At 40.5% G+C, this 143,456-nt stretch overlaps 9 protein-coding genes across 12 annotated transcripts; 4 read left to right on the top strand and 5 right to left on the bottom strand.

Moving 5' to 3' along the window:
- Positions 1-23,919: 23,919 nt before the first annotated feature.
- traf4a (tnf receptor-associated factor 4a) lies at positions 23,920-60,571 on the bottom strand. The gene is made up of 7 exons (XM_070905656.1): positions 60,225-60,571; positions 35,286-35,337; positions 31,305-31,409; positions 30,936-31,097; positions 29,840-30,001; positions 28,462-28,617; positions 23,920-27,351 (listed from the first exon to the last, which is right to left on the bottom strand). The coding sequence occupies exons 1-7, from the start codon at positions 60,365-60,367 to the stop codon at positions 26,719-26,721; spliced, it is 1,413 nt and encodes a 470-aa protein (XP_070761757.1). The 5' UTR covers positions 60,368-60,571; the 3' UTR covers positions 23,920-26,718.
- A 2,964-nt stretch (positions 60,572-63,535) lies between these two features.
- Positions 63,536-75,055, bottom strand: nek8 (NIMA-related kinase 8). Its single transcript, XM_070906431.1, has 15 exons — positions 75,009-75,055; positions 73,438-73,643; positions 72,154-72,386; positions 71,920-72,051; positions 71,232-71,440; positions 71,028-71,107; positions 70,741-70,925; positions 69,955-70,102; positions 69,353-69,429; positions 68,313-68,430; positions 68,023-68,173; positions 67,408-67,571; positions 66,889-67,041; positions 65,532-65,690; positions 63,536-63,564 (listed from the first exon to the last, which is right to left on the bottom strand). Exons 1-15 carry the CDS (start codon positions 75,053-75,055, stop codon positions 63,536-63,538), a joined length of 2,091 nt encoding a protein of 696 aa, XP_070762532.1.
- Positions 75,056-81,213: 6,158 nt separating this feature from the next.
- Positions 81,214-89,158, top strand: tlcd1 (TLC domain containing 1). Its single transcript, XM_070905757.1, has 4 exons — positions 81,214-81,727; positions 82,738-82,820; positions 84,568-84,650; positions 86,611-89,158. The coding sequence occupies exons 1-4, from the start codon at positions 81,522-81,524 to the stop codon at positions 87,013-87,015; spliced, it is 777 nt and encodes a 258-aa protein (XP_070761858.1). The 5' UTR covers positions 81,214-81,521; the 3' UTR covers positions 87,016-89,158.
- A 2,682-nt stretch (positions 89,159-91,840) lies between these two features.
- Positions 91,841-96,156, top strand: rab34a (RAB34, member RAS oncogene family a). 3 transcript variants are annotated; one of them, XM_070905685.1, is made up of 10 exons: positions 91,841-91,915; positions 91,996-92,087; positions 92,188-92,253; positions 92,681-92,782; positions 92,872-92,936; positions 93,122-93,173; positions 93,259-93,340; positions 94,452-94,542; positions 95,108-95,215; positions 95,300-96,156. In XM_070905685.1, exons 1-10 carry the CDS (start codon positions 91,841-91,843, stop codon positions 95,365-95,367), a joined length of 801 nt encoding a protein of 266 aa, XP_070761786.1. In that variant the 3' UTR covers positions 95,368-96,156. The 3 variants fall into 3 exon arrangements, with proteins under 3 accessions (XP_070761786.1, XP_070761787.1, XP_070761788.1); XM_070905686.1 differs by having other exon boundaries at positions 91,862-91,915; positions 93,259-93,316; XM_070905687.1 differs by lacking the exon at positions 92,188-92,253 and having other exon boundaries at positions 91,862-91,915.
- A 227-nt stretch (positions 96,157-96,383) lies between these two features.
- On the bottom strand, positions 96,384-98,664 carry LOC139285901 (adenine phosphoribosyltransferase). Its single transcript, XM_070906574.1, has 5 exons — positions 98,542-98,664; positions 98,268-98,361; positions 97,814-97,960; positions 96,616-96,711; positions 96,384-96,526 (listed from the first exon to the last, which is right to left on the bottom strand). The coding sequence occupies exons 1-5, from the start codon at positions 98,662-98,664 to the stop codon at positions 96,384-96,386; spliced, it is 603 nt and encodes a 200-aa protein (XP_070762675.1).
- A 13,338-nt stretch (positions 98,665-112,002) lies between these two features.
- On the bottom strand, positions 112,003-116,979 carry LOC139285231 (dehydrogenase/reductase SDR family member 11-like). Its single transcript, XM_070905744.1, has 8 exons — positions 116,755-116,979; positions 115,411-115,620; positions 114,423-114,517; positions 113,747-113,876; positions 113,422-113,514; positions 113,260-113,325; positions 113,085-113,117; positions 112,003-112,227 (listed from the first exon to the last, which is right to left on the bottom strand). The coding sequence occupies exons 1-8, from the start codon at positions 116,884-116,886 to the stop codon at positions 112,171-112,173; spliced, it is 816 nt and encodes a 271-aa protein (XP_070761845.1). The 5' UTR covers positions 116,887-116,979; the 3' UTR covers positions 112,003-112,170.
- A 1,435-nt stretch (positions 116,980-118,414) lies between these two features.
- ca4b (carbonic anhydrase IV b) lies at positions 118,415-122,188 on the top strand. The gene is made up of 8 exons (XM_070906322.1): positions 118,415-118,505; positions 118,713-118,757; positions 118,844-119,008; positions 119,372-119,517; positions 119,638-119,730; positions 120,452-120,518; positions 120,798-120,961; positions 122,003-122,188. The coding sequence occupies exons 1-8, from the start codon at positions 118,445-118,447 to the stop codon at positions 122,186-122,188; spliced, it is 927 nt and encodes a 308-aa protein (XP_070762423.1). The 5' UTR covers positions 118,415-118,444.
- A 6,215-nt stretch (positions 122,189-128,403) lies between these two features.
- Positions 128,404-129,957, bottom strand: LOC139285423 (RIMS-binding protein 2). Its single transcript, XM_070905987.1, has 5 exons — positions 129,739-129,957; positions 129,181-129,350; positions 128,717-128,813; positions 128,550-128,621; positions 128,404-128,469 (listed from the first exon to the last, which is right to left on the bottom strand). Exons 1-5 carry the CDS (start codon positions 129,955-129,957, stop codon positions 128,404-128,406), a joined length of 624 nt encoding a protein of 207 aa, XP_070762088.1.
- Positions 129,958-133,753: 3,796 nt separating this feature from the next.
- Positions 133,754-140,077, top strand: ywhag2 (3-monooxygenase/tryptophan 5-monooxygenase activation protein, gamma polypeptide 2). 2 transcript variants are annotated; one of them, XM_070905270.1, is made up of 3 exons: positions 133,754-133,840; positions 137,320-137,965; positions 140,058-140,077. In XM_070905270.1, exons 1-3 carry the CDS (start codon positions 133,754-133,756, stop codon positions 140,075-140,077), a joined length of 753 nt encoding a protein of 250 aa, XP_070761371.1. The 2 variants fall into 2 exon arrangements, with proteins under 2 accessions (XP_070761371.1, XP_070761372.1); XM_070905271.1 differs by lacking the exon at positions 140,058-140,077 and having other exon boundaries at positions 137,320-137,976.
- Positions 140,078-143,456: the final 3,379 nt, after the last annotated feature.

Here is a 143,456-nt window from a genome sequence, read left to right as displayed (position 1 = left end):
AGAAAAGGTATTAGCGTGGTATAATGTGTTGGATAGTGATTGTGAAGTACTAGCAAAACAGTGGCTGACTGTTTTCACTAGCAGACGTGTCCACAGTGGTGTTGCTGGTGCGGAGGCTTTACCCTGAAGTCTCCTGGCAGAAAGCCAGCCGCAGCCTCACACTGGGCCACTGTGCCTTATCTCCTACAACCAGGATGCTGATTATGGGGAGCCTGTACAGGCATGCACATACATCCTGCTCTGTGTCAGAGACAGCATGGCTGTGCATCTCCCTCCACAGCACAAGCAGATATGCTCAAAGTCATGATTATGCCACTCACTGTAATAGGATAGTGGGCAGACTCTTGCTGCAGAATTGTTCATTGTATACAGTTTCCTTGGACACTGATGGCAACAGATCATGTGAACAAAATAATGTCTGAACACTGAAAAGCTGCCATAGATACTGACTTTTTTAGCCCGTAGTTTGTATAATCAGCAGAATCACTGTTGCTTTAAATCTTGAAGTCAGCAGATAGCACTATCTGGAGAAGCATATCTAGTAGTGAGCAGGAATGAGTGCATTTCAGGAACAGTTTGTGTTAAGACATCAGGATTAGAAAGGTTCAAAGTATCAGTAGGTCAGTGATTTTCACTTTGGCGTCAATGTGTCAGTTGTGAATGGGACTGCTATTTCTGAAGCGCTGCAGCTGTGGCAGAAAAGTGTCTAGAAAGTAAGTCCATCTATTGTGTCAGCTATATCTATTTCAGGGGAATGTGACACCAGAGACAGACAAGTAAAAAAGAGGTATGAATCTGACCTGTGAACTCTCACAGAGAGTAAAGAGGCGTGCACTGCTCAAAGAGTTCATCAGCTACATGGACAAAAAGCTCCCACACAGGTGTCTGCCTGTAGGCTTGAGAAAATGTCAGACTGTGCGGTATTTCTCTCTCTCTTCCAGACAGATTAAGAGTGCAAATGTATAAATACAATAAATGTCAAGGGATAAAGAAATGTGTACAAATACAATGCATGCATTTAACATTAAACAGGATGAAAGCTCTGCTGTTATCAAGCGCCTCCAGCCACCTCCAGGCTTTCTGTTTGTCTCATCAGCGGGTTTGGCTCAGTTGTTGATCCTCGTAAACAGAGCTCATGAAGCTGCATTTTTATACCCTGACAGTAAAAAGACAGCATCAGCCTTCTATTCAGATCCCTGCTCTCTTTTCAGGCTCGCAGAAACCACATTTAATTGGATCCTGAATTAATCACGAACAATCAACTCCTTGAAATTGAGTGGAAGCTGTTTGGCACACGAATTACATCATTTGGTGCTCAATCTAATGATGGTTTTGTTTGTTTAGCAGGAAAAAAGCAGGGGTGGATGAGGAAGAGGAGGGGAGCTAATTTCAACATGGCCAATGTTACCGATTAAACAAGCACAAGTTTAACTTCATTTGTGACAACTTAGATTAGTTTCATTCCAGATGATTACAAAAGGTACTGACTTATGTTTTGTATTCTTTAGTTTTCACTTTATTTAGTTTGGATTCAGTACAACTAAGATATTGAGGGAGATGTTTAAAAGATATCTGAAAACGAATGAAAACGCTATGATCAGAGGTTGCTTGTTTCTTTACAAAATGCTTCCTTTAGTGATGTCGTGGTGGGCGCGTGGTTAAGATTATAATGTCCCTGGTTTAATTCCCGACAACGGACCTTTGTTGCATGTCACGTCCCCTTTCTCTCCCTTCGTTTCCTCTCAACTGTCAACCTTGGAGTAAAGGAAAAATGCCTAAAAGATGCTTTCTTTGTCAGGAAGCCCTTTCTTCAAATTTGCTATTGAATAAGGTGTAAACATTGTGGTTTTATTGTTCTTTTCCCCCCCAAGATTTTGTCATAAATTGTCGACAATACCTACAACGGACATAGTTTGACTAACATCAGAGGTGAGAATGTGTACAGAGAATGAAGCAGTTGCTTAAATTTGAGGACAACTGCAGCAGATGCAGCAGGATGAGAAAAATGTTGCAGCACCTGTCTCTGCTGCAGTACAGGGGGCCACGACCCCTATAGACCACCAAGAACTGCACACACTAGTAGAAGTACAGGACTATTTCCTACAAGTGCATTCTTTTTCATGTTTTATTGTGAAAATCATAGTATCTTAATTACCTTGTTCCAACCAAAAGAAAGGCAGAAAAGTGTGGTGTTTTTTTGCCAATATAGCACTTGGCGAAGGTTTTTTAAATTAATTTAGTTATTCAAATAATGATTGAAAAACACACTAAAAGTGCAAAGTTAAAACAACTGCATGATATGACCATGTGATCCCGTGAATCAACCACAGAAACCCCATTTCCTGCATTGCAGCAACTTAACAGCTTTCTAACAACTTGACCATGTGCTGGAGCGATTGAGGAACTCTCGAGCGTTTCCTCTCTCGGCTGCAACCAAACCTGAAATCCATCACTCACTTCCTGTTTGTACTCCGGCTCAGTTTGCATGCTTCCTGTATAACCCATAGGACTTCCCTCGCCACCCTCTGGAAGCACAGAATCTCTCAACAGGCTGCTTATCTGCTCAGCACACAGCGACACAAATATGGGCTTCAGATTCATTGGTGCACGCACACAAACACATGCACATTCCAACAGTAACGCTTCTTGTGAATCATTAACAAAACAAAACAATAAAGCAGTAACTTAAAGCAATCGTATTCACCAATACTGGACTTGAAAAGACTCATGAGATTGGGTTTGTACTATCACATGTGTGATTTCCAGTGGGGGGAGGGGTAGGACACTTTTCAAAGTACTATTGTTGTCCTCACTTTTACAGTTTAATTTTGATTCATTCAATAAAAGGCCACAAAACCGCTCACAGCATTTAAGCTTTACAAGCAGAAGTGACTGGTGTTTTTTGCCCTGGATTTAACCTCTCAGACATCACACACTACACTTCCCCATCTGCTTGGTGAAGGTTGTTGGGGCTGTATGCAACTTGTGAGGACTCAAATCGGGGCTGAAAAAACTCTACGTTTGTTGGGTAAAAAATAATAATTCATCTGTTCTTATTTACAGATAATTCTCCTGAAGACCCACTGGAACTGACCATCAATCAAAGACAATGCAGTAAAAGAGCAACAGAGCTCTTTGTAGGAAAGATAATTAATCATAATGTTATTTGCTTGATTATTTGAATTTATATAAATAAAGAAAATAATATTACTTGTTGAAGAACCTCTGACTTCCAAAACCATATATATGTATCACCACTGTGTTGACAGAGCTCTCCCGGTTTGTGCTGCTGGGTCGTCTCTTGTTTACTTCTCCTCTTCAGCCTCTCAGCGATCATTTGCTATCATCGGGACCCTGTGGTTTTGGGCCACCAGGAAAGGCTGCAGGCCTACCACCTCCACCACAGCAAACTCGGCCTGGCAAACTCGCTGCAAGAACAAAGAGACAAAGAAAGTGTGCCAAAAGTTAGTGTGTGGTATAGAAGTGCTGATCTTGTGTGTTAATCAGGGGGAAGAAGTGCTGAGGCTGCTCATAAAGCCTAATGTTTCAAATCAGCCTTAGGATGCACTATAGTGGGTTATAAATACTAAAGTCAGTGAGATGATGCAACTAAAGTGCTATGTCTGACTTTAAACTTTTGAGACTCTTGTACAGACAGACCCAGCTGGTCCTCCTCTGCTGCGGGTAGCAAGGTAACACTCCCTCTGGGCTTTGATGGCACAATGTTTAATTCATGAAGAGGCCACGACTCCCACCGATGCTTTAACGCTCAAGTTAAATGTATCAGAGGATGAAAAAGCAACTCCCTTACTGCATGACTACATGCCAAAATGTGTCCATCTCAATTATTTAACACTGGAGGTCGGTGACATAAGTGCAGAGCAAAAAGGCATTTGGAGCAAAAAACAAGGCAGGTTGACAGCTGCAAACATGAAGGTGGTGTTTTTTTTGTGTGAGAGCTTGTCTTAAATACTTGTCCGCACTTTCTGCTGTCGTCCACGGCGGGTGATGTTATTCAGCGAGAGCCGCTGCACTTTGCCTGAGTGCATGTGAAGTGGTGCTTCACACAGAGAGGTAATCGTGCAGCTTCAGGTCCTCATAAACCTCACGGAGAAGATTACCAAAACACACATTCAGGTGGGGACATGGTCAGTCCGGGAATCACTGGATTAGTTATCAGCTAACTTTCATGACATTTGGGAAATTTTAATTCTGAAAGCAGCTACAATCAATATTTTCATAATAACAGTGTATCAAATGACAATATATTGTTGTAACAATGTTTTAATGCTGCCCTGGTTAAATAAAAGTTGACAATTCAAACTTTCAATAAGAAAAGCTTTTCATGTTGCATGATGTGACTTTCTGTATTGAGAGAAATACTGTTGCACTGTTTAAACGTATTGCAGATAGCAGTGTTTTGATGTGCTTACATAATCCTGCGACTGGATTACCCAGAATCAAGTGGATTTCAAAATTGCAGGTGGGGATTACGACATTATCTCGTCTATCCCAACCCTGTTGTTCAATATTTCACCTGCAGATTACAGGGACACACAGGCCATGTGACTCTTTTTGTCAGCAGAGGTCCGCAGCCACTGGACCGCTGTTACGTAAATCTTATTCACATCTGAGGCATGACGTAAATCTCTTGAGAGAGAATCAATACTGTCCTGACTGAAGCAGATGAAGACGTGAAGTGTTCCCCGTCATGGGCGGGGGTTTAGAGGACATATGGCTGTTTCCCCTGATGAAAGACATTTTCCTCATGTTGTCAAAACAGCAGCACACCAGGAGCAAGGAGAAACCCCCCCTACAAGAATAGGCGTCCAGCTGGGGTCAAAGGTCAGTGCCCTCCCTGCCAGTCAGAGGAGAGGAGTGTTAACAGAGGACTGTGTCCATCTGCAAGCTTAAATCAAACCAGCAGCTTTTCACTCCACTCACTTCCACTCTTCATCCTTCCTCCCTGGTTTCCGCTTCTTGCAGAGGTTTCCATGCATTAACTATGTTCTTCTCCGTCTGTTTTGATGACTGTGAGAAGATGGATTGAATCACGGGCAGAGGAGTGAGTCACCTCTTCTACCTATCATCTATCTTTATTTAATCTGTCACCACAAAGCTCATAAAGACAGTTCATGACCTTCCAACCTCAGCTCCTTCATCCTCAGCTGTCTCGAAAGGCTCAGCGGACTGAGATTTATACCCACTCAAGGCCATTACAATGTTATCGCCCTAATTTCTCACCACCTTTCGACAAACTACTTACTTGTTTGATCGGTGAGTCTCTGAGCGTGTGAAGGCGGCCGTCGCTCACCCATCTTCCACCGCATCCTAGTTTAGAGAGACTTACAATACATTTCTTGTTTGACTTGTAGAGGACGTCCTTTTCCCTTCTTTAAGACTTTAAGACGCATAATATATGTGTAAGAGGAGGGTTTTTTCTCTCTCTCTCCCAGAGGACTGTGAATGTATTGTGAAACATTTCAGTCTGTGGTTGTTGCAAGAGATTGAAACTCAAATTATGTCTGTATAAAAGACGGCTACAGTTTATATGGAGTCTGAACTTAGGCTAAAAACTATTCTTTGCTTACCATTTAATTAAGGTAATCGTTGTGGGAGGGGCAATACACTCAGTGGCCACTTTATCAGGTACACCTGTACAATCTAATGCAGTCCAATACAACTGCCATGAAATCCACTTTTGTGGATATGTTTTAGCATTGAGGTCATAGTCAGTGTTGGTCATAGTCACCACTAATTATGACCTCAATAATAAACATATAATTGAATTTTCACATTTCAGACAACGTCACTGAACTGAACATTATTAACCTCGTAAAGGTAGAATTTATGGAAGAGCTGTTGTATTGGATTGCAATAGACTGCACATTTGTACCTAATAAAGAGGCGACTGCTAATGGCTGAAACGAACGGTTGTTCTTCTTGGGAGGACAGTCTCCAATTTCCTTCTCCAAAGGTTGATTTGTTACTAAAATGTTAGGATAATGTAATAATAATTTTACAGTATTCACTGTTCATGTACTGCTCAAAGAGTTGATTCAGTTTCATACAGCATTTATCCATGTAAGGGCAATTATATGATGAGAACAGAGAAACACATAATAAAGGAGAAGAAAGAAAAAACACTGTTAATTGCAAAACTAAAAGCTACTAATCAAAATGTAAAACTGTCTAAAAAATGTTCCTGAGGCTTTGAGATATCTGTCCCTGAGTGAGATATCGGCCTCCACCCAGTTTGTGGTGCTCATAGTATTAAAAAAATGCATTTAAAAATTCACAAGCAGCATCTCTTTTCTGTTTCTAGAAAGACGAGATGAATTCTAATGTTATCGGCTCATTTCAGCGCCCCAAGCTCCACGAATGCGTGTTCACTTCCATGGTGGAGGCAGAAATCTCAGACACATATCTCAAAAACCTGTGTGTATAAATCCAAAACTATCTGCATAACTAGACACATTTGGTTGAACTAACACTTCTTTAAAGCCTCATGCGACACAAGATTCACTGCTGCAGAGGAAAGAATCTGAGATGTGAATGACCTCATCTTCATGTTTACTTTCCAGACTAAAGATAACAATCTCTGAGTCACTCATATAAGCATGTTTCAAAGATGCCACGCCAGCCAGCATTAGCTGTGCCCTCCTTTAAGCCTACATCCGTCAGTGTGATGCTGTTACAGACGTATATGACTTGATAAGACAGCTCTAATATTACCAGAGCAGAGCGTAGCTGCATCTAAAGAAACATGATGAAAACTTGAGACATTCTCGCTCACGTTGTCGTCAGGGGACTAGCAGCGTTACATACTGTACAGCCTCAGTGACTGAGATAACACATCATTATCTATTTTCAGATGGCTTTACTGAGTCTAGCCTGTTATTATGTATGCAGTGTGGAGACGTGGAGGAGAGGGGTTATAGACAGGAAAGTGACAGACACAGTTTTCATCCTTCGGGTGCTGCAGAAAGCTCCTCTAGAGTGTTGATCACCTCATTTCCATCTTTATAACTGATTATTGAATATATATACAGTATATATATATCCTGGATTGTAACCAGGCTACAAAGTGCTCTTCTACTTTAAAACATTTTTTGGCACATTGGTTTTCCTGTTCTTTGTTTTGTCATGTGGATTCAGTCCAGTACTTTTCTCTTTACTGCAAATGAAATCAGCCCAGACTTCATTAAATTATCAGGTGAAACTTTGCTTAGGTGGTTTTGACACACACAATGCTAGAGCTGAGACTGCATGAGTAGTGAAAGTCAGAAATGAAGTACAATTTTGATGGAATTCAAATGTAATATTTTGTCATTTGCGAAATTCACTTTGTTTTCTTGCTGACATTTAGATGTAAAGACTGATACCACTATCAATACTCTCGTGTCTGTACGGAAAATATGAAGATACAATAGCCGATTAGCATAGCTTAGCACAAAGACTGGAAACAGGGGAAACAGTTAGCCTGGCTCTATCCAAAAGTAAAAGAATATGCGTAGACCAGCACCTTTACAGCTCACTAATTAACACATTACAGCTCCTTTGTTGGGCGTAGTAAATTTCTGGAGTCTTCTCGTCACTGTGACTCCAGGAAGTCACCGCTCTCAGCCAAGAAATAATCCAACATATAACACCCTGTAAAACTGCAATGTGTAATTTTTATATTTCAGTTTTTGTACGGATTAAAAAAACGGGATATAATGTGTTAATTAGTGAGCTTTAGAGGTGCTGGAAAGCAGATTTTGTTACCGTTGGACAGAGCCAGGCTAGTTGTTTCCCCCTTCTTCCCAGTGTTTGTGCTAAGCTAAGCTAATAGGTTGCTGGTTTTAGCATCATATTTACCTTACAAACACAAGAGTGGTATCAATGTTCTTATCTAACTCTCTGCAAGAAAGCAAAGAAGCGCATTTTGCAAAATGTCAAACAATTTCTTTATATTTCTATTTTTTCTGAGATTTCTGATACCACCCGAATACAATGGAAGTGAATGTAACTTTAAAAAGATTTAACAGCAATATATCACACCAAAAACAATGCCCCTGTTTTTCTGGTGGCAGAAATCTCAGAAAATTTCAAGACCTTGTAATTGGGTGAACTGACCCTTAAAAATGTTTGGAAAGCAGTTTGTGCTGCTTTAACTTTGTACAACAGCTCACTGATTTTAACCCAAGCAGGCAAAGAGTTCAGTGTGTTAAATGGCAATCTGAGTGCAGCTTGAAATTGGACACCAGGCGTTGCACTGTTGTCTCCTGACACACACAGTTCCATCACCTCCCCTTTCTTCACAGGAGTTTCACAGAACCATTGTTTTATCTAAACTGACTTAAAAAATTAGCGCTAAAGAGTGGAGAGCACCTTGCGGTTTCAGCTTCATTGTGTCCAGACTCTGGGACTGCGGCCAAGCATTCTTTGAAAGGGAGAAGTTCACTGACGTGCTAATAAATGGTTCCAGTGGTTTATCATTGGTGGTACATGATTCAGGCTGAAAGTCCCTGAGTTGTTCAACAGTTGAACACGGTTAAATGTTTTACTTCCCCTGGCTGTAAAAGTCTGCGTCTATATAAATGGAATGTGTGAATCATGCCGAGCAGCTTTGACAATGACACAAAGGACGCTGGAGTCACTGCAGTATATCAAAAGAAAGCAGTAACATTGGGTGCAGTGTAAACTGGATGAAGTCACTGTGCAATGTACACACAACCTCGATGAAGTCTCACAGGATTTCTGAAGTGTCCTTGAGCAAAACACACACAGTCCTGGGCCGCTGCGCTGTAGCTGACCCTGCACTTTAATCCCTCTGATGTATTTCCCTTTAGATGGATCAGTTGTGTTTCACACCACACATATGTGCTAGGACTTTTTTGGAAACTTTACTATTTAGAGAGAATATTGGACTTACATTTGTTGGTCGGCCAGAAACACAACTCCAAACAAATGCTAATGTTGCTACATGTTTGCTAGATGAGTAAATAGGCAACTGTTTGCTGTCATATTTACCATATCAACTTTATATGGTGATAATATGTCAATGTTGTATTTACAGTGCACTTGGATTAGCTGTATCAAAAAGAAAACTAAACTACATTAATTTGAGAGAAGAAAAGGTAAAACCTCAACATATAAACCGTAGTTTACTCCAAACAAAACCACTCTTGTGTACTACAATAGGTGCCAAATTCCAGCAACATTCCTCAGACTGCTTTACAACTGTAGCCTTGGCTGCAGTAAATGGGCACCATCCTGCAACAACAAGTCTTAAATGTACATTGTGTTTATAGAGAAAACAAAACGAGACCACCTAGCAAACCAGTCACTGCTTAGTCAGAGCGGTGTGGTGGACGTCGCCCTGGTAAAGTGCCACATATAGTTAATCCACTCCATGTGCTTGAAACCCGACACACTGACCGAGAGTGGAGGTACAACAGGATGGACGGCCTTGTCTGTGATGGAGGGTTCCCCGGTGACCTATCAATATAGAACAGCACCGCCTAATGATCACATCCTTCATCTTCCATCACCCGCCCCCTAAGACCTGCAGCCTTGTCTGCACCAGCCAGGGGCCATAAAGCAAGAGAGCACAAGGGCCACAGTTCAGGCATCAGTAGACTGGCAGAACACATGATTTTCAGCCAAAGTTAAAACAGTTATTCAACATGAGAGATTTCTCTACTTTTTGTTTTGTACTTGCTTATCTCACTGATTTAAAGTGGGCGGGGCTCAGTTAGAAAAGCATGATGTCACATATCTTTTTCGTTTCGCAACACAAAAACTGATGAACCAACCACATCAACACAGTCCTGATGAAGCAGATTACCTCAGTTTGAGATCATTAAACTCCTAATAACTGAAGATTTTAACAATTAAATATATTTTCCAAACTTTGCTAACTTCATTAATGAGCAAGTGACTCTCATCGAGCCATAAATATTTAATGTTAAGTTTGGATACACTTAACTTAAAGTTCATGGCAATCCATCCAATAGTTGTTGACATTTCAACATTTCGACACATGTCAACCAGCTGGTGGCGCTAGAGGAAAAGTCAGGAGATCACCAAAGTCAGTAGGATTCAACCTGTGAGGACCATGAATGTCTCTGCCAAATGTCATGGCTACCCATCCAAAAGTTGTTGAGATATTTCAGTCTGGACCAAAGTGGTGGATCAACTGAACAATATTGCTACTCTAGCATGTATTAAAGCTGGGGTAGGCAGTTTTATTTAGGCATCATTGGGCAAAATATACATAATAAGCTTTGAGTATATTGCAATTCAAGTGGTCTGAAATGAAACTAGGCTTCTGCACCTCCTCATGGCTCTGTTTTCATTTATTTTTATTCTCACAGTGACAAAAATTTGGACAGACATTGTCCCTGAACAATGGATTCCCATGAAAGTGCTACAGTTTTAAGGTTTTAGGGTGGTGTAGGATCAAAATGTTCTCCCAAAAGAAGGAGCAATGAACCAGTCCTGATCTGAACTCTCTGCTGCCTGCCGTTTCCACAAACGTAATTACCCAGCTGTATTTGGCATGTATTATTTTCATTCAGCTGGGAAAATGATCAATAATCACAACTCTGAGCATGACAGTGAAGTTTCAGCCGGCCAATCAAGACAATGTTTTTGGATCCCGCAAACCCATAAAAATGTACCGCAGATCCCTCTCTCAGCATCTCTCGTCCCACGTGGCCGAGTCTTAATCAGAAACAGGCAGACTGGATCAGGTCCCACATGTGGAGGACTGGATTATAAAAGCTGTGAACAATTAACATGCATGAGGGTCTGCCCTGCCTCGATGAGAAAGGAATGGTATCTGCTTATGTTAATTTCTCAGGATTAATTTAAGAAGCTTTTAAGGGCACTTCAGTGGGAGGGATTTTTAAAGTAGAGTCACTCTTTTCCTGCTTTGTCGAGCCAAGTGGGAACTGTTCCTTGCATTACTGAAACAACTGTACGTCTGGTACTTCAGAACTCCTGCATGCATAAATAATGAGTTAAGTGTGAACAACAGCAACATTTTGGGACACACGGGGACGAGTGTGTGTTTGTGTGTGTGTGTTTCTGTGGTGTTGGCTCAGAGCTGGGCTGGCGCCATGTTTGGCCCCATGGCTGTGGCTCCAGATGTGATCTGTCTCTCTCTGTAAAGGGCTGCTCTCAACACAGCCCAGAGGAGGAGGATGAGGAAAACTCTGCAGCAGGATTGAGGGGGAGGAGGGACCGCTGCAGGGAAATTGAAACGTGACCTCCACCGCCTCCTCCCCCTCCGCCCCGTCGCCCTCAACGCTCCCTGCACCACCCTGCATGACACATAACTCACTCGGAGAAGTCTGAGCTTTCAAGGGACTGTATGAAAATTGTTTAGGTTTGGAGGGGGGCTAAACTATATGTTACACTTTCTAAAAAAACAAAGCCCTGCCCAGAGTTATTAATATTTTCTTCACTGAAAGAATGTTCCCCCCAAAAAGGGTTAAACTGCTTCAACTCATTTAAGTAAAAGAGGCAAAGAATAAAGAAACGAAGCTTAGCGAAAGTTCTTAATGCTTACTCTATTTATGTAGACGGTTTTTCCCTTTCCAGCTCAACCAGCTGACAGACGGCTTTCACGCTTTTCAGTTCAACCAGCTAGATATGACACGACCTCTGTGAGCCAATCAACTCATAGCTTTCAAACTTTTAAACGTTTCCTTTCTTTGCTGTTGTCACTTTTCATCTGAGTGTCCGATCAATGTGACCCACCACCACCTGATTCACCTCCAGTTTCATCAGAACCAGCTGTCCAATAAGTCTTTTTAAGTGAGCTCAAAGGAATCCTGCTGCTTATTTAGCGACTCCCTTTGTAAAATGATCACGTCAAGATGGGGTCTAATTGCTGAAAACTCCTCACATATCTCTTCAACTTTTCCTGTTGTGCGCACTAATAAAATATATTAATTTAGTTACTGAACCCGTCTTTCAATTAGTCTCTATCTAAGAGGCACAATAATATGATTCTATAATAATTTTGTCAAAGATCTTTTTTTCATGATGTAAAGAAGACTAATACTAAATAAAAGTAGCCTTTGAAAACGAGAACTATGACGAAAGGTATTTTCCACCAAAGAATAAAAACTAAACGGTAATATGAAAGACGGACGAGCTGTGTGGACAAATGACCTAATTACTGTTTTAATGCGTGCATCTGCTGGATTACACATTATATGTATTAGTTAATATGTATTAACAATATCCTCCGCTATCAGACTACTCACCCTTTAACCAAAAGAAAAATGACAATACCCTCACCTTTTTCGGACCTTCCTTCACTCCCTTATAATTTTCATACAATCCCCAAAACAGAGCCAATGAAATCATCTCCTCTGATTGTTACAGTGACGTGTGCATGTGTGAACAGATCCCTGAAGTCCGTGTCAGCCTCCACCAGTGGACGCCTGCCAGTCCTGCTGTAAATCAACCGCAGTGGACGAATTCTGTTATCACATTAACTCTCCCCTCTTGTTAGGGGCCAAATATTACTGATTTACATATGCAATTAGCAGTGCTGAAGGGGCAAATTTCAGCCCGACAATAGTTGTCATGGTCCAAAAGAGTAATGCAATTAGAGCCAATTGTTTAAGCACGCCCGCCCAATTCAATTACTCGTGTGCAGCTGACAATTACTGTCTGGCTGTTTGAGATGCACGACTAATGAATGACATCAGGACATGCTTCCACCTTGCATTTCTGCACGCCTGAGTTTCCACAGACAGTCGTCAAAATAATTCCTTTAAAGAAACACAGGGAGAAGTCAGCAAAACATTTTCAGTGATTAAAGATGGGTTAAAAGAGAAGATTCGCATATTCTTTGATGTTTTTAAGATGATTTTTCCCTCTTAAATGTGTAACATAATCTTGTAAATGAGAACAGAAGCAGATTTAATTTAATGTTACATCCAGAGGGCTTTTATTATCAGCTTCTTTTTTCTTTTCACAGTTATACATTGCAAGTAGGAAATAAAAGTCTTTGCGAAACAAGTTTTCTTGCTCACACCCAAGTTATAAAGGAGGTAATAAAAAGTAAGAATACGTAAATAAAGAGACAGAAGTCTCCACGGAGCACACTGAGCTCATTGTTTTTCATCTTTTGTACAAAGTTCAGAAAGTTCATGTCCCACAGCTTCAAACAGCCTGAAATCACAGTGGGATGAGATTTTATTAAAAGCAGGGAGGATCTGTTGGTATGAACTGCTCAGATTTAATAAAGTATATAAATAATTCCTGTGTCTTACATATTACAAGCCTGATGTGTACAGTATGTGGCTTTGTTTGACGTATTCAGCTGAATTTGAAGGTAATCTGTCATTGTTATAAAGAATAGACGAGATCAGCATCTTACTAAACCTGCAACAGTGCACACTTTGTACAATATTTATACTTAATACACGCATTAGCTGCTCATCTCAACGGTTTTGATGCTACACAGGCTCTGTATGCCACATGAACTCCGTGCAGAAGTTTGATTTTTTATTTGGCTGCCGGCCCTCAGTAATCAATACCCAGGGGAACCCCACCCATTTTACACATCAAAGTCTGTTTACGGGTCTTGGGGTCTTTGCATCTTTGCATCTTTGGGGAGTACTGCTGCATATGTGAAAAAAGTTGAAGTAGTGAAGTAGTATGAAGTATGAAGTTTTATGTGGCTCCAGAGGGAGCTGCACAAAGTCTGATAAATTGCCTTAAGTGATGTCACGTGAGTCAGCGTCAGTTGGAGCAAGTTTGAAAACGAAAGAAATCTGGAGGTGTAGAGTTAGAAAGAAGTGAGCTTACCAGAGCTCTGTAGCCCGCTCCTCATCTCTGCTTGAGGCTAACTGCTCGAGGCTACATTAGCCAATACTTGCATGACACACCCTAATCTCCGAACAATTGTGGGTAATGTAGGCACCAGGTTTTGACAAGGAAGAAGAAAGCGTGGAATAAAAATCAGGATATCTCTGATTCTGCTGCATCGAGTTTGATACTTAATAAATAAAATAAAATGTTACATAAATTGGTAGTGATACCATTAATATATACTCATATTTGTAAATGTTTGTATGTGCCGCACCAGAGACTAGAGATGTACATAACAGGTTATCTGCACATGATAAACAGTGGCCTGCTGCAGTTATGACTGCCAACGCCACTGATCGTAGTTGTTGTCGTTGACTTGAATGTCATCCACACGCCATTTCTGTTCAACTGCCACCTATTTGTGTTTGCGCGATGCAAATCCTCTCTATCGGCTAAAGACGTGGAATCAAAACTGTGTTTGAATTTAAGGGGTACGTGTTTCATTTAAATGAAACCGTTTACATTATTTATTTGTGTTCGTAACACCATGCGTTGTAATAACCTGGCGCAGAACATGGCAGTTTGCATGCTTCTCTTCACATGGGGGCAGTAAGAGTTCACATTTATTGGAATTTATATGAACCTTTTATTTACATTGTTATCTACAGTAAATTTGTGAAAAATCATTTAAAAACATTTGATGTAAACTATGAAAGAGAAAACTTCAGCTTTTGTCAGAGGGCCAAAGTGGATTTGGCTCCCAGGCTGCTATTCGGCCACCAAGTAGCTTATTAAAATGCTGTTTAAACATCAAGGAAACAGTAATACAAAATAATAATATATCATACATAATAATAAAAAAGGGGCATTCTACATAATGTGCATATTTAGCATACCAAATTAACTTTAATTTGGGTAAAGTTCTGCATGCAGGACTTTTACCTGTGATAGAGTATTTTTACATTGTTGTATTGATACTTTTACTTAAGTAAAAGATCCGAATACTTCTACCACCACTGATGTTGGGAAGAAAAATCTGTCTATTCAAACAGCAGCATAAATTACTGTATTTGTGAGCACTTTTTTTAAGTGTCACCTTTTCAAACCTGAGGAGCAATCTTGTTGCCAATAAATGTCAGCTTTGTGTCAGGACAACTTGGCCCGGCAACAAAACATCAATTGTTTCCAATTGGCAGAATTTCCTTCCCTCAGCCGTGGCTCCGGCCAATCAGAGGCCAGCTTGGTGGAACAGAGCAAGTTCACCGTGGCAACCGCTCCACTCTACCTCTGCTCACTGACACTCCTCACACCGTCCTCTCTGTCTTCGTCAGACGGCCAAAATAACACCCACCGGTGAACTGAAACTGGCCGTTCCTGCAGCTCAGGATGAGGTAAATCCTGACCTGGCAGAGGAGGGGGACTGTGAGTGTTTTACATACTATATCCTGCTTATTTGAAGACCTTTTCCCCAATAAGCCAGGGCTTAAGAGTCAATATTTCACATTAGGAGGTGAGGTTATCTCAGGGGTTGAGGGTGGTGACTACAAATGAGTAAGACATGAGACAATCTGAGCGCAGAGGCTTGTGCGAGGCGGCGTCCTCTGCCTATAGCAGATGCTTGTGGAGGAAGCAGTGATATTTGAGCCACAGCACAGATGTGGGAATACAGCTCAAGACAAGTGTGGGTGGTGCTGTGTGTTTCAATGCAGCTGGGTCAAAAGACAAACCTCACTTATTTGAGTAACCCTTCCCTGACCGTGCGTCAGCAAACACACATCTGCACACAGGAACAAACACACACACAGATACTAAACATCCAGACCCCCAGTGGAGAGACCTGCTTGACACTCAGCTGAATGTGTTTACTTCTTTGAAACGACAGCGTTGCCGTTGGGGGCTCAGAGAGACTGGGAAGCCATGTTTAGAGGATAATCTTGGCTGGACCATCTGGTCAAGATTTTCTCTTTTGACTCTCTTTTCTCTCTTTTCTCTGGATTTCCTCTTTCTCCCATGAAAGGATGAAAAAGAAAAGTATTTTTATCGTCTTGAAATTCAACTGAAAAGTCACATGGATTTGATTTACTTCTTCAAATGGATAATTCGACGGCATTTGTAGCAGAAAGGGCAGCTTGTGCGGCATCCCAAGCCAGTGGTGAACTGTATAATCTATACATACACTATTACTGATCACTTCCAGTTGCTTTTGCCCATCTGGATGCTTCAGCAATCCCATTGCCCTCCCAGTATAATCGCTGTTGACACAGGAAATTTAATCTAGATATCTTGGTGATGATGAAAGTGGTTGTAATAGGATTAAACTGGGCTTGACAGGAGTGTGACATCGCTACTGCAGGGAATTACTCCATGAGTACAACACTGAATTATACTGTTGGTAGGACGCAACCTGCTGCGTATATGCCAAGAAGCCCAGGACTGAAGAAAATAACCTATTCCAGTAAAAAAATAGGAATGACATAGATATTTCCAAAAATTAATCTCAAAAAAGCAGCTGTTATAAAATAAGTACCACTATTGACCATTTTTAAGCACAGGCCGTATAGCTTATAGATTTTTTACAGTATATTTCCCACTGTTCCAGGCAATCATTGCTTTCTAGTCACCTCTGCACTGTTTAAAAATCAACTAGTACTCTTGATATTTGCTTTGCTGCTGGATAATAGAAGAGGTTTGCAACACATTACTACAATAACAATATATTTTGTATTTAATAATTGATCCTTGTCTCTTCTCTTGATTTGTGACTATTTCTGTGTCAGTAAGCTTTATATTACTATTTGTGTTTGTACATAGTCTTCAGTACCTTTACAACTACGAATCTGTTCTTGTACTTGTGACGCTGTAACACTTCAATTCCCCTGCTTTGGATCAGTAAAGTTGATCTTATCTGATCTTATTTAACTTTGACCTAAAAAACAATGCAGATGTGACGTGTACTATAATGGATAACTCAACTCAAGCAAGTCTGCGAGCAGAATTTCATGCTGCACAGAAATGAATGGGAACCAATTGGATGCCTTGAACAGCAGGCAAAAAAACTGATTTGTAGTAAAATGGCGTAAACATGCAAAAACACTGGTATGATTCTTTAAATGTGTCATTTTAACAAATAAACATATGTGGGTATATTTTTGAGGATTTTGGCCCTTTTTTCTGTCACACTTGAAGAGCTAGTCTGTATGTGCCAATCTAATGTTTCAATTGTATGGATTAAAATAAAAATACAAATCTTTTGAATCCAAATGTGAAACTCATTTGCTGCTCTGCTGTTATAGCAGCATATAATCAAAATATTAAGTGACTCAAGTTCTAAAAAATCAAGTTCTTAAAATTCTCCATCTGTAAACAAAACCATATCGTATGACGCAATACATACAATGTCTTGCTCTCTCAGCAAATGTCACTGTTGTTAATCAGTTATTATTGAAAATCACTGCACAGAACAGATACACATGTAAACACGTGTTTAAAATCAACCACATGCACACATCTGAGCAGAACACAGACAGCTCTGAGTTATTTTCATTACTATGCATGAGTTTAATTGCCTAATCAGGCTAAAGCCTCATTGGTGGGGTAAGAGGTTTAGGATGAATGGATGTGTAAGACAACAGCTTCATCGTGTTCAAAAATAACTTTATATGCCACTTTTAGCTAGCCGATACCCGCTAGTTATCTTACAAAAATGTATAGTTGAACTCCAGAAAATGGGAAATAAAAATAGGCCAAAAGACCATAAAATGTCTATTTTAGTCTGGACTCAAGGATCTTAAAGTCTTGTGCTCTGCTCATGTATCTGCCATGTGGCCTTTTACCATACAGCCAGATTATGGGTTGCATGGTTGAAGCCACAGAAAGCCATTACTTAGGGGCTAAAGGCAGGAGTTAAGATTATCTGCAGGACTTCAGGCCAAAGAGATTTGTATCCACAAGCACAACACCACACTGTGTTTAGCAGTGAGAGGATTCTGGGGTGGCAACGGTTAAATCCAAGATTAAGCTAATTTAGTTCTGGTTGTTGAGCATTTTAGTTGAATTTCTGGGGAAACTGTACTATTTCTTCCATCAATCCTGTTTGTGTGAATGTGATGCTACACTACAATGGGACTCAATGAAAACTGATATCTGTCAAAGTAAGCAAGGCCTTGTGTCAGTCAATATCAGTTGTTGGAAGAACAGAAAAACCAGAGAAATGTGTGACAGAGTTGGAAAATAAAGACATTACCACGGAAATGACTAATAAAGTCTCTGAAAAAGGGAAATAGAGACCCAACCTTGCCTGCTGCAGCTGAAAACAATGCTGTGTGTGGTGAGAGCGAACAAAAACAACAGCTAAACAAAGAGCTGAAACTCACTATAAAGCTCCGTAAAGCCGAAGGTTGCTGCAGGTTTGGGTGATCTTTTTCTGCAGGTTCATCACTACGAGGGACACATTTCACATTGTCACATTGTTTCCACATTGTCATTTAATACATTTTTATTATAAAAAAATATGATTGTAGCTTCTTTAAGTGCTGTGTTTGACAAGTGTGGCTACCTCCACTTTCAACAACTTCATCTGTTGAAGGGTTGGTGGGAAAATAGCCACATGCCTAAGTGAAGTCTGACAGCTATCACTGAGTTTAGCTATAATTATAATTCAGATCCAATAGCCAAATAATATTGGGCCCAATAATGTGAAATTAGGTCTCTACAGTAGGTCCCTCCTGAACATTGAGATCCATTAAAGAAAAGCCTTTCAGTCACTCTTTCCCACTCCAAATCTGATCACTGTCACTGTGAGAATGATAATTTGAAATGACAAAATGAGTATTGATATTGGCCTAGCTCCTTTTCACATTGGATATGAGCGAAATTGAAGATCCGCCTGAGCAGCAGGGGAATTTGGAAAATAATGTAGAGGATACCAAACCACAGGGATGCACAGTACAGTCAGAGTGACATTCTTCAACAGAGGTTTTGATGTGGATGACCAGAAAGCCTCCAGAGGTTCACACGCTGCTGGGATGATTTGTCATCATGAATGTCGACTCATGTAAGCAACGGTCACTGAAGAGCCCTTTCAGGTTCACCGACATCGACCGCAAACCTCCTGTGTACGCGCTTGCACACATGACCATGAAAGTTAAACATGTGCTGTTTTATCTGAGAGGGTGCTTATTAAAATGCCAAACCCTGAGAGTGAGTTCACACACTGCATGGAGGTAATCTAATGCAATGGGTGACACTGATTTTTTGGCAATGCAAGGAGTAAATGTTTGACCTCTGTCCTGCTGTTTTCCCACAAGCAGTTTTTGCACAATGCATGATTGTGCCAACTTGTTTTGCTTGCAGTAATAGAAATTACACAATGCAGTCGGGGAGAAATATCATGGATGACCATCAGGACTTAAAACATCAGGTTTATTAAGAGATGCAAAACGTTTTTCTTTTTTCTATATGCACATCTATGAAATCATGTAACACATCACAACCACTTTCTGCAAAATTTAGGACACATACACTACACTTTCGGTTAAGTCTGAAATGTGTTTGCAGGCCCTTTTGTCCACGTGCAAAACATCTTTCTTTAGTGGCTTCTCATTAAACAAGTGAGAAGAAAGGAACTTTAGCCTGGGTCAGTGTTTCCAGTCGAGGTAAGAACAACGATAAGCCCAAATATGATACACATTTTATGAGGTCAAGCAGAAAAATATGAATGTTATGCTTATAACATGTGAACATATAGCTGTGCACGCTTAAACATGCAATAACTATGTGAACACAACACTGACATATCGTCACCTTTTAAGGCAAACTTCTTATTTACGCATCCAGCAGTTACGGAGCAACATCATCATTCATTTGGAGCCATCCACCTGATGAATGTGAGTCCAATATTGACTCTCTTTTAACTCTGTTTTTGGTCTCCTCCTGAGAAAATGTGTGGCTGTGTAGCTGCTAAATGCTCTGCTACTCTGTACTAGCTAATCTCTAACTTTATCTGTCTGTGGCTGGGTGTTAAGCAGGTAGTGTACAATGGGGTTTTAGAGCTTTTTCACTGAAAACAGCTGCCAGCAAATCAATATCAGCAAATGACACAGCGCATGTCATTTTCCTGTAGAGTGTAATCTTGTTAATCAGAGAGAGTGGACGATATTGAGACCAGGGACATGTTGGAAATTTTGGGAAAAATTACAAAACAGCAACTGGAGCCGTCTGTTTGCTCGCAACAAGGGGTTTCAGCAAGTGTGTCTAACAAAATCGTATTGCACATTTTATCTGTTGTGTTTGTGGTTTTGGCTTTTGATGCTGGATTTGCTCTGCCCCAGTAATCCTGTTTGGTAGAATCAACCGTGCAGCATTTGTAGCACATTTATTATGATCAGTCAGAGATTTCATTGATGTGTATGTGTGAGCGTATGGCTTGTGAATGCCTCCAGGTTCCTTCCCCCCAGGGCCAGTGTGTTATTCCAGTAATCCAGGATAGTAATTGATCCAGGCCCGGCAGCATCGTGCTGCTGGCAGGTAGCCATGGTGGGTCTGACTGACCTTTGGCCCTGGGTCACTGCTTCTGGTCTTACTCGACTGGCTTTAAAAAGAGATGAAAACTATCAATCACTCGCTGGATGGATGCACATCAGAGGGAATGCATAAATCAATACGCAGAGAGTCTTTTTCTGTGCAAATAATACATCATCCAGCTGTATTCTGCTGGCGTTTTGGATTCTGTGCAGTCCAGCTGTTGTGTCCGAGAAGCCAGCCGGGTCAGTGAGGTGAGTGTGGTCAGTCAACCTTATCATAAAGAGTTGTGGTCTACAACTCTGTGTCATCCACTCCGTGATACAAGAGAAAGGTGCGAGGGAACACTTTGACGGGAGTTTATGGAGAATTAAGATAAATCAAGCCTCAGCTATCGGCAACAGCTGCTGTCTACAAGCTTTTAATCAAACTAAACATGAAGTCTCACATGGAGAATAACATCTACTGCAGCAGCAGATCAAACAGGCCTCTCATTGAATTAGATGACTCATATGTGGTTAGGGTCTCAGTTTCAGATATTTTTTTAATGATTTACTTATGAGATACGTGTTAGTTACATACTCACGTCACAATATCCACAAATCCACAGCGGTCGCAGTTTGTTGCAGATAAGTGGAATTATATCAATGACTCACAGTTAATGCCTTTTGGTTTGGAGGGGTGAAGCTGCCTGTGAGTAATAGAAGATTAGATTTTGGATAATCCAAGACAGAACGTGCAAGAAGGTCGGATTACTTGACGAGGTGATTCTGATTCTCAACACCTTTCAGGTAGAATTTGTTGAACTTTTCGGCCTACATTCACAGTGTAACTAGAACACATGTGATATCATCTGGCTTTCCCTCCTTTCCCCATCACCTGACTGCCCCACCTATCCCCACACCTGTTCCCACTTCCCTCATCTGCTCTGCAGTTGCCTGGGTAAACAAGGTACCAGTTTTGATATTATATTGTATCGAAATTAATTATTGTCTCATATTCAAAACATCCATCCTGTGTAAGTATTTCATATACACTGGGTAATTTATAAAGACATTTATTTCTAGGTCCCTCTTAAAAAGTGTTAGTCTCTAATTCTGTACTTCTCCCCTTCTACCTACAGTATGGGTAGGTACTTCATTAAAGTAGTATTTCATTAGTACCCTAAATGTACACAGCATTTACACTGTAATTTGAAGGCTTTTTTTCACCCAGAATTCACTCTAATGAAACACCAATGAGCTTGACAAAAGAGTCTTAACTCAAGGTTCCCTTACTAGCTTTTTCCAGAGCTTTCTAACAGATCTCACAGTCTGCCTGAGTTTTTGTCAAACTAATGTTTGCAAGGTCATGAATGAGCTGTCATGCTCAACCAGAGAGCTTCTTGTCAGATTATTTGTCCAACTTGTGAGTGACCTCCTGGGAGGTTTTTTCTCTCTAGGACACCGACTCACCAACTCACTCACTCTGTGAAGCCGAATTGTTGAACTTCAGTACGAGGGACGACAGCATGGCACCGCTTCATAAACCACAGCTCCTCTTTGATGTGTTGTTTTTTTATGGGCGAGGAAAGCCTCATGGGTTGGGCCTCTCTCCGCCTTCACCACCACCCCCTCCTCCCCCTCCCCCTCCTCCTTTAACCCAGCTGGCATCTGACTTTCAGCATACGTTGACCAAAGGTTGGGTGAGCTCACCAAGCAGGAACGACACTGATGTGTGCACAGTGAGTGTGAGAACGTGACTGTACCTGCAAATCATTTACAGAGTGAGCGGAGGGTCATTTGAAACACAGCCAAGCCAAAGGACATCGCTGTATACCGAGCTGCACGTGACTCCGCGCTCTGCATGGGAAACATGGAGCTTGCTAACATGTAATTAGCTGTTACTATTTTCACTCTGCATCGCCCTGAAGCAGCACAGGGCTGTTGGTTGTACGCCCAGCGCCAGGAAAGTTTGAGGCTGTCAGTATGGCTTTTGAGTCTCTTCAACTTCAGCTATTAATGTCCTGTACTGGTCTGAGGAGAGCCAGAGGGGACTGTCCTGACCAGAGGACCCCTCCCTGAAATTAATGAATGATCCCTCTCACTGTGGGGAAACTTAAACAGCTATCTCGAATAAAAAATTAAGGCATTTTCATTTAAAGGATATTGGCAATATCCTCCAAAAAGGAAGACATTGTACAGAAGCAAAGAAAAGTCATGCTGTATTCCTAAAACAGATGTTGTTTTCATTTTAAAAGGGGGGAAAAAGTAGTGTGAGATTACATTTTAGGAAGACTTTGGCCAGCTATTGTACAGTAAGTGGAAAACAGGACTGTCCTCCTGAGGGATCTCTCAGTGACTTTGACGTTAAAAGCTAATTTTCCTCTTCCCTAAATCCTGCTGCACTGAACATCATCCAAACTACAAGCTAATGCAAACTCCTGGCATCACTTCAAAGCAGGGCTGGTGTCTGCCTCACTTCCTCTGCCCCCCTTTCCTCTGCTGCTTCGAGCAGCATCGGAGCAAAGACTAAAAGTCAGGACAGAAACTGCTTTCACCTCTAACCTAGATCACTGAGTAGGTGAGGAAATGGAAATAAAACAAATTGGCTCCTGTGAATTGTCCAGAATAGAAGGCTGGAGTACACTCATGGCTTGCACTAATATAAGTTTTTTACTTTTAATAATCACTAACGGCACAAACTTTGCACATCTGGCAGGAGAGCGGAGTGGATTATTAAGGTGGACAGTGAAGCTAATAAACAAAATCCTAGTTTTGAATATTAAGTAGTGGAGGAGGCAGGACAGGAGGCAAGTTTTTCTCAGTGGAGACAAGTAACAACTTGGCTTGACAGTATCATTAAGAATTAATATTGACAATATATTTCATCAATAATTCAATGGTGTTTGAAGTTCACGCTCATGCTTGAAATGCATTAAGTACTTAGTGGTCAGTGGAGCTAATTCAGGAAAACGGTATGAAGCTTCTTCAGACCAAATATATTAAACAACAACTTATACGGAAGAAGTAAATATCTATATTGGTAAATTATTCAGCAAATATTTCTTTCCACCTATTTTCCATTAGGTCTTTGTAACAGAGGCTTGACATGGGGGCCAAAACCAAATTATGTTCAGTCTAATCGTGTCAGGAAGGGTCCTGTTTGTATTGCTTGAAGTCTTGGGTTTATGTGTCAATATTTCTAATAACCAAGTGGATCTGCTATCAGCTCTGATGTGTTTTTTAGGTGAAACAGCGTGATCCAGGAGCATGAAATTTGTAGCGCAAGAAAATGTTCAATTGCTGTTAATAGTTGCTTTTTAAAGGGAATGTGCAGTGTTTTTAAACCTGGGCCCTATTTTTTTTTACAAATTTTGGTGTCAAAGTTTTTGCCAGTGACAGTCTGACTGAATACTTTAACTCGTATGGATGCTGGCGGTTGCTGCTGGCGTCCTGGTTGGTGTTTTTTTTCCAAGTCAGATTTACAAATATTTGACAATATGAATTTTACCTAGATTTAAAAAAGTGATCAACAGTGTGATGAGTTTTTAGTTTTTTCAGAGTCTACACTGTACAAAATACCAATAGGTAAAACAACTATAATATATGGTATTTTATTTCAATTAAGAAATTGACAAGCACTCATCAATCAACATATTAAAACATTTTTGCCATCTGTGCAAACTCACATGACGGCTCCTTTAAAATAAATACTTTTAAGAGGAAATAATACAGACAGAATATGTGAGGCTCAAACCACAAGTACAAACAAATTATCCAAATGTCCAAGAGACAAAAGGGTCTGAAAATTCCCAAAGTCAACCCCGACTCTCCAACGAAAAAGTGTTTGTATAAAACAGCTAAGTATTTTTAAAAATACAGAATCTTACAAAAAAGTTTTCATCTTTTCACTTCTTTAAATCACTGTAAAATATCAGCTGGTATTATGACAAGAAATCATGATTTTTTCCACGTATAATAATAAAAAGACAGAATGTGCTTCTGCATTTTTACATTAGTATTCACATACATCATGAGTGTACTGTATCATTAAAGTCCTCCACTCCTCAGATGGTGCTGCGATGGAGATGGGTGTATATCGCACAGGGCTGCGTCCCTCCAAACGCTCCTTGTCGCCACTTTGTGTGCCAAGCTGAAGATAGACACCAGTGACCATGGTAACAACAAAGGTGTAGTCAGTCCCGAGACACCCACATATTTGCAGAGACCAAGTCATTAACCATCTTTTTTTCAGACGGTACACCATCCATGCCCAGGCTATGTAAAACAATACACTTCACAGCCAAGTGTTCATTGTCTTTATAGGTTATATTACCAACAGCGTTCACATTTTCTGTATATAAAACAAAACAAAAACGTAAAAAAAGTGTTTCTTTTTGACAATGTGTCAACTTTCAAACGGTCCAAAAAAAGAGACAAATTAGCCATCAACGGGAGAGGATTTCAAGAATACAGGTTACAGTACAAAAATGTGGTCCAGGTGGTAGCACATGAAGCATGCATGTGTTTATGTTGCCCTGCTCACCCTTAAAACCCTCATGCGAAGACATACTGTATAAAAAGGCCACATGGCTTTTCCTTCACTATTAAATGCGCGTGTACTCCGACAACTGGCCTCTTTGTCTGCTCTGCTCATCCGAAGACCGACGAAAGGTGCTTTTTCCCCTTATTGATGGACTCCACAATAGACACGAAGCCTCATAGGGTCACTATGAAGTGTGTGTTTGGTTCATCTGCATGCTCCTGAAGCTTTTTACGACTGGGTTCAACTACTGACAAATGCAAGTCACAGACAGATCTGTAACTTCAATGATGTCTGGTAAAAAACTTGCCAACTTTAAAATAAAACAGCCTTGGCCTGGTTGAGCTTGACAGTTGCATTTCTTTTCTTGTATAGTGCGGTTTTAAAAGCCCAAAAGTTGTAGGATTTTCTCAGCATCAAGAGTGGCATGTTTAATTTTAGTTAACGGAATAGTCTGACATTTTGGGAAATACGCTTATTTGCTTTTTTGCAGAGCATTAGATGAGAAGACTGATACTGCTCTCATTTATCTTTCCATTCAATATAAGGCTACAGCCAGTAGCCAGTCTGCCTTAGCATAAAAAGCCTCTGTCGAACGAAGGTGCTGGTAGGTGGAGAGTAGCTGTTTTCAGTCTTTATGCTAAGCTAATTTAATCACCTACTGGCTGTAGCTTCATGTTTACTATACTGACATGAGAGTGGTATCAATCTTCTCATCTAACTGTTGGTAAGAAAGCAAATAAGTGTGTTTCCCAAAATATTGAACAATTATTTTAAATATGGAGCCAGTTAGCTTAGCTTAGCATAAAGACAAAATGCAGACACAGCGAGGCTGGCAAAGGTAACAAAATGACCTCCTGGCACCTCTAAAGCTCCCTAATTTAGTTTTAAAGTTATAACTTGTTTAATCCCTAGAAAAAAAGAAGGGTAAAATGACGGAGGTTTATGGAGGACTGTTTCTTGGGAGTGGTTGCCAGGCAACCAGTGAGACTCCAGGAAGTTACTGCTCCCAGCCAAGAAATAATTTAATAAACAATTTTTACACATCAGTTTTTGTATGGATTAAAACAAATGTCTTTTCTAGTCTTTGTGCTAAGCTAAGCTAACCAGCTGCTGGCTGTAGCCTTATATTTGAACGGACAGACATGAGAGTGACATTGATCTTCTCTTTCAACTCATTGAAAATCACCAACACTGAAGCTGCAAGTTTCTCACTTGAAAACATCGATTTGGTGTTTGTGTGTACACAAACCTCATGAGTAGTCTCTTACCAAGGGCTCTGTGTTTGTTAAGGGATCAGAGGGAGTATACTGTATGAGTGTGTAAACAAAAGGCAGTTGGGCTTGAGCTTGAGTCTGCTGAGCTTCCTCTTCTTTAGATCACCCCAACGGGACGTCTATAACCAGCTTCTTACTTTCTCTCTACTCTAAGTGCAGAGGCTTAGTGAAGCCCTTCACCCCTATTTTGTATATCTTTTCCATAATCTTTAACATCTGTACTGCGGAAATAACAACAAAAATATAACTTAAGATAAACTCTCTAGGCACTGTTTGATTTCCAAGGCTTTTTGTTGTAGACTGTGATAAAAGGTCAGCAAACAGATAAAAAAATGAATACAAAGAAACACCAGAGAGTGATGGTTCTGCAGACCAAACACTTTCTCCTCTGTGATATATCAAGGTCCTCCGAGTCAGCTCACACAGCCAAACAGACTCGCTTCAAGCTCCGTGGTAGAGAGGCTGTAAGGGCAGAAAGTATCTAAAGGGTAAGTGTGTAGAAGTTTTCAAGGTTAAGTGTCAGTTCCAGTCTTTAACCTATCTTTCTCCTTCATAAAAAGAAAACAAAGGTCGGATCTTAAGCCATTATCTTCTGGGGAATCTCTATAGAAGCCTTGATGAAGATGCAGTTGTCTCGGATGTAGTTCCTCTTCTTGATCTCCTCGTGAGAGATGAACTTAGGGTAGCCGAAGCCCAGGGTGCTCTCGTCCAGCGAGTTGCGGCTGCTGCTGGGCTTCTGGAAGTTCTTCCAGTTGGGGTCGGGGTTGAAGGTCTCGGTGATGTGCTGGGGTTTGGAAAGCGACGGGTCGCTCTGGTCCATAATGGAGAAAGTCACCTTGTAGGAGAAGGGCCACTCCAGCAGGCTGTCGTACTCCCCGGGCAACACGCGTATGTAGACGGAGAGGTGGGAGCCCTCGCCGCTGCCGTTGCCATTAAGGAAGGCCGACACCTGCAGCTTGTAGCCGTAGCGGTGAGTGTAGAAGGGCGGGCTGAAGAACTCGTGGTTGCTTCGGAGTTTGGCCTCCTGGAGTTTGCGGGTGTAGTCGTTGAGCTTCCAGATGAGAACGCCGTCGTGGCTGACGGACAGCTCCTCCATCTCCCTCCGCAGCTCCAGGATCTCCTGCCGCTGACGCCCCACCAGGTTACACATCATAGTCAGGTGAGACTTGGTGGTGTCTTCCAGGTGACGGCCGATAGCCAGTTTGGGGCACTGCCGGAGAGACAGCAAAGAGATTAAATAAATAGAAGCTGCTGCACAGTGAGCAAGTGAGGAGATGAGTAGTACATACAGATTTTACACAGCTATATAAAGCAACACAAAGCTACTATATTGATGGCCCTTGTGGAAACAGAACATGTTTTAATAATGAGAAAATACAATTAAGGGGCCATATTGCATGATTTGTCTTTATATATAATAGAAGGAGGTCCAGATGAATGTAAAGTTGGCTTGAAGTGCCAAAAAGATATTGACAAAAATCTGAAAATCCCTCTTGGCCATTTTGCGTGCACTTTTGAGAGATCTGAATATCGACCTTTAAAGCATCTACACCTCAGTGTTTTTAGCCCATAGGTGATATGTTTACATTTGGGCACAATAGAAAGTCATGCTGCTTTATGTGCAGCAGTGTGTGTGTATAATGTGTGTTTTGATTTGACTGAATTGTGACTTTGAGAAGAAGTGGTATGACGATTATGCAAAAATGTCTGTTCATATCTGAATAATGTTGTATTTGTTTACATCTCTAACATACAGTTGACATCTGGATAGTACATCCATCATGGATCTACTTCTGTTTATGAGTCTGCCACATACGGGATGTGATAAAGATGTGGACACTTGGATTATTATATTTAATGATCACTCTGCTGTTATGGAGACATGTTTTTGCTTTCCATCAGGCCATCTGTAAATGTTACACATCAAGCTTCCCAGATGCTCTGTAATTCTTAACACAGCCAGAAGCTGACAACACAGTTTGATGCTCATCTGCCGCTCTTCCTCGAGCGTGTCCACATTTCCTCAAATTGACGTCAGTTTCAAAAATAGACAGAAATGCGCTGTCAGTATATAGACGCGCTGCTCTCATTAAAATAGACCCTACAGGCGGCGTACTGTATGTTCGAAAGGAGAAAGATCATCACTTTGGACACAGTGAGGAGCAAAGATATGAAGGAAATATAATGAAAACAAGCACGTAAACAGCAAAGACAAACAAGCATGGCAGTTGATGAGCATATATCAACAGCAGTGTTAACAGAAAGGTTCCTCCAGAGGCAGAAGTAATCTTTCAGGTTAAACGATGCAGGTCAGTCTTACCCGGTGTTTGCAGCCGGCATCTTTGAAGGGGCAAAGAACGAGCGCGCTGCCGCAGTTGTCCTTCACATGGTTAGCCAGATCCTCTCGGGCGATGTTGGGTGTGCCACACTGGTTTGGGCACTGGACAGGAAACCGAGGGCAGTGGTACTGGTGGTTCTGTAGAGGAGTCAGCGTTTAATATGTGCACTGCTGATCGACAGCGTGAGTGATAAGAACACACGCTGCACAGTGGGGGTCTCAAATTAATGATCGCAGAGGAGAAAATGTCCTTGAAGGTTCAATTAATACATGCGGTATTAAAAATGAGGCTGCAAAAATAGAAGACAACTGATCATTCAGCCTGAAGCCACAGAAAATATTGGGACCACGCTGCCAATAACACACACAAAGCAATTAATAATAAAACACTCACTAACTGATTGGTAGAAAAAACACTAGAACAATTCATTGATATATATGAAATAATATGATAATTGATTATTAGTAATTTTTTTTATTTTTCCTGCTTTTCTTGTTGCTTTTTCTTTTTTTCTTCTTTACTGTAAAGAAGTTTACTTCTTTACAGTAAACTGCATTTTAGACTGTTGGTCGGACAAAAGTGGCAATTTGAAAATGTCAATCAATTAATAATTTATTCTATAAAATCGAAAATCGAAAAAATATCCAAGGTCTGAGTCCAAGGTGATGTCTTCAAATGTCTCGTTTTGTTCGACCAACAGTCCAAAACCCAAGGATATTCACTTTACAATAACAATAAACAGAGAAAAGCAAAATCTTCATATTTGATAAAAGCTCAATTTTAGCTTGAAGAATGGCAGATCTGAAGATCGACTAATGGATTGTCATTAGTCCGCAGGGCTGCAGCCCGACAACGGACTAGATGGTGACAAAAGTGACAAGAATGGAACCTGCTTCAATAAAACAAATTAAAATGGTACATAGTGTTAATATACCACTATAAAGTCAGAAATACTATCAGGTGGAATATCGCCCTCTTAATGACTGGAAAAAAACCTCCCATCAGGAATGCATTATACAACACGGTGTCCAAGATATGGTTATTACATCTTGGTGGGGGAGGGGAGAGTGACACTGACTGCTCAGCCTCTGGCCAGATGTGTACAGAGGCAGGAGCTTACAAAGAAAAACAGCAGCTCACACTAACATCCAGCTGCCGCAGGACAGAGACACCATGGAAGAGAGCATCCTACAGCTACAGCTGCTCTACTGAGGCTGGAAACCTGACAGGTACAATGAGGCCGGCAGGAGTCACATCTTGAGAGAAAATATGTCTTTGTACTTGACCGTCTCCATCATCAAGTTATTTCAGTAATAAGAAAGAATTATTAGAAATGAGAGGTTCTGATGGTAAACTGACCTGAATTGTGTCAAAGACAAACTCCTTGCCGCAGTACTTGCAGGGCTGTGTGCGTTTGGGACACTCGGCCATGCCGTGTTGGGACAGCAGGCGACGCATCATCCTCGCCCCACACTTGTTCTCACAGTAGACGCTCTCCTGAGGACACACACCCTGGTGGTTCTGGGATAGAAAGAGTTATAATTTAGAGCCGTCAACACATGCTACAAATACCGTAGATACAGTTACTGTTAACACAAATGCAAAAAAACAAAACAAAACAAAACAAAAGTATTGAAAAACTACTACCAACTACTGAACTTTGGCCCTGAATGTTTGAACAGCTTTATAATCCATATGATAATAATAATATGTCATCATTTATTACTGGATTTATTTTTTGTAACTTAAGTCATCACATAAATGTAAAAACTACAATACTTCCCTCTGAAATGTGGTGGAGTAGAAGTATAAAGTAGCATAAAAGGGAAATACTCATGTAAAGCACAAAAATTTGTACTTAAGGACAGTACTTGAGTAAATGTACTTAGTTACATTCCACCCCTGAACTCAAGTTCAGAGCTGAAACAATTGGTTTGCTTTATTTTACTTACATTACTTTATATTTATAGAGCCTTACTCAGGTGTAATTTGGCGAAAGGTTTTGAATGATGTATGATTGTAAACATGACTGTGTAATTCCAGCGTGAGAGCCAAAAGGTGGATAAACTGTAACTGTGTGCAGAGGGGGACGACGAGGGCCAGAGTAAACGGGGGGGGGGGGGGGGGGGGGGGTCAGAAATGACTGCGGTGTCAGTGAGGAGATTCTGAGGTACTTCAGTCCGCTCACTGAGGAAAACACATTCAGTATGAAAGACCCAGTCAAAGCTACTTTCCGTCTGCCAACACACGTGTCATTTCAAAACAGACCAACACCCTCTGAAGGTGGCGACACACGTGCTGTAATCTCTCCTGCTGCTTTTCACAAAGACGTCTTTCAAATACACTTAGAAATTATGTGGCGTCACTCAGGGGTTGTTTACGTAAAGCTCCCGCTGTGTTGTAACAGGAAAAAAAAAAGAATAGAAATAAAAACAGGTTCGGAGCTGGTGTTTACCTCGTAGGCTTCACCGGTGAACTCGCTGCCACAGAACTCGCACTTGACCTTGCGCTTGGGGCAGTCGTGCTGCAGGTGGTCGGGCAAGTCGCGGCGCGTCAGCTTGACGGAGCAGCGGTTGGGGCAGGGTATCACATTGAAGGCGCAGGTGGAGAAGTGGCCCTGAGGGAGACAGAGAGGAAATGTGTCATCAGACTCTCTCTCACACACACACACACCCACATGTTGGGCGTTCAGCCAGGCCACTGCCACAAAACAACAAGAGGTGAGGGGAGGGAGGGCGGCAACAGGTATCAGGAGGATACACAAGGCAGAGTGTTTGATAAAAAAGATGTAGGGAGAGTGAGAGAGGACATCGAAGCTTCTAACCTGCAGCTGCTTCATCTGGCCGGTCCAGCGGCAGCCCTCCTCGCTGTGGATGCAGCGGATGGGCAGCGCCAGGATCTGCTGCTCCAGCTCCGGGTCTGGGTAGATCTGAAGAGGTCACAAGGCGTTAGAGCTGGAGCTGACCAGGTCATGCTGGAGGACTATCATATACCATCTTCATACAGCAGCAGTGTGTCTATCATGGGTCTGAATGTTGCTGTCCGATGAAAACCATGTATCTCCAACTTCTCCTACTCTGTAAACTAATGAACCATGTAAAAACCCATTGGATTAACTGAAATTTTTTTTTTTCTAAATTGACATTTTGGAGATACATTGGTGATTGGTAATTTATGGTCCATAGACTACTTTTATACACAAGTAGTTTCATATACTTCACTGCTAAACCACAGAACAACATATAGTAAGTCAAAATTACATAAGTACATAACAAAGTTTAAAGGATAAGTTTTCCAATATTCTCCATTTTTCTTATTTTCAACAAATTCCATGAAAAGACAAAAAACAACAACTGATTTTGCTTACAAGTATTGTCTGTGAGACCAAAGCCTCCATTGTTGTCCAAAAACTATTAAAAACTATGTCAGTGCCGTTGCACTGGGCGACATCTTCTTTCATTATGACGAACATGGCCATTGTAGTTTATTTTGAGTTAATCCCACATTTTGTCTTTTCGTGGGATTTGTTGACAATAACAAAAACAGAGATTATTAACAGTCATATATATCTCTCTTCTGCCCTCCCTCAAGCGTCACGTTTTTTGGGAAATGCTTTATTATTTTTGCTTAATGAAAGGAAATTAGTGTTTTCAAAGTTTAATAAAGTCATTTTTATTCTCTCTCTCTCTTCGGAGAGTTGATTAAAAGATGTTTGAATGTCAATATCGATATATTAAGTTTTCATCCCTAAAGGAGACGCCTGTTTATCAAAGGCAGGCAGTTTCCAATCCTCATTCAACCCTGGCCGGGAGGAGGGTCATGGACCTACGTCACCTGACAGGCATTATTTTACCACTGTGTCGATCTGAATCCAGAAATCAACGTATTTGCACACAGTTAATTACTTGTGTCATGTATAAGAAATACTGCCTTGTGTAGATTTATCTGTAGTTGGAAATGTGTTATGAAATACTTCCAAGCTCCCTCTAAAGCCAGAAGTTGTCAGTTTTAAACAGTTTAAAGAAGTCAGCTTTAGAGACACTGGTAGGTTAGCTGTTCCCCCCTGCTTCCAGTCTTTATGCTAAGCTACGATAAACACATCCTCCTTCACTGCAGCTCTATACTGAATGCACAGAGTTGAGATAAGTATTGATTTGTGTCTCTCGGAAAGAAAGCACAATGGTGAGCTATCCCTTTCAAGAACTTTTACAATGACTGTCACGTGTTGATTTCTACATCATATTATACGACACTGAATGGACAGACAAACTGTTGAGATTGTGTTATAAAACTGCAGCAGTGAGTCGAGCCAGCAGTGATAATGAGTGCGTTTATGGGTTTATGGGACCTTTGAGAGAGATGGAGAGCAGAGGAAAAGATTTATTTTTCCTCTGTCACTGAGCGATGGGGATGAGTCAGTTTTCTGCCCAAACACCCCCAAATCCTCCCCTACAGTTCGCTGTCCTGAGGATTTACAGCTCTGCTCTGCATCTCCATCCCCCCATGCTGTCACACGAGCAGAGCACTGGTCAAACAAGAAAAGCCACTTCCTCAAAATGTCACAACAGCCCTCTAAACAAATAACAGCTCAGTTACAGCCCGACAACGCTCACGTGCCTCTGCACCAAAAACATGGCTGTCAATCTCCTTCAAATTAAAAGTTAATTTGGAAAATAATCCACAACAAAACCCTTCAATTTATCTCACTCACTGTTTCTAGCTGCTGTGTTTGGAGACGCCCCTGCTGGACTAAATAAGCATTTTCAAGTATAATCTGAACCTAAAATATGCTAAATATGCTCTACAGAAACACAAATGTATCTAACATTAAAACACATGCTTGACTTTCTGCACTCCACTTATACAGTAGAAGCAGACGGGGTTTTGTTTTGCTGCCATAATCAAATTCTTTCAGGAGAGACAAAGAGGGAAAAATCCTCTAAAGCAAACTGAAACAATCTCTTATTGTTCCAGTCTTGGAATCTGCAGGGAGACGGCAATAATGACCTTTTAATAACTTAGTCCCAGGCAGATCGGGGGGGTTAAGCTCTTTGGAGCTCCAACGTGGGGGTTTATTCTGTCTGCTTCAGCCATTGTTAGTCCCACACTACTACTACAACAGCAGCAGCACAATCCTTTAATGACTGCTACACTCTTTGGAGAGAGGTTGTGTTTGTGCATGTTTGCGAAGGACAGTGTGCAGCGAGCAGTACAATAACCCTGACAGTAGACCACCAGGACGGGGTAATTTGCAGGCGACCGGGAGCCTGCGAGGGTAAATAACAACGTCTGACAGGTGTGCCATGAGCACATCCTTCCCGTGGGGAGTCCCTGCTATTACAGGCGCCTTCATCGCTCTCAGCACAGCATGCAGACCTGCACTGCTGCCCCGCTGATCCTGCTGCAGCTCTGGGTTAATGGCTCGACGGCTAATTCAGGCTAATGCCAACTAACTGCATGGAAGAATTACATGCCGCAGTCTACTTTCAATCGATGCCAAAAGCTGCTCAGAAACAGGGATGATCATTTACTGATTGTTGGTTAGTCCCTCATGCATAGTTCAGTATTACGTCCTTATCCTTGTGCTGCACTCTCTCACTTTACAACAGGGACATCACGTGGGGGAGAGACATCCTCCAACTCTGAATACAATTAGTCACTATCTGTTTCCCCCTCGGGCACAATCTGATTAACCGCCTTTAAAAAACAAAGAGAAAAAGAGTTCAGTTGAAATGTACAGTTTTCTTTGTCTGGACCGCAATGAAATTAAATGCAACATCTGACTCTGGGTTAAGGATTATTGCTTATATGTTGTCAGAGATTCACTTGACCAAATGTTATGTTTTTTATTGTAACATTTTAAAGTCACCATCCTAAAATAGTTTCCCTCTTTAAGTCAGTTTATTTGCATCTCATATCCGAACAATATCTAGATCTAATGTTACAGGATTACATTATGTCACTATCTGAGCTGCTTGTCTCTTCTCTGATTTGCATTTCTTCCTGGTTGGCCCAGAGCTCACAAGTTTATTTATTATCATTATTCTGTCATTTCTGCCAAATCTGTATCATCTTTTCAGTCCCTTTTATCACAAAGATTTTTTTTACATTTTCACAATGTTAATTAATTATTTGTTTTGGTTTTATTTTTTGTCCTCGCTTTATTTTGTGTTCTACTTTTAAATTGGTTTGGTATTCTAATTATTTTAGCATTTTTAGCCATGCTAGCAGCACAGAATCAGTGTGACAGTCGCTCCATCACTCCAGACTGAAATATCTATACAACTACTGGATGGATTGCCAAAGACATTCATTGTCCCCAGAGAATGAATCCTACTGACTTTGGTGATTTTTTGACTTTTCCTCTAGTGCCTCCATGAGGCTAACATTGGTCCCCCTCAATATAAATTGTAATGATCTTGGTGATTCTCTGACTTAAGCGCACATTTCAATCTCTACTATACTTTGGTTTATAATCAAATACCTGCAAAACTAATGCCATTCCCATCAGCCTCAGCTGTACTGTGTGTTTAGTGCTAATTAGCAAATGTTAGCATGCTAACGTGCCAAACTAAAATGGTGAACTTGGTAAACATTATACCTGCCAAACATCAGTATGCTAGCATTGTCCTTGTTAGCATGTCAACATTAGCATTCAGCTCAAAGCACCACTGTGCCCGAGTACAGGCTCATCAAGCTGTGAGCATAGCTGTCCAGTCTTAGTGTTGTTATTGTTTACTCTGTACTCAACCGGGTCAGGATGAGGAGCGAATGGACGTGTGCTGTGTGAGAGTGTTATTCGTACCTTGGCATAGTCCAACGGCAGCTGATCCTCAGGACACTTGAAGACGCCCTCACTGCAGCAAAACAGCAGAAGAGTTTTGTTATTATTGAAATCACAATGTAAGATGACTGCAGACAAAAGTTGTTTACAAGAATCTCAACAAGCCATTTTTAAATCACATTCAGCGTTCAGTGAGATTACTGTGACCGAGAACAACCAGAGCTAAAAGGCTCTTCTTTGTCAGTCTGTAAGAGCGGCGCTGCAGTGCCCTTAGTTTTATTCTGTCTCTTCAAACACTGTTAATATGAGAAGTTCTCTTACTCATCACACTGTATGACGTACAAACACACACTCTGCACAATAAAGTCAGATCTTTGAGACACTGGCTTTAATGACTTTGGCTCTTTCATCTTCTCCCCCTCAGATGATTCGTCTGCTCAGATTTTTATTACAACAGAGGACGAAACTACAAGTTGGAGCCTGATCGGTTTATTTATAATACATAAAGGGATGATTGATGATCCACTTCCCAGCTACTTTTATCGTTTCTCTCACAGCTTAGAGTGTTTAATTTTTGCCCTTGTTTCGCAGTCTAGATAACAATGTGATAGTTTCAACAGGCTTCTGTTTTTCTGAGAATAAAGCAGTGTAAACCTCTCCTTCCTGCTCGAGGCTCTTCCTCAGGAAAAAACTGCAATTTTCTGGTTTGCTTGTGCGAGAGTGAAGAGTTTTTGTTCTTTTCCTCCTCCAGCAGTTTAACCCAAAATAAGACTCAAACTCTCAGTTTTACTGCAGGCCCCCGCACAGTTTTTGTGGCGCCACAGAGGAGCCCTAACTGGTCTGTTTCAGGGCCAGATGAGCGAGTGCCATGGCTCATTAAGGCATCTCTACCCTGATGTCATCATGAAATATTCACACTTGTAAATAATGGAGGCAGCAGCCACTACGGGTGAGCTGCTAAACAGAATCTACGTTTGCAGCTGCACAGCAAACCCATCCAGACACATAAAGGTTACTTAAAAAAAACAGAAAAGGCAATCAGTGGCTGATCTCTTAAGATGTCAGTGGTGTCACGATTGTCTCGAGCCCCCCTGCTGTTTCTGGATCAGAGATGCTCTCGTAGACCGTCTTCATTTCCAGGTTTTCTATTCTAATAATCGTTCAAGTCGTTTTTTCTAGCAAAAACGGCATCAAACATTCATTTGTTCCAGCTCCTCTGATGTGGGGATTTGCTGCTTTTCTCTGTTTTATGACAGTAAACTAACAGCTTAGTTTGTTGGACAAAACAAGACATCTAAAGAAGTCGACTTGGGATTGTCGAAACCTCTAACAGGCCTTTTGACATTTTATAGACCAAACGATTTATCACTTAATCAAGAAAATAAGCCCTAACTTATTTTTTTTATTTTTCACATGAACTCTAAAGAAACTACAGAGATGCACAGAAATGTGTTTTTGTTCAAAAGTCACATGCCCTGAAGCATGGTCTGACCTCCCATGCAAAGGGGCCTCTCATAACCCCGACCATGCCTAAATTACGTTTAAACTAATTAAGGGACAATAGTGGGCAAACAGTAAGTATTTGCCCCTTGGTGCTTTAATTTGGTTGGCTGCAGTGTCACCTGACCGCGGCTCCAAAAGGCACAGGGACATGTGACAGGACGGGAGTGCATGTGTACTTCGCCTCGTCTACCCAGCTGCTATGAAACCAGGGAGTGTGCTGCGGGGGGGGGGGGGGGGGGTGGGGGAGCAGAGGTTAGGCCTGAGAGGGAGGGAGGGTTGATGAAAAGGGGGGTGGAGGAGGGAGGTTAATGCATGACGAGACAGCAGTAATTCTCCTCCATTAGGGTCACTGTGTCAGCAGGGAGCTGGAGACCAATTAACAAGCCACAACGGGCTGTAAAAGAGGGTCAATCGATTAGAGGCTAAGAGAGCCCAGTCAGCATCTCATGTGCAGTGTGAAGTCATTTACAGTGCTGATCGCCATCACAGAGGAATCATCTCACACTGTGGAGGGAGATGTATAGAGAGCACTGCCTGTCCCACAACCACACAGCGAGAGGAGATGGGAAGCGACAGGCTCTCAGCTCCGGACAGGGGACAGCCAGAGGCCCCGTCCAGCTCGGGCCCCATATCTGACGCACAGAGAGGCAGACAGGCGAAAAGAGCCTAGTCACAGACTGTCAGGATAATTCTTCCCCTGGTCGCAGAGAAGCTCCTGCAGCCACACATTCATGTGTTCGGCCCCACTGCTGATAATACCGCTCGACTCTCTTGGTCGCTCGTGAGTCGAACTCGCTGCCGCTTTGTGACAGCGCATTAGCAGTGAAAGGTGGGGCCGATGTGTAGCACAGCGCCAGTTTATTTCCATCCAGCTTCAGTGACTAACAATTGCCCTGACTATTGAGAGCATTTTGTCCACAAAATGTCAGAGAATAGCGAACAGATTCCCAGACCCCAAAGAAGTCTTGTTTTTTCTGTCGAAAATCCAAAGATATTCAGAAAAGCTGCAAGGCACCAGTGAATGTTTTGCATTTTTAGCTATACTTGCGGTGTGGCTACAAATTAGCAACTACTATTGAATACTTAAAATAGTATTGATTAACCATTTTAGTCAAGGCAAAAAATACCAAATGGTTTCTGGTTCCAGCTTCTCAAATGTGAGGATTTGCTCTTTTATAAGACTAAACAGGCAATCGGAAGATGTCACCTTGGGCCCTAGAATAATTGTAAAAATAATAGAGGTTAATCATTAGTTGCAGGCCTAATGCAGTCATTAAATGATAAACTTTTACACAAAGCCCAAAGGGAAAACTCCTTTGTGTACATCCTTGCAAGTGGGAACTTGCACCTCCCAAACAGCCTCTTTTAAAACAAGTTTCACACAAATGTTTTTCTACCACCGATCTCTGACCACAGTTCACGCCCTCGTCAATGAACATGAGGCTGATAAACAAGTGTTTCAGTGTTGTGCTGGGATATCACAGGGGAGCAGCTTAAGACTGGACAGCATACAGTATAATACAATCACCTCATTAAATTTTCATTGCCTCCTTCTGTCCGCTCACACTGTGAGAGCAGTAGAGGCTCTACAGCTGCTCTGCTGCGGAGGCGATCATGTTTAAATCACCTCAAATTCACTGTCAGACAGGCGTACACACATTACCATATTGTGTTCACTTGTAGAAAACACATTCACCCCTCTGCAGGTGAAATGCACACACGAGTCAAACCCATCATCGCCTTGGAACCCTAAATCCCTCTCCTCTCTTATTGCCCCCTCTCTCTCTCCCGACCTCAAATCTTCTTTTCAGGCTCAGATTAAACAGCCAGCCATTCATGCAGCTGATAGCACGAGGACAGCCGTCACAACATGCTTCGTCACTGTGCGCACGGCTCCTGACAGGCAGACGGTGAGAAGTACAAATCCCTCAGGTTTAATCTCACCGGTGCAGAGCAGAGGGGTGTTTTTCCAAGCGACAGCGACCAGCCTGCAGGCCACACAGAGAGGGCATGTTGGTGACAGGCCGCCGCCTCACAAACCACAGAGTAACCTTGAAACCTGCTCTATGTTAACTAACAGAGAGACTCCTAAACAAACCATCCCTGTGTTTGCCAATGTAGCGGGCAGGGCTGTCGAGACACACTAAACAAACTAAATCAAAAGCATGAGGCCTTTGGAGAGTACAAGTCTGTGGCACATTAACACTTTAAACAGACCTCTGTCACACGAGGTATTTTCTCAGATAGCATCGGGAGCCTTGACTGAACTTCCCGCTTATCTCCTGCCGGAGCTCACTGCCAGCTTTCATGTTCATCCTTGTGCTAAACCCCTTTTTGTCTTTTCAAGTTATAACCGGGATTAACTTTTATATACACAAACAAAACCTTAAATTCCACCAGCGCCCTCTGTGCAGGCATTTGGTCTCACAGCTGAAACCAAACTCCCTGCGTCTCCTCTCAGGAAGTTGGGAGAAAACAGGAATTTTGTTTTATCTCAGATAGAGTTCCTATAATCTCCCAAATCCATCTGGGTTTGAGTTTGTGTGTATAAGATTGTGTGCAGTCACGACTTCTTTCATCTGAGCCTCCTATTGGGAACAATAACGAGTGCAGGTATCATAGAGATATTATGAGTGTGTGACTGATATTCTTCCATGTATTATCAGTCTGTGATGTCCAACATATTCCAGGAGTTTTGTTTCAGAAAGCTGATTTTTTTTCTCTACGGTAACACTGTTGCTGGAAATGTCACATTTGACAAGAGCTGCAACAATAGATGTTTGACAGAAAATTAATCTGTAACAATTTGGTGATTTTTCAAGCACAAATGCCAAATCTTTTTAAGTTTCAGCTTCTCAAATGGGAGAAGCTCAGCTTACATCATAGTAAATAGGTTTTGGACTGTTGCTCGGATAAAACGACATTTGAAAAAAGACATTTGCATTTCACCAGCATTCACACTAATTCTTCACTGTTTTCTGATGTTTTATAGACCAAACAATTCATCAATTAAGCTATGCTAACTGGCTGCTCGCTGTAGCTTCATATGTAGCGTAGAGAGATGAGAGTGGTATCAATCTCCTCATCTAACTCTCAGCCAGAAAGCAAATAAGAGTAATTCCAAAAAAGATGAACCATTTCTTTCAGGATGATCTTTTGTTGGTGCCTTAAATTACACAGAACTAAACTATCACAGTGCTGCGAAGCAGAGGTTAAGTACTGTAGCTCCAAATGCAACTTGTAGTACAAAAAAACAGATCTTTGAGACAATTGTAACCAATTCCACATTATACTAATACTACATAAAGTACTATATGAATAGTACAGCTATTGCACTTGAATTATGGAAACTTCACAAAGAGAAAGCAAAATGTTTTCCCAAAGATTTAATAGTTTATTTTTATGTTTTCCCAGCTGTCCCTGGAGCTGTCTCACCACAACCCACAATTTGTTTCTTCCAAATGAAAATTGAGGAACTGCCTGTGAGTAACTCTGTCATTTCTGATGCTCACGCAATTTGGAACAATAGTGTACAATCCACTCCAGAACAAAACTAATATAGTATGTGTACTGTCATCGTTCTGTAGTTAATTCTGTCAGTCGCATAGTATGAACACACCGAATATTCAAAAGCTTGAATTAGTCTTTTGTATGGAATTAGGGCACATCTTAAAGGGGTAACAACCCCTTCTAGCAGAAGGTGTTTGTCCTGCAGAAGCTCTTCCTATCATCCTCACGACTAGCTGTATTAACTCCCTAATGTGAGCGGTCGGTGCTGACTAAAGTGGCCCCTAAATGAGGAGTGACGGGGGCTGAGGCTGAGTGGTGTTTCCACCCGAGGAACCTGATACACCGTGAGCGCAGAGCCTCCTTTGCCCATGGCTGATTTGGCTTCGAGCCGAGCTCTCCGCAGGGCTCTCGTTTGTTTGAAAAGGGAGGAGCAGCTCCTTCTTTCACAGAGCGTGATGACACACCGGCCCACAGGTGGATCGACTGCTCCTTCACGGGACATCCACACAGAACGATGCCGCTGACAGCTTCTTGTGTGGGATTTAATACCTACAAGATAAGCTGTCCATACCTGTGGTTTGCTAGAGATTATATTGTGCATAAGCCCGCTGACGATTGTGGTGACGTTCTTCCTCCTCTGCCACTTCTAATTGTAAGCAATGCTAATGTCTACGCACAAGTCATCCTCTAACACACTAACTGACCTGATTAAATTAGTTCAGAGGAGTTTGTTTGACACTGAGCTAAGCCTGTTGGTCATCTCTTCCAATATCTTACACTAAAATCACCCAAATCTCTGTTTCCAGTAGGTAACTCATACATGCTAATGCTGTAGAATACAGTATGTGAGGTAATCATTGACAATTGATGATCGACAAATCGCTTAAGCCGTTTTTTAAGTACAAAATCCAAACATTTGCTTGTTTAAGCTTCTCAAATGTGATAAATGTCTGTTTTCCCTGACTTACATTACAGTAAATTGAATATTTTTGGGTTTGTGGCGGGCATTTTCAACTGTTTCTTGATGTGACGCAGGCCAAACGATTAATCCATTGATGTAGAAGATAATAAGCAGGTTAATCGTTTATTAAAATAATCCTTAGATGCAGCCCTAAATTTAATATCTCACAGTTTTTCACTGTTAGCCAGACAAAAAAAGCAATTGGAAAGCGTCACCTTTGGAATCATAATAGGCATATTTCACAAAAAAAAAACACCAATTGATTTATTGATAATGAAAATAATCATTAGTTGCAGACTTGGTGAAGAAGTTGGAACTTGTTGCCATTGCTATCATGTCTGTAAACAAAGTGAGTTCGATGCAAAGTCTTGCAGGATAACAGACTTGTTTTTGGTTAGCTTATTATTGTCCTTCCAGCACCTTGCAAAGCCTTTCAGCCAGTTAAGCGGTGGATATTTTAATCCTCAGGAAGAGAGACTGAAAAGAGCATCCTCTCTTCTATTTTATGGGACTGGTACAACCTGCCGTCCTCCTGTAATTTTATAGTTTATTAAAGGTCGTCTGTGTGCTTAATCTTGTTCCAATCTGCTCTGTCCTTACTTTGTAAAGTATAAATGTTGTCATTAATTACTGACCATATTTCACCAAACACGGTCATCTGATGAATATTAGTCCATTGTGATTTAGTATTTCAGTAATTTGGTGGCTTTTTTTCCCCACAAGCAGCTAATAGAGCTATCCATTTGGCAAAGGAACTATTGGGAAGTGAACACACACTTTTTGCAAACAGGACATTACTCCCTTAAGAATATTTTTACACTAAGGTTTTTGAAGGATTTCAGGAACCTGTTTGTTGAGTTTAGCAGACGCCTGTCCAGAATATGACACCTGTAAAATCCCATCTGACTTCCTCTGCTCGCCACTAACAGCCACTGGCAGCTGTTTCATATGAAGTAACAATGGCTGACAGTCTGCAGGTCATGGTCATCAACAAGACAGAAATAAATTACAGCTGACTCAGTGTCAGACAACCCTAAAAAGACAGGCGGAAAATTAAAAGCGCTTCCAATGCTGATTACACGTAGGCCTATTCATATAAATCAGGCAGAGCTAAACTTTCAAGCGTAGTTTAAAATCTCTATTTTATGCTTCCTTATCCAGACGAATACTATTTTTTATTGTGCTGCTTTGCCGAAGCAGGAAAAAAAAATGATGCAAGTGGAAGAAAGGCAATACTACGAGAGCGTATGTGTGTGTGTGGGTGGATGTCTGGCCTCTTTCCCTGGCTTCATCTCCAGCACCCCATGTAACACACTCACCAAATGTGGACCTGGATAGAAAAACCATTAAAGGATACGAGCTACACTGACACTACCTACAAAACGTGAAAGGAGAGAAAGTGGGTTTTTGATGCTACTGGGATTTTGTTTCCTCTCTTTTTGTAATATTCCTACGCAGAGACCACAAGAACAAAAGCAGTGGATCCTGACTGTCAGGACACCTGAGGCCATCGTCATCATCGCTTATGTAATGATATTCATTTCTCCTTGCAGTTCACCTCACCGTGCTGACATTTGTGAGCACAAGCCATCTGTGAGCGAGTTACAGCTATAAAGCGTCCAAAGGTTAACAAATTCTCAGTTTGTTTTTCTTAAATGTCAGCTTTGCGGTAGCACCGGCAGCAGATTAAGAGTAATATTACTGTGTGTTGTTTAGGGACTTATTTATATTTCAACCTGACAACAACCCAAAATCTTTGGGCTTATCCATATTTTTTTCATAATGGAAAGAGATTGTTGAAGAGATAAAGACAATATTTGGAACAGAAGTTGATTGCTCATTTGGTACATTATACCTGGACAAAATCCCAGATAATCTTTAGACACAGGATGAATATCTCTTTAAAATACTTCTGGCTGCAGGCAAACCCTTACAACAAAGAACCACTGGACTGCACTTGTCAATGAAATATACTGAATACTGTATTAAGACTACAATGTGAACATTATGCAAAAACTTGAAAAAAAATTACCATATAAATGTATATGTGCCTATAAAATGTAACCCATGTCACTGAAAGACCCTGTTCCTGTACAAATGCTATGTTGTCCATGTCAAACCACCGCAGTGAACGGTGTAATAATCCTGTTAACATAATAAATTGATGATTGATGATAAGGTTACGTTCATACATAAGGGCTTACTAGAACACTTTTATGTTATTGGTTTATTATATTCTTTCTTGAAAGCAGACCTATATTTCCTGGACGGAAATATTTGCTTGTGTGATCATAAAAAGCAGCTCTGAGAAGCTGCAGAGGCAAAATCAGACAGTCGGTTTGAATTTGTGTGCAATTAGACGATGACTCATCAGATTGCCAGGGGTGCAGCTTCGACACACTGCCATGATAGCAAACCGTAAAGGAAAGAGCCACCTGCCAGAGGACATGCTGGATACAAAAACAGAGTAAGAGGAGGAGATTGGGGGGGGGGGGGTGAATAGATGGAGGGAGGGTCAGCGGGAGGAGGAGCAGCCATCTGCAGGCTGAGGGCAAGCCTGTGAGATGCCATAATCCATCCTTAAGTGTGTGAGGAGGGGAGACAGCGTTTGCAAGTATTCATAATCCCCACACACTGTCTCCTTCCATCAGTGTGATCAGGCTTTGACATGGAGTCTTTATCAGAGAGCGGAGCGTTATAACATGAAATGCTAAACCAGCTCTTCTTAGTTTGTTTCTGTTGACTTTATGAATTTAAAGCCCTAATAAATTCAAGTTGTTTGTGACTCCCTCCTAACTGACACCTGTGATACTGTGAATTTAGAGGAAGAGTTTGACATTTGGAGAAATACGGTTATCTGCAGGGAGTTCAATGAGAAGAGTGATACCATTCTTGTGTGTTTGTTAAATATGAAGCTAGCACCAGTAGCTAGTTAACTTAACATAGCATAAACAGCTAGATTGGCTCTATCTGAAGGATTTTGTACAGATTAAACTAACAAGATGTAACATTATGAGCTCTAGAGGTGCTGCTAGGTGTATTTTTGTTACCTTTAAATAGAGACAGGCTATCAGTTTTCCCCTGATTCAGGTCTTTGTGCTAAGCTAAGCTAACCTGCTGCTGGCTGTAACTTCATATTTGGTAGACAGACATTAAAACATCTCATCTCTTGACAAGAAAGCGTTATTCACAAAACATACGCGTGATGTTATGAGTTTAGCTGAATAGTTCCACATCTATGGAAATACACTTTTTTGCAGAGATTTAGATGGATACCACTCGCACAACTGATAAATATGAAGCCTCACTTAAGGTAACCATAGCTTAGCATAAAGGCTAGAAACCAGGAAATAGCTAGCTTGACTCTGCTCAAAGGTAACAACACTTGCCTACCAGGAAAGAGCTTTAGGGGTGCTGTTAGGGAGGATTTTGTTACCTTTGAACAGAGCCAGACTAACTGTTTCCCCGTTTCCAGTCTTTGTGCAAAGCTAAGCTAACCGGCTGCTGGTTGTTGGCTTTACCACACAGACATGAAAGTGGCATCAATCTTCTCATCTTACTTTTGACAAGAAAGAACATATTATGTTAAAAGAAATGCTTCAAATGATATGCATTTCAGCCTCAGTTATGCATATTCATACCTATACAGATTGTTTTCTACTGCGCTTGGCAAGCAATCAAGTAAATAAAACTGCAAATGTAATAGGATGCTGTAGGATCTTTTGTTTTCCTGGTCGATTTCATCCCCCAGATTATGCGCTGTATGCAGGAGGTACAGGAAAATCAATCCACTTTCATTAACTGCTGCTGATCTGGATGCAGGGTGGGGGGCTGAGAGAGAGAGGTCTGTCCCATCAGTTGTACCGGGAGCTGAGCTCATGCATGCATGAGTGCAGTAACCCTCACCCACACAATACACAGCAAAAAAAAAAAAAAAAGACCGCCATAACGGAGGCGTATCCACGGGCACGAGGGCCTGCACTGCGTACATGAAAGGGAAGGAGGGCTTGAAAGGAGATGCTTTACGTTTGATCTGGTTGAAGGACGGTTTGTGGAGGGGCGGGGTGGGTGGAGGACTGCGCCCGGAGATCAATGAAAGTCCTGAGCTTTAACATGTCGCACATGTGAGAAGGACCTACTGGTCTGTGAAAGAGTGCTAAAAGCCGCTGTCAAGGTTGCAGTAAGTGTGAAATACCCCACTCTCCATTTTACTACCCACTGTCACACACTTGCGAAGATTCAAATGCTGCAAAAGAACAAGTGAGTGATCAACTGTTTGCCAACTTAGCCCAAATGGAAGCACTTATAAATTTCCGCAGACATGTGTGACTTTTAGCTGTTTTAATCACAGATGGCTGGTCTAATTTTAGCTCAGCCTCAGAGGGCACATTTCTGCTCAAAAGGGCGATCTGCAGCAACGGCGGCTGGTTTCGAGGAGCTGCGGTGCTGCCACACTAATCCTGTGAAATGCCTGCACTGGACGGAGGGGCTCTGAGACTGCCAAGGCATTGCCTGGCCTATTAAAAGGAGAGCTGCCTGCCAACTGTATGCATATGGCATTGGAAAAGCAGTACTAGACACAGTCGCCTCATTCTTCCTTCAAACAGCATTAATGAATCAGCTATTGGGAGTCACAATCATCAAGAAGCACGGCATGAAATCGCAGCACGACTAATACCGATTAAGTGTGGAAGCAGCAGCGCGCTTAGGGCTATTGTACAAGCTGCCTATCAAAATAAGAGAAAATGGATGTTATGCATTTTCAATCAGTATGTGAATTCTGCAATAATAAGGTGTGCCATCCAGAAGACTAGAAACTTGCTAATGTGCACGTGTTTAGTTTGAGGTAATGTCTGTTGTCCTCAGCTCCAAACTCTTTGCCACTGATTTTCATAACCATATCTGCACATGATGTTTATTAAGTGGGAAATACCACTCCCATGTATGTCTGCTAAATATGAAGCTATAGCCAGCTAGCTTAATTAGCTTAGCACAAAGACTTGAAACAAGGGGGAACAGCTAACCTGGCTTTATCCAAAGGTAACAAAATCCACCTACTAGCACCACTAAAGCTCATAGCTTAGCTTTAACTTTAGTTAGCTTCATATTTAGCGGACAGCTATGGAAGTGGTATTGAACTCTCCGCAAGAAAGTGCCAAATGACAAACTATTCCTTTAAGTTTTAGGAGGTATTCTATATCTTTTTGTGAACTTCTGACTGAGCTAACGTATTGTTGATGGCCACAATATCTGACAGATGGTTGATAGGAAGGTTAGGAGGTTAATGCCCTGTAAACCCAGAGATAAGCATATTCTGTATTTTACTTTAGACACACTTTCTCTGATTAGTTGGGATTGCAGATGAATCCTAAAACAGGAGATTCACACAAGACTTAAATGCCAGGAAAGTTTCCGTTCAAGCATCCAGAGGGAAGGCGCAATCCTGAAATATGAAACCTCCATCAGTCAAAGACAGGGTCGAGCTTTAATGGAGTCTTTCTACTATCCTCACAGTAATAAAGATTAAAAAAAAAAATCAATCCTGTCACAAAATCCCACAAGGCGTTTGTGTTAAAAAGCCATTAAAATTTAAAAAAGGATTTTACATCCAGAGGTTTCATGCTCCTTTAACCAATTAAGATGCCGTGTATGAGGCCATCCCATAGTAGGATAATTCACAAGACGTTGCCTAAATTAAGCCGTGTGGATTTCAGCGTGAATTAAGCGTCAAAATGCCTTTTTTTTGTCAAGACGGTCTTAACTTCTGTGGAAGAATGAAGAGGAATATGCCAATGGCTTGTTAGCCGGTCCTAACGGCTCATTATTCCTGCGTAACAACCTCCTTTTGCTCACCGTGGGGTTTTATTTTATGAGTTTCAAAACCGCCAAGATCTGTTTCACCCAAGCCCAGAGGCCAAGAGGGACAGTTTCTCTCTGAAGAGAATTTACTCCGCTCTCAGCCACCAGAGGCAGGACATCAATCAGAAGCCACTTAGAGGTTAAGTTTCACGATTTAGCAGCACCTTTAGACACATGAGCTCATGGCACCAGAAGAGGAGGAAGGACGCGCTGCTGCTTTGCATGCTCTCATAATGAATCACATTTTATAGCAATTCGTAAGCAGAGTACTTGAGTTCATTTGTTTATGGAGTCTTCTGTCAATGCCAAAGCCAACAGCAGACAAAGACGACAGTTGTTTTTAATGCACACAGATCTACAGAGTACCCCGGGGAGAGAGCCTCGGAGAAACACAGCTCTCATCACCCTTCAATTAAAGCTCATCTTTTATTGCACACTGACTGTCACTCCTTTGAAAATATGTGGAGCAAAAGTGAGTTGTAAACAAGCTGAGAGGAAAAACAACACAATATCTGCAACCCGACTGAAACTCAACAAAAACAGACCACAATAACTTCTTATTTCATGGCCGATAGGCAGATTATCTCACCTCATTTCTGCTTCGCGACCAGCAGCAGCAGGTGGGCCTTACAGATAACACCCCCCCCCCCCAACCAGTAACATCTTATGGACAACAGATCTTTTAATTAACTTGCACCTGTTCACCCCGTGCACCGGAACAGGAAATGGAACACAAAAAACAGCAATCAACTTTTTTTTTTAATCCGTATAAAAAGCTTTCAAAAGAATAACTGCTCATTAGATGCAGAAAAATTAGATTCAATGAAGTAACCGTTACATCTTTTAATTGTGTTACATCATGTGCTGAAATCCAAGTGTGTACAAGCGCATGAGTGGAAACGCGGGATATTAAGAAAAAGTATTAAAAAAAATATTGCAAAAGGTGGAAAAGTTGGTTTATCGATAAAAACAAAATCCAACAAAGTCCAATGGAATGAATCATGATAAACATGAAGCGACTTAAACATCCCAGGCTGAGGCAAAAAATGTCAGCAGACGGAAACAACAGATCTGTGTGGAGCAATGAGGAGATTGTAACGTTCCTCAGATTAATACATATAAACGAACAGAAGTCATATTTCCATCATGTTTGGAGAAAAAGGATCATTTTTCTTGTCAGTAGGTCACTGCCAATGTGAAGCCCTGGTTTGGTGCTTTCAACACAAACTCTATCAAACTGCCGGTAACACCAGAAAGAAAAAGCTCTGCAGTCATTAACCAGCTGTCTTTTCTTTCCTGTCCTTCATAGATAAGTACTCTATTCCTCACACACACACACTCCTCGAGCAGACCTGCTATGTGTGTGTGTGAGATAGCAGGTGTGGGTAAAGCATTATCAGCTTTGCTGTGTGAGGGAGTTATTTTAGTCCGATCCCACAAGAACACCTTTGAAAAAATGTGCAATGCCCTCGGTGACACATCCATTCATGAGCTGGCGGAGTCCACTACTACAGAATCATTAAGAGTACAAACGGACAATGTTTTGTGTGTGTCGACTCAATGACTGAACCTCATTGATTGTTTGTTTTAAATGTGTGTGAAGCTGATACGCACATTTGTTTCTGCATCACTTGAACTCTGCCAGACAGCGTCTGAGGTCACGGTGAACTGAAGGCGGTGCAGAATGGAGATAGGATAATGATTTGGATCTTCCCTTGTCAAAGTCTGTGACCTGCCTCGCTGTGATTCACCGTTATCACGGCCAAGTGCGGGAAGCACAGCCACGAGTCTGATGTGTCATGAGTCACTCGTGTTCCTCTCAGGCAGAAAAACTGCTAACTTTTTTTTTCCTCTCAGCCTCGTCTTAACTTTCTGCCTAGATGCCGCTCACCTTCAAAAAGTAGTCAAATTGGTGCCTCACTTTCCTTTCAGATATCCAAAAAGAAAACAGCGTTATATAACGAGAATTTATGCTTCTGGCTCATTTGCATTTCCATTGAACTGCGAGAGGAAAAGCTCCTTTTCCTGATTTGACAGTCTGTGAGGTGTGCATCACTGGCAGTGACAATTTTAGGTCCTGTGCTTTTGTGTCCATGGTAACTGGGAGGGAAGGTGAGGGCTTTTGAGGAGTGTGTGTGTGTGTGTGTGTGTGTGTTTGAGGGAGCAGTTGGCAGACAGTGAGCACACACAGACACATGCACTAATTCACAAAAAATAAAACAACCAGCGTTTGCTGCTCCTATTATCAGCTTCCATAATCTCCTCTCAGACATGCTCTGGCTGCTGTTTTCTCTTATCAGTGTGAATCTGTGGAGAGTACATGTAGAAAAAGCCAAAAACAATACAGAAAAGCCCCCCCCCCCCGCCGGCCTGCACATGCCCTCCTGTGACTGACGGTGAGCCAGCTCCGAGCTGCGCCTCCTGCAGTTGTCCACTTCTCTGTTTTGTGGATGCAATTTCTTTGTTCAGCGAAGCGAGGTGCTGACGTCAAATCGCCTTCTTTGTTTAAAAAAAAAAAAACCCCCCGCCTCAGCTGCATTGTTCGCCTAGCATGAATTCTTCAACCTGGCCCGGTTGCTGGGAGCAACATTGAATATTTTCTGGGTGTCTTTGTCATCTCTGATAGTAATCTCAGTTTCTTTTGGTTTTGGACTGTTGGTCCAACGAAACAAGACATTTTATAGATCAAACGTCTTCTAAAGATAATCGATAATGAAAATAATCATTAGTTGGTGTCACATTTGTTAATCTACCACCACAATCAGCCATCCAAACATATCCATGGTTGGTGAGACGAGAAAGTCTAGAAAACAAACACTCCTTCATCCTGAATGAGTTGACTGTCAATGATCCATCTGGACGAGCACCTGACGGAGCGACTTCCTGCACGGCCCCTTTCATGAGATCAATAGTTGGCTTGTGCAGACGGAGGAAGAAGGGGGTTCAGAGAGTTAACGCTGTGTTGACGTATGTGAAAATGAGCTGCCAGCGAGAGCCTGAGACGCAACACAAGGGAGTTAGTGTACTTGACGGAGCCATTGAGCTGTTTGGTTAAAGGACCGCCACAGTAAACAGACCAGCTGATGAGAGGAAGATGGAAGAGTCCTGGCAGGAAGGAAGCCCTCATCGCTGGGAGAAAGAAAGGCGGAAAGGCTGAGGGGCAACTGGGCAATGACCTTAACATTGATGGGGACCCCGTGGATAAATGACTATAATTTAGAGCGTGTTCGCTTCAAGTGAAGGGCTTAACTGCTCTGCCGACACCTGTTCAGGCCTACAGAGGAGCCTTTCACTGAGGACAGGTGCCTCGGCAGCAAGCAGCCCACTTCCCTTCGCTCTCTGCTCCGCTCCCAGCTGCTCTCCTTTCAGACCTCCGACACAGATTCCTCACATGCCTGCCTGTCAGCTCAGAAACCACTGCAGTGGTCACTCAGCTGCCTGCTACTATGAAGACGACTTGCCAGTGCAAACGAGGCCTCTGCCAGAGCATCACATCACATTAAGTGGACATGTGTGGAAACACTGCAGGATCAGTGTGTTTGTTCAAAATAGTCGCAAATTCATTTTCTGTTAACCGACTAATCAACTAATCGGTCCTAATTGTGAGCTTGATGGCGTCTGACTCTTTCATTCAGAGTTCATTTAACACCCTGTTTGGGAAATTCAGTTATGCACAAACGTGCAAATCAGATAAAAACAAAAAGCATCCTGCTGGAATAGTTTCTGTGGGAGTTTGAACATGTGTGTGTTGCTGTCGGTTGGCTTCCTGGCTGGTTCAGTGACCTGTGCACAAGACAAACATATTTGGAGGTGGGGGGGGGGGAACTGAGCCAGACTGAGCACTGAAATGTTTTTAAAATATCTGCTGTTTAAACACCCCAACTACAAGCCTTCATTACAAACTTCTGGCTCACGTGGTTTTGTGGTGCAGCAGTGGGAACAGGAAGACAGCATGTATGATAAACATACCTTTATCTAAGCTGCTTCACATAGCATGCATACCCAGGCACGTGTGAGCGCTAGCCATGCTTTTCAGATCTGGGCCAACTGGCTACGGTCCAGCAGCAGCAGGGCTGGGTTTGGCGGCTTGGTCCCAGCATGCTCGCTGTGTGAGTGGCAAGGTGCTTCGCTGCATAGCTGGAATATTTTCCATCTTTGTTTGCCCCAAAAGGCTGGGAGACTCATTTTAAAGGATTTCTTATAGAGGAGGGCAAGTTGAGGCATGTCTATAACTGGCTCTTATAGGCGGCTGCATATACACACACACTGCTGCTGCTCAGTCAGTGTCAACTCATTTAGAGATATTAATATAAATCAAATTAACACCCAGCAAGAGGACAGTTTCCCCCACACCACATCCAACACATAAAACTCTTAAAAAATCTTTGAAAAGGGATTTCAGTTTATTACAACTTTGGCCATCAGTCCAACTGGTAATAACAACATTGTACTCCTCAATCAAAGCTGCGATCTGGGAACACAGTGGCATAGCTAAAAAGAAGTTTTAATGGGGCTAAGTAACATTAAGTTAAACTTATTTGGAAGAGAAAACAAAGAGTGGTTAAATTATAAACCAAACTGTCTGCTGTAAAAATGTCAGTTTTGTCAGACCAACAGTCCAAAATCTTAGAGGACTTAAGAAAACAAGCACATTTGAGAAGTCAGAGTCGGTGAAGTTTTGGCACTTTTGCTTTAAAGATGACTTAAATCGAGATGTAGCCTTGTCCCCAGGTCTTGGTGATTTCTGGAGAAATAGCCAATAGCTAAAAAACATAAAGTCTAAGTTGTAATAAACCATACATTATAAAACACCTTTTAAATGTATAAATTAAGTCTCAAATACTCACCCTGAACACAAAATACATACTAAACGCATATAGCTGTTCTATTTCACAATCTTTGTCTCACTTTGACATAAAACAAAAAAGGCCAAAGATACACTTCATTCACAAACTACAACAACAACCAAACCACCTGCGACAATGAGTTCAGCTCTTCATGTAACATGAAGTCAAACAGTAATTGCAGTAATTTGAAGTTGTTCTCTGTGAGTGAACTCACAGGTGTGTGGACGTTGAGTCACAGCTTTCTATAAACCACAAATTGCCTTCATCTAAAGTCCACCTCATAGCAGTGAAAAGACCCTGTGTGTGGTCACTGATTTGGACAAACAGTCGTGATTCATGTAGAAGTCGACTTCAGTTCTTTCGAAGTTCAGAAATGAACAAGTCGGAGCGTTTAGGATGTATTCTTGTCTAACGTGGCAGCTGGCTGAACTCTCAAGGCTGTTTTGCTTGTGAATAAAGAAATAAAAGTCTTTCAAAAGCGATGAATTTCTCTTGAAGTGTCACTAATAAAGCCCCTCGCAGCAGGCAGATGATGTGGAGAGCTGCCCTGCCACAACGAGAGGCTAAAACATCTCAATGAGAAAATCCACCTAAGTGCCCATCTCCGTCTTCTGAGAGTTTCCTCCCGACACGAGTGCCCGCTCTCGTTTCTTTACGTTGACGCACACAGCTGTCACAATACCGAGCCTCATAATATCATCGTCTCTGTGTTGGGGGACCTCTGCAGCTGTGTGAAATGTTCAGGGCACTTTCTCTCAGCAATGTCATCATCACAGCTGCATCTCTAAAGCCTCTCAGCTTCCTCCCAGGAGGTTCGCCACAATTACCTTATCCCGAAACAGGCCGGCTAACATCTATCTATCTGTCCGTCTGGGAAGAACAAACGCTTCAGAGCTAATTCACAAATGACAAGAGTGTTAAGTTGAGCAAGTTTCCTCTGCAAATGTCTTTTTGTCCATTAAAGCTACAACTAGTTCTTTGATTAAAAAAAAGAAGCTAAATGCTGCACTTTGTTTTCTTTACTTCAAATCATACAAGGAACTTCATGCTAGCCTTTCTAAACATGGGTAATTACTGGCTATTGAATGTCAACATCCATTTCCTTACACCCATAAAAACACTGTGATTTAGGGTCGTTTCCTGTTTGCTTGGATTACATTCTCAGGCTTTCATTTTCAGCTTGGTGCAGCTACTTTAATGTGCATCCAAGTTCAAGTGTCACTGTTCATATTAGAGCTGACATGTAGAAACTTTTTAGACAACTGATTAATCATTTCAGTCATTATTTTAACAAAAAATATGAAACATTCACACACGTTGCTGCTTTTCTGCTTTTCGGTTTTATCTGATTGTAAACTGAACATCTTTGGGCTTTTAGACTGTTTTTGTGACATCTTATAGACAAAATGATTCATTAAGGAAATACAGTTGTTGGCAGATAAAACAATAATGAAAATTGACCTTTAGCTGCAGCCGTGGGTCATAATGCCTAAATTGAACCAAACTCCATGAGCCAAAGTCCGTATTTTGAATAAAATGCTTCAGACAGGCTCAATGTGAGCGTGCCTTTGCTGCAGGAACTCTTTTTCTAATTCAGAGAGTAATATGTCCGAAGCAGCTGGAAGTAAACATCCATGTTAAACTTTAAAGATCAGTGACTTCTCACGCAGTCATTCGTGTCAAAGTCCATGAGTGTGATGACGTGTAAAGTTGAGGAGTATTTAGTAACTAGTCACTGCTGCTAGAATTAGAGAGAAGAGTGGGCGGCTTCACAGTAGCTGGTGTTTGTCTCTCTTTACAGGTACATCATGGGACTGTAAGTACATTTAGAGTATAGAGCACTGACTGTTCTTTTCCCAGAAAAGAAGAGAAATGCTGCTGTATCTCACAGCATTTCTCTTTCTCTGCACGTGTCTCTCATCTCCGAGCGAGCGGCTCCTTCCATGCATTGATGTGTTAAAATTTACTGGGCTGTTTCCAGCTCCGTCACCCCAAATACATCAGCTGACAGCAGCCTCAGTGCACAGCTCTAAGAGGCCTTCACAGACCCCAAAGTGCAGAGCGGAGGCCTGAGGGCTTTCACTCAGCCAAACACAACATCCCTCTGTGTGCAGCTCACTGACCACCGTTGTCGTCAGAGAAGGATGGGACAGCAGAGTCCCCCCGAACTCTCCGGATCTGGACCCAGGATGCCCGTGAAGCCTTTTCGGACACCTGCGGGGGACTGTGAATGTCTCTGTGATGGGACTGAGGGACGGGGATGGTAATGAACACACAGTCATTCATCAGCCATCCATGGCATTGCTCCCATTCAGATACAGATACCCACTGAGACACAAAGCCCCAGCTGCCTCAAGTGGCAGACTTACACACAACATTGAGCACCAATGCAACACAGCTCCATTTAGGCCTTTAAGAAACGCCCCTGTCACAGCGGCCAAAGTGCCCCTCTATACATCCCTCTGCACGGCTGCACGCACAATGGACAGAAGTGGATTCATCATGTGTTTAAAGGATCGAAATAACTTAGATTACCACATGTGGACAGAGCCAAGCGCGCTTCAGATCTACTGTTTGATTTTAAATCACTTTCTACAGCTTTATAGTCAGTTATCAGACATGAATCAAAACCACTTTAGGGTTGCCAAGTTGTAAAACATTCCTCTGGCAGGTGTTTATCCTCCAGCAGGACACAGATCTCTTTTCATATCAAAACTAAACATCTCAAGAATTTATTTTGGGCTTTTTGTGAGAGTGTAAGGTGATTGTGATGGGCATTTATAACTTCTTTCTGATATCTTATAACAGTTTAATGAATTGAAAAATTATTATTTATTGACAATGAAAATATTTGTTAGTTGAAGCATTGACTGATTTATGAACCATTAACAAAGCCACCTTATAAACCCTTCATAAGAGGTGACTTATCAGATATATCTCTGCCCACACATTCAAATAAGACAGACGGCTGCTGGTGGTGGAAGGAGTAGTAAAGGAGGGAAGAGGCGTTGGGCTGTGGTGCTTATAATGCTGGTGACTGCATCAGGGCATTCAGACTATGTAAGCGTGGGAGAGCGCGGTAGAAAAAGTGAGTATCACCTACATCAATGAGGAGAAGCTGCACTACACACAGAGGATGTGTCAAAGTAAAAATGAATCACGGCCCATTCCCAAAAAAAAAAAAAAAAAACACTCCCCTGGCTTTTGGACAGAGAATAATCGAGCAGTGAAAAATTCTCATATTAGCCCACTTTGGAGTTCCTCGTGACTCTGGGTAAGTCAGCAGCAGCAGCGCTACACGACTGCGTGGAGGCCTGTAGGAAGAAGCTCCCGAGCCGAACAAACCAATTACACCCCTGTCAAGGCCGTGGCACAGCACTGCATCATCCCCACAGAGACACCACTGTCACATTGCATGGCATTACTCTGGCTCGGTAGACCCGGGACTGATGAGCCATGAGACCCGGCATGTGTGGCACGGCCATAAGCCCTACCATTAAGTGTTGATTCTCCTTTATTAGGGAGGCAGTGTTGCTAAAACAAAGGCCTGCCCCGGTCAGCACGCACTCAATTGTTGAGGCATGTGACTCATGTTTGATTGCAGCGAGTGTTAAGGCCGCAGGGCCGGGCTGCTTTTACCCCATGACTCTCCCTCGGAGCTGGGGCAGCCTCCAGGACTGCTGTAGAGTATTTACACATTCCTCCCGGGGCGGAAACACAGCCCATTAGCATCACATGCTAACATGCCTGTGGACACAGAGGAGGCACACACCAGCTCTTTTCAGCGCTGAGACACGGTGAAGTAAGAACAATTCATGTGTTGTCCCTCAAGTGCCTCTCAGGGACGCTTATTTTGACACCCTTTGAAGTGACTGAGAAGTAGCATTTATAAGCAGCATACAAGCATGTAATAAATGGTTTACACTAGAATGTAGTTGTACACAAATATAAGCATTTATTAAGGTTTTTCTCAACAACTATAAGTATAAAAAAGAATAAAGTATAACACAGTTATAGAACATATGTCTTAACTGCAGACTCTTTAGCACATTAATAAACACTTGTACCTGCTTAAAACTACATTATAGTGTGTTATAAACCAGTTATTAGTTGTTTATTTGATGCTTATAAATGCTAAATAGGCGGGAGTTTAAGTAAAGTGTTACCGGTAAGGTAATATTTTGATTTCATCAGGACTGTTTTTTGAAAAAGGATGATGAACATTGAAGCAATGCCATGCAGCAGCATTCTTGTTTGGCCTGTTGCAGCAGAGCAGCGATGCTCTGGAAACAGCGGCAGAGCCGTCAGTGTAAAAGTGGGCAGACTCAGCTGGCAAGCCCGGACTGGATGTTACGCAGCCTTCAATAATTACAGGACAGGGATCAAGCGAGTTGCACAATGGGCGAAGCATTAGCTAACTACTGTCTGTCAGCCTCAATAAACTTGAACTCTCCTCACAAAAGATGCATGCGCTCGATGAAACTGGCCTCAACCGGCACACGTTGTTAATTACAGAGGTGAATATGCAGGCTTTGTGTCTGTGTGTCAGAGTTAGTGAGAGGACGAGCTGCCGAAACATCATCAGCCGTTGATGTGAAAGTTTATTTACGCTTCATTCTGCCTCAGAAGTGAACCAGGAACTCTCAATCAACTGGGAGGCAATGTGATCTTTTACACCGAGACGCAAAAACATTTTGATTATCTGGATTATTTTCTGATTTAAACAATTTTAGATTATCTGATGTAAGATTTTTAATAAGGCACAAGTTGTAACTAATGGCCTGATTAATGGTTAATAAAACACTTACTCATGCTTTCTAGAAGAACAATGTTTGGGTTGCCAGGTTGTGAGAAATAGATGTTTTTCCTTTCCACTTGGTAATAATGCAGTTATTAATGTTATAATCTATTATTGAGTGCTCATATCTGCAATTATAAGTGCTAATAAGTCTGAGTTTTAATCATCAGGTCTGCAGTTACAAATGGTAATAAGTCATTTATGAAGTGTTTTCATCATATACACAGTTGCAAATATTGATAAGTTGTAAATAAATAGATTTTGGTCCTGATTTTTCTAGAAATACGCAGCCAAACGATCTCACCAGTCAAAGTCACAGCCTGGCAACTCAAACGTTGTTCTGATTGATGATTTGTAACTAATCTAAAGCATAAAGCGTTAGTCAATGACTTATTAACCAATAATAATACACACTGTAACTCCTTTATGAAGGGTGTCTTATTAGAAAGAGGCATTTTTGAACTCAGGTGTGCTGATTTCACAGACACTGCTGAACATACGGGTCAGACAGGGAGGACTCATACTCATATCTCACATCCCGACCAAACATAAACGGTTACTCAACAAAAACTTTCAGAAGTTGGGAAACTTTTGTTGAATTGTCATTCTGTGGGAGTTTTAAAAAAAAGAGCGTAAACTGGAGGACGGAGGTGGAGGCGGGCAGGATGAGGCAGACAAAGCGTCGGGCCAAACTCATTGATCAGCAGCGAACACTGTTCCTCCCTCGCTCTCTTTGTTCATCTGAGTCTCTGCCTTTCAACCAGATGCAATTTGCTGCTGTTTCGTGAGCCAGAGGAGGTTTCCTGATGACTCAAGGTGCAAACTAGGAACTCACGACAGAGTTGTTAATGCATTCAGAGCATGCATTCACATCTCCACCTCTCTCCTGTCAACTAGAAGACTGTCTGACATCAGAAGGTTGAGAAAAGTCGAATTAAAGGAGATATTTCACGACTCGATTAGAGATTCGTCTTTCCTGATAGCGTGTTGTTTTCATAGAGGTTTTATTTGCTTGTGAGTTTCCCTCAGGGTGTCTTCAAGTTTCATCAAGTAAAACTGAAGACATTTTAAGATCCTTTTCAGTGCTGGTTGCAGTTAAATAACAGTAAGACCAATTTTGTAACTGAAATAAAACTGCAGAGCAGTCAGATTGAGTTGATTTCTCACTAGAAATACAGCACGCTAAGAAACCACTGCATTTTTATGGGCTGTAAAACTGACTGTAACAGTTAAAAAGCTATATTTAACTATATCTGAGAGCTTTAAGGCTCCACAGAGAGTGACTCAAACTAAAATGAGCAAACAGCAAGTTTCTGTTTTGTCTTTCTCTCTTTATCTCTCATCTCACGCTCTGATTTGATTCACACAACATGTCGACATCCGTGTTCATCTGTAACGCGAGCTGCTCTTCTGTATCAGCTACATATGACTCAGCTAGAAATGCATGGTTACTCTGTGTGTGAATAAAGAACATCCACTTTCATTCGCAACATATGCATTCATCATGTTTTATCATTGTGTCCTGCAGACATGTCAGCCAGCCTGCAAGAAACCATGACCTCATACAAGCCACGAGTGCTGCATGTACATTTTCCAATCAATCCTACAAAAAGGTCCACAGGATGAATTAAAGAGGCTTTTTGAGACAAAGAAAGGAAATTTCAATTTATTTTCATTATTGGTTAATCTGCCGATTATTTTCTTGATTATTCGATTAATCGTTTAGTCACAGTTTCATCTTCAAATGTCAACAGTCCAAAACGCAAAGATATAAAACAGAAAAGGGCAGGAAATCATCATATTTTCGAGGTTGAAAACAGCAGTTGTTTGGACATTTTAGCTTAAATTACTTAAACAATTAGTCGATTGCAGATTATTTTTCTGTTGCTTGATTTTTTGATTTGTCAGCCAATCATTGGAGCTCTAAAAACAACCATTTTAATGTTGACGATCTGTACACCAGAATATTTCACAGTTTTGTTGAGCAATTTCATGAAAAATGAACTCCCTTAAATCATCATAGTTTGTACTAACAGCTGAAACAAGGAAATGAATCAGCAACTATTTTGATTGACAAGTAATTGTTTGCGTAATGTGCTGACGTTCTCTGGTTCTCCAATGTGAGTGTTTGCTGTCTTATGTGATTGTAAACTCAACATCTTGCTGGTCTGACAAAACTCGTGTCACCTTTATCGACAAAATAACCCAAACCTAACTTAGGGAGATAATCAACAGGATAATCAATAATGAAAATAATCATTAGCTGCTGCCCTAGTTTGTACTGTGCAAAAGAAAACACTTTCATCTGTTTTCCTCCTGAACATGTTTGAATCTACCAGGAGAAGAACAACACTTACCAACTGTGCAACTAAAGATATTTTGATTCTAGATAAACAAGAAGCAACACGTGACTCATTTATCTTCAAATTTCGATAAAAGCACATATTATTCACGTCCAAGTACAGAATATCAACATAGAGCTCTTCTGCACATGGAGAACAGTGTGATTGACTCCACAGAGAGATAAAACAACAGCCACTCTGGCTCCATCTAATACAAGTTCACTTAATGACAAGGTGACACGCACAGTGTATCAGGCCGGCAGAGAAGTTCATGATTTACAGGTAAGTTGTCTTCGGTATTAAAACTGAGATTCTGTGAGTTTCCTTTCAGTGATCTGTGATCATTAGTGACTGTTTTGGGACAGTACAGTTCACCTAAAGATGCAACAAAGACTTTCTTTCTACAAGTCTTAACACAGACTTCAATGTTCACAGGATTAGGAGGTGAGGGGGGCAAACTGCCCGACACACACACACACACACACACACACACACACACACACACACCCTTAACCTCATCATCCTCGACCCATGCAGACCCAGCCATCCCTGGGGCAAAAACACAGACAGGATGGAGAGGCAGGAGCCCTCTGCAGGACACAGACACCCCCAAAACATGACAGATATTTACACTAAATCACTTCACCCTAAAGATTGAATTAATAAAAAATAGACTTAATCTGCAAAAGCACAAAATAACTAACTAAAAATGTTTTTGGACTCATGGATGATGTAAACCATCGCCTTTGTCAGAACGATGCAAACATCCTCTACCTGAGAAGCAGCACCCCCAGTCTGTGTTTTTGTGTTGACACAGTGGCTCGTGAATGCATTACATCCTGGCATATGTGGAGAGGAGAAACACACCTGCAACTACAAGGAGGGCAGTTCGGTCCAGGCGCTGTTTACCAGGCCTCGTGCACTGTCTTAGTCATTGTGCAGAGGAATAATATATTTAAAAAAAACAAATAAAACCCTGCTGAGGAAAGGTGAGGAGGACACACCTACACATCCTTTATTTACTGTTGCTCGACCGAAACTAGACAAGGCTGTACTGTCGTATCCAGTATCGCCTGCAGAGAGGTGGATCTCCTCCTGAACACACACACACACACACACACACATACACACACACCGTACCTGAGGAATTCTTGCAGACAGGTGTCACAGAACCGATGTCCACAGGTAGACACTTGGACCGGTTCCCGCATCGCCTTGCTGCAGAGCGGACACTGGAACCGTCTCTTTGGCTTTTCTAGAAACTTGTAATCAAACCCGGGCATCGCTACAGGTTCCGTCGATATTTCTCGGCCTTCGGCTGCAGGTTAAAAGGTATAAATGTCCTCTTGTGATCCTCCTTACACCCCCCTGAAAACGGGGCTATTTAAGCTGCACTGCCGTTTAAGCGGATGAGGGGTTCATATCACGTCCCTTCCGTCCGCCACCGACCGATCGGGCTTCAAGGAGGCGAGTCCTCCCCAGCTTTGTCCTCCTGCAGCCCGGCGACTGATGGCAACAAAAGAGCGAGACTACCGCGTCCGGGAAGAGGCTGCAGACACGATCAGATCCGTGCTCCGTGTGCGGGTTTACAGCTCGGGGTTAACGTGGCCGTGTGTGGCCCTGTGTCCGCTCTGTCTCTCCTCACTGGATGCAGCACTGACACACTGAGCACAATGCATAACCCCTCCGTCTGTTTAGGTGCACCGAGCCCCGCCTCCTCCTCCACGCAGGAGGAGTCAAGAAGCCGAAACACTGTTCGCACCATTTTATCCCTCTGATCTCTCTTTATGGAGCTTTAATTGGGCTTTTTGTGTGGCTGCAGCGGCCTCTAATGAAATACACTGTCTTCCTTGTTCATATTCAATATTTATCATGTATTTGGCTTCTACAAACCCATATACCTTGGTGAGTACATGCAAACTGGTCATGATTTTGAAAATATTAAACAAGTATAGTCATAATTAGTAAGGAACAGAGGTGAGGAAGGTTTTGTTGATAAGGTTTAAGTCAAATTCATATAAAAAATGGCCTAATACAGAAGCCTACAGTGGAGTCAGAGGTGGCAGGTGCCCTCTGGTGGTGGAGCAGGCAGACAGAAAACAGAAATTTAGTCATTTATGTATTCATGTTAAAATGTTTCCTTTATACATGATAAAAACAAATAAAACCTGACTTACATTGTTGTACTCATTTAAAAAAACAACAACCCCAAAACAAACAGGACATCGTTTCATGACAGTAAAGATAACGGAGCACATCCACATATTCAGATCATTTTCCACCTGCTGTGTTGCCACCGGATTACATCATCATTACATCATCATACAAGACAACAATGGTAAACGATCCACGTCCTCAGAAAAGGTATGAACACATCTTAAATAAGGAATAATTACCGCTAAAATGTAATTATATTTTGAAATATAGGTGATTTCTTATTAGTCTTGATGAATACATTGGGAGAAAAAAAAAAAGGCATATTAATCTACACAATAACAACAAATATAATAATAATTATAATACTGATAACAGCTCTGTGAGAACTACACAGATTAATGCAATCAGGTGATAAAACAACTTGTTTTATTTTAAAGACAACCTTCCCGGTCATGATGTTTAACAGATGTTTAATGTTTTGATTCCAGACACTACAAACATCATGTTCTCTGAAAAAGCAGAGAGATGTGAGATGTAACAGATTCTCTGTCTGAAGACTTCAGCATCTCTTCCTCAAGCACTTTTCACTGTGAAACCATCTTCTCACATGAGGTTCATCACAGGAGTGGTTTTATGCTGTGCGCCTGTGAAGATCATTCTTTTAGTGTTTTTGTTTATCAACACAATAAAAGCTTAAACACTAGAAAATGTCAACATATATAATAATAATGACAACACTCAAAAAATACATTATGTACTACAAAGATTTTCCTCCGTGGCACCAGTGGTGGAGGGAACATTTAATCAATACTGTACCCAAATACGGTATTTCCATGATATGGTACTTTTTACTTCACTACATTTATTTGGAAGCTTAAGTTACTAGTTACTTTGCAGATCCAGATTATCAATACAAAATATAATGAACAAATACATCATGTATTATTATAGATTAAGCTTCCCGGCTGTATATAAAGTAGTTAGCTCCACCTTCAATAATTATAATTCAATAATATACATTATTCTGAAATGGGCCATTCTGCATAATGAGTACATTTACTTTTGTTACTTTATGTACATTTTGATGCTAATACTGATAATGAAATATATATATACATACATACTAAATACTAATTTTGAATGCAGGACTTTTACTTGTAACAGAGTATTTCTACACAGTGGTATTACTACTTTTAGTTAAGTAAAAGATCAGAGTACTTCGAACAGTTTTCAAGCTGTTTTCTTGTCTCAACAGTCTTCCCAAGAATACAGTTTGCACAATACATAACAATCGATTAATAATAATAGCCTAATAATTATACAACATATATCATCTGATTTTAAATATTATACACATTTCAGTGAGTTACAACACAGAATCTTCCAAAATACAAAGGCTGTGTCTGAAATCACTCCCTATTTTTACCACATGGAGCACTTAGTTTATAAAACAAAAACATGGTATGTACACTCCTCTCTGCTAATACAATGCCATTTGTCACTATTGATACACGATAAAGCAAAATGTAGATGATTCTACGTGTCTGTTATCTCAACTTACTGCTCGTTGTAGAAAAAACTGGTGTTCATTATATAGAAATTAGTGAGTGAACGAGGGAGCGAATTCGGACACAGTCATTAAGTCTTAAAGACGTTGTTCAGTTGAACCCTGAACAACACATCGTTATCCGGCTTGAGGACTAATCCAATAAAGCACAATGTGACCACTGACGACGTGATCGAGATGAGTGTGTTTGGTTCATTTGTCTGATGAGTAACTAAACACACAAGTGGCTTTCATTCTTTTCGTTTCTTTGAATCGTATCATCTCATTCACCAGTGGCTTAAGAGAGCTCAAACCAGTTTGACTTTTACTGGCCTTTATCATGCTAACCGTGCATGTGAGAGAGGACAATGGCTCACCGCATGAAAGCTGCCTAATGACTTCCTGTAATCCGGCTTCAGAAACACTTTTGCAACATTCCTGTAACTCACCTGTTGTGAGATACACCTGCAGAAACACACAGGTTCTGACCTTTTCTGTGCTCTGATGATTGATATTAAACCACAGAATGAATCAAACATTCATTCCTGGAGAAAAAAGAAAGAAAACAACTAGATGGAGAGGAAGACCAAGTGAAAGTCTGAGGCCGCAGCTGCAGTATGAAAGGGAATCTTTGAGCCGCAGCACAGATGGGCCTCTGGGAGGAGTTATTCAGAGGAAGCTGTCCTTCACCTCATGACACCACCAGGCTTCATGACGAACACTGAGTGGGTTCGTTTTCAGGACAAAATCATCTCGGGACAGGTTCCTCAAGCAAAGCTGAAACAAGAGGGAGAAAGGGACAATAGTAACAAGTCAGGGCAGCTGAAAGCACAAGCCACAGATTAGTTGATTGACAGAAAATGCCAAACATTTACTGGTTCCATCCTCTCAATATGATTGTTAACTGAATATGTTTGGGATTTGGACTGATGGTCGGATAAAACGAGGAATTTGAAGAAGCCATCTTGGGCTCTGGAAAATGATGACAGGAGACTGTCACTATTTCCTGATGTTTGTTAGACACAACAATTATTCAGTTCATTGGGAAAAAAGAATCAGCAGGTGAATCAATAATGAAACTAATCAGCCATAAACGTCAGCACATGACTTCTCTTGTAGTAGTAATGAGGCCGATAGTGGCTGATGGTTAACTAAAGATCAATACAAGCTTGTCATCTTCTACTACCAGTATGAAAGAGGATGCTCTCTGCCGGCAGAGGACACGCCACACTGTTAAAAGCTCCCTTTAAAATTTATGTAGATCTAATGTGTGTTCTGTTTTTAAATTTGGGATCAAAACATTGTACTTTCTTTTTCTAAAGTAATAAAATTTAAAGTGTTCAACAGAGTCCTTGACAGACAGAAATCACAGTTACATTACAGTTTTTTGGACTCAGCACCGGGACAAGAGAGAAGTGCATGTGTTTTGTACAGATTGTACAGTTACACCTGCAAAACCTGTACATTTCTTGTATTTGTTTGCAAACTCACTTACGTAGTACATGAATTGTTAATTCTCTGGCTTTGAATAAATGTGGTGAAGAGTTTCAGTGTCCAATGACTATCTTAACTACGTTTTAGATGCTCATCGCCAAGAATACAAATGTGGACACATACTTAAAACTATCTACCTATAAAAGTAGTCAGATTTCAAGATGTTCAATATCTCTTTTAAATAAAAATATCAATGTTGGTTTCATGTGAACAGTGACACCTGAATCTCACTAGAGACAAAAGTCTGCTGTCCTCACAAAACATCTGACTGTGCAGGAAAAAGACCTCACAGACACACTGGAGTCAAAGAGCCTCACAACATAACTATGATTGTGTTGGTTAGTTATTAAACTTTAAATAAGCCCTGCATACAGAGGGAGACTCAGTAACTAAAACAGTAGAAGCTCCACAGTTTCTATTGTGTTCAAATACATGACTTTTCCTGCCTGTCCATTTATGATACAGTATGCATTTAATTCTTTAATAAAATCATCATACACTGCTTTCTGATGCTGTAATCTTCATAAAAAACGTATATATTGTACATGCAAACATATATCAACACTGTTCTAATAAGGTGTAGTATAACAGAGCCGTGTCACATGGTGCAGGTCAAAGGAACATTTAAACAGCATCCCTGTGGCCTATAGCGAGGCTTACCAACATCTCTGTTACTTATTAAACTGTGATGCAGTTTAATCTTCTCTAAATCAGCAGCTATTTTCAATTTGGAGTGTAGAGGGATGATTTAATCCCACTTTCAGTGTTTTTCAGTTTTCATTAGAATCTGTGGCTTTGTTGGGAGAAAGACGTACAAACTGCTGTAGTCTGATCTCAGTAGGAGGTCTATGGCCGTGCTTTTCAGTTGAGTCTAAAATCAATAGCCACAATGTATAATTGGACTGAATTATTACTTTTGGCATGCAGATGGAAACGTTCAGATCGAGTTTGCAGGGCTGAAACGAGCTAGTTTGTTGCTGAAAACATAGCGTCTGAGACTGGAAAATCTTTAAAGATGTATGAAACAAAGCTGTGGTCGAATCTTTACCCAGTGAGCTTCCAAACTTACAAATGATTCCTTTCACAAGTCTGCATGGAAAAACGTGTGTCTGTGTCAACGTTATCAAGAGAAGCTTGTCTCAAGTTCAGCCTGTCTTTCGTCTGGGGATTAGCACTCTTTCAGTCAGATTTCACCACGTCCCAACGCCTCACAGTGTTTGTTAACAAAGGGGTAATAAGCGAAATATTACGTTTCACTGCCAGCAGAGTGTTGCCATGACAACAAGCCACTGATGTCACCGCGAATGGGTGACTCTCGTCGAGCTGCACCGCCTTCGGTATCCCAGAATCCTCCTCTTTTCTTCCGAGGCGGCCGCGGGCCCCCTTTCCCCAGGTGTACACCTCCCCTTCTGTAGAAGTGGGAGAAGAAGGAGCCGGTCACCGCAAACCTCAGGATGCATTAATCCACACAAATCTTTAACTGACAGCTCTGACTCTGCTGCAGCAGCAGCATAATGGCTCTATCTGAAGGAAGTCAAAGCTGAACAAAGACTTCCCTCAACAAAGAAAAGCTGCAGGCATGGCTGGCACTGCTGGCTGTCTCCCCAGGGAGCCAATCGCTGGCACAATGTGACATTTTACCATTTTACCCTCAGCTGTTAGAGCAAAACACACACTTACAGACACACAAGCACAAACACATACACACACATCTGTTACCGATCTGTGAACCCACATGTTTAAAGAACCATACCAATGGTTTTGTATGTTTAGCCCATTAGCTAAAAACCCTGTATAGTTTACATTACACAACTTTCAATTCATTTCAGTTTGACATTAAAATAAACTTGCAGAGACTTGAAACTTGTTAGAGTAACTAAATCCATCACAGTGAGCATTTAATCCACTTTGTTTTCGAGTTAAAGTTACGCTGCTGTTGTGTGGTCACATAGTTGCTCGCAGGGACCGTTTGAAACTCTCATTAAAATGCAGTATGCCAGAATCCTCTTTTCAACCAAAGCAGCTAAACCACAGATATCTGAACAATGTTGTTTCAACTCAGAGCTGAGATGAACCCTGTTGTTCTCAAACATATCTCTAAGCAAGTTTTTTTAAGTGAGATATTTTTGAAAATGCTTCCTTTGTACACAAGTGCTTGTTGGAAACTCTGTAATCTCAAATCAGCTGCAGAATAGCAACCATGGAAAACCATAAAATTCACGTCATGTTTATTATTTGTCTACCAGGTATAATTACCAGACAACATGGCTCGTGTAACAGTTTTCAACGGTTTGAGAGAGGTGGTGGGATTGGCCTCTCATTCAGGAATTGCTGTTAGTTTATATTCTTATTTTATAACTGCATGGTGAAATAATCCAAGCAACAGAGAAGAAGAGATGCTGCTTGGCTGCAGTGAGTGTGAGGTTAATGGCAATTAAATGCCAATAAATGGTTGTATTAATTAACTAATTAGTTCACGTATGTGCCAGCCCATCTTCAACCTAAGTAGAGTCTCATTAGTTAAAATAACTTAAGACATGTGTGGAGGTGAGCAGGCACTTTAAAAACAGAGGTCAAGATCTAATATATATAATCACTTCTACTCACCAGATCCAATAGCTAAGGTGAAAGCGTCTCCACAGGCAGCCACGGTGATGCCCTGCAGCCCGGGCACCGGGTATGGCACACGGCTGCTACGACGGGAACTGCAGCCCATCTGGCCATGCTGGTTGCTGCCGAAGGTAAAACACTGACCTCTTTCTGGACAAGGGAAATGTGAAAAGATGTCATTTTTAAAAATATCACTGTTAAGACTGACACAATAAATGGGGACATGTTTGACTATTTGCAACCTCATTTATGCCAGATGTGTTGTAAAAACAAGACTGCACTTCTATTTGTCACATGTTTGTTTAGCTTAAGTGAAGAAGTTGAACAGGTTGGAAGTCATCTTTCCGAGCAGCCTTTCACTTTATCTGGTGCTGCAAACTAGTTTGGCTAGCGCTAAATGAGACAATGACCTTCCCTTACTTCACTATGGAGGCAGTCACACAGAAATGGATACAAGTAAAACAAGTCTGCCACAAAAATGTGATTTCATTGATTAATAATGGGAAAATATTTTACCTGTAACAGCAACAGAATGGGCTGTCCCAATGTCAATGTAGACAATCTTCTCACTGTTGAGAGGGGCTGATTGGACAGCAGTGTAAGAAGTGACTTCTTCCACCTGATTCAAGGGATTCGGTTCCTCTCCAGCTGTTATTTTATCCAGCCCGAGCTTGTTGAACCTGACCACAACAAAACAACAAAATCAACGTAGGACAACAGAGGAATCCTTCAATATACAATGTATGTTTATCACAAAAGTCTTCAATATTTTTTATTCCTGCTTCCTTGTCTGGTGCAGGTAGCTGCTGACCTGAAATGAATTAACAATTGACAAAACAAGTGTTTGTCATTTTCTGAGAATGCTGTCTCACAGGTTCCACACCAGGCAAGTATCCCTGTGCACCATAGCATCTCCTTTCATCTTTCACCACCCCACATGACCGAGCATAAGTCAATTTTTTTGGTGTTAAAAATAAAAGATAACTTTCACAAAATGCATCAAAACGTATCCTTTATGGAAAACTGTGGCTATGTCTTCTCATTAAATGTGAAAGGAGATGCTCAGGTCAGTCAGTGACATGTTTACTGAGACTAATGGCCATAGTTTAGGTGGAAAAATATAGTAACTACCTGTTGCTTCCACATGCCACAATGCTGTACTGGGTGCTGATAATCATGGAGCAGTCAACTCCACACACCACCCTCTGGGCCTCAAATTCCACAGGTAAACACACCTGCTGTGGAGAGTTGTGGGTGTCTTGGGTGCCTAGCCCGAGGCGACCTTCCAGACAGATAAACAGAAACAAGGACCCAACAATCAGTGCTGAGATGCTGCTGTCATAAATCAGCCACATACAAACAAACACCAAAAGATGAACACCAAGATTGAGTTTGAAAAACAGCTGGTTAATTTATTATACCATTGTCTCCTCTTCCCCAGGCAAATACTTCTCTTTCGTTGGTCACAGCGAGTACGTGGGAAGCACCACACGACACCTGAACCAGCTCGTAGCCGAGGAGCGCCTCAACTATCTTGGGCTGAGTGCAAAAATGGAGAGAGAGAGAGAGAGAAAAGAAATGTCAACATTGTAATGTTTATAGTAGGGACGTGGCGTCCTGGAAACCCAGTCTTCAATTCGAAATATAATATATACACAGGTAGACAATATAACTGCAACATCCCTGGTTCAATTCAAGTCAGGGACCTTTGTTGCATGTCATACCACTCTCTCCCCGTTTCTTGTCCGCCTCTCTACCATCAGCTGTCCAATAAAGGATAAATGCCAAAACTAATTTATAGGGACCAGAAAAGTCTTTTTAATGAATGTTTTGTTCTACAATGTTTGTCAACGTTTTGCTTTTTTCGAATCTTAAGGCATGTTTGTGACCATTTCCTCACAGGAACTGTGTGAGATTCACAGTATCGGCTTCATAAACACATGTAGAATCAAGTAAAAATCCCCAGTAAGTAAATCCAAACTTTGGACGACACTTAAATGTATTAATGCACATTGTATTGGATTAACAAAGATGTTGATGTTTTCAATTGAACGAGATCCAGATGGTGGTGTGACTTAGAATCACACACTGTAAATCACAAATCACTGTAAGTAGGGACTAATATTGCGGACCTGTAATAAATCCTGTGTTCATGAAGGTTATAATGTTCAGTTTTTGTTGACTCTTTTTTAGAGAGGTGTTGATTCAACTTTATGTGGAGGATACAGTTGGTGGTGCTGTTTAACTCTATTGCATTACACTGTGAGGTGTTTCTAATAGTTTGCCTCATTGATACAAATAAGGTGAACAAATCATTAGAAACACCAGTAGAACGTATTGCAGGACTGTTGTATTAGACCGCATTAGTTTTAGTTCGGTGTATCTCATAAACTGGAAAGTGAGAGTGCATTTAATATGAGAGCGACATTCAGATATTTTCCTTTGAATGGTGGACACGTACCTGTGTTACATCATTGAAGTTACCGTGTCCTAGACAGCCGTTGCTCCCACTTCCAAACGTCATGATAATGCCCCTGTCTGCAAATTGAAAATAAAAGGAAGGGATTAAAGACTCTATTAGTTGATGATTGTAGGTGTATTCTTATGTAGACCAAAAGAATGCTTCTAATCTATACCTAGGAAACACTAATCTGCATCACTACAGTGAAAAGTGATGAAAGAGAGGCCACTGAGCTGAGAGGAATCCTGTGTTATCTACTTTGCAATACTGGACAGACTGACAACAGCCTCTTAAAGCACACTGACTAACAGAGCACCACAGTGTGAGCTCAAGAGAAACTACATCCAAACTGCGAGGGAAGCATGGAGAGGTTTGTTTTATCCACATTATCTGATCAAGTCTGGGAAAAGAGCTGACTGTATCCACACTTTCATATGTACGTTCAAACGCTGTCTCAGTGTTTCACAGCCATGTGGTGCAGTGTGTGAGGGCAGAACACAGAGAATCAACATTGATTTCCCTTAGCAGAGCCTCCTGCTAGGCTGACTGGGCATGGATGTGATGTCTCTGATTGGTTATACAAAGCGGAAAAGCTCACCGACCTGTCATGCAGGTGGTAAAAAGATCCCCGCAGGACACAGACTTGATGGTGACTCCAGACTGACCCTCAAGGAAACGTGAAATGAACTGAGGCTGCATCTGCTCCACCACACCGGGCAGACTGGCCTCACCAGACCCCACTGATGGCGCCTGTGTCAATAAAAGATTATTAGTCTGTAATGAGCAGAGAGATGATTAAATGGTCTTAATGAGGGCAAAAGAGTGAGAATGTAATTATTTCCTGGAAAACATAAGTAACTAAAAATGTTAAAGAGAAAATCCACCCTCTGATAAACCATTAGGAACCATCAATCTGTGATGTTCAATGCTTCCAGAAGTTATTTTATTATTAATTACCCATAATCCCCAGCCAGCCTCATTTAACTCTAGAGTTTCCTAGAATCCAGAAAATCCATCCAAACATGTTGTTTTCATCAAATTGGTGTTCACTGAGGCAACTGCTGGTGTAGTATTTGCTATCTCTGCCTCTTCAACACTGGATTTTCCCCCTAAAGTGGTCTACAAAAAGCTCTCTGAAGGGCCTACACCAAAAGCCGATTTTTATTATTGATATTTTTTGTTACCGCTGAACTGTACTTGGCTAGTTATCTGTGTGAACAAGAAAACATACATCCTTGTACGTCAAAAAGTTGACACAGGAGTGCAGAGTAGATCACAGCTGTTCCTTCCTATAGGGAGGATTTTTTCTTTTTAATGCATTACTTCAGGAAATTATAAAAGCAGCTTTGTAAACAAAACATTTAAACAATGTAAGGGTTTACACAGACCTCCCATGTAATCAGACGGCCTGACTTGGTCACCCCCATCTTCTGAGTGCGGCCCAGAGACACTTGAAGCACCTCAGTGTTGAGCATCGGCAGGCGGAGAGGCGCGGAGATTCCACTTCCCCACGTATACACCGAGGACAGCGGGAGGGAATGCAGCTTCCCTGATCCTAAACCGACTGATCCATCTGTTTAAGCCCAAGAAATTACACTCAAATTTATAATGAAAGTACTTTGATCAACCAGGTACAGCTAGTTCTGTTGTCACATAACGGTATTATGTGCCTGACCTCTGGACCTGTTGGTAGGAACTCTCCCTCCTGGTCTACCTTGAGGACCAGTCTGCACAGTAGACAGTGGTTTCTCAATCCTGGAAAAAGTCACAAGAATTGTTTTTTTCATAGAATAATAGAAGAAGAAAGAACACATTATACAAAATATAGGAAATCTTCATCTTCGTCTGTCTAGTCATTAGTGATGCATTAAGGCACTACCTGCGCATTTTGACATTGCCTATATCAGTGTAGAGATTAAGCAGCGGCCTAATGCATACGGGAAGAGCCATAATTTCATTGAGTTGAGGCCGTTTGGACGGATCCAGATTGAGCATGTTGAGGATGAGCTGTCGGAGTTCGGGGCTGTACCGGTCTGAAATTGGAGCAAATGTTCCGCTCATGATCTTCAGAACGAGGGCGGGTAGATTCTGAAAGCCAAATGAAACAAGCTAAATTAAAGCCTTATAGAGTAAAATTACAAAATGAATTATAAATATGTGAAAAATCCCTAATCCCCTTCCCAAAAATCCCTGCCAAAGGAATACGATTTTCACATTCACATTTCACTCGGAATTTGTAGTGAAGAAAGATTCAAGTGCCAGATTTTGTGAATTATTGATCTGTGTTAAAATCAAAAGCCCCAGCAATCTGCTTGAGAGTTAAACGCAGGACAACCTGGGGTCTTCATATTAAACATTCTGAGAAACTGTAAGAATCCATCTCCCATGGTGTACACATTGTAGCTCTGATGGTTGTTAGGATGGTTTCATTCCCTTTTTACACTGAAATATATTATGCATTATACTTTCAATTGGAGGAATAATATTTCAAAAGTTAACAGTATTGCATTATTTGAATTACTACATCCAAGTAAGCGAGGGATTTTTGTAAAGAAAGTTTCATGTACAGCAGCCTCGAAGGCTCTCTTAAGGCTCGCTAGCTCATAGAGCACACAGCCCAAAGCCCAGATGTCACTCTTCTGGTTATATGGCTTTCCCTCACACAGCTCTGGGGAGATGTAGCACGGGGTCCCGACCACCTGCAGAGTGAAAAAGGAGGCATTGATTTGTGCTACATGTTAGGATTTACCATATCAGGATATGTATGTTGCTGAAGTGATACCAAAGGCAAATCAACACACCGTGTAAGCTTTGCTCTTGCTGACAAGGATTTTGGAGATGCCAAAATCACCAATTTTGACGATCATCTGGTGCTTGTCAAGAAGAATATTCTGTGTCTTGAGGTCTCTGTGCAAGATAAGTTTGTTGTGGACGTGGTACAGGGCAAGTAAGATCTGCACAAAGAAGTGAAGGATGGTGTCCTCGTCCAGCAGAGAGTTACACCGCTTCTGTATGTAATCAGCCAAGGTTCCACCTGCATAAAGAAAACATTGAGAAGAGAATAAATAGTACATGATTTCTGTTCACGTACTATTCACTGTACTGTTCAACAGTGAGATGATGATTTCAAAGCCAATGAGCGATGGATTTAACAACACAGAAGGTGCTCTTGTTGCACAAGTCAAATGTTAATATAAAAAAGGGAATGGGGTCTGGTGTAAATAAATATGTATCTTTTTATCTGCTGCAATGAAGCAGTGTGCCTCAGAATATTTGGATCCAAACCTAATAAGCGATTCCTTCTTCAAGGTCAGAACTTAAACTAAAACTAAACTTTACACACTCCATCAGTGATTTGCCTTGATGTCAGGGAACAGGAAAACGTCAGAAAACCTTTTTAGAAACGTCCGACATGTAACACGTAAACTTTCATTTAGTTTTGTTTGGTTGAGATTCTGAGGTATGTAAATGTAAAGGATGACACAATAAAGTACAAGACTTACCTAAACCAAACTTAACTAGTTCAACAACAGTAGGATGATGATAACAACATGGCATGATAATGACAAAATGATTAAGACAAAGCAATGAGAGAAAAAATATCTTAAAAAGCTGTTATGGGATATATGGGATACCTTTGTATTTCATGGCTGCACCACCTGCAAATCAAGCGAACCAACAGGCCGCAAGGATAAGAAAAAATGTAATTCAGAAAGAGTCCAGACCTTTAGCAGCCTTGACAGCAAAGGTTTAGTCTTGGTTTATTGTTTTTGGTGAACACAGGAATGGCTAAAGGTTCAGGCTGAATACTGGCTCTGCTGCCGAATTTTGGACTAATTGATGGCAATCTATTTTTTTTACATTATACCTTTTAATATTACAGAAAAGTTACATGATCACATTGTCCCTGAAAGCACCACCACACAGACTGATTTTAGATGTTCTCATTTGGCATTCACAGGCCTGACATGGGAACTAGAAAAGGTATGGAGCCCTACAGCGCTTAAACCATGGGAAAAGTGAACCGTTAGACAATGAACAAAAGAGGGTCATGTAATAAGATATTAGTAAGATAGTAAGCTTACCTGGTGCATACTCCATAGCTATCATGAGGGCCTTGTCTTCCAGAAAGTTCTCATAGTACTCTATGATATTTGGATGGTTGAGCAGTTTCAAGACCTGACACTCGTTCTGAGCTGCCAGGCGTTCGTCTCGTGACATCTGCTCCACTGGGATCTCCTTCAGGATGACAAAGGCCCCATCGCTGCGCCTGCGGCACAGGTGAACGATCCTGACAGGGGAGGAAAATGAAGAAAAATGAAATGCATATTTTGTTCCATAAACAATATAGTAAGGTTTTGACACTGATCTGGTGTGCCAGCAGCTGAGCATTGGCACTAGTTTTGTTGTTGACAAACAAGCATTTTGTATGATTTGATGACACAAATGATAAGTGGATGAGTATGACTGTGAATCACTGGTGTAAAAGCTCTTGTGTCATTTACTTAGGTAAACGTATTTGCACTGAAATGCAAATACTGAGTGTCTCCTATCACAGTGCTTTATTATTGTTGCGTGACTTTTAAGACCTACAGTACTGTATTTCAGTGTCGTATCTAATTCCATTCGTAACAATTCCACACACAGCTGGTTTTGTGATTTGGTGTAAGGAAAGGTAGTGTGTGTTTCCCTCTGGAAGTCCAAGACCAGCCAGACAATGATTTTCAAAAACAATCACTACACATCATTTGGCAGAGATAAAGTTCAGAGAGAGATGAGTTAAGAGAGATAAAGATGTAATGTATGAAAATATAGATTTACACATAGGCTCATTCAAAATCATAAGCTATGTTATGAGTGCACCTGATGAATGTTTAGTATAACATTTTAAAAGTAACTGGTATAACTTCAAATACATTTTGTTGTATAGAAAGTACAAAAGTACCCTCTGAAATGTTGTAGTATATAAATATATGGCACATTAAAGATGTACAGTTAACAGTACAGTACTGAATGAATATACCTTACTGTATGACTTTGCACCTCTACTAAATATTTAGTAGATAATACATTGCTTAAGGATAAATCCAATTCCAGTATATTGTTTAATGTAATCTCATGTCTCACTTTGCAGACATTTTAAAGCAACTCACTATCCTTAAATAACAACTTTCAAATGGGTATAGCCACTAGTAATTCAAAGTGATGTGAATGCAATAGCTCAGATGAGTGCAATAACTAGCTAACGTTACCTATAAGTTATAACTAACGTTAGCCTAGCTAAAATGTCCAAAACAACTTTTGAAAAGAAAAGCCACACAAACTGTAACTGACAAAACCTACAAAGTTTGTTTATAAATCAGGAAGCCAGAGTGGATTTGGTATTAAGATTTAGCACACAACTAGCCTCAATATGCTTTTTAAGTAACCTTTTTATACAAACTTCAACGCCCCGTTGCTTTTCTAGACAAGTCTTCTTTTGAGGACAACGCACATTAGACGCATCCCGTTACATTTTTGGGTGAAAAACTGACTTCTAGCTTTCTTAACTCACGCCATTTTAACGCCGCATTTTCAAAAATACAACAGGATGACAGATGTGTGTGACACAAATCAGCTACGAAGTTGAGGTAAACCTTAAGTTAGTTTAGTTTACCCGAAAGCTCCTCTTCCAACAACTTTGATTTTCTCATACTTCTCCATCGCTGCTCCCAAACGTTTCCGCCGTCTCCAGGCAACCCGTCCCCAGCACTACAGGAAGCTACGAGGAACAAAAAGGCAAAGACACGCCAAACTAAACGGACGCACAAGTAAAGTTACAATAAGGAGTACTATTGGTGACACACATTTAATACATGTTTTCAGTCACACGGGAAGGGATTTAGCCAGTGTGACAGTGAGCCTGAAAACTGAAGCAGCTAAATGGTATTCAGCCATCAATTCTTACAGTGCTTTTGTTACAGTAGATTCAGCACATCATATGTCAAAAATCTCTTGTCTAACAGGAAACGAATTAAGTGAAATGAAAACTGAAATGGAGACAGTGGGGCAGTGAGAAATACTCTCGTCTTGAGCATGGACTTCAGCTACTGTCTTACATCCAGACGCCTGGTGATTATACAGCGCCCTCCCCTTGTCTGAGACAAGCAGGAAGGAGGCTGCATGAGTACTGTTTCCCCTCTCTGCCACGATGGGGATAATAAATGCTTTGTGCTGTGACAAAGCCTGTGTTGTGCTGAAGTACATACCCCCACTATTATCATCAATCTGAAATAATGATATATCACCACAATCACTGATCTTCGTGTAATTTAACCTTCTCTCTACAATTTGCAGTTTTTTAAATGAAGTTAGGAGAAGGGAAGATAGGTGAGTAGGTGGTTTAACAAACAATAGTTTGCTCTTTCTCAGGGATATAATATCTCAACAAAGGAGCACCTAAAGGAGTCTTGCAGTATATACGCCACTCCTCAGACCAGCTTGGTGACATATTTGGCCTGTCTTCTGTCAGCAGGAGATCTGTCTTCAGATGCAGCAGTCAGTGACCAGGAATGCGTTGTGTAGGATAGTGAAACTGATGTTAAACCCCAGGTATGAACCTGTGCCCGAGGAGCCATTAATCTTTGGAGATTTCTCAAGACATGACAGGAAGTTGTGGGTGAGGTTGTTTCATCACAGCGATGACTTTCTCTCACCTTTAACAGATAGGCCTTTGACATTATGACATTTCACTGTAGAAAAGGCACAAGTAGGCATAAGTGTAAATAATACATTTCATAAAGGCTGAATCGTTAGATTTAGTAACACCTGTGCTTTTCATACTATCACAAGTCAAAATGCCGTATGTGCTGATTTATGATCAACCAACTGTCAAAAGTATTATTATCTCAAAGATTTTAAATTGCTTCTGAAAACCCACTTTTAACATTTTTGTTTCTTATCATTTTATTTTACGTCACTAAGATGTGTGCATTTATTTATATGTGTATATAGTGTATATGTGTGAACATATTTATGTGCATATTTGTGTATATATTGGTATTTTATTGGTTCTTTTTTCTTGCTATTTAAGTTTTTCACTGTTCACTTGATGTGCCTCTTTTATGTTTGTATTTTGTAAAGCACCTTGTAATTGTTTACGAAACATGACGAATTGGGGATTACGAACACAGTATGGACATAATCAATCAATTTAATCAATGTCAATAAAGTATTAAAATAAAAGACATTTTATGAAGTACTACTAACCCACACTTCTCTAGACCCTACAATGGAAAAGTGCCATTTTACTGCCCAAGAATGAAAGTGAATCTTCCTCTGATCAAGACAGACCTATTTTTGTTTTGCTATTTACGATGCACTCGCTGGAAATCAATTGACCCCTAGATTTCCTCTCTATTGGCTGCTTGCCGAGTCTCCGCAGTGTAGCTGTTTCTCAACAGTCCTCAGGGGAAAGAAAAATCACCTGGAGATCAATATGGAACCAGGCACAAAGATTTGCAACTCAATCACATCACATGATATGATATTGGGGGACCTTCTCAACAGCTCAACAGACAGTTTGCTGTGGCCTGGGTGCAACAACAACAACGGCAGCAGCTACCACAGTGTGGAACCTTTTTGCATCTGCTGTCAGAAATCCTGAGCTGTTTTCATGGAAACCTGAAGCTGTGAGGAATTACGGGTTTCTGTCATAAAACTATGAGAGCAAAACACTCTCACACTACAATAGAATAACCACTGTGACACAACCAGGAAACACAAGTACTGGTATTAAATTACATTTCTCTCTGTAACCGCAGGGTGTTTTATTACAGAAAGCCCTGTACTCAATGGATATAAGAAGATTAATTATAGGGTTTATGTTTCATGCTTGAAGTTTCTGATTCTGATTCTGAAGTTTCATGAAAAGTAAAAGACCACTCCAACACTGATAACACATATTCAGTCCTCTCTCTCTCTCTCTCTCTCTCTCTCTCTCTCTCTCTCTCTCTCTCTCAGACACATAACTACACGTATAATTAAACACATTTAAATGATAACTGGAGTGCTGTGTAACGTGACTGTTTGGTAATCGCTTTATGAAAGGAATTGCGGTCTTATTGATCACAGGGAATTTTCAAGCACATCTCAACAATCACACCCCCAGAGAGGTGGGTCTTCCTGGAGGTTTTTGGAGAGAGATGCCCCCAAGTGGTTTGATGAAGAAATGGGGGCCACTGAGCTGAAAACCAGAAAGTGTTTTGTATGAGATGCTTGTTCTTCACATGAGGTTTTGCTGCCATCTAGTAGAGCCTTTTCAAACTGTAGCCTATGCTCTGATGTTGTCTCTCTGAATATACTGTAGGGGGCAGACTCTGTTTTTTCTTCACACAGGCAACACAGCAGAAGTAAACATGGACTAAACTGTGGATCACTTTTCAGTTCTGTTTACTGTTTACTCACTCAAACTCAACCACCACCAAATCTCTGTGTATTTACACTCCATTTTGCATATTTTTACATACTATTGTTACATTTACTTTAAAAAAACATAATTAGAATGAAATTTGCTACATTCTGCCACATCTACACCTAAAGAGAAAATGTATAAACCTCTAGTTGGGACAAACAAAAGTAAGTGCATTTGTTTATTCCTTGATGTCCTCTATGAAAGGGGGCAAGTGAGGCAGAATCCAGGACATTTTGTTTTGTATCCTCAGAGTGGTTTACAGCCCATCCCAGGATGGTGTCACTTCTCCTTCCACTTTACTCTCCATTGCTCAACCCCACAGAGGAATTCTTGTCCTCATGGAGGTGGAAAGTTTATGACCACCAGCCACATGATCAGATGCCCCCGTTGAACACAATGAATGCTGGTTGTCTGGACATATCTGTGATGGATCAGACATGCAAAAAGATTCTTTCCCAGGTGTGTTGCAATAGAGGACATACTGTAAGAGTGTGATGTGGATGACTGCAGAAGGTAGGGTTGACTAGCACTTTTGTATTTCTATATCTGTAGCTATCCTACACAAGTTTGTAAATTATATGTATAGTTTTGTATTGCATTACTGGAATACTTTAGTCTCATTCTGTGCACTTATATGCACAAATGGCAACCAAATAAAGCCTATTGAAGCATACTGCAGATTTTCTGATTAATTTCTGTGACATATACTGTGAGGTAGCACAATCCATGCAATAAAGAAGTGACCTTATTTTGTTGTAATGGAATCATGGTTTGTGATAAATAAATAAATAAATAAATAAAATATACAATAGAGATACATGTTCTAATGCTACCTGAGGGTTTAGAGGGTTTTTTAAGGTCATTGTGTAATGAGAAAAAGTGTTACAGATAAATGTTGTCAGTGTTCAGGTGAAACAGTTGATTCTGAGACTGCACTGGTGTATTTTAGTTGTGAGATTAGTTGTGTAACGGCTGTGCTGAGCTGCATGCCGGTGAAGAGAACTGTGTGAAAAGTGTTTAAAAAGTGAACTCAGTATAATGAAATGTGTGTTACCAGTTTTTTATTAAGTATTATTTGGACACATTGGCCTTTATTTTATAGTAGAAGTTGAGAAGGAACAGGAAGCAAGGGGAGAAAGGGGAGGAAGGGGAGGGGGTTGGGCAACAGGCAACAAAGGTTCCTGGCCAGAGCACACTACTAACTACTTCTAAACCACAGAGAGAAAAGTATTTATGATATATAAATATTAAATGTATTTATGTGATTAATTTCACAATTTGTGTGAAAAATCTGCTAAAACCTAAGATGCAGCTGTCATAAAATAAATGAACTAAGTGACACAATGGTGGAAATGCAGTGGGTGTAACGCAACAAAGATGTTAGCAGCGTTACTAAAGAGCTGAAACTCATTCAGAGTTAATTTGACTCAATGTTTCAGTTGTACAACTCCATAACAGACACTGTCCTTTTTGATTTAGGGAAACTATTTTCCTTTATCTGTATTTTGTTCTAGCACATGGAAACGATTAGGAAACGAGGAACAGATGTGAGAAAGCAACATATGAGCTAGAGACATTTCGTTTCAAAGGAAAGAAGACAAATATGCATCAATTATGAATAAGAAAGAACAGGAAAATAAACAAGGAATGAAAATGTGCAGATAGAAATGTATGAGTTGTGAATGAAGTGACATTTTTTCAGCAAAAGTAAAATCCCGTGTGTGGGTTTATATGTCAGGCGGTAATGTGTGTAAGTGTGAAGGGTCTTTGCTGTTCCTCACTTCCTTTTTCCCCCACCGGGCTGCAGAGAGGCCAGCTGTGGGGAATGAGAGCCATGCTGTGTTTATGGAAAGAGTTATGGCCGAGGACGGAGGGCGTTACTGTTGGGCCGCCTGTTTAACATACCAGATTTACATTGTTAGGCTCCAAACATAACAAACATGTGTATGGTTACATCATCAATCATACCTATATTTACAGTACACTATCCAAGCCACTATCTTTATACTAGTACTCACTATGAACTCACTATGGCAAAAAAAGATGACAATCATTTTGTGGTGTGAAAAACAAAACAAGTACAGTAAAGTATGTACAATAAACAAATCATATTAAACGTGATAATTACCAGTTTGATACTGTATTTAGTTAAAATCTAAGCAGCAGCATTTTGTATGAGCTGAGGGCAAGAAAGTGACTTACAGTGATGGTTAACAGTAGTCCATGTCAGAGGAGATAAAAGCATCAACTACTTTCTCAACATCTCAAACTGTTCAAATGATTTAATTTAGCTATTGTCCTGTGCTGAAGGGAGCATGATTGTACTACCCTGGACATCTGCTTTTCAAACTAAAGGTTCAGCTCGAATGTCTGACCGCATTAACAGAATAATCTGGTTTAAGGGTAAAATACATTTGTGCATGATCAGCATGCAAGATGGGGAGTTATGCCATGTTTGTGAAATATATGTTTTCCAGTTGCAAAAATTAAAGAGGATCTAATACTGGCCTTTGGGGTACACCATGGGGACTCACCTCCCAACTTCAACAGCGAAGAAGACCAAGAAGAAAGGAGCAAAACAAGTCAAGAGCCTTATTCTTGATGCAAACACCACTTTTAGATTCAAGTAATGTATGGCCAAGAGCCCCAAAAGGGCAGTTATTTCTGTCAGTACTTAGTTTCTCTCCTACACTGTGTTTTAACTCTACTACATTTATTTTACAGCTATAGTTACTTTGAGGACTAAGATTCTTTGAATAAGCTCAAGTTATAAGTTATGCGTTCATAACATTACAATAATATAGATTTAATAGAATAATAATATAACACTCTCAAAGGAGCAATTCTACAAACTTAGCACTTTTATTTTGATACTTTAGGAAGTTTTGCTTGTAACACATCTGTACTTCTACTTAAGTAAAAGTTGGAATACTTGTTATGAGTACTTCATCCAACACTGACACAAACACATTTTCCTTCTCCAAAAAGTATCCAAACGCAAAAATGTGGCCAATGGTTTATAAAGTTTAGTTTCTCTACAACCCTTTAGGCTGATAAACAAAAGAAACACACCCTGCGTTGGAGACCATTATTAGCGCTGGTGTTGTTGTGAATGCATGAGGCAGAGAGAGAAGGCGCCTTTACGCACAGGGCGTATAGTGCGCACAGAAGCCATAAAAGTTACTACAATGCAGCTATTTGATACATGTGTATTGGCCCTTTTTCAACATGCTTACCCACATACTTCCAGCAGCTCTGCTCTGTGATTTTGTTCTTTGCGTAGCACGATCGCAGCCTCTGCCCCTCCTTGTTTCTATGGTTAAAGGGTGCAGCAGCAGCAGCACCACCCACCCTGCTCCCTCTCCGTCACTCCCCCCTACATTCTGCACAGACAGGCGGGCTGAGAGAGCGGCAGCACATAACATTACAGGGCGCTGTGTGAAGACAAACACCGTCGCACTGGAATGAGCTGTTACGAGAATCCCCTACAAGCCTTCCTCTTCAGGCTCGGGAAGCCGAAAACGTGAGAAGTAAACAGGCTGCAGCATCACTCTGCGCACAGAAAACTTGGACGGATAAAAACAGAGGATCACCTCTCCACAGAGCCCTTGTCCCGGAGAACACTCCCATCGCATACCGTGCACAGACGGTGACAGGAGCGTGAGAGAGCCACCAGGAGGAAAGCACGAGGGGGAGAGCCGGGTTGGGGAGGAGAGGATGGACGCCCTGGTTCCTGTGCTGAAGAGCCACCCAGGCCCGTCAGTGCTGGTGTGCTCTCTGCTGTTCAGGGTGGCCCACCGGTTGCTGCAAAGGCTGCCTGTGCCCAAAGTGGTGAAGGACAGTGAGCTCCACTCCTGGAAGTGGAGGAACCTCTCTGTCTCAATGGTGCACTCCCTGCTGACTGGGGCATGGGCCCTGACCTGGTAAGTTTCCATCCAAACATCTGTCTGTCCACCCGTCCGCACACTGGGACACCATTGTCTATTCACAGTCCGCATGATGTGTTATGTGTGGGACTGTGTGTGCAGCAGTGACAGTCTGTGGCAGCCAGGAGTAGAAGGGCATGTTCAGACAGGGTGAGGGACGGGGGAGACAATGGCATTTTTAAGTGGGGAGGGAAATGTACAGTATGAATCCACAAAGCTCTTAATGCTCTTCACTTGTGCTGGTGAATTTGTGTCAGACTCAGAGGTTTTGAAAGAAAATACATTTATTCAAGCTCTCAGTCAGGGCTACTCAAGCGGCAGCCTGATGTCAACCTGAAAAACCTGCTGGCCAAACCATTCTTGTGAAGCATCATGGGAAACTATTTTTTGGGGCGGGGTCCGTGCCTGTGACTCATCTGTCAGCATTAAGAAGTGGGACCAAGGTCACAGTTTTCTGCACCATCACTTAACTATTGCTCCATTTAACATGTGACAGTGTGAATTAGCAATGATTGAGAGCTTCTGTGGAGGGTTTCACATTCAACAAGTATAAAGTAGTACTAAGGAAACCTGTGAAGGGTTCACTGCTTTACATGTCACATAGGGACTATAGGTCATTTGTTAATAATTCTGTTATGATGTGTTTATACAGGGAGGGGACACAAAGAAACCTTTGCTGTTTGAGGTGTGCCCCTTTTGCCAAACAGCAGCAAGAAGTGACAAAGAAAAATGTAAAAATCTCAAAGTAGAATTGTATAAGTAAAAGTATTTTTAGGTACATAGACACAGATAGGAACTAGATAATGAATAATATTAAAATGAAATAAATAAAACATTGATAGTAGGTACTAAAGGGGGGATTTTTATTGGTCAGGTGGTTAAAAAAGCTGTAACACCTGATATTAATGTTTCTGCCTAGTCAGGCTTTTCTCTCCAGGAGTGAGCCCTTGTATGTCTGAGTGAGGCGAATACAGACCCATCTATCCATAACATGTGTCCCTCTCCAGTGTGGTGGTTGGGCCAGAGACGTTGAGCAACCTCCACTCTTACCACACCCCTCTGTCCTACGTGCTTGTCTGCGTCTCAACAGGTCAGTGAAACTACAAGCGGAACAACTGCAAAGGTTTTGGTGTCTAAATGACGATGCACATTTTGCTTTGTTTTGATACACAGAGATTTTCTTCAAATATCCATTCACAATTCTTGGTCTCATGGGTTTTAGGTGATCAGCCTGCAGTACAAAGAGAGAAATGTCCTTGGTCGTAGTGTTTAATACAGGGCTGCAAGATAATCATATTGTCTATAAAAGTGCCTAAAAAATGACTAAAATGATTTTTTGATTATCAAAATGGTTGCAGACAAATTTTCTAGCTTAATGCACCAGAGGGAAATGTGAGAGACGTGATGATTGATGGCATTTTCTCTTCCACCCTGTTATGGGGGCGTAAAAACTTTCACCTTTCCAGTTGCTGCTTTTCAGAGAAACAACAAAAAGAGCCGCCCGTCTCACCTGACTCTCAGAACAGACAAACGGGCGTGCTCCTCTAAAATCACCATGGACTCCAAAGATAATCCACTAAGGACTCTGTGGTCTGTTTGAGTTGTGCTGTATGTGGTTAGGTCTTATGTGCATCTTTATGTTACCATGACGGACACAAATCTGTGGAGATCTGCCTTATCAACTGCAAACAGCTATTAGCTCCACTGAGACCAACCACGGCAGACACTGGAGGTCATGTTCTTTAACACAGGGGCTGGTTGTGTGTCACTACCCACAGTGAGCCAGCCAGACCCACCTCCAGCTAAATGAGGCCTACACTGTTCAATAACTGTGGCAATGTCGTGAATTGTTTTGTTGTCAGAACAAACGTTGACTCTTAATGTCTCGTGACGACCCTCTAATTACCAACAAGTGACACAAGGGAAGTTTAGCATTGTAATGCAGATCATCTTCAACATTACCTTGTAAAAAGTTGATCTTTAGGTACATGCTACACATAGTTGGAAAGATAAACAACACAACTGATGACACTTTGAATACTAAACTGATGCAAATATTAGGTAACAAAAAGTAAATGTTTGCACGTCTGTTTCACAAACAAGACACACATGAAAAACCCAACTGTTCAAGTTCAAAGCTGCTGTTATTTTGGACAAGACATGTTCTCATGTTGAAAATCCTAATATTTTATAAATAATTACATGTTATTTTATCCATTTTTATGGTGGAGTGAGGTGAGGCCTTAAAACAACACACTCACTGTGGTCGTAAACCACAGATTTGTCTGGTTTATCGAGTCACACCTGTCTGGTTAAGAATGCCAGCGGCAAATAACCACATCACCTCAGCATGTCACATTTACATCGTCACGTCAATGAGTTGAACCAGCTTTACTGTACAAACACAACAACAGCTTCTCTGTCTCCTTTCCTGTTCAAGCTGTAGTTTGAATGGACATAAGGTTATACCATAGCTATAATAGTCATCACTTGTCTAAATCATTAATTCATACATTATGTTATGATTGTAGTAATAGTATAACAATAAGGTGATTTTACAGTATATCGTTGTCTAATAGTAATATGTGTATTAATGAAAAATCATAGTGTAAAATATAAAGGATCTATTAAGAATAATGGATACTAAGACCAGTATTTGAAAGTTTTTATTAGATATTTGATGCTTTTATTCTAATCTAAAGGGAAGACAGGAAATAAGGAGAGAGATGAAACAAAGGACACTGATATAAGTTAATAACTATATACATTCACTATCAGCACTGGACTATCCAATTACATATTGACCAAATTGTTATTTATTTTCTCTTCCCTCTTAGGATACTTTGTGCAAGACGCAGGTGATATTATCCTGACAGGACATGGAAGAGGATCATGGGAATTCTTACTCCATCATGCGCTGGTAAGATGGCGGGCCTGTGGCCATGTTTTCTTTTGTAACTCTATTATAATCTATCTGTAAGGCTGCGCTTCTGGTTCAACTCAACAAAAATTAGTTAGTGATATTGAGGTGATAACCTGTTTCACATGTGTGAGAAATGTGATTTTGTATTTGATTTTAGCTGCTAAATTGTGTAGTTTCTAAATGTCAACAAATATGGGAGAAAATGAAAACTTATATAAAACATAAAATGCTGCATATTTGGTCATGTTTTAAATGCTCTGTTTTGTACATTAAGGCTTAAAGATTTGTTGTATATGACAGACTGAGTTGATCTGGATGAGCAGAATGTTTAAACTAAGTGAAATATTTAAACTCGAGACTCGTGAAGACTTGGCACATATTTGGTGTTTTTGAAAGCTTTGGCATCTTCACTAGAATTTAAAATATAAATTTTTTTGATGCATGTCATGAGTTTTTAGTGACAGTGTGGTTTAAGAGGTTATACAGTATGAGGAGCATTGATGAGAATCATAAAAATATTTATATTTATACTAGTGAAAAAGTAAACCTACCTAATGCTTTTACAGTCACACAATACTGCAGATTTTCAGCTCTTTTAATGCCCCTTTCCTGCCTACAAGACTTGCGTCGTCATAGTGTACAAGTTTTTATTTTTGGTCAAAGTTGTGTTATTGTTTTATGCTGCACCAGGTCAGGCCAAACCTGACATTTATTAATGTGTAATGAGCTTTAAATTCTCACAGAACAACCAGCAAAACCGTCAGCTTTCAGTTTCATTTTCAGCTGCTTAAAAGAGTTGGTTCATCCAAATGAATCAATAAATCTCACAGTGCTCACAGAAACAACTACACTGAAAAAAATCTGCAGCAACCTGTATTCCCAGTCAGTCTGGATAATCCACAGACCTCGCTGTGCACTGCGTTCCTTGGAGGTAGTTTTTACTGGAGAAATAGACTTTCAAGTTTTTAATGCTGTGAGCGCCACAAGTTAAATTCTTTTCAACCCACATAGTCAAGACCTGGACCCTGACCTTCATACATGGAGATCATACTTTCAAAGTTAACTTAAAAAGCGATCTACAGCTGTTGTCAGAGCAACAAGTCTTTAAGCACAAAAATGGGCAGGCTTATTCACAGTTAGCCAGATCGTGACCAAGATGGGTGCACTCCCATGTATGAACTAATGTTCAGATACAAATGACTCCATTTGTTAGAGGTATGATGTAAGGTAAGAGGTAAGAGATGAGAACATGCAGGTTATTGCGTGTAGTAATACATAAATATCTATAGATGATAAAATACACAACAAAATAAAAAAGAGTACACTCAAAGAACCAACCCAAATGTAGTTTGGGATACTAGCAAAGATATTAAACAAAATGTTTCTGTCACTTAAAAGCCAGTGGAGCCTGAAAACATGGCATTTCATTTGATATAATTTTAGAAATTTGTTATTTAATACACTAAAATGTATTAAATAGATTTGCACTAGCAGAGTGGATTGAAGCAATCAATTAATTGTGAAGTTTGTAAACTGTAGATAAGTTTTTCGCTTGGCTGAAAATTGGCCACAGAATGATATCAGCTTCATGAGAAAGGTTGGCAGGGTCGCAGTTTGAATATGTTTAAAGCAAGACAATGTGAATTTTATTAGTATCCATACGATTGTAATCAATAATGCAGAAACAAATATCTTTATACAACCATCAGGGAGAATCTCACCAATCGGACACACATTACTCACAGTTTAACAGCATTCGCTCATAATAATTCATTTTTAAATAGAAGTGATTTGTAATTTCACACTTTTCTTAAAGTTAGAAAGTGCCTTTCAGGGAAAAGGAAAAACCAAACAATAAAAGCAAGAATAATGCAAATTAAAACAAACAATGATACCATCAAACACAGGAGATTAGCTGTTAGCTGTAAAAACACCTCTGTGTCTGTGTCCTCCTCAGGTGATCTGGTGCTTCCTGTACGCCCTCCACACTCAGCTGTATGTAGCCGGCGCTGTCGTAGCTCTCTTCGTAGAGGTCAACAGCGTCACCCTGCACCTGAGGCTGATGCTGAAGCTGGCGGGCGCTCAGTCCTCCTCCATGTACCACATCAACAAATTTGCCAACCTGGTCACCTACGTCACGTTTCGTCTGAGCACCCAGTTCTACCTCACCTGGTATATCGTCCACAATTACTCCTGGCTGGACCACGGTGGATGCTTTCTCGTCTCCATGATGGTGATGAATATTATGATTGTGATTTATTTCTACCGCCTGCTCCGTGCCGACTTCTTCTCCTGGAATAAGAGCTCTGTGGGACAGAACGGGACACACAACAACAACTCCAAAAAGTTTCTCACTGATTGAACGGGAAAGGTTTACGGCACTATAGCCTGCTATGTTTGCATTTAGGGTGGGAGTTTACACATTTTGTCTTATTCAAACCGTAACTAACCATTCCTTGTGACGCAGGTTATCTTGTTGTGTCTCACTGCCAAAGACTAAACCGGCCAAAAGTTGGTTCAGGTGCAGCGTTCCAGAGATGTTGGAAATGTGGTTCTTTTTTTGGGAAGAATACAATCCAACACTGATTTAATTGAAGCCAAATTCCAGGTTAAACTCTTGTAACATTTCTCAAACCCTTGAGATATGCTTAGTGACTTTTTTGATTGATACCACTCTTGTGTCTGCATGGTATACATGAAGCTACCGTTAGCAGCCGGTTAGCTTAGCTTAGCATAAAGACTGAAAACAGAGGGAAGCAGCTAGCCTGGCTCTGTCCAACAATGAAAAAAATCCTACTAGCATTTATGCTAGGATAACCTAACCGACTGCTGGCTGTAGCCTTATATTTAGCGTACAAACGTATACAGATTGATATCAATCCTTTCATCTAACTCTCAGCACCAAAGCCAATAAGTATATTTCCCAAAATATCAAACTATTACTTGAAATGTGAAATGATGACATTTCGGCATCATGTAACCTTTAAGGAATAACCACTCACGTCTGTACACTAAGTATGAAGCTACAGTCAGCAGAGAGTTAGCTTAGCATAAACACTGGAAACAAGGGGCAAAAAGCTAGCCTGGCTCTGTCCGAAGGTAAAAGAAGATCTGCCTTCAGTTTTTGTACAGCTAGCTGCTCCCTCTCGTTTCCTGTCTTTTTGCTGAGCTAGCCGGCTGCCGGATGTAGCTTTAGTGTACAGCTACAAGAGAAGTATTAATCTTCTCTTCTAAGTGTATTTCCCAAAAATGTCTAACAATTTCTTTAGTCCATCAAAAAACCTGGGTGATGAATAATTCAACACATACATTTGAAATGTGAAATTGCATTTAGCAGTTGCTAACGCTCTATCTGTCTCACAACCTAGCTGTATGTTGCCATATTTTTAACATTTGCATGGGGAGCAGTGTTTTTACATAGGCCCTTCCCTGGGTGTATGAACAATCTGTGAGCTGGGACTTTCTAACACTGGACTTTGAATTTTATCATCAAAATACTCAAAGTTTTGTAATGTATACAGAATGTCCTCTCTCTGTCTCTATGATGCCATTTGTGGCTGAAGAGATACTGAGCTGTGACTGAACTGGTACGTAAGACACAATGTTGTCAATTTAACTGGTCACACACAAGAATGCAGGACAATTCGTGGTCCTCTTGTGGTTCTCATATAAAATCTGTTGGTATTTGACACAAGTGGGGCTGAAGCTGGGTCTTCCTGCCGTCAAACAGTCTAATGATTGAGCTCATCAGGAAGTGGGCGCCGTGAGAAACTCTTCATAATGAGCAGGCAGCAGCACAATCGATACTGACATTGCATCAACAGTAGTAGTTAGGCTTGATGTGGTAATATAGTATAATAATGTAATATAGAGTATAGCCACCGTGTGTACCTTATTTGCTTGTTTGCAAAATTATAATACTTTTACAGAATAGATCCCTTTTTCAGGATGAGTTGAATGACGACCTTTAGGTGAAGATGTGCTTCCTCTTCCTCCTCTCTCCTCAGAAGTGGACATATAGGTAGCATTTTGTAAATAATGTCCTCAAATATGGATTCCTTTTTGATATATCTGAGATGGTAATACAAGTAAACACCATTAGTGGACTTTAAATGCTTATTACCTAATTATGCCATGAATCGTAAGTGCTGACAGTGTCATTTACAAACCTAATAATCAGTACATTTCATTTTCTGTCTCAGCCAACGTCAAGAAAGTCCAAACAGATGTGGACAGATGTGTCTGGCCTGTGCTACAGTGCCTTTACCACAGTGCCTTTTCAACAAAGCACAGATAAAGATAATGTACGGATAAGAAAGTATAGATATAGTGCAGAATAAGGTCTGTATGTTTTTGTAAAAGCTGGGCTCAGTAGAGACAAACTTATACAGTAAATCAGTTTGACCATGACCGAAATAATGTATCTTGCATTAAAGTGACCACTGTTTTATCAGGAGTGCTGTGTTTTTGGATGATTGAGTGAATTAAAAGAGTTTTTAAAATCACAGGAGTGTTGATGTATGTATTTGTAGCATGTACTCTACTGATGAGGGTTTTGATATATTTTTCACCTTCATGTAGTCACATTCACACCTGAGAGACGTCTGCTACCGTTGCTAGAACATCAATGTACAAATACTCCATTACAAGTAAAAGTGCATTTAAAATCTAATGTTGAGTTGAAATTTTAAAAGTAACTTGTAAGTAAAGCTGTCAGATAAATGCAGTGGAGTAAAAATATTTACTTCTGAAATGTGGTATAAAGTACAGTAGCATAGTATTGTACTTGAGTACAGTATACGTCAGTAAATGTACTTAGCTCAAGGGTAACCTGGCAGTAAAACCTGTTGCATTTTGTACAAAATTAACTATTTATCACCTCAAATATTAAATGATTATATTATAAAAAACTATTTAGTTAAGTAGCTTATTAGAAAGTAAAATAATAACTAAAGATATCGATGTTATTATGTTAGGTATTTTTTATTTAATGCTGCATATCTTTAACATATTTGATAATGTCTTTACATTGAATATTCATATTTAATTGTTTTACTACATGTCTGTCAGTCAGAAGAGGCTTAGGGCGCCCTCTACAGTCCACATGTTTAATTGACGAACAGGAAACAAAAAAGGGTGCAGTATTTTCTCTTTTTTACCCCCTTTATTGCAAAAACAAGGGCAAGTATGAAAATATTACTATTATTAGAAAACAGTAACATTATCAAATTACGTAGAAGAAAGCTTATACAGTGTCTTTACAGGTGATTTCACTGATATTTCCTTGAGCATGACCTCATTTTCTAAGCATTACTCCTAACAACAACAAAAAAATTGTCATAAAGAAGTAGAAATAGGTATACATAAATAAATAAGAAGGATAAAAGGAAACAATAAGTAAGATACATGTTCAATTATAATTTTCAAATAGATAGATAGAATAGATAGATAGATAGATAGACGGATAGATAGATAGAATAGATAGATAGATAGATAGATAGACGGATAGATAGATAGAATAGATAGATAGATAGATAGAATAGATAGATAGATAGATAGATTAGATAGATAGATAGATAGATAGATAGATAGATAGATTTTTTCCCGGCCTGATTTCCTGTTCCTCGTATCCTCCAGCAGGGGACCGAGCACAGAAAATGTGGGAGGAAAGAAAAAAAAAACCCTTCCAGGGAACTGAGTCAGCAGCAGCAGCGGCTCCAGCCTCCTGCTCCTCCTCAACTTCCGTGGATCGACTTGAGCTCCGTTCACCGCAAACTCAACACTTTAACACTTCACAATGAGCCTGAATGGGTTTAAACTACAATAAGAAGCATCTGCGGACGGAAACAAAACGAGCCGCAGCACACAAGAGAGGAGAGGAAACGCGTGTCGTTGAGGTAACATCTTCACAGAGTTTTTGCAGCTCAGACACGCTGTTTTTTGAAGTTTTTTTTTTGAAGTTTAACTTAGTGTGTGTAACTCGCAGTGGTCTTTCTTAACGTGTCACTTTACAGAGAAAACACTTTACATGGTGTTTGGATGTAAGGTCGAGTTTTAAAGTTTTATGGTGGACCAAACCAAATCTAGCAAATGGAGCTTTGATGAACAATAGGATTAAATCCGATCCACACAGTAAGTGGATCAACGCTGATTACAGTTGTCTGGTCTGGCTCATGTGTGCTCATGTAGCTACACAACGGATAACAAATGTTTCCTCTCATTACAGCAGTGTTTGACTTGTGTCTCTGCCCGGCTCTCTCTTTATTTCTTGGCAGCTGCAGCCTACACTGTGACTGACAGGAGGTAGATGTGTGTATTTTAAAGGTACCGTCTATGTTCTGGTTGCTAATTTATCCCAACTATAATTGAAATAAATATTGTGTGTCTCTGTTTGTTCCACAGTGTTGATTGGAGCTAACATTTTAAGTGCAATCTCTCTTTTAATGCAACTCCTTCTATTCTAATTGATTTTACACAAACAGATGTTTATACATGTCACAAATGTCCAGAAGCTATTTACATTCAGTTTAGTTTGGCGACAGAAAGTTATCAGTTATCAAAATAGTTGCAGATTAATTTCCTGTTTGTCAATTAATCAAAAAGGTTTCAGCTTTAGAACTAACATTATAAATATAATATACACACTGTATAGCTACATATACACGTTACAGAACTGTATATAAACATGCTTATACAGACATGTAGATATATAAACATGCCAGAAGGGTCAAGAGGATATTCAGTAGAACTCCAACTAATTATTATTTTCAGAATCAATTAATCGGTCAACTATTTATTCGATTAATCGATTGAGTGCTGATAACGTTTCCCAGAGCTCAGAGTGACGTCTTTTGAATGTCGAAGCTATTAGAAGACTAATCAGTGAGTCGATTGACAGACACTTTTGATAATCAATTCATTGTTTAAGTTATATATTCCTTGTAAATTTAATACCGTTGGGTTTTCGAGTGTTAAATATGTAACCAGAAAAACATGCAGAATTAGATTTTTTTAGTTAATTTCTGTCTCTTCATGTTGGTTGAAGTTTTATTACAACAGGAAAAAAAAATGAGCACCGGGCCTAAAACTCCTTCACTGCAGTCTAGATATTATAAGAAACCGTTTTAATTAGTTAAACTGTCAGATTGTTGATGCTGCCCTCTTTCTCTCACCACGTCTTCAGCTTCATGTCTGTCCGAGTTTCAGCCATGAGCGTTCTTCCTCCTGTTCGAAGGGACCGCATCATCGCTCAGCTCCCTCAGGTAAAATAATTTACTGTTTTAGCCTCATTGTTAACCGTCACTGTGAAACAGCCTCACACACTCGTCCTCCGCTCTTGTAGTATTTCAGGAAGGAGGCAGCTCTGCACACGAAGGAGAATTTCAACAATAAGGTGAAGACCGCCTGCCAGGAGCAGCGCACCGGCACCGTGGGGTGAGCACAGGACCCAGACGCCAGATGATACTGGAGGAGGTGTTTTTTTTTCTGGCACTTATTTACTTGTTGCTTCTTCTTTTCTTATTCTTCTCAGCAGATTTAAAATCTCGAAGGTCATTGTTGTGGGTGACCTGGCTGTGGGGAAAACCTGCCTGATTAATAGGTAAGCTCAAACACAGTCGCTTCACGTGTGAGGTGCAGCTCTGGGAAATGAATAACTTGGACAAGAAAGAACTCAGAGGACATGTACCTCCTAAGGAAGTTGTTATTTTATTATTTAAAAGTGTAGACTTGTTGAATGTGCATCTGATCCAGAGTTGCATTAAAATACACACAGTAATAGACAAACATGGGATACATGTGTCTTTTTCATTCACATAGATGCAGCAGTTTCATGAGAAAATATTTTTTCAAAAAAGGCCTTTGTAATAATGTAATGTTTATTTTTCTGTAATTTGGGTGAAGCAGCCCTTTGAAAAAATAGCTGTTGATGTTTTAAGTTTCTTGAGATATCTTGATTACTAACAATCCTTAACAACAATCCTGGACCTGTCTATTTCCTGAAGACAATTTCTATTTTACGTTTTCAGATTTTGCAAAGATGCTTTTGATAAAAACTACAAGGCAACGATCGGCGTTGACTTTGAGATGGAGCGGTTTGAGGTGCTGGGCGTTCCTTTCAGCCTGCAGCTGTAAGTCGTCATGATTACACATAAAACAAAGTCGGTAAACTGAATGTGTCTGATGTGACGTTGCTCACCAGTCTGTCTCTGTGTTATAGCTGGGACACTGCAGGCCAAGAGAGGTTCAAGTGCATTGCTTCTACGTACTACAGAGGAGCCCAAAGTGAGAGATTTGTGTGTTTTAGGGCAGCAAGCTAATAAGAAATGTACTAAAGGCTTTCGTCTTTCCATGTACACATTGTTTAACAAAGAACAAAATGTCAGGGGGGGGGGAGAAGCTGTGTTTACATTACTGCAGTTTGTGTCACAGCTGCACTCTTGAAACTGTAATATCTTCTTTTCTTCCAGTCGTGATTATCGTGTTTGATGTGACTGACATTGCCTCTCTGGGCCATGTGAGGTAAGCTCATTTATCATGGGCAGGTTGTTTGCACTCTCTCTTTGTCGCAGATGAAGGATTTAAAGTTGTCGTCTTCTGTCTGCAGGCAGTGGCTGGAAGACGCCCTGAAGGAGAACGACCCCACCGCTGTTCAGCTGTTCCTCGTTGGCACAAAGAAAGACCTGAGCGTACGTCTGTTCTGCTGCTTAAAGTGGACATGCCTGTGTCAGTTGTTTGGATTGGTGCCAACAACACAAACCTCCTTCACTAGACTCTGACATATTTCTGAGAGAGGTTGAATTCAAACGTAACCCAAACATATTTACTTATTTACTTTACAATGATATAAATCAGAGAAAAGCAGCAAATCCTCACATTGGAGAAGTTGGAACTAAAAGTCTTTCTGCCTCTGAAAAACAATAAAACGTTATGTTGTGTAAACTAGAGCTGAACAATAGTCGATCGACAGAAAATCAATTCTCAACTCTTTTCTGAATTGATTTATCGTTTATGTCATTTTTCAAGCAAAAAATGGTAAGGATTTGCTGCTTTGTTTTATGTGACCCAAAATATATAAACGCACAATTTGAAGGCCTCGCGTTTGGCTGTAGGACATTGTAATGGGCATTTTTTATTCAGTCTGCCGATAGAGTGTTGCAGAGATGACGTATTTTTGTAGGTCAACCGGGAAGTTAGCATCGCCGTGGTTCCCTCGACAAAAAGCCGATGGGATTTTTCCATGGGATTTTGGATTATTGCAGAAAATAAGCTCTGTGGCAAACAAAGGTTTATGATACTTTGATTAGTTCAGCAAGATAATCTTCACAAATGAACACCGCTTTTATGATTTTCTGAAGCCTGAAGTAAAAAGCTAACGTTAGGCTATAAACGAACTACACCACGGTCGCATTACTTCAACGTCACCACCACTAAGCGTAACTTTCAAGAGAATATAGACAGATATAGATACATAGACAGTATGTAGACAGTATGTCGTAGAACAAAACGTTAAAATCTCTTAAGCTTGTGTTAACCACAGACCTTATTTCAGGCATCTAACTAAAGACCCATTCAAAAAACCCATCGACTTCAAGACGAGGGAACCAGAAGTGTAAAAATGCTAACTCATTTCTGGGTTTTAGGACTCATTCCTGCAGCACTCTATAAATTGATATATCAGCGAGAAAATAATTGTCAGATTAATCGGTTATGAAAATAATAGTTAGTTGTAGACCTAGTATAAATATTCCTTTTGTGTTTAACCTGATTATACCATATTTAACTTGGTTTCTCCGACAGTCTCCTGCTCAGTATTCTCAGATCGAGCAAGATGCCCTCAAACTTGCACAAGAGATCAGAGCAGAGTATTGGGCTGTATCGTCACTGACAGGTGAGTGTATGGACTAAAATACAGTACCAGTGCTGATAACCTCACCATTGACTTAGGGACTTTTTGAAAATGATTGGTGGGGGGTGGGGTCAGAAAAGGGGGAGGGCAGTGGAGGGTCTTTAATTCTGCTTCAGATTTATGTTTTATTGAATCATTTTCTTGTGAGATTTACTGTCAAAAACACACCTTTTGTATGCACCATTGATCATTAAGCTGCATTTTTTTTTCCATTTGCAGAGGACAACAATCACATCTCTGTAACTGTTTGTAGCTGCTAGGACCAATATGTCAGTTATGAGAAACAATAGATGTGTATTTATGGTTAGCAGGGATTGAGGATTATTAACTACGACCTCCAAGGTTGTTAATGCAAGAATCATAAAATGATTCTTGCATTAACATATTAATCTTTAAACCAGGGATGAGTTGAGACATTGGGGGGGGGTTGCATTTTCTTTCTATGTAAAAGGGAGGATCAAAAGTCAAACATACGTTTCAGCCCCCCTCCCCACCCTAATCATTTTCACACAGTCCCGTACTGATCCACATCTCTTCCATGCTGTAGGGGAAAACGTGAAAGAGTTTTTCTTTCGAGTTGCATCGTTGGCTTTTGAGACCAACGTCCTCGCAGAGTTGGAGAAAAGTGGATCGAGGCAAATCGGGGACGTTGTCAGTGAGTATCCAAACAAACTCTCTGTAACCATGAAAGCAGCACATTTGTCACGTGGTTTAACACCCAGCTGATCATTTGTTTCAGGAATCAACAGCACTTCAAACAATCTGTACGCTGCATCAAAGAAGAAGCAGCCGAACTGCTGTCAGTAAGGATGGAAGCAGGAGTCAAAGGTGCAGCCTGGAAATGAGGATTTTGCTCTCAGTGGAAAAAGACTGTGGCTGCTCTCCAGCTCATGGGAGGGATTTCTGCGGTGGAAGTTGGAGGAGGGACGCTGGAGTTTCACTTCCTGACGTGTTCGAGTTCAGTTTTTCCTGGCCTAGAATGAGTTTTCCTCTGTGGGATGTGGATTCTTGTAGTGTTGCTCAGTTTAACTAGTTTGGAGTTACAGAGTGACACAGCAATTACACAAATATGACTGTTGTGGTACTGCAGAGATGCCAAAGAGTGACTGTGGATGTTTTTAACATGATGTATGTGTGGATGCTTAACTTGCTTAGGGCTTGAAATTAATATTCAGTCTCGCTGCTGTAGTTTGATTTTTCTGCACAATAATAATCTGATTTACTTTGATGTCTGCTGATTTTGATGACTGTTTTTACTCTTTTCATAATATTGTAGATCAGAGGCTCCAAACATTCTGTAAGAAGTGAGATGATGCAGTAAATCACAAGGAAAAGGGCAAACATTGGAGGAAAATCTGAAAAATGTACAGAATTGTGTGTAGGAGGAATGTTTTTTTCTGCTTCCTGTTAATCATCTCACAACCCCTCAGATTAATCTTGTGTGTGGGCCTCGACCTCCATGTCGGAAACCATTGTTATAGATGCAGACATATTTTATCTACAGTGTATACTTCATAGGTACTTTTTGCTTTTTGTTTCCAATCACATTGATGGCTGAATTTGGATAATAATTCTTATATCAAAAACTGAAATGGCGTGTACGAATATTTCATCATTTATTTTCTTTAAAACTTGTATGTATTACATGTAATAAAAATTATTAGAAAAGGGAAAAAGACATTTCAACGTGTTTGAAAATGAACATACAGTTATTCAGTTGAAATCACAGTGCAGCCTGTGTTATTCAACAAAACTATCTTAGTCTTAGTCACTATTCCCCTTTTTCTTCTTTACTGAAGTTGTAAGAAATCACGTTTTCTTGTTCAGTTGTTGAAACTTTTGAAGGAATCAAGATACTTCTGGTCAACTTGGCTCTGGAGCTCATCTGGGATGCAGTGAGAGAATTTGTAGTTTTCTTTAATCCACTTTCCTCCTTCAGTGTTCTCGATGGCCACAGCTGCCACACCTGCAGGAAACATGAGTGTGATATTTGCATTAAAGACGTCGAGGATCATTGAATTATTATGTCGTCGTAGCGTCACCATGTTGACCGACCTACAACAGTGGCTCCCAGCCTCTCCACCAGCTGGATCGCAGCTCTCATGGTGCCTCCAGTCTCAATCCATTGGTCCACTAGCAGCACCCTCACACCTGCAGGAAGGAGGGACACGTCGGCTACTTAATGTGAATCCACTGGATTTTTAAACAAGTGTTCACACAGTAAACAAAGTCAAGTATTTAAAGAAAATAATACACTTTTTATAAAGAGGACAAAGGGAGAGGACAGCAAAAATAAGAATGAATAATATAAATTAAATCTAACATTAACATCTATCTCTGCTCCTTCTCTAATCCTCCGGCTGATGAAACAAAACGGAGAACATCGAATCCAGAGATCTGACCTTATGATCACAAATAAAAATAAATGAATAAATCTCCAATAATAGTCTTCAAAAAGACAAACATTTTTTGGCAAAAAGACAGAAGGATACATTATTATTATTATTGTTATTATTATTATTTCTATGGACAGGACTAAGATGATCTTTGGTGTATGACTAAAAGAGAGTTGAACTCCAAATTGTCCCTTCAACCCTCACAATATCTGATATGATGTGAAAGATGTTCTCATGTGACCTGAGAGCTGCTGGAGCTTTAATTCACATCAACACTAGAGGGCGCTGCGACAGAGGGAATACATGGACATGAAGTTGAGAAAAACCTCTGGTTTAAAACGTTTGGGTCTTGCGTTCAACGATTGGTTCAACGATCAGTCGATCGACAGAATCAGTGACAATTTTCATGATCAATTAAACATTTTAGTCATTTTTCATGCAAAAATGCCACATTTTTATTTGATGGTTGAAGTTTCTCAGATGTGAGGATTTGATACTTGTCTTTGTCATATATGATAGTGAACTGAATATATTTTGGTTTTGGACTGTTAGTTGAATAAAACAACTTTGAATACATCACTTGGGTTTGTTAAGTTATTATGGACATTGTTCACTATTTCCTGACATTTTTTGGAAAAAATGATGAAATCTAAATTTATTGATATCCTTGTCAGCACTCACAAAAACCACAATAAATTAACTCAAGTGTGGTCGTTTTTATATATTTAAAGCTGCAGCTCTCACAATCCTGCGGTGAGGTGTCCAAACGTTACTGGACATTACAGCTGGGTAAACATTCATCTCCTCAACAGAAATAACTGCAATGGTCAAAGGATAAAAAGCAAAGGAGGATTAACCTGGTCTTAGCACATCCAGTCTTACTTCCATAGTCTTTTCTCTGCCTGTGTAGTCAGTGTAGTTTTGGTTTTGGGTTGTGACACACAGGTGTCCTGCTTTGCGGACAGCCAGAAAACCTTTTCCAAGGGTGGTGGCGACAGACGCCCCTAAAAAAGAGAAACATATATCAGAAACATTCATCCACACTGACAGACTGATATCTCAGAAATGATCAGCTTCTGTGGTTAACCTTTTATTTGAACTCGATAGCTTCCACACATTGTCATGCCATGCGCCATGAGGCAGGGTTCAGAGGTGCCAATATATCTAAATTTAGTATCTGTGCAAGAGGGGTTAGGTTTCCTGACAAGCATAACTGCCTCTTAAAATAAAATTAGTGTGAGACACCACGCGTGATTGCTCTTAACCTACCATTTATTTCCTTTCATAATATGAATTGGTTTGTTTTTTTACCAAGAATAAATCCCATTGCATCTATCCCGGCAACCAGGTCAATGGTGTCGTTGTGGAATGGGCTGAGAAGGTCTTTGACACAGTCTGCAAGAGCCTGAATCCAGTGCAAAGACAGTCAATGCAGAGTGTGCATGTTAAATACGCACACAGCTTGTATTTTCCTGCACTTTTAAATTACTTTTATACTGTATTCAGTGAGAGAAGACAGCAGAGATTGTATCAACAGCTCAACAAACTGCTAAGTAACTAGAAGTTATGCTTTTTTCCATCATACCTGGGAGTTGCAGTAGAGTCTGGACGGGTCCAGCCAGGCAAATGTTGGTCCTTTTGTGTTGGGCGCCATGAGAGAAAGGTACCATCCTTTATGCCTGTCTGCAGGAACAGCCAACACGTCCATTTGTCTGCACTGTCAGAGGGAGAAACTGGGGTGAATGAAGTGGACTGTGAATGAGCGAGAGAGTCGCACATATCAGGTTCCAGTAGGGTGAATGGTGGGTGGGAGGGGGCTGTTAATAACACTGACCTTAGTTACTTATTCTCCCCACAGGATTTTTAATTCAAAATCAAGTTGAGCGATGATTTGATGACCAAGTCTCAGCCTCGTCAACTGTGCTCTGAAAAAGTGACCAAAAGCTTAGATAATAAATGTGCTCCAAAGGAGACAAGTGTGCACGTCTTTCTTCTTTCTGTCTTTGTTTTATAGTAGTGTGTGGTAGCGCTACTATAAAAGAACCATACCAATGTTTTGCATGATTTAGCTCATTTACTACAAATCCTGCACACTTTACATCAACTATTGTGCCCGTTTTTTATTCCTTTAATGCATTTTTCTTGCATTCCAGTCATTAGTCATTCGTTTCCATTCATTTCACCACAGTGTAAGAATATAAACCTGCAGAGACTTTCAGGAGTTACAGTAGGTAATTATCAAACTAACACTATTGTTGTATGATAATTCAGGTCGAAGAGCAGACTGAATGAATGCATCAACAGAGTTTGATAACTTTGACAAAGATAAAATCAGACATAACATTCACCGGAAAGGATGACCCAACTCTTCAAAACTTTAAGTTTCTGAATGTTGCTTTGCTACTTTTGTTGAACTTATGCGCTCTCAAAGAAGGAAACTATAATAATCAGATCAGTTGCATTATTCTCACTATTGGCTACCACAGTTAATCAATGAGATACATATTCTTGTGATGACCAGATGTTTGGTTTTAATTGTGCTTCAAATACAGCCACCTTTCACATGGGGTCAATGTTGCACACTCTAAAGAGAGCTTTTTGGTAGGGTATCACATTTAGACACAGCTACAGCTTTTCACTCAAATCACAATTACCTTTTTAATCCACTGTCATCACAAAGCTATTTTCCCCTGGAGAACCTGCACAAAGCTATTTTCTCCTGGAGAACCTGCACCCTCTTTAACAGCTCAAAAACCTGTTTTATCAGCTTGATACTTCATGACTTTCCCTAATTTTATGAGATTTATAATATTGATATTGATTTTCATATCTGTGATTGGTGTTGACAGTACGTTTTACACACTACTGCCCTCCTAAATCCTGAATTAAAGTCTATTTGGATTTTTGTCAACAAACACTCAGGTGATAAAACGAAGATCTTCAAGAATGTGTCAAGATTGTGCACCAAAAACAAATCCAACCCTGTAGTCACTTGATAATAATTGAGTATCAACACTGGACTGGAGAAACTGTGACTGACTCTTCGTACATGCCTCGGGTTGTTATTCTAAAGGCTGCTCAGGGCGGCGGTCTTCAGGCATTAGTCTTCAGGTGTTTGGAATCGCCAGAGGATCTGTGTCTAAACAAGCTCAGGTTGCGATCTCCTTCACTGCTGGAGAAACAGATTCCATCTTCTTACTGTATATTTCCCAAATCTACGACTGGAAAGGTTACTGGAGTTATTAAATAAACTGATCTGAAATATCATCCCACTTTTGTGCAACAGAGCTCAAGCTGAGCTAAAGACTGAGTGTTCACCTTCCTGCCAACAGTAACTGTACTTTCCCACAGTTTCGTCTTTATCTTGAACCAAATGAACTTACAGTAAATGTAAGGCAGGAATACTCACATTTTTTTTACACGTGTGCATGTCGTTTGAAAACTTACAAGATTTATAAGGTAATGAATCTGAGTAGATATGAACATATTAACACGTCTGCTGTGGGAGCTCATGGTGATGGGTTTAAAAGGTTCGGGAAGATCTTGTGGAGAAATACTTAAACCTGCAATAACAAATGTTTTGGCCACTTGGGGGCAGCATAAACAGGCTGTAAACACAACACTGACATGGACCATTACCACCTTTAAAGTTGATGTAGCAGACTTTTTAGTAAGCCACACATAGCTTCAATATAGGAATACATTTGACTTCATGCCTACTTGTAGCGCATTTCATACAAATAACTAAGCAACTGCACTCACTGTTAACTTTGCAAGAATAATTTTGCATCCGTAATCTCTGCTGGCACACCAGGATGATGCACCGCGTTCACAGGAAAGTGTCCTCGAGTCAGACTCTTGACTCCTAAACTCATCCAGGGGGCGCTGTTGTGCAGCTGGCCTGTCTGTGGATGAAATGACAAGAGCTTTTCTCATCAGGAATCAATAGATTACATGTTTCATCAAGTGTCACCTTTCTGTTTCTCTGTGCGCTGTTAGCTGACCCCGACTTTTTCCTGGTGAACAGCAGGATTATTTGCCTCATCTTGCTCCAAATCCCTCCTGTAGTGACCACTTTGATTCATGAGAAACTTTTTCCCCCCTCCCTCAAGATTTAGTCGAATGTTGCCTCTGGTGATTTTACATCATTTCTCTCCGCCTTCCAACAATCCGATTTCAGTGCCTTGAGTAGGCTGGATCTCCGCCTCTAGAGCTCCCTGTAAGACCAACCATGTGACAAAACACTGGGCTGATTAGAAACCCAACCTGACAAGAGGTTTTTCTTTTCTCTGGGAATAGCCACTTGCTCACAGATGCCGGCAACTTTGCTGTGCATCATTTTCTTAACTCACTGATTTTAGAGAGAATTTGTCAAACTAATTCACATGTAAGCCCACATTAGGTCAGACAGACATTGATCAGACTCAGATCTACAAAAATGTCATGCAGTAAACTGGCTGAGTTGATTAAATAATTGCAACACTGCAGCGGTGGATACATTAATGTTTGAATGAATAAATGTTTTTATTATTGCTTTATCATGCACACTGTGCTGAGTGTGCACAGGCGTGCAAAGCACCACAAATATACTACAGGCCACATCCAGACTGCTGCATATACATTTTCAAACACTACAGAAGTCCACAAATAAAGAAACACAATTTGAATCATTTCCACAATCAAATTTTCAGACATTCATGTCTACAACAAAATGTATAACTCACTAACAAAAGAAGTACTGTATAAAAGTGCTGAAATAAGAATAAATGCTAACTAAATAGTCCCTCCGTCCTTCTTTTCCAGGCTTTTGGGACAAAGTTAGCAAACTTACAACCTTTCCACTTGCTGATGATCTGTACACCAGAGAGGCATTCTTAAATCATTATACACAAAACAAAATGGGACTCACGTCATTTCTCCCAAAATCACACACAATCTGTTTTCCTCTTGAATATTTTCATAACTTCAGTAGCAAGAGGAAAAAAATATCAGCTCTCAAATGTACAAGTAAAGATATCTGGCACAAGCGAGATATCAATTCTGTACATATACAGATTCAGGGTCATGTTTTATTGGACTTTCTCCCCATTATGGGGACAAAACAATCATAATTGGAGGTATTTGACTGACAGAGAATCCTTTTTTGACCAATGTAATATAGATTATACAGAAGCAATTGCTTAAAATCGCTTTAACATGATGGAGTCCAATAAAGAAATAATAGTTTTTAATGATACCCAACAAAATAGGTGGGAGGGGGGTAAAAAATGCAACATCACCAAGAGGTAATATGAAGCACTCGTTTTGGACTAATTCGGCTGATAAGTGCCACACAGTCAATTGATCCCTCCATTGTTTTGAGTCTGAATCAGCTCAGCCTCTTGCGGGCTGCCGAGGCCCTTCAGGCTGTGGGGTTTGCGTGCGACAGCGCCAACCTTTCTCCACATTCCACAATGAAAGAGTTTTGTCCCTACATTGTGATTTAGGTCATCACCAATTCAGTGCCTGTTTTGTGGCATTTGAAAGATGTCCAATCTCCTGGGTTGGCACAATCACCCCATGCCTGTTACCATGGAAAGCGAGGCGAGGAAGAACCTCCTCCATGCGTGTTCCCAAAGTAAATCTCCACTTTCTGTGGGCTGAGCTGGGGGGGCTGGGAGGTAACTTGCGGTCATCTCTCTCTGCAGTGAAAGATGCTGGAGGTTCATGCTCTACACACGCGTGAATTAACCCTCTACTCTCCTTCTGCATGTTTCAATGAAACAGTGATATATAGGCTACTGGTGGGTGTCATCTCCTCTCAGAGAGCATCAGCGCTCTGCGATTATGTAATGCATAAAGACACTCTGCCCAGACAGGACATCTAAAGAGGCTAATTCGGCTGACTCCTCCCAGCGGTGCCATTTATCGTATTAATAATCACACCACTTTAGCTTCGCCTTAAAAGAGGGAGGGCGGCTCGAGAGCGCCGGGAAACGGCGAGGAGCTGTCTCCGTTACGCGTGGTGCTGAACGTGCCACTCGCCGCATCATGTGGTCGGTCTTCTTTGTCTTTCTGTCTTATCTGGACAGAAACTTCGTCAAGGGCGACTTCCTGAGCCGCGCTTTGGACGCAGAGAAGGAGAGCAAAGAAATGTTCTCCATGCTCAACGGCACCTTTTGCGCAAAAATGTCAACCGTCAGGGAGAATTTCCTCTACCAGGTGTCAGACGGAGCCGAGGCGGTGCGCTCCGTCGTCAGCCCCGCCGGGAAGCTCGTCAACTGCTCTGTCATAGTGAACCAGATGCAGGTGAAATCGTTCATGCACGAGTGCAGGTTGGGACTGAAGGAGCAGAGAGCCGGCCGGCAGCTGGAGACGCGTTTTGCGCGCATGGAGGAAGTCAAGCTGATGTGCCGGGAGTTTAAAGAGAGGTCGGAGCGCAGCGGCAGGGCGGGAAAGCGTGGCAGCGACGGCTCTGCGCTGCAGGACAAGGTTTTAAAAAGAGCCAAGAGAGGCTTTACTTATCCCGGGACGCTGTGGTGTGGAGCTGGAAACATGGCTGATCATTACGACCAGCTGGGTAGGTGATACCGCTTCAATATCTTTGTGTGCCAAAGATCTACTGGTTTTATAAATCTGACCTCCTTGTTGCAGGAGAGTTTGCTGAGACCGACAGCTGCTGCCGCACTCATGACCACTGCCCTCATGTCATCCACGCCTTCTCCTCAAACTATGGATACACTAACTTCAAGTGGCACCCCATCTGTCACTGTGACTGTGACAATAGGTGGGTAGAAATGGTTTCTGGTTGCATATACTGTAGGTCAATTCACTGTCAACTGGATCATAGTTCAGTTTTTAAGCATATGTCTATCCAGCTGTTTAGGATACTCTTGAAATGAAGAGATGAAAAGAGAACTGCTTACAGACAGACAAACATGATAATCTATCATGATAATGTATATGTAACATTGTGCATCAACCTTTTAAAGAATCAGCCTTTAGAGCACAATCAACGTAAACAACTAAATCAGAATTAATTACAGATATCAGAAAAAAATACTGTGAACTTCAGACATTAAGTTCAATAAACAGCTGTTTAGTCCTTCTGACAAATTACATCAAAAAAAACGTCTTGAGCTTTAAAACATAATCAACATATAAAATGCATCAGAATTCATTAAAGATTACATAACCTGTTAAAATACATTCAGTGAATTCAGGTTACATCCAAAGTTGCAGCTTCAAAGTCATTTTGACAAATGTTAACAGACAAATCTTCTCACCAGATCACTTTTATTTTATTCTCTGCAATAATGATGCAGTCATGAGTTCTCCATTCGAGGTCTTAATGTAAGGCAGGTGTCAAAAAGGTCTATAGAGACAAGAAAGTATCAGGAGGACCAACCAGAATGAAGAGTTTATTGGTTATTGCAAAATGTTGGATAACTTTAAACTAAATGTTGGAATGAATTGTCAGCTAAATAACCTTCCTGGTTATCCAACAGCTGCACAGCGCAGGGAAAGCAGGGATTATCTGCAGGAGTGGAATCATAGCAACAAGTTAAATAAGCCTCCTTTTTGCATGTGAATGACTCCTGAAAGAGACTCTGTCACTCTCTGCAGCATGAAAGACTGTCTGAGGCAGGTCAACGACACGTCTTCCAGGATAGTCGGTCAGGCGTTCTTCAATGTCATCGGTGTGCCTTGCTTTGAGTTGGCCTATGAAGAGCGGTGTGCGGAGCGGCACTGGTACGGCATGTAAGTATCAGCGTACTCTGGTGTTGGACCTTTAAGTAGATTTGCGACATACTGAACTGTATTATTTTCTTAAATGGCCACACACAACCTGCCCTTCGTTCACTCTCTCATAGGTGTAAACGATATGAGAAGCTCCCCATTGCTGTGCTGAAAGAGGCGGTCCCGTATGACTTTGGTGGTATTGACGTCATTGATGAGCTGGCTCTTCCCAAGAAGGAGTCCAAGAAAAGCGAGGAAGAAGAGAAACTGGAGAGTACAACACAGTCTACGATGTCGGGTCCTGAAGAGCCTTCGCTCAGAAATGTTGTCACCGCCGCTGAGGACTTCATCAAGGTCCTTGCTACCGTCTCCACCTCTCAAAGCTCCGCCGCTGACTCCGATAAAGGCGAGACGCAAAGCTCAGAGAAGAAGAAGAGGAAGAACACGGGGAAGAAGAAGAAAACCGCCAAAAAGCACAAAGGAAAAGGAAAAAGAAAGGGGAGGAAGAGAAAGCAGAAAGCAGAGGCAGGTGTTAAAATAGAGGAAGGAGCTGCAGTTTCGACCTCTGGTAGCAAAGCAGAAGAGGTCATCGCTCTAAGTAACTTCATCAGCAAGGCACACAAGCACGACCAGTCGAGCAGAAACACAAACAGAGTCGATGACAGTGAATATGAGCTCGGAGGAAAAGAAGAGCCCTCCAATGAAGTCATGAAAGATGAACCAGCGATGGATAAGGACACTGTTTCCATTGTGTCGCCTACGTCAGTCCAGAAGAAACCGGCAGAGTCGGACGCAGATATGCTGACCGAGTCCACAGAAGGAATCGCTCTTTCTACGTCAACAAGCACGACAACTGTTATTCTACAGGAAGCAAAAACCAGAAGGCTAAAAAAGGGGAGGAGAAAGAAGAGCAAGAAAATAATTTTTCCTGAGCTTGTAACAAACACAACAGACAACTTAAGATCCATTTCTGTCCCCACCATCATTACCATAACCCCAGCGGCACAGCCTGACACCGAAAAGCTACCTCTTGTCAGCACTGCCAGTAGCCCCATTGTAATCCCCAAAGTCAAAAGAAACAGGTCAAAGGAGAGAGGAGACAGAGAGGGGAGGAAAAAAAGGAGGAAAGTCAGCTCGGCTTCTCCCATTGTGGACGCTGCCCATGAAAATTCCTCTGCAGACAATCTGAAAGTGATCCCTCTCACTGGGGCTCCCACCGCACCATCGCTACCCACCACAGAGCAGCAGGCTTCACACAGGCTGGACATTCATGGAGTGAAGACGGCCGTCCAAGTTACGGCTCTGAACTCCTCCTTCAGTGTTTTGAAAAGGCAAAAGTCGAAAGAGAGAGGCCTGAGAAGCAGAAGGAGGAAGACAGCTCTTTCAAGTGAAAATCCACTTTTTCACTACTCCTCTGAAAATGTGCTTCCTGTTCTTCCAACTCCAGAGACGAGCGATGCACCGAACCCCACTGCAACCACTGCTGCAATTAGCAGGCCTACAGGAGAAACAGAGACTCACAGTGAATGGAGGATTTTTACCACCATCACCCCTTCTATCATTACAAAACGTCACAGGCAGACATTCAGACAGCAGAGAAAACCAAGAAAGAAAGCCGTGCCTGCTGCTCTCAGTGATGGAGTTTCTATCCCCAAACAAACTGAACAAACACAAATGACAGTTACAACCACGCCATCCAAAGTCGCCACTACTGAAGAGCTCAATCTGCACAGATCTGAAAATGAGATCGTGACCACCTCAGCAACTCCCGCCATGAGTCCGATTCAGTTATCTATCGAGAGAGCAAAAGCACAATTCACCAGGAAGAAGAGAAGGAAAGCAGCACTGTCTATTAGACAACAATGAGCCATGTGGTGCAAGAATAGCAGGATATGCTAAAAAAAACACTTAGCTGGCTAGGTTAGTTCCTGTCGATCAGATAAGCTTGCTTCATGATGAGTTGAACATCAAAATATTTACAGTATAATCTTTTCTGGCTCATCATTTAAATCACAGATACTGACAGAAATCATATTTTATTGTAATGTGAGAATCATGCTTTTTAATGCTGTATTCTGCATCTGTAATAAAATTTCCAAATGATTATGAAAGTATCTGACAGCCTCCGTTTATATTGAGTGATGAAATAAACATCTTTTACGCTTTTTCGTCTTCTTCCCAAGAGTTAGATGAGAAGATGATACTACTTTCACTACCAGCAGCTGCTTCAGACCGCAAAATGTCATTTTTTACACTTTGGTTTTTGCACAAATTAAACAAAACCGATCTGATGTGTGAATTAGTGAGCTAGTGAACTTTGCTACCATTGGACAGAGCCAGGCTACCTGTTTCCAGTCTTTATGCTAAGCTAATGTAACCGCCTACTGGCTGTAGCTAGCTGTTTCCCCCTGTTTCCTGTCTTTGAGCTAAGCTAAGCTAACGGTGGCAGCTTATCGTTCAGACATGAGAGTGGTATCAATCTTTTCATCTAACTCTGCAAGGAAGTGAAAAGGTGTGTTTCTCACAACATCAAACAATTCCTTTAAACTTTGTAGACATCTAAATGACAAAAATTCAGATAAAATATGACAATATAAGCAGAGAAATAGCTGGCAAGCTAGTTAGCAAGCTAGCTAGCTAGCTAGATAGATAGAACTGTAAATTATCTAAAATCATTTTGTGTGCACATTCCCTTGTTATCTCAGCTGGAAATATTTAATCAAAAGGAGAAAATGGAAAAATCTAAAACTCAGAGGCTTAACACTAACCTGCTTAACCTAATTTTAATCTTTTGTGAAATCTTTCCATACAGCGTGCAGAGAAACCATGCCAAGAACATTCTGTACTGTGTCCTTTTGTTCTGGGTGGTTGGGGACGTTGGCCTTATAGTTGCCACGCCCCAGTGTGGTTTAAGACAAGGTCACATTCTCCACAAAGATTAGGCGCGCCCTTTGCACATTACTTTCACCTCTTCACCTCTCATGGGCTTGTAACACCCAGTGCAGAGGCTGAAATGCTCCCGGTCAGCTGATTCTCACATGCCTGCATATGAGGAATTTATCTGGATGAGTTTGAAAGGGTGACATGTCCAAATTGGATCTCAATCACATCTGACACCTTTACATTGAACGGTTGATACTGTACATGTGCAGCATCAGATCTTGTGCAAATCTTGCAAAACAGTGAGTAACAATGTAGACTTTCAAGCTGCTTTCATGGTCAAATTCCCAGATTTTTTGGAAGAAACCCAAGCATTCAAAGGAGCTTGGCATTCAGACACAATCACAAGCTGAAGTGGCAGAGCGACTAACACAGTTGGATCTGTAATAAGACCATTTCTCACAGCGAGGGAAGAAAAAGTGTCAGGAATTTTCCATTTCATCTGCAAGTTTATGACCTCTGAGAAGGTTCATTCATATTCATGCTTATATTTATGTTTAAGCTCATGAACACATCTGCAAACAAATTGAAACTGTAGGTTGGGATTTTAAAACTCAAATGATGCTCTGGAAAAATACCCAATATAAAGAATATTATTAACACCTGCCTGCTGCGGCCAAAAACAATGCTGAGAGCAGTGAGAGTGAACCAAAACAGTAAAGCTGAAACTGGCTTCAAAGCTCCTTAAATAAAAAAGCCGCTTTAAAGATCTGAATATATATGAAGAGGCCATCTTGTTTAGTGACTTGACAATAGACATTAAGATCTGAAGCACTGTGATGCCAGCACAGGGTGATGTGGACTTTTTGTGCCACTAAGAAACCATGCAGCAGCCTTTTGGACAACTTGCAGAAGGACACAGAAGACTGACAGCTGGATAGTGTCCTTAGCTGAAGGAGATCTAGCTGTTATTTATGTGCAGATTTATATATGATGTAACTTACTGTGACTGTAACTGGGGTGAAGATGGTTTGATGCAGGAAGGGGGGCAGCGGTGGGCCTTTGATGCCCTGTGGTTGACTGTGATGACCCCTCCCACTCTTGTTTGTGGCTTCTGGTGTGTTCTCTTGTGCTTCCTATTGTGTAGGATACAGAGTGGCAGAGGTGTGTCAGGAGGATGAGCTACATCTGAATCAACTCTTCCTGCTTGCATATAAGAGGGCTGGATTTGGCAGTTTTCTCTCTCTCTCTCTGGGTTCTATTAGATTTTCTTTATGTTATCCATTTCATTTACATTACTTTTGCCCACACTCGTGCACTTCCTACACCACCGATAGTACTGATTTACCAGTTTCTCTGTTCTTCTGTGTAAATGGTTTCTCACTTATATAGTGCTTTTCAACCTTCACGGTTCCCAAAGCGCTTTACAGCTAAGTCTCATTCACCCATTCACTCATACATTCACACACCAATGGCGACCGAGCTGCCATGCAGGAGCATCGGGAGCAACTTAGGGTTCAGTTTCGCTAAAGGACACTTCGACATGACGGGGGCAGCCGGGGATCGAACCCCCAACCCGCTCTAACCAGCTTTACCTCCCGTGCCGCCCCATAGGTGTATAGGTTAGCATCGGTTAAATAAATTTGTTTTGTTTAAACCGTCATTATCTGTTTGTCTGAACTCTGAGCCAGTTCATGACGGTGACAAATGAGTAGTTTGGTGTCATACTTGGAGTAGCAGTGTTGCTGGACACCTGTACACATGAAGAAAACGTGGTTAAAAAATGAAATAATTGAGCTCTAATGCAAAATCTGAACATTTCCTGAACCTATGTGAGTGTGTGTGTTGGCTGGATGCCCACTGGGCAGGGGGTCGTGTTAGGGTTTTGACCCACAGCCCGTTACTGCGGAGATGGCTTTGAAACATGCGAGAGGTTGTGTTGGGAGGCACACTCTGGTCAAGCAGAAAAAAAACATACACAAAGAGATACACAATCCATGGCATGTGCAATAATGAGAGGACATCATGGTCTGTGGCATCCTATTAGGTGAAGAATCCAATAATGCATCATGCTCACCAACACAGGAGAGAGTTTATTGATTGAGAGAAACTAACCTGGTGGTTAAATTGGCTGGTGCGGCACTGATGAATGAGGGAGAGGAATCTTCTGAAATAAGAAGCAAGACCATTCATCAAGTACAAAGACTCTCCTGGTTCTCCAGTTTGACAATGTAGGTTGTGTAGAACAGCGTCAACTTCACAGTTACAAAAAATACGATAAATAAATCAAAGACAAGCTCCAAATTTTAAAGAATAAGAAACAAATCAGGGCAAGAAAGCATCAATAAAATACCTTTGAGATTAAATACATGGCTCTGAACTGTTACCTGGTAGTCATCATTAAACCCATTAAACATCTCTGCTGACTGTGGGAAAAATCCTGGCTCTGTATCTGAATACTTCATGTCAAACAACATTATAAGCCACTCCAGAGGTTTGCTGAGCGTTTACAAAATTATTGTGACTGACAGGGTCTAATTTTCCTCTAATGATGCAGGACAATACAATGTTTCTGTTCTGATTTTCAATAAAAGTTACCCCTGTTTACATTGACTGGATCAGTAACTCTACATTGTACAGTCAATGCAATATTAGCAAAAACTCTTAAATTTATAAAAAATATTAAATTCTGCTCATTGATGTGTTGCATTTACATTTACAATACAAGACAGCAACACTCCCTTTACTGCTTCTACACAAGCTCAGTAATCATGTTTCATTGCAGGCAGGTGACGACGGCGAAGGCGACCTCCCATTTCTCTGACACACATTTTCTGTTTGGGTGCGAGGAGCTGTCCGGTGCATGCGGCCAAAAACACAGAGCCAATTGCTTTGCCAAAACATTTGTGTATAAATGTAGGCTCTGCGTAAATGGGTGTTGATTAACATCAGAAAGAGGGAGGCTGGTGGTTGGCAGTCCCCAGCTAACCTCGGCTTTCCTCTGGTCTGGAAGCTGAGCAGCTCTCTACGGGCAGAGACACAGAAAGAGATGACATATCACATATTGAAAAGATTTGTGAGGACAACATGAAATATAAAGGAAACAACAGCCATGCTGGCAGCACTTTGAGGCTGTTAGGCACAGTTGAGCTAAATGCTAACAGTGTTTTCGACATGCTAACACAATGACTTTGTTAACGTGCTGACGTTTATTATGTAACATGTTTAGCATCTTCGTGTAACATGTTAGCATGCTAACATTTGCTATTTTGCACTTAACACAAAGCACAGCTGTGGCCGATGAGAATTCCATTAGCATGGGACAAATTTAAAATTTTGATCCGATGGTAGAGTGAGATGAAAAGTAAAGATTTTGTGAAATAAATGTAAATACAAATAAATGACACACAAAATGAAAAGAAGAATTTGGCACCAATTAGCTAAATAAATGAATAAATACGAAATATCTATCTATTGTCACAAGACAACTGGATAGAGCTGGTTCTGACTGCAATGTTTATATAAAAAGAAAGAAAACCAAAACACACAGTGATACTTACACTCCTGCTAACATTGTGCCTCCTCTCCTTCTTTACATCATGTAGGACTGCTTTTTCTTAATTCAGAGGACATATTACTGACAAGAGGTGCTTTTCACACAATTTCACTCACTTTTCATGTTCAATCTCAGCATCCAATTAATGGTGTGTCTTCATGAAATTGTAAATTGTTCTGTTTCTATCTGAAGCCCAACAGTCTTCTCTATACGAGTCTTCCAGATTCTGCTTGCCACCACAAAGTATGAGCGCCCACCATGAGATCGATATTCTGGAGGTTTGTAATATTGTGCTTGTGACCTCTAGTGGGCAAAGCCTGAAGGACTGTTGCTCAAAGGAAATCCTTTGAATTCACACAAAGTCTGTGAAAAGTACTGTTTGGGTTTACCTACTTGTAACTGTGCTGATCTTTTTTTAAAGCTGTTGGAGAAGTTAAACGTTGCAAGTCAGTGTTTATATATCTATATACATATCATTTAGGTTGAACATGGCCACTTACAAGCAGCCCAGTCATCCTGTAAAGTCAGAGATTTCAGCACAGGAGGGAGTTTATGTTCAAAGCTTTAGTAAAGTCTGCAGATTGTAGCTTCAAGATATCAGTATCTGCCTCCAATAATTTTATTATAATATTCTTGCTAATAAATGACTTGAAGAGTATCTCATGTAAATACACCTATGATTTATAGAATGACACTCCAAACGTGCTTGTTGTAAATGTGTACTACATGCGTTGCCCTGTTAGCACAATCTAACTAAAGGATGCTATTCTCTCATCATCAGTTCTCCTGCAGCTCCTTTAGCAAAGGGATCCAGTTCCAGATCTTTGGTGTCAGAATCAGAATCAGAATCAGAAACTGTTTATTGCCAAGTAACATACATTACAAGGAATTTGCCGTGGTCTGAAGGTGCTATTGTTTCGATAACAAATAAGTAGAATATAAAAGGTAAAATAAGAATAAAGAATAAGAAAGAATAAGAATCGCTCCAAAGTTTACAAGTTGGCATCTCCTGCTGGCTCCTCATGCTTCAAAGCATCAACAACCGTCTTGTGCACCCACTCACGGGTCTGTGGGTGAACTCGTGGACCATCCAGAGCCTCCACGTAGGAGTCGGTGCTGTAATTTCAGACAGCGACAACACACCATGAATCAGACTGAAGCGGAGTTGTATCGCAGTTAGAACCAACTTTATGTGATCACTTTCTCACATGTGAGGTTTCGTACAGACGGTACAACTGTGTGACCGGTTTAATGTGCTTTTGTTTTCATTTTATTTTTCAAGGCAAATAAATGAGATTTGACTCTGAAGTGAATTTCTCATGTATCAATGAGGTATTGCAGTGACATGTAGTGGACATTAAAGGACAGTTTCTGTGGGGGGGAAGTAATCAGTTCCTGTACTTGAGTAAAAGTACTAATACCACACTGTAAAAACACTCTGATAAACAAATGCATCTCCTGTAAAGTCAAAGAAGCCACAGTGCCCGCTATTTGACATGTCACTAATATTTCTCGGATATTTTCCAAATTTGTTTATTCTGTATTTTTTACTTATATTTTTCGGACTTTTCAGATATTTAACTTTTCAGATGTTTTCCTGATTTTTCAAACACATTTTACAAATTTTTGTCAGACATTTTATAAATTCTTTTTGGATATTTTATTGGATTTTTTTGCCAGATCGTTTAAGAAAAGAAATTTGGAAAATGTTTTAAAATACGTTTTATATTATTAATATTTGTGTATCTCTGTGGTTTACATTGCATATATGTTTTTGACAATTTGACGTCGTTTGTTGGTGCATCTATGTGATCTGTGTGTTTACTGCCAGGCTACAAATCACATTTCAACAACAATATTTCATCTTCAAATCAGACATTTTAATTCTGTCTTTCACACATGTAGTGAATCGATCAGATGAAGAATGTGTCAGTACTCTAAATCAGTGGTCACATAGTGCAATACTACGACACCTGCTCCACGGGTCGCATCTGAACGTCTCCAATCTGAAAGAAAAGATATGTGAAGTTTATCTTATTATGGGTAAAGTACTGATGTTTCAACAGTTAAAGAGCAAAGGTCAAAAACAAGTGTGATAATTAATAAAGCAAGCACTAAAATATGTACATGACAGAGGAAATCACATACCTGCACATGGGGAGGGGCACTTAGGACGTATGTAACAGAATTTGCAACATCTATAGCTTCCAGAGGCTGTAAGAGAAGTGAAAAGTGGTGACTGGTTCAGATACTTTCTTTATTCTAGTAATTATATCAACACTATGTAGGAATGTAGGAATAATATTTTACCTTAAATTTAGTGTATGAAGCAGCAGCTTTATCAGCATCGTCTCTGTAGAGCCGCGGAGCAAATTCTGTCTCCACTACACCGGGAGAAATACACTTCAAGAAGAACGGATCATCAGAGAGGAGTAAACTTCATGAAACACTGCATTTGTCTGATAATAGCTGATAATGGTGTTAATGGTGCTTGTGGAGCTGGTGAGGGGTGTTGTAGACGTTAGGGCCAGCTTGGTTTGAGACGTCTTTATTGTTTAATGAAGCACAGTGTAGAGTAGCTGTGTCGAGTAAAGTGTATTTTTTAAAAAGCAGAAAGACGGTGACGGAGTCTTACCGTGGCTCTGATGTGGGTGTTGGCCTCACGCAGTTCCTGTCTCAGGCCCTCCGTCAGGGCCGTCACAGCGTACTTGGTGGAGCTGTAGAAATGTACGTCAGCACTGGGAACGACACGGTGTCCACTCATGCTGCAACAGAAGATGTGCGAGTTGTAGGAAAGGTTAAACAGGTCAGCACCGGCATTTATTGATATGAAAATCTCTAAAAATGTAATTGTCAGTTGTTCTTTGAAAGCCACAAATCCAACAAAACTATATTAGGTGTAGGGCTGCTAGTAACAATTAGTTGATTAATCAATCAACAGAAAAATAATCAGTCTTTGTGAGGAACTTTTCGTCTTATTTGAAGATTAACTGCATATCTTTAGGTTTTGGACTGTTGTTGCAAATTTAAGACGTTAGCCTTCAGGCTATCAGGTGATTATATTGTGACATTTTTGCACTTATTTTCTGACATTTTATGGACCAAAATACGGTCCATAACTGTTTGATCTATTATTCTGCTTCCTACATGTTGTAATCACAATGATAATTAAATCCTCAGCTCTATTGAGTCGTGTTACCATGAAGATATTTGGGTGAAAGGAAGTGATGATATTTTGCAAACTAATTGTGGGCCAGCCCCTGAAATATTAAATCAAGACAACTGTGCTCATCATTGAATTAAAACTGTACCTGTTTATGTTTATGATGTGCCCATCGTCAACATTTCTTTCCTTCATTGACTGATATGCTTCACGTGTGCATATACACAGTGCAACAACGTTCACCTGCAAGACAAGCAGAGAAGTCAAGAACAATTCTGGCATTAAAACCTTCCAGAAAATGGCCGCGAGTCTGACGGCAGAAAACTGTTACAGCCGATAACAGTGCCCCAGTGGCCTCAGAGTGTCCTGGATATTTATTATCATTATTACTTTTGGAAATATTTTCAAATAGTTTCCTTATTTTCTGATATTTCATTTTAATTTTCTATATATTCATTAATATCGTCCCAGTGTTTTACTTACATTTTAAAGACATTTTTTGATTTTATTTCTCAGAAATTTTACTGTTATTTTCTGGATATTCATATTTTCTTACACAAACTTTTTTGGTGCTTTTTAGCCACTTTAAAAACTACCAATGAGTGAAGGTGTAGGAGACATTTCCCTATTTTTAGTTGATTCTGGACCCAATGGAATGATTTTAATGATTTGTCTAGATGTTGATTTATCTGGTGAACTGAAGCTTTACTTACTAAATGTTATTATTATAAAAGTGTCATGTTAGTTGGAAAAGCACAGGTGTTACTATGAAAATTAATGAAGGCTCTGTTTTATTCAAGTGTCCCAGTAAGTCGTGACAGTGTGCACAAAACCAGGACCCTGAAACTGAAGCAGCTATATGGAATTCATTAATTTTATATTTACACCTGAGCTTTTCCTACTGTGACATGTCAAAATGTCTTCAGTGAAAAAGGCCTATTAAGGTTAATGATGGCGGCTCATATGGCTGGACAGTTGACAGCTTTTACTAATACTGCTGCTCTGTGTCAACAACCATTTATATTACTGATAATGTTTAATAAGACCACCATCAAACTAGAGGCCAAATTATTGTAGTTTAAACACATATAGTCGCATTATATTTAATGAGTAAAATAAAAACACTGAGCTCTTACATCCAGCATGTTCTTCCAGCCACTGGTTTTGCCATTTAAGAGGGACTCTGCATGAGCCAGGCCGGCGTTGTTGATGCACACGTCCACACCTTTGTGCTGCTCTTTAATGGCAGAGAACATGGACAGAATCTCCTCCTCGTTGCTCAGGTCACACTTGAAAGGCACCAAAACGCCACTGTGGCCCGCACTTTGACACTCAGCTGCCAGTTTCTGAAATCAAAACGGAAGAGATGTCAGACAAATCAGCTTTATAAATCAACTTTGTGAAGCGGGTCTCTTTTCCAATAAGTTAAATATATAAAGTGATCTTTTCTCAGTTGTTCACACAATCCACTACACCTGCCATTCATAGGTTTAATTTTGACATTAACAAAAAAAGTCTGTATATGGAGGGAAAAACCATGTGCAACAACTTCAAGAACAGCTTGTGAATACATTATTAAGTATTTACTTTTTCAGACAAGGTGAGGGAGTATTTGAATTTGGCTCTTTCATGACTCCTTTCACTCATTGTTGCACTTTTATATTCATTCAGTCCTTAATTTGGGAGATAAACTAATTCTAAATTAATATTGTAAGACTCAAACTGCTGACTACAGGGGAACTTGAGTTAACTGTCAGGTGTTTATTACAGGTTATCTCCCAGGAAATTGTTCAGCTGAGGTGGTAAACCACTCAGGTCTTGGCATCTCTTCTCTTGATCGACTTAGTTTGAAGAAGATTGCCTCCACTATGTAACACTGCAGGAAAACCCTGTATTAACCTGCCCATATTGATCGATGGCTGATGTATTACATTATAAGGTTTCTCACTAGAACAAATATCTTACAATCATTATGAGAAGGTAAGGTTTGAGACAGAGGAGAGTTTACTGTTTATGGGAGGTTATGTTTTTACAGGAAGGAGGCCAATTTCATGTGCTTTGGTTTCTCGTGACTTATCCAGTGACCTCCTCTCTAGTTTACATAAGACTGACGCAGCTGAAAATTATTTGTATAACACAGTAACTTTAGACATCAATAGTTAGAGACTGAGCCATTTTGTGTTTTTTGCAGCCTAAAAAACTTTTATTATTCTTATTAAGTGACTGTGAGAAAGGCATCAAAAACATAAAGTGCATTTTTATTTATCTAGTAACAGTTAAGACAAATGCCTCCTGCAACACTTACTTTTCTCTACATTTTCACTTTCGCACTTCATCAACAAAGGCTTTGTTCGGAAGTTTAGCAAACGTTAGCTAACTTACTACTAGCTTCTCTGGTAAGTTAGTGTCACATTGGTTTGTACTTCTTGCCTGAGGATGACTGTTACTCACTGAATTCCCCTCCAAAGTGCAGAGCAAACCTGTATTTTTTCGACGTCCCTGGCACAGCCCACCACCTTCATACCGTACCGGACCAGCTCCTTAGCTATGGCCGCCCCGATCCCGACCGAGGCTCCGGTCACCAGAGCCACTCTGCCCTTCCAGCGGTCCATCACAACCGGGACAACCTGCTGTAAATGCAAAACCCTCACGACAATGAGGAGAGTGACACCGGGATTGGTAGTAGAGCCGATCCGAGTTCCTACAGTCAGGTACTCGTGAACGCAGCACGGTGAGAGTGTTTCAGCTCCGCCTACGTCTAAAACGTCACCGTGCTGCATTCAGGATAACTACAAACTGTAGGATGTCGCACAGACGAGAGGATTCGAGGGCTCGATAACTCACTTCTGTTAAGCAGATTGTTACAATATGATGGAATTACACAAATTTGGCTATACACTAAAATATTATATTTCAACAACTGGCTACAGTGGCCACTAAACACACTATTAAACATACACAGTGTTTTTGTATCTCATCTCATACTTGTAACAGATTTTTTTGGCCACTTGGGGGCAGCGGAAACAAGTTGTAAATGCCACATTGACATATCCTCAACAACAGCTGCTCATCTATACATCCAGCCGCAGTTACGGAGCAACATTCATTTGGCGTGTTCACCAGCTAGTCGCTAACTGTGTCTGTCTGCTGTTTGGTGCTTCATGAATATACAGTTAATATTCATGTATGACTATATATAGTATGTACAGTTTACTAAGTATATATTTGTTTTGTTTTTTATTTATTTTTGTATATTGAGCATCTTTGGAATAAAAGATTCCTTCTGGCTAAATAAAGCTCTAGTTCACCTTTGTTTCATGATGCAATGATGACATTTTTAATGTAAAGAGTTTATAAGTGTGCATTTATGCTACTATTTTTCTGTGTAGTTGTGGCACATGAGATATTTCCTTCTCCCAAAACTGAAACTATTTAATATAAATTTACACAAAATATCATGCACAAAGATTTTTTCCCTAAAGGACAACCGGCTTAATAATATCAATATCCAGCCCTTGTGACAGATGCTTAGAAATGCAATTAATGTATATATTCTTATAAAAATGTACATACAATATACATTCTCCATGATGTAATACTTATCCATGTTTGGCTGTCATTCAGACACAGAACACAATGCAAGTTAAAAGACTAGTTGAAATCTAATTAAAACAAATATATATATATATTAAAAGTAGAAACACTAGCAATAGTAGTAAATGTAGCAGTATTACTCATAAAAGCAGCAGCAGTAACAGAATACCAACAGTAGTAGTAATTGTAGATGAATTACCATCTGTGATTTACTGATAACTAAAAAAGAAAAAAAGCAAATCTATTTTTAATAAGTTCACCATATCTGATCAGGTGGATGAATTCTCTGTCAAACTAATCTAAACTGTATCACTCAAGCTGTGAGTTTTCAGGCCAAACCCTGTGAGTAAGGGTCCATTCATTATCTTGTGAACATCAGTCTTCAGATATCAGTGTTTGTTATGTATCATTAGTCACAGGAATCAGCAGTCATAAAAACCAAAGCATGCGCAGTGGGCGGGACTGAAAGATGGGCTTACCTGTCTTATAACAGGCTGCTTGAACTCTTTCTGTTTCTGGTATCATCTTCCAAAACGTTCAGTGCAGGCGGACTCGGACAGATACAGTAGATTTACAATGCTGCTCACAACTGTTTTATTTTTGTTTGCATCTTCCATGGAGATTGTCTCAGGGGCAGGTACATTCCTAAAGGAATAAAAACAAATTAATTGATTATAATTCTGTTAAGTTAGACAAATTTGAAAAATGTTGCATGATATCAAATATTACTCAACTAATGGCAAAAGTGTTTGTGCTTGTTTGGGAAATATTCCTCAGCTCCTAACCCTTTTTTTAATTTTTTATTAAATTACTTAAATTACTAATTACAAACCTGTTTTTGTAGATTGGTGCTACCAGTCTGAAGTTACATGCAATCACACCTGCACAGGTAAACCTCAAGACAAGCCACTGGCATTAACATTAACATTAAAGAAGAAAATATGTAGTTTGTGTTTCATCCTCTTGCCTTCACAGGTCCAGACGTATGGGGATTGGTTTCACAGCACTGCAGCGGCAGAGCTCAGTCTCCAGTGAACATTGTTACAAGGAGAGTGCTACTAGATGAACGTCTCACTCCTTTTCACTTCATTGGCTATCAAGACACTTTTCATGGCCGCCTCATAAACAACGGTCACACTGGTACGTCTTTGTGATAATTGCAGTTTTACTTGAAAAAGAAGATTTGGTAAAAAGACAGTAAGTCAGTGTGCTTCTGAGTGATTTAAATCAGCTCATCTAACTGACTGTCATAAGGTTGTAAACCACAGAGATAATGATCTTATATGATACAAGAGGGAGCAAAATGGATAATAATAATTGTCAAAGAAGCCCCATGTCCTCTGGTATAATAAGAATATTAAATGTGCAAAAGTTGAGATACTTGAGCCTGAATAAGCTGCAAAACATTGATAATCCAGTGTAGACAAATCCAAAAGGGCCTTTGTAATTATCACCAAATGATGTTTGCCGAATTTTGAAATGAAGACTTGAATGTTTTTCCAGCTGAACTGGATTTGCCCTCCAGTATGAGGATCAAAGGAGGAAATCTGGCTGTACCATACAAGGCATACCAACTTCACCTGCATTGGGGCAAAGATGGAGGTCCGGGGTCCGAACACACAATTGATGGAGAACAATTTCCAATGGAGGTAAGAAATATGTAGATGGAAGTGTGTTATAATCAGCACTATAAGTGATAAAGCCATTTTGTGTACTGTATTCAGAAAATGAAATTAACGAAATATTGAATTATTTTATGCCATCTACAGATGCATATTGTCCACATAAAAGAAGAATACGACTCTTTATCCCAGGCTGTAAGAGACCGCACAGGTGTGGCTGTTCTCGGATTTGTCTTTCAGGTGATTTTATTTGATTATCTTGCAATAAAAAAGTGGAGGTTAAAATGGAAGTTTGTTATAACTAAGATTAAAATGAATGAAAAAGCATTATTGTGAAATTAAAGGTATTCACACCAAATCTTAGGAGAAGTATGGTATAAAACTAAATGGCATTTTTCTTCCAGCTGGGTATTTGTTGTTCTAGCTGTACAATAGGTAATGAACTTATAATAGTATTTATCCAGAGACACCATCAACAATGACCTCCATTTGGTCTGAATTTGAAAACATAAACAAATAAGTGGCCCAAGAATCGTGCCTTGAGGTACACCAAAATGTGTTCAACAAAAGACACATTGTAAAACAAAGCATTTACCAGCAATTTCTATTAGTTAATAAGTAACTTTATAAAGGCCAGTTTTAATGTTGTGATAATTGATCAAAAGTAACAGAGAGACAACAGAAAACCCTTTTCTATTCTATTGTGTAAAAAGTAGAAAAAAACTTCAATAAACTTTATCGTTCCAACGCATTTAAGAGAACTGTCTTGGTAATCAGGACCAAAAGCATCAATTTACCATCCAGAGCCTTCTCTATATTGTCATATATCCAGGGACTGATGAAAAGCCCTGTGTGATATAAGCACCAGAATCTATTTGAATCAAAACATCTAGTGTACGTTGTCCCAACCTTTACAAAAATGTGATTTAAGTTACTTGAACATTTTATTCTTTCATTCCAGGAGTCAGAGTCTGCAAATAAGAAATTTGATCCCCTTATTAATGCTCTGAAATATATCACACAACCCGGTAAGTCATATCTGCTGACATGGAAAAATAAGATAATTGTGCTTCATTATCTTCCAGTCACATTGACTAAAGGGTCCTAAATGTGCTGCTGATTGTTCCAGCGTTAGGCTAAAGTGCAATTGTTTTGAGATAACACAATGTCATAAAACACTTTTTCTTACACCTCAACCATAGCTAAATCGATTAGAACAATGAAGTTGTCACCTTGAACCTATTTATTGTTTAATAATAGATATCTCACAACATCATCATTGTCTTGTTAATGTTTTATAAAACCAGCCAACAGTGTGACACTGAGGGGTGTGTCCCTGGAAATGTTCATTCCTCCTCAGAAGAATATGACCAAATACTTTCGCTATGATGGCTCACTCACTACACCAAACTGTGCTGAAGCTGTTGTCTGGAGCCTGTTTGAAAGCACCATTCCTCTCAGCAGGAAACAGGTAATTATTGTCACAACACTGCATCATCTACCCAGAGGAGGACAGTAACTCATTTACTGAAGTACTGCACTTTAGTGTAACACTGAGGTGGTGATATTTTATTATTATACTCCACTACATACAAATGTATCAGAAAGCTGCAGATTTAGATTGTATAGTCAACATGAGATAAATTCACTATATCTAAATCTTGTATCTCCAAAATATTAACTTTTCAGGAAGAATGACAAAAATCCTGGTTTCATTATCGTAATCTAAAGAGTTTCCCCCCGAAAGCTTGAGATACAGGGGGATACATGGGGATTTTGTTGGCCATTTAGGGGCAATGTTACATGTGATAAACACAACATTGACATATTGTCACCTTATAAAGTTAATTCAGGAGTAGTGTTTCTGGCCACCTGGTGAATCCAAGTCTAAGTTGTAGACGCAGCAGTTCCAGATAAACTGTTGTGCGAGTTTAAACGACAGATGAAAACAAAAAGATCTGTGTAAAATATGATTGAAAAATTAATAAGAGCGCTATTTTGAAATGCAGCACTCTAAAGTTATATTTTAACGTTACGTCTACTTTTTGTTGGTGACTACGTTATACCTAACAAGGCGTCAGCTAATTTGAGTTTTAATGTTAATGTTTTGATAGCCCTACGCAGTGGTTAACGTAAAGTTATTGAGCTAACGTTAGCTAGCTACCTTCAGTGAATAATGTCAGCCTTTCCTTTCTAACGCCCTGGGAACCAGCTATAACTTGAGGTAGCTGGCAAGTTTCAGCATGAATTCATGAATTTTATCAATCATAATATAATATAGCAGTAAATGAGCTGAAAGATGCTAAAATGTAGAGTTGAGGGCAACTTGTGTGATCATTATCTGCAGGGTTATCACTGTGAGCGACACCTTTAAGTAGAGAGGCTAAGAAGTAAATATTTTGAGCAGCCTAGCTCTTCTACCTCTGCACCCACCTTGTGTATTTATAGGATTTGCCATTTTATCACCCTGCAGAGTACTTTTTCACCTGTTGTGATTTCCTCTTCGTTACAGCTCGCTGCATTCTCCCAGCTTCAGTTTCCTGATAGAAAGCAGATGGTCAAAACCTACAGGCCAGTGCAGCCCCTGAATGGACGGCAGGTATATTACTCCGGAGGCCATGTTGCTGTGGTTAGCACTGTGTTACTCATCATGTCAGTACTGGTATCCAGTGCACTCTCCCTGCACACAACAGGATGAAAGCTGTGTTAAATTTGACCTTTATGAATAAATACTGCTGTCCATTGATGATTGTCAAATACATGAAATATAATGTACTGTATATGTAAAAGTAAATGATCTGTCTGAATCTACAGTATGCACTGTGTGCGATTTTATGTCTAGGTACAAAGACAACCTCATACTCATAAATATGTAGATTTAACAACTCACAATTTATGTCTTGAACAAACTGCACTGAAGTTCACTGACAGTATTCACACACAATAAAACTTATATAAAAACACCTGAGCTCACTGTGACAAATTTCCACCAGACTATTTATTCATCGAAATAAACTTAGAGTGCTACTGACTCAGGCTGTATTTTAGGTACAACACAACTAAATGCACAGAACACAAGACTCAGAAAAGCAACACAAGTCTGGCATCCAGCAATGTTGCCCAAAGAACCCAGCACTACACATAATAAAGTTGCAACAAATTGGGACTACTGATAAAAAAGGTCTCAACTTGGGTCAAAATGTGGAGTAAAACCAGATCTTATACATGAAAGAGCCAAGTAAGACGCTGCCACTGGGTTCAAGAATGAGCGGCGACCACACAAGTAGCCAGCCAATCAGTGGGTGCCACTCCCACTAGATACATATTGGCTACCACCATGAGGTGAAAAAGAACATACAAATGCGAAGTTACTGCGTTTTCCCCCCACAAAAGTGGAGCTTAACAGCCACAAACCACAAGGGTCACAGGTAGACCAACTACAAGGTTTTAGGTATCAATTACTTTAGATGGCAAAGTTACCATGTAGGAGGATCCAGGACAATTTACTGACAGGGGGACTAATAGTTGATATTGTTTTACTGTCTCTTGTGATATGCTATCCCGATACAATCGCTTGTGATACTGAAGTGTTTCCCTCCTGCAGACATTTGAACTCTGAACTTTCTGGCAGATCGGCCACTTCAGACTTTGGCACACACTGTTTCCTCTCAGCTGTTTGTAAAACATTATGCAATTCATGAATAAATAAAGTGCAAATTTGATACCTGCTTTTAATTTTAGTTTTGTTTTTTTTGCCTTTTGAGGGGCAAACTGTTCTCTTCAGCTACAGAGGATGTTGTGTTATAAAGTTGTACATGCCTTGCTTGGATTACTGTAATGAACTATATACTTGTATCAGTGAGAGCTCCCTCTACTGGCTCCAATTGCACAAACAAAAAACATATTCTTCAGCCTAGATAGCAGTTATCATTATAACCATTGTTAGTAACACTTTCTGTGACACTCATGCCTATAATGTGTTATAAACATACTTGTGGTGTGTTCTACTCTGCTTATAGCGCTGTATAATTATAGTTATAAGCACTCATAATTAGAGTGATTAGTGAGTAAGATTTACAACAATAATTATAACACATCATAAAGCATTTTATATTGACTTAAAAGGTCAAGTATCATCATAATACTTGGTAATTGCTGGTCACTCTCTGACATTTTTTTGCAAAGATCATTGGATCAGTGTATTATAATTCTCATTGTTGTGATGTATTGTGAAGGACAACGAGCAACCACTTTGTGGAAACTAATGGGGATCCAAATAAAGAATAAAGAATTTTCACCTTTGAAATTACATCGTATGTGTTATACTGTCAGTTTTATTTTGAAGATGTTCTCTACTCCAGATTATAGCTTGATTTTTGTGACTGAAGTGTCACTTCCACTAATATCCACTACGTGGCAGCACCTAACAAATCTGAAAGTCTGTTTGGATTCTGCATTCAACTCTGGGCAGCTCAGTTACAAACTGTCTGCCTCTGCCAACCGGTCAAGCTGCAGTTTACATCCATGTCTATCCAGACTCATATAATATATGTAGTGAATATTTGGAAGGAGCTGAATAAAAAGGTATAAAGTGTATTTTTGTGGCTAAATGGAAGTTATCACGAGATTGATGATACATATGTATGATTCCAGTGAATGTACGTTGTTGAGCTGATCAATGAAGGATTATCATAGATGTATTGGCTAAACAGGCACACATGTACTTGATTACTATGTAAAGACGGATTCTTATTGAGTATAGCTACACAAAATGTGGTACTTTGTTGTCTGCTGGCAGTTTTAGATGAGCTGTAGGTGAAACTCACTCACAGGATCATGATTAGCTCGCGCGCTCCATTACGTTGTTTGCAGTCACGTGATTCTGATGACAATTGAAATTCAGAATGAGGCAGGAAGTGAAAGGCAGAATGGACGAGATGAAGAAAGCCTGTACTGTGCTAGTTGTTGTTTGCTCATTGTGTCGTCCCAGTCAGCATGTGTGAAGTCTGGAATCGCCCAATTCATTCTTAAATTATGGCTAAAATGTCATCACTTCATCGTTGTATCCCATTTAACATCTGTGTGAAATTATGTTAAAAATTTCGGATCAATTCTTGAGTTATGGCCAAAAACGTGTTTGTCAATTTGAGGTCACAGCGACCTTGACCTATGACTTTTGATAATCAAATTCTAATCAGTTCATCCTGGAGTCCAAGTGGACATTTATGCCAAATTTGAAGAAATTCCCTCAAGGTGTTACATAGATGTCTTTTTTCATGCCTTCTCAAGACCTCCTAAGACCCAAGTTCTATCTTAATTTCTCTTTGCTATTTGGGCTTATTGGGACCTGATAAGTATAAAAACTAAGCATCATCTGTTGACATGATGTGGTTCCGCATACGGGGACAATTTTGAATTTCCATATAAGCAGAATTAAGTATTATAGTATAACCCAAAATGTGATGTCCACGCATGTGGATGCCAGGTCTTAGGAGGTTAAAGAATATCCTCAAATATTTTATTTTTATGGTTCTCAGTTCTCGCTGTTTATGACTTGCTAACAAACCCACAGCCAAGATGTAATGAGAAAGACGTTCAGACATTTAGACATTTGGATGTTTGACTGGACAGAAACAGGAATGGTGGCTTTTTGTGGTACGGTGTATGTACACATACATTTGATAGATTCAGAGTTTCCAGCTGCTGTTCAAACATGGTTCAGTTTAATATTTTGACATGACATTTTTTGATTTAATAAACAACTGCAATATTCATTTCAAAGACAAGGTACATTCACAGCTGCCAGTATACAACAGAAGAAGTTTGCTTCCCTGTCTGAGATCAATCATCACAGGTAAAACATAATTAAATCAGTCCTAAGCAGCGACCGGAGAGGATAATACCTACTGGGGTCATTAGATACTGCGCTTGTTTTTGGCACCCTGACGCTATCTATATCACCCTAAGTACTCGAGGAGATCACTTTGGATATAATCCCGTGTTGCACAGGAATAGATGTCTGAGGCAAGCACATCCTCTAGTCTAGTGCAACAGTGCTGAGATAATCTGCAGGATGCACAGTCATGCTTGTTTGCTGCAGAGGTCCATTCCTTGTTTTCTTGGACACACTTGGACTCATTATCTTAAACAAATACCTTTACCTTTATGTGTGTGTGCTGTTTGGCTTTTAGCATCTGGTTCATTGCAGCAGATTGAACTTTTTGTTTTTTCATCTGCTACATTACTGTCTGCTTGTCTTTTCTTCTTTTTTTTCTCACGAGGACATCTTTTCTCGGTTTGTGCGCGTCGCCCATCCCCCACTTCCTCTTATTTCATTTGGTGTGACTCTGAGGTTTGGGTTGTCGTGACAACGGAGGACACAGGCCCGTCTCTATTCTATTTGCGAAGTTTCTGTTGTTGCAAGCATATTGCACATTTGCTGCTGGGATAGGGAAGAATCTTGCACCACTAACCTCCACCCACACCTTGTCACAAACATGCAGGCGTGAATGAGTTCTCAGAAATATAAACAAGATATGAATCGCTTCCTGTAATCTACACAAAAAGATTTCGGACTTGCACGGCTGTAAAATATGACATACTTGAGGACAGTGCTGAGGAGCACCATACTCCCTTTGCGAACATAAATATTTAACAGCTCCAACATCTCCAAAATGAGCTCCCTCAATCTATAAATCAGCTAAGACTCTTTCATTTACTTTGATCTTTTATCATTATGTTGCTGCTTCAGTCAAAGTCTACAATGCTGCATCAGTAAAGAGTATTTTGTCCTGAGATAACTGATACACATCCACATAAATTATTACTGGGATCAATATCTGCTTCAGTGTCTGACTTCTCTTTTAAAAGCAGGTGTCGCTTTGTAACTGTATGTCCGTAAAAGGGATGAGCTCACACTTGGCAGCGGTGGTGCAGTCAGCCTGAGCTTCGTGGGTGTAGGTTTTGAATTTGCATGGGTGTGTGTGTGTGCAGATGTGGAAAGTAACTAAATACACTTTCTAAAATTTAAGGTAAGTTCTGAGGTACTGTACTACATTTATTTGATGGCTACAGTTACTCTAGTTACATGTACTTTAGTTCAGTACAGTTACTTGATTCTAAGATTGTACATACAAATTATATAATACTGTGAATTCATTGAAATTTATTGTTCGAATCACTAAACAAAAATATATGAAGTAGTTGGACCTATAACCACCTGCTGCAGGTAGTAAGTCATACATACAATAAATTAAAACATCTCCCAAAAGAATTACTTCCCAGAAACATGAAAACATTTCAAATATTTCACAACAGATAAGTCTTTACTTTAGAGAGAGAAGAGACATGTTCACACACTTAAGTACATTCCCACCACTGTGTGTGTGTGTGTGTGTGTGTGCGCGTGTGTGTGTGCATGAGCATGTGCACATCTGCATACACTTTCATGCATGCGTGGTTTGTGTGTGTGCCTACTTGTGTGTGTATGACAGAGCTTTTCCTGTGTTAACCACGTGGCTCAGACTGGGTTAATAAAAGATCACGTTCACTTCTGGGTTTTCTTTCTTCCTCGGAGTCCAAGCGCTGGTAAGACCCTGACAGCAAGTGACTTTAAAAATCTCACAGTCGCTGCTTTAATTTGTCGTATCTTTCAAATTAAAATGCACTGAAATATACAGGAGTTATTTTAAGCAACATTTCTGTCAAATATTGCGGGTGCAACTGATAATTGTTTTCATGTTTCTCAGGTATGAAATGATGTTAGAGAATGTTCTTTGTGTCACATTGAATTGCCTTTACTCGACCCATCATGTCCTCAGTGTTTGCGGTGGAGCGACCAGAAGCTACTGATGTACAGTGCTGTCACCCATAAAGTAGAAAGCACTACTAAACTTCACTACACAGTGTAGTGTTTCCTACTTTATGGATGAGTGTACTGTTGGCTGCAGAGAAATGAAAAAGAAGAAACCAACGGACTGTGTGAAAGATTTTAAAACTTGTAGGCCCCTCATGAAAACCAGCTGAATTTCTCTGTTGCTTTTGTCTTTTAATCTTGAATTGTGTTCATTTATTACCAATTGATTGGATAATGTTGAACATGAAATGTGAATAGATTTTTTTTTATTAACATAGTAAAATCATAAACCAGTACGAACAAGTAGTTGAGATCTATAGTTAAAAGAAAGAAGGTAAGCATTGTACGAATTCAAGATAGTTTATTTTCAGTTTCTGCTTTACAGTTCTTGCTTTGATAACAGGATTACAACATTAATCACTTCCTTCCTTTTTACATAAAAATTTCAGCAAAACTCAAAAACAAAATAATATTTTCTCCTAATTTCTCCATATGAAGAAACTTTGAGCAAATTATATAAAATATATAAACAGGGTATAAGGCAAATATGGACACACTATATTCACTACACTCTGGTCTGCAAAAAGACTAGAGGCGTGTTATTAAGGCTAATAATCTATCCATTGCCATCAGGTATGACTGAAATAATTATGTGAATGTAGACAGACAAATAGTAAGAGAGTTAAAGATCTTCTCCAGGGAGTTTTTCACATCGTTTTTGATTTTTAAAATATACATGATTTGTAATTTTCTGTGGTTTGTTTTCACCAAATGATTTTTGTTTTGTTAAAATCTTTCAATAAATGAATCATCTGACTGAATTGTATGACGAGAACTCTTTTCACTTTGCAGCATCCTGATCAATACTGGTGGGTTAACTATTATTTGCATAGACTCTCATTGATCTGCAATCTAAAGCAGGTGTAGTGCCGTACTAAAATATAAAAAATATGTTTTTGACACATAAAAACGCTGGTAAGAGTAAAGCTGTTGATTTCTCACTGTGTCTGAGACTTGGCATTTGTAGCAAACATCCTATTATAGCGTGGCGTCTTCTTCTAATCCCAGGGTAGCAACTGCAGGAAGTTTGATGGAACCAAACCTCGTCGTCCATGCAGATCCCCCTTAAAATTGAGGTGAAAGTTAAACTTTTGTGCAAAAGACAGTGTAAGAACTAGGTAGCAATCATTGAGCTGACACTCACATAGTAGAATCCGTCTTGATCCATGTCACCCAGCACATATATGATGTCTCCTGAACGAAAGCCAAGTTCAGCCTTTGAGAGACAAAAAGAGTAAAAACTAGGATAAGACTGGATTCTTTGGAAGTGGTTAAATCATATTGTGGTCCATGTGTCATTATAGCGCTTACTTCACTGTCCATGTTGGGTGAACTCTCCCATGGGTCGTAGTCAAACAAGGCCACCATTCGTCGAACGATCACATCATCAGGGATGCTGGCCACGTCGCTCAGATCTGGCGTTAAAGACATACCTGTGGGCCAAAATACACAAACACTCCTTTGAAATCATATTAATGCTAAAATAGAGAATCTGTTTGCACAAACCTCAATGATATAACAGCTAACCTTTGAGAAAGTGCGCTGAATGAAATAATAAATCTTTTCATTCACATTTTCAAGTGATTAATTTTGTTATTTTGTAATACAGATTTCTGTATTACTTTTACTTCTTCTTATAGTATGTTTTTGCAACTTTAGTAACTTCCTTCAGTTACAAACCTTCACCCCAGGGAGCGGCTCAGTGCACGCAGCCTCCCTCTCACCCCCACATTACTGTTCTGCCAGAGTGTTACAGCACAGTGTCCTGCAGAAACAGAGGGTTGATACCTGTGTGGTCCACAGGCAGGAATCCCTGTTGCATGAGTAGATGCTTCAGGTACTCGTCGTCCACTGGGATTTCAGCCACCATGTTGCTTGGCACATAACCGGAGAGACCACCAGACTCACCGTGATAGAAACCATCATGGTCTTTGTCTCCAAACACCTAATAAATGCAGAGACAATTCATTTTATTACTTTATTTTGAACAAAAAGACAAAAAAAAATGTGTGTGTTGTCTGCACGTTGCTGCAGTAGACAAACTAGTTGAAAAGGCAGCAAATCACATCAATCAGTTGGAAATGGTGACAGGAAATAAAGAAAAAAAGCTCATATCTTCGTACACACTCAGCTGGCTTGAATCTAGCACAAACAGGAAACACCATCATGTTCTTTCGAAGAAGCTTTTCAACTGATGAAGTGAGGAAATAGAACTCAAACATGGTCATGAGTAGTACGCTTGAAGAATAAAAAAATTGTAAACCATTTTACCTGCACGACTTTTACATGATGTTGCAAATGTAAAAGACGGCACGTTTTTTTTTTTTTTTTACCTTGATTATCTGGCCTGGGACAAAAGGCAGCTCCTCTGCAGCCGTGTCATAGTTGGGAGACATTGCAGCAGGGTTGTAGGGGTAAAGAGCCACAAAGAGTCGAACGGTGGGTATGGACACCTGGCTCGCAGTCTCAAGGTCCCATTCTCTGAGTTCCTCCGGGGTAGCAATCCTCACTTCGTCTGGAAATATCAAAACATCCAACTCCAGACTCTCCATTTACAGCAGCGTGAGCGCTCGACTGTCCACAGACAGATGGCCGCTGTAGCCAGCAGACCTCTCTTTACCCTTATCCTAATTTGAGGTAACTAAGCCAAGCAGAAGGAACAGTAATCCTCTTTGAAGCAAGTGGAAAGATCCATTAGTCCAGCACTGCCTGTTGCATTGCAAGACTGTGCCATGCAAAGTAATGGTCTTAAGTTGCAAAAGAAATCACTAATATGTTATCAGGATCAGATAATAGCATGCAGTCCTTTTAGGCTGCTTCTAACTTGTAAGATGTGGCAGCTGAGAGATCTCCTAGTGTCTGTCAAATGTTACTAAAGGTTGTATAATAAATGCATATATGAGAAAAACTGTTGTGGAAATAGAGGTTTTCCAAATGTGCACTGAAAAATAATAATGTTTATTCCCAGGAATATAAAGCTAGAGAAAAGAGTTACAATATACAGCGGGGTCCAAAAGTCTGAGACCACATTGAAAATCTCACTTTTCTCGTAAACCTGGAAAAAAATTTACTCTGCATCTACTTGGCACAAGATCAGATGGTGAAACCACACAATAAAATAAAGTGAATAAAACTCAATGTCCTTTCATAGTTCACATATTCTTTGAAGCATCAAGCAGAGGTTAAGTGTGAAGAGGCAGTGTTTTGTTTTGGCTCCTCCTCCTATCATGACTTGACCCAGTTTGCACGTCACTGAAAGTCAACACTTCCTCTCTTGACCTCTGGCCAGGTCAGCAGGTGATAATCTCCTCCTGCAGTGGAAGGGAAGGTTTAACAATCATCTGTGTGTGAGAGAGGACTGAGAGATGTAGGTGAGAAAAACTCAAAGGTGGAAATTGGGGACATGATATAGGTGGACACATCGAACAGCATTGAACATTTCCTACGTGTGTGTGTGTTCCCCTTTAATTGTTAATTAGGTTTTCAGTTTTCATTCAAGGCATCTCATTTCCTTATGATTTTGTACAGCCTTGTTACTTTTAGAATGATTTGTTTTAGATATTTATATTCCTGTATTTATTTTAAATGTATTTAGTTTAAATTCCACACATAGGATTTTAAGCTTATAGCCTTTGATTGTCTTTTGTTTTGTGATTAACAGAGGTTTTGTTCTCCTCTGCTGTGTTTGTGTCTGTTGATGTCTCGACTCACTGCAGAACATGATGTCTCATCCTCAGACACTTACATTTCCATTTTTGGCCAGAAGAGGGAGCTGTGTGAACACTTGTCTCTTCATCTGCTCTAAGTAGCTCATATTGCTAGTTTGATTTTACACTCACTGTAACCCGTGACTCGAACTGTGTGGTGCTGAATTGAAAGATGCTGTGATATAAAACTCTGGGCTTTGATGAACATGTTCTGCTTTCTCTTCTTATAAAAAAGCTGCACAAATCCAACCTTACCAGCAGAGTTTGCCCTTTGCATCGCAGGAAATGCTGTGATCTCATATTACAGTTCAGTGACGTCCCGTGAGCCTCCCTGCAAAAATAACTGTCATGATTAAAAGAATAGCGGAAATTTTAAGTCAAAATATGGGATACAGTGATGTTGTTAGCAATGTCTATCCAGGATATCAGAATCTGTGGAATTATGCTTATAGTAAACAATCATCTAGTCCTGAAATCCAATGCAGCCTTCAGACCAAACCTTAATCCTTCACCTTGAGAAATTATGAAATGTGAAATGAAAAGGTCTAATTGATCTAATTTGACACAATGCCTTTATGTTTATATGGAGGAATCTGCAACCAAATGAGATTCAAATTCATACTTGTTTAGCAGAACACAAACTCATTGTTAAGCACTGACATAACATGAATTTAGACATGAAACATGACATGAATGACTCTCTTGCACAGAAGAAGGCAATTACCAACTCTGAAAAATACAACAATTTTTAAATTTTCAGCTTTGCCATAAAGAGAAATCCCTGCCAGGTATGTGCGGCATTTAAGTAAAAAATACAAGGAACAGCACAAATTCAATCCGTGTTATGTATCCTCTGATAATCCAACAACTCCCAAAACACTAAAGTATCCCGAGGTTCCCCAAATATGTCCCCATCAGACCCTCTACTTGTCACCATGGTGGTAAGGCTACAAGCAGCAGCTTCCTAAGATTTTGACCATTGAGGACTCCTAATAAAACTTTATTTGTCTGCCCTTTAGTTTGAGGCCACTTCTCATTCTGTGAGCTGTCCAGGAACACAAACATCTGACCCCACTGGTCTCAGGGCCACTGAGGCTCACTCTCGTGTTACAAGCATGGACAGTAAAAACTGATTTACCATGAAATGGTTGGTAACACTCAGGACCTGGGGCCACATGTCCCCCTCACTTTGATTGTTTCTGGTTGATTTTATTACTTAAGTCTATTTGAACAATGTCCTCTTACTGTCCAGCTGCCATAGAAGCCAGATGAGAGAAGATCAGAGTTGCTAAAAATGTTGTCGTCTTAGTTGCATTCAGTTATTACTGTCAAAGCAATGAGCTAAACGACCAGCATCAAGTGCTTTGCAAATTTTTGTTTTTTTGCTATGGGTTTGCCTCTCAGGCTACATACAGGCTGCCCTACCTTAATGATAAAGGGTGTTAGGGCTGTATGCAACCTGCAGACAGTACTCAGGGCTCAAACAGGCACTGCCAGCGTCATATGACCAGTATATCTTCATTGTGCTGCCCCTGGATGGATTGGTGGGACCATGGCTGGATTGGGGCCTTCACAGGCCTGGCTGTATTAACCTATTAAGAGATTTGCCATTAGACTCCTATTGACACCCCCTCAAACACACAGTAAACTAAAATAATCATAAAAGTGTTGAGGCAAGCCTCTGACAGGCTTAGGCCCCTCTATGAAACACGGCCACAAGATAAATAACAACGGTATGGCCTTATTAACCAAGGCAGATTTGCAATTTATCAAAAACTGGGTTTTTTAGGACCCCGAGGGCGGTTAACACGTAACCAAACCAAAAGCAAAGATGAGAAGGTCAGTAGGATTTCTGATGCAGAACTTTTGCAGTACTTTACTTAAGTACAATTTTGAAGTACATACTTGAGTATTTGCACTTTCTGCTACATTATACATCCACTTCACTACATTTTCAGAGAAAAACATTATACTTTTCACTTCACTACATTTTAAGAGCTACAGTTACTTTTCAAGACCACATGTGATCAGTTTATAAAATATGATCCATTACAGATTAAACTACCAAAACTAGTAGCAAGTAGCTAAAATTAGCTCAGCCTTGACCAGCAACAACAAGCCCAAGTAACCATTTGCAGGTTGGAAACAAGAGGTGACCATCATCCTTTAACCCCCTGCCCCACAAGCAGCCCTCACAGAGAGATGCTGTGTCACTCCTGCATCTTCCTCCCATCGTCAGTCAGTTTGTACAGGCATCTGGCTCCAGAGGACTCCATTTCCCACAAGGCTTTTAGCCCAGCTGCTCCCATCCATCCATCCATCCATCCCTATACTGGCCTGGCCCTCTGGTCCCCATGTAAGGAGTGTTACATCATTGGCACAGACACCCACCTTTCTGAGTGATGACGCAGCCGAGGGAGAGAGAGTGTGTGAGGAGGAGGAGGAGGAGGAGGAGGGGTGAGGGAGGGAGGGAGAGAGGAGAGGGTGTCCCGTCTGCACGGAGCACAGACAGACAGCAGGGAACAGCTGCAGCATTAGGTTCGCGTAGGATTTCACTGCATTGCGATTTAAAATATCAATCATTTCATCCCCAAAACCCAAGTAGAGCAGCTCGACACAGCAACCAAACATCATTTAAAAAATGGTTGATCGCGAGCAGCTGGTGCAGAAAGCCAGGCTGGCTGAACAGGCTGAGAGATATGATGATATGGCAGCTGCTATGAAATCGGTAAGTCCACTCAACAACAAAAAAAGATCATCATTTTGACTTTATGAAGAATGTGTTACCACTGCTCTGTTTGCGTAAAGGCGCGTCCCGCAATCTCGACCGCGTTGGCTGTATGTGCATCTGCGGTTACGCCGGCTTGATATTACAATTAGGCATCATGGAAAAATAATGTTTAGTATCTTTATTGTCTCGTCGCCAATTCATCGACAGCTCAGTGCCTGTGTTTTTTTTTCCTGAGTCGAGTCCAAATCGTCTGCTCCTTGGGCGGTGCCTTTCTGTCGGCCGTGCCCGTTCAATGAAGGGATATTACAATGAAATGCATACAGGCCTGAGCTTCGTCTCTCGCTCAGTGAGAGGCTCGTATCATATAATGTCTTTGCTATATTGCATTTGCAGCCTTTTTCTCCCCCTTTTTTCTTTTTCCTTTTTTCTCCCCCCACCTCCCCTCCTTCCTTTATGCTGAATTTATTAAAGCTGCTGCTGCTGGGAGCCATGTGAGGTTGCTCGGAAAAAGCCCATCAACTGCTGCTGTCCCCTCCTCCTCCTCTTCTTCTTCTTCTTCCTCTCTTTGTCACATTAATTAAAATAACATACATCATCAAAATCAGCTCATTTTTCATACTAATTTAAAAGGCTTAGAGGCATTCTTTGAGCATGATTTGCTTTATAAAAATGCTCCAAAAGAAAGAGCCCTTAAACTGCTCTTTCCTCTACACAAACGTAGGAGGCAGCAGAATCTCTCTAGAATATTCTTTGTCATATTGCAGTGAGTCAATGTGATCAGATTTGATTGTGGGCTTTGTTTTCCCCTCCCTTGTTCGCTTTACTCCTCATACATGCATACATGTGCTGTGTCAGATTCCTGCTGACACCCAGCAGCAATTTTGAAGTCATCTTGGGTTAATGACCCTGATTGAGGGGTCTAATATTTGATGCAAAGAGGATGACATGAGTGGCCTTCCTCACTGGATTTTTCTCAGCTCTTATTGGCCAGTGTTCAGGACAGAGCCTTTGTCTGCTTTTCTTTTTTGTTCCTCACTGCCCTCCCTTAAGAAATTCTGGGAACTGGATTCACCAGTGGGTTAAAAAAAAACTGCTGTGTCACACCAGCTCATACTGGAACCAATGGCATCCTGGGAGTCTTAGCCGGCCCTGTATGAGCTCACATATAGATTCAAACCGTCATACTTGCTTTAAAGCGAGGTACATTTTGTCTTATTCTCCTCGGGGGTGATGGAGTGAGCCCCCCGTGGATCGTTTGTCATCGGCGGTTTCTGGTTGCAGGAGGCGGGATGATGTGTGTGCAGGGAGGGATTCCTTTCCCTTTAAACAATCTGCCATGTCAGTGCGGTCCAAACTGGGCCCTTTTGCAGGGGTGTGTACTCTCACTTTCTAATCAAAGGGAATCCCTCGCCACTGCAGCCAGAAACGACAAACGACAACTGATCACCTTTGTGTTCTTCAAGAAAAATATATATATGGTTTATTCTCATGGTAACAGCCTTTGGTGCAGCCTTTCAGGCAGAATATTCATGGATGTGTTTGGGCTGCAGCTAACGATTATTTCCATTATTGATTCATTTTCTAATCGCTAGATTAAAAAATACTTTTTCTATATTTTTAATCACAAGTGACATCTTCAAAATGGCTTGATTTGTCTGAGCAACTGTCCAAATCCAAATATATTAAGTTTGCTTTCATCAAAGACTCACATAAAAATATTCACATTTGTGAAGCTGAAACTGGTGAATATTTGCCATTTATGCCGAAATAAATATTTAAAACGAATGACAGATTATCAAAGTAGTTGCCGATTCATTTTCTGTCGATCAGCTAGTTGATTAAGTGTTTCAGTTCTAGGTATTTTAGCTCTAAAAGAGGATCTTGGTAGTTGTCATGGATTACAATTAATGTCAGTGAAGCCCTTGAAATCACGATATTTGTGTCAGTTTGATGCATTTTCAGCTAATTTATTAAATATATCAGCATAACTGTAATCCAGTTGACGCAGTAGTAAGCTTCCCAATCATAGATTATATTATATTTAGAGGGATGACCAATTTGTTTTTAAAAAAAAAAAAACAGTTGAGTCACTTGATTAATAGAAATCTGCTTAATTTGACTGTAAATTCCACATGCTTGTCGTTTGCATGCAGTAGGTTTGTGTTGCAGTTTTTGGACAGGCAGAATGAAGGCGCCCCCATCTCTATAGGTCGAGCTCTGCTCTCCATCCACTCAGTTTGTGTGACGTCGGCGATCCTGCGCCATCTTTGTGCTCTTCTGCCCGAGCAGCAAATGTCAAAACTGAGAAATGACAAGTGTTCAGATAAAAAGCAGTTGAAACCTAAGCTACGTTTTTCTTATATATATATATATATATATATATATATACAGACCATGTTCCAACACAAGGCTGCTTCTCCAATCAAATAACCCTGAGTAATAACCTTTTTATAGTAACATAGTGTCTTTGACAAGCACCCAACTATCAAACTGATCCATCAAAATCTAAATTTAACAATCTAACTCAGAGTGATGTCACGTCGTGGTGTTTTAGACAGGTAAAAAGGTCAGTTTGAGCCGGAGAGAAGGTCACTGGGACACGTGAACCGCCTGTGCAGTGATGGTTTTCACTTACAGTGCAGCTGCCTGGAGAGCTTGTGGGAACATTTTAGCCATCTCCAGCCCTCCTTTCGCCTTCCCTCCCTTTCCTTTCCCAACCCCCCACAGCCGCCAACTATCTTGAATATTTTTCTCACTAACTAGCATGAGCTGTCCATGTGGCTGCTGGAGCTACTGGTGCGCTAAATTAATGGACTGGCATGGAAACTGGGAATATTTGTCATCTTCTGTGCTGTGCACTGTTAGTCCAGATTGTTTCACATAAACAGACGGTGTTTTTTTAATAAGTAGGGCTGCAACTAACGATTGTTTTCATCAGCAATTATTCTGTCAAGCGTTTTCTTGAGTATTTGATTAATCATTTGGTTTGTAAAACAGGAAAAATGCCCTTTGTAATTTCCCTCATTCCTTTTCTTTTTAAAGCATAATTTCTTGGGATTTTTATGTAGAGAGATGACAGAAAACGAGGAAAAAAAGAGATGCAACAAGGGTCCTCGGCCAGGGTTGATCCGAACCGATCCGTTGCAGTTCGTGGTCGGTGTGGTAACCCTGAAGCCACAGCCCCCCCCCCCCCACCAATGTGGCATCTTAAAATGCTTCTTTGTTTCCGACCAATAATCCAAAACAGAAAGATATTCAATTTACAATGATACAAAACAAAGAAAAGCAGAAAATCTTCGCTGTTGAGAACCATAAAATGATGGCATTTTTGCCAAACTCTGGTAATATTGTTAGATTTTCTTGGATGATATGTTTTCATTTTTTTTTTTTTAAATGTTTATGCAGTCTGGTGCTGGTAATCAAGGCTTGTGCTCTTCAGCTGGTGACTAAATGGTCCATTGTCATCCTTCTTCCAGGTAACAGAGCTGAACGAGGCCCTGTCCAATGAGGAGAGGAACCTCCTGTCTGTGGCCTACAAGAACGTGGTCGGGGCCCGTCGCTCCTCCTGGAGGGTGATCTCCAGCATCGAGCAGAAGACCTCGGCCGATGGCAATGAGAAGAAGATTGAGATGGTCAGGGCCTACCGGGAGAAGATTGAGAAGGAGCTGGAGGCTGTGTGCCAGGATGTGCTCAACCTTCTGGACAACTTCCTGATCAAGAACTGCAGCGAGACGCAGCACGAGAGCAAGGTGTTCTACCTGAAGATGAAGGGCGACTACTACCGGTACCTGGCCGAGGTGGCCACGGGGGAGAAGAGGGCCACCGTGGTGGAGTCGTCGGAGAAGGCCTACAACGAGGCCCACGAGATCAGCAAGGAGCACATGCAGCCCACCCACCCCATCCGTCTGGGCTTAGCTCTCAACTACTCTGTGTTTTACTACGAGATCCAGAACGCCCCGGAGCAGGCCTGTCATCTGGCCAAGACCGCCTTCGACGACGCCATCGCCGAGCTCGACACCCTCAACGAGGACTCCTACAAAGACTCCACTCTCATCATGCAGCTGCTCCGAGACAACTTGACACTGTGGACAAGTGACCAGCAGGATGACGAGGGAGGAGAGGGCAACAATTAAAGAGAAACCACACTTCGAAAAAAAATATATGAAGGGCCGGTGGACTTTGGCAGCCGCTTTTGCCGATGATACTACCGCAGCAGCAGTTCTTTATTTTTCCATGTGTTAAAAGAAAAGAATCAAAAGAGAGGTGAGAGTGGAGGTTAAATCTTAGTTTAAATATATATAGAAATATATATACAGTTGAAAGGGGCCTCCGTCTTCTTGATTTTCTCTTTGACATTTGCCAAAACCACTGATATGTCAGTCAATCAGCCTGAAGTGGTTGTTGTTGGATTGAAATGGCAGCCTCACACTGGCATAGGAACTGATCTTGTTCTGTCAAGATAAGCTGCTTAGTTAGGTTTTTGCGTGATAAGAGATGCATTTGAGTCACTTGAGAGAGAAAATGCTTGAATGGGAATGCCTCACAAAAGTAGTTTGCATTGGTTCCAGTAGTAGTCTATATATGAGAAAGGGGCCCCCGAAAGCCATTGATGTTAAACCCACACTAACAACAAGAAAAGCGAAAGTTTTAAAAAGATGAATTCACCCAAATTTTAAAGGATAAATCACACAGGAGTGAAAATGAGGACTGGGTAGAAAACAAAATTGATCCCCCTCCTTCTGTCCAAAGTGTATTTGGCTTCTCACAGATTAGTCTGTTACGTCACTGGAACCATAGATTCTTTTGGAGGCGAAGATTAACTAAAGGCAGAGACTTAACAATATAAAACAAAAACAAAAAAAAAGACAAAAAAAAGACATAAAAGCAGCTTCAGAGTTTGTGGTTTACTTCTGTGTTTGTTTTATTAAATGCACTTGCCTACTATACTGTTTCTTCAGTGTAAGATGATGACAACAATAATATCGATTATTCAATATTGTGCATGCTGGTGATGTATTTATATACAGTAGCTTGACTTTATTAACTTATACTGTGGGTGTTAAGTATTCATATGATTGAGAAAAACAGGCTTTGTCTGATGTTGATTTCTAATTTCTAATTTATTTCGTTTTTTGTTATGGTTTTTGATTTGCTATACCAAAATGGTGATCGTAAAAATTGACCTGTAATGGGCGTTGCTATAGTGACATGCAATATGTGTATTTAATTTGTTAATGAAAGAAAAAAAAAGGAAGATAAAAAAAACTCACCAGTGATCACTTAATCTTACCAGCTGGTGTCTGTCACATTGAAGTATGATTATGATATATTTTGTTCTTTGAACAGTATTTAAGTACTTTTTTCTGTCATGCTATCCAGTTTTAATAATGGTGAAGTTTTCAGGCTCAATGTTTCTGTTATGAATTCACAAACATGGACCATATTTTATTTCTGAAACTCTACTTTTTTTTCTCCGTTTGTTTGTTTTTATACATTTTAGCTGTTCCTGAGTGACAAAATATCTTGAATGTGAGTCATTATGTAGCAGTTGCACAAGAACCGAAATAATAGCTATGATAATAAAAAAGATTATGACTAAATTATACATGCACCATTTCCGTGGTGGTCTAGTGTATTGTTGTATCGTCACCCATGAGAAAAAGTTTGTTTTTATGGAAAAAATATTTTGATGCTTTGTTTTGTGCCCTGAGTACAGTATGTGCTTTCTTTTTGTGCCTGTATCATTATTTAATATGCCTCATTTGCAAGTTAACCTTTACAGGGGAAAAAAAGGATTTATCTGCCAGTATTTGAAGTTCCTGCAAGCATGTGTGCAAGATGTAACATTTTCCCGTCAATGGTTCCTCACTTTTACATCGGTGTCAGATGGTACTGCTCTCTGTACAGCACATAAGATATGAATATTCAACACCAATGCACAAGTAGAGTCACAGGGAAAGCATAAGCAATTCAATAGAATTGGTTATTGATTAGCAAATGTGAGAAATCACGTCTTCAGAACAAACTTTAGACACTAGGAAGCTGCTTAAGAGCACAGAAAGCTGCTGAACGGATCTATCTTCATAATGCTGCTAGTTCTATAGATTATTACATTAATATATTCATACAGATGGCAGTTTTTTGGGACTTTATTTTTCCTAATAGATGGCAGTTTCGGGGACTTTATTTTTTATCTCAGACGTGATGGCTTAAGAGAGAAACCAAAAGCCTTAAGGTCAGTCACACAGCCTCGTTCATGTATGCCAATTATGTCACCATTATGAGTCAGCCTCCACGAGCTCACACTGTTTGTCACAGCTGCTTTGATTTATTTTTAAACGTAGTATGAAGTTGATGGTCTTGAAGGCTCGCCAGACAAATAGCATGAAATCCTAATGCCAGTCTGCACAGCTGCTCACATGAATATTCGAATGGAGTCGAGTCCTACACTTAAATTTTTAAGTTTTGTGTGTTAAAACAAGTGGAAATCTCACTTTTTTTTTGTTTTAATATTTTTTGAAAAAACCATGTCAGGAGACTTTCACTCATTGCCAAGAAAACATGCATTGTGTTCCTTTTGAATTATTTTGTGATTTTATTTTTAAGTTTTCATTATTTTGGATGTTTGATTCCTTGTTTATATGACATGAAAACATACAAATACAAGAAATGAGGAGAAAAGAATTAGATTTTAATTACGAATTAGATTAAGGAAGAACTGACCTACTGGAAATTATCAAGAGGGAGGGGGACGATAGCTGAAAATGGATACAAACTGTATGCTCTGAGGAATTTTTGGTTGCCATCTGTTGCCCATTAAAGTTATTTGTTTATCAGTATTATTCTATATTTTCATTTTTCTCTGTAGCCATTTACGGTCATACCAGAAACACCACAGCTCATTCCTGTTCATTCTTTAAGTTCATTACTGAACAACATTTCTGTTGAGTTTTACAGCCTACACATTGATACAGGAAGTCAGTATGACCTTATGTAACCCTTTGTGGGTCATAAAACAGGTGTGTGTGTGTGTGCATCCATATCTGGATGGGTGTGTGTGTGTGGGTGTGTGTGTGTGTGTGTGTGTGTGTACTGTACCACTGCATGTGTTGAGTGTCTGTGGGTGAACGTACAGGATGAGATGGAGTCTGCGTTAGCTGCAGTGCAGAGATGCTGCCAGCTCACACAACAGTATGCCTTAAACGAGGCTCTTTTTAAGGCCACTTTGCTAATTATTAACTAAATTAGGGCATAGATCAAAGAATATTGCTTCAAAAGACAGCAGGTTTTATCACAGCAGAGGAGCACTGCAATAAAATAAAATCATGCATCTCATGATGGACAAAGGAAGGAGAATCTGCTTCTCTGAGGCTTTTACATTTACATGCAAGAAGTACTTTTACACCCAAAGCTCAAGTTTATCTGAGTAATTATGCATATCTGTGTGTTTCAAGCCCTCACACTGATTGATAAGCTGAAGTGGCAAACTGCTGGGTCGCCCGCCCTCAGACTGCCGCCTCTTGCTGCAGCTTGCTGCACTGAACCTTTCATGAGATGAAATTCTGTGCTTTGAGCGGTCCTCTGCGCCAGCCAATAGCTGACAGGCTCACTCTCCGCAGCCACCAATCCCGCTCCTGTTGCTAGGGCTATAATAAGTATCCCACTATTAGCCCGGCTCCTTGCTGCACTGCTCAGACACCTATTGCATCCTGTAAAAAATGAAAGCTCAAAGCACACAGGAGGCATTAGGATTCAGCACCAACCTATCTTCCAGCCTGTATTTTAATGCAGTGCTACACTTTCAGGGACGTTGGTGTCATCATTATTGGTGAATGTTAAATGGTAAATGGTAAATGTTGTAAACATTATAAATCCCAACACACACTGGGGCCTACTGATGGACATCTCCAGCAGGTACAAATTTAATTTAGTATTTTTAATGACAGATTTTGTCAAATTAAAGTATAACTAATCCCTCATAGAATAATGTATACTTCATGCAGTTTACATTAAACATACTGTACATAATTATTCAAGCTAAACCAGTTTAACTGATGCAACCTACATCCCTGGAGAAGGTTTGAATGGTGTGATGATTTAAAGGTGACATTTACAAGATACATACAAAACAGAAAATTGTTACCGTGCTTCACTTCCACTTATACAATAACTGCTCTGTTGGATCGCTTTCATCACATGAAGCATTATTTCCCTGAGGGGAGGCCAGGATGACAAGGCACAAGTGATCATCGAGCCGTAATTATGTCACACAAAGGCGATCGTCCTCTAAATCACTGGATCGAATTCCTCGTTAGCATCAATGGACGCTCACCGTGATGCCACTTTCAACAGCATCTTATTGAAAAGGTCCTGATGATATAAAAGAACCTATATCTTTGATGATGAATTAAAAATAAACTGTGGAAGCCACGTGTCTCTTGAAGTTGATATAGGGAGGTTATTTTTGTCTTCCTTGAATTTCATGAGCTCTTTTCAAGTTTATAGCAAGATATTTGTGTACAGATCCCCTCCTCTTTTTCAGTCAGGTACAGGATAACAGATTCAATTAAGCGGAAAGTATGTAACATATACTGTATATAAATACTTTGTATACAGACGATGGTATGTACACACAGGATTTAAAAGAAATAGTTTGACATTTTGGGAAATACAATAAAAAGAAATGCTGAAATAAATGCTGAGACTTAGATGAGAAGACTCTCATGTCTGTCTGGGCAATAAGAAGCCAGTACCAGGAGCCATTTAGTTTAGCTTAGCATAAAAACTAGAAACGGGGGGAATCAGCTAGCCTGATAGGAACAAACTAACGGTGTGGCACTGGGAAAGGCAGTGCCGGTTGGGCCACCACTTTGGTTGAGACTGAAATATCTCAACTATTGGATGGATTAGTGAACCCCAGAGGATGAAACCTACAGGACTTTGGTGATCCCCTGACTTTTATTGGATGCATTGTGATTAGCACTAATTAGCAAATGTTAGCATGCTAACATGCTAAACTGAGATGGTGAACTTGGTAAACATTATACCTGCTAAACATCAGCATCTTAGCATTGTCACTTTGAGCATGTTAGCATTTAGCTCAAAGCACTGCTGTGCTAAGTACAGCCTCACAGAGCTGCTAGCATGGCTGTAAACTCAGCTTGTTGTTTCAGTCCAATAAAGGCGACCCATTTTCTTCTCTTGTGGTTATTTTAGGCTTTTTAACAACAGATTACCTGTTTTCTCAAGTCCTTGGTTTGCTGTTCTTTATTTAGGAGACATGAGGTCAGTGATTTTTGTCAAAGGGTCATCACAAGGTCTGAGCTTTGTTGCAGTCTATGGATTTCTTTTGTTAACTCCACACTGAATGCAGCATTTCTTGCTGTCTACAAAGTCCTGCACTAAAAGGCGTTTAACCTCCTGTGGCTCAGGCTTCTCACAGTCGCTGTTGAGTCATTCATCATCAACCAAACCACATGGCTGTCACAGCTAGTTTGGGGGCTCAGGGGCAAAAGTGACAGCTCTATGAACTGGACACTGGTTGGCAGCAGCTGGAGAACAAACAGCCTGAAGTTTGACTCACAAGTAATTAAAACTTATATATACATAAGGA

The sequence above is a fragment of the Enoplosus armatus genome, chromosome 5, assembly GCF_043641665.1.
Source record: "Enoplosus armatus isolate fEnoArm2 chromosome 5, fEnoArm2.hap1, whole genome shotgun sequence".
In the NCBI taxonomy this organism is placed as follows: domain Eukaryota; kingdom Metazoa; phylum Chordata; class Actinopteri; order Centrarchiformes; family Enoplosidae; genus Enoplosus; species Enoplosus armatus.
Note: the sequence above shows the minus strand (reverse complement) of the source record. Positions and strands in the feature narration are given on the sequence as shown.

Bases quoted from the DNA above. Each gene is read 5' to 3' on its own strand.
- traf4a (XM_070905656.1), bottom strand. From the start codon at position 60,367: ATGCCCGGGTTTGATTACAAGTTTCTAGAAAAGCCAAAGAGACGGTTC. The intron at 30,002-30,935 runs GTAAACACCAGC...TTTCTATCCCAG, and splicing joins TCACCGGTGAAGCCTACGAG to AACCACCAGGGTGTGTGTCC. The intron at 28,618-29,839 runs GTCAGTTTACCA...ACTCCTCTACAG, and splicing joins TTGTCTTTGACACAATTCAG to AACCACCAGTACCACTGCCC.
- nek8 (XM_070906431.1), bottom strand. From the start codon at position 75,055: ATGGAGAAGTATGAGAAAATCAAAGTTGTTGGAAGAGGAGCTTTCGG. The intron at 71,441-71,919 runs GTACATGAAACT...TTTGGCTTTCAG, and splicing joins AGAGAGCCTTCGAGGCTGCT to AATCTACCCGCCCTCGTTCT. The intron at 63,565-65,531 runs GTAATATTTCGC...CTCTTGTTTCAG, and splicing joins CACTCTGCTGGCAGTGAAAC to CTTTGCTTGAGGAACCTGTC.
- tlcd1 (XM_070905757.1), top strand. From the start codon at position 81,522: ATGGACGCCCTGGTTCCTGTGCTGAAGAGCCACCCAGGCCCGTCAGTG. The intron at 82,821-84,567 runs GTCAGTGAAACT...CTTCCCTCTTAG, and splicing joins GCTTGTCTGCGTCTCAACAG to GATACTTTGTGCAAGACGCA. The intron at 84,651-86,610 runs GTAAGATGGCGG...TGTCCTCCTCAG, and splicing joins TCTTACTCCATCATGCGCTG to GTGATCTGGTGCTTCCTGTA.
- rab34a (XM_070905685.1), top strand. From the start codon at position 91,841: ATGTCTGTCCGAGTTTCAGCCATGAGCGTTCTTCCTCCTGTTCGAAGG. The intron at 94,543-95,107 runs GTGAGTGTATGG...TCCATGCTGTAG, and splicing joins GGCTGTATCGTCACTGACAG to GGGAAAACGTGAAAGAGTTT. The intron at 95,216-95,299 runs GTGAGTATCCAA...CATTTGTTTCAG, and splicing joins GCAAATCGGGGACGTTGTCA to GAATCAACAGCACTTCAAAC.
- LOC139285901 (XM_070906574.1), bottom strand. From the start codon at position 98,664: ATGGACGTGTTGGCTGTTCCTGCAGACAGGCATAAAGGATGGTACCTT. The intron at 97,961-98,267 runs GTAAAAAAACAA...TCTCTTTTTTAG, and splicing joins TGCAATGGGATTTATTCTTG to GGGCGTCTGTCGCCACCACC. The intron at 96,712-97,813 runs GTTAATCCTCCT...TCCTTCCTGCAG, and splicing joins ACTGGATGTGCTAAGACCAG to GTGTGAGGGTGCTGCTAGTG.
- LOC139285231 (XM_070905744.1), bottom strand. From the start codon at position 116,886: ATGGACCGCTGGAAGGGCAGAGTGGCTCTGGTGACCGGAGCCTCGGTC. The intron at 114,518-115,410 runs GTAAGAGCTCAG...CTTGTCTTGCAG, and splicing joins GCTGGAAGAACATGCTGGAT to GTGAACGTTGTTGCACTGTG. The intron at 113,118-113,259 runs GTATGTGATTTC...CTTTTCTTTCAG, and splicing joins GTGCCCCTCCCCATGTGCAG to ATTGGAGACGTTCAGATGCG.
- ca4b (XM_070906322.1), top strand. From the start codon at position 118,445: ATGCTGCTCACAACTGTTTTATTTTTGTTTGCATCTTCCATGGAGATT. The intron at 119,518-119,637 runs GTAAGAAATATG...TGCCATCTACAG, and splicing joins GAGAACAATTTCCAATGGAG to ATGCATATTGTCCACATAAA. The intron at 120,519-120,797 runs GTAAGTCATATC...TTATAAAACCAG, and splicing joins GAAATATATCACACAACCCG to CCAACAGTGTGACACTGAGG.
- LOC139285423 (XM_070905987.1), bottom strand. From the start codon at position 129,957: ATGGAGAGTCTGGAGTTGGATGTTTTGATATTTCCAGACGAAGTGAGG. The intron at 128,622-128,716 runs GTAAGCGCTATA...TGTCTCTCAAAG, and splicing joins CACCCAACATGGACAGTGAA to GCTGAACTTGGCTTTCGTTC. The intron at 128,470-128,549 runs GTGAGTGTCAGC...CTCAATTTTAAG, and splicing joins ATCAAGACGGATTCTACTAT to GGGGATCTGCATGGACGACG.
- ywhag2 (XM_070905270.1), top strand. From the start codon at position 133,754: ATGGTTGATCGCGAGCAGCTGGTGCAGAAAGCCAGGCTGGCTGAACAG. The intron at 133,841-137,319 runs GTAAGTCCACTC...TCCTTCTTCCAG, and splicing joins TGGCAGCTGCTATGAAATCG to GTAACAGAGCTGAACGAGGC. The intron at 137,966-140,057 runs GCAACAATTAAA...TGATGGCTTAAG, and splicing joins GGATGACGAGGGAGGAGAGG to AGAGAAACCAAAAGCCTTAA.